The sequence below is a fragment of the Pyrgilauda ruficollis genome, unplaced genomic scaffold, assembly GCF_017590135.1.
Source record: "Pyrgilauda ruficollis isolate IOZ18807 unplaced genomic scaffold, ASM1759013v1 scaffold24, whole genome shotgun sequence".
NCBI lineage: Eukaryota > Metazoa > Chordata > Aves > Passeriformes > Passeridae > Pyrgilauda > Pyrgilauda ruficollis.
In genome coordinates, this window is record NW_024523648.1 from 10225734 (window position 1) to 10369912 (window position 144179).

A 144179-nucleotide genomic window follows, 5' to 3' on the forward strand; every position below is an offset into this window, starting at 1 on the left:
ACTGAGTAGGGAATAGCTCTTGGGCTACAAATAATGGAGATGGCTGCCTAAATGCATGGGGCTGCAAGAACACCGAGTTTTCATCTCCCTTAGACATTTCTGGTAGTTTGTGCTGGGTTACCTTGTTTGTTCCTTTCCTGTTTAATGAATGCAACACTAGTCTGGCGCCAGTCTGTTTCACAAGAGGGGGTGTCCAGGACTATGGCAGCTTCCCATGGGGACAGCCAGGCAGGACCCAGCAGCCAGGACCCATCCCATTGTCCCAGCCAGGAGCAAGCATCCATGGGCACCAGAGCAGCTCCAGCCACAGCCCCAGGCACTGGACCCCTCACTGGGGACAAGGATGGGCTGAGACTGGTTGAGACAGCAGGTTCTGGAAGCAACCTGGTAAAATTCAAATGCAATAAGGGTAACTGTCCCAAATGGCTTCATGTATGAACTCTTTTCCATATTGTTATTCTGGATATTACATCTTGCAAATAGCGGATGAGGATGCACAGAAATTAATTTCTCTGCTTTTACAAGTTCATAATATTTGTCCATTTACAAATGTAATCTCCTGCAGCATTCACTGCATAAAACTCCAGCTTCTCAACACTTTCCTAAGAGGTTTCTCCTCAAGAAGTTCCTTATGCTTGATTAACTGGACTCCTTACTGAAATTACAGTACCCAGTTTGTTGCCATTATTCTCTAGAGAAGATTCATCCATATTTACTTATTTTGGCAAAATTGGGGGCCTAATTAGAAACAAGCTTTCCAGATTATTCAACTGGACATTTTGACTCACAATAGCAACTACTTATTTGCATGTACTTTAAGGGATCAGAATATAGAGGGAGTTACACATAGAAAAAAACCTTGAATATTTCTGCCTTAATAAACCCTACAGTTGAGTATAGAAACAGAAAAAGAACATTACTTCATTAACAGGGTTAACGTAGCCTGTGTCAATATATTCTGATCCAAAGATACCGTCCTTATTATTAAATGTCCTGCAGCTGCTTTCATTAAAAATCTCAATATTTATGCTCTGGGAGGTGCCGAAGTGAAGTCTTGCTTAAGAGCAGCAATGTAAACAACATTATACCTCCCTTCAGCAAGAACTACTCACACACCTGTCCTTTTTGGAAGAATTTCAGTTTGATATTTTTATTTTCCTATGCTTCTGAACTCAGTAGGTTAAAGGCTGGGGGTTTTTTGTATTTTGGTTGGGGTTTTATCATTTTTGATGCATGTGCCAGCTACACCTTCCCTCTAATCCTTACTTGATCTGAGGGTGGGTGTATCTAGTCCCAGGAGTGTTCAGTGACCTCAGGGCATAGTGAATATTTTGCATGCTCTACCTACGTCCACTGCGTTAGCTGCTATTATCTTAGGCATAACTATTACCTCAGACTTGCCAAGTGTTAGGTATGTGACATGGCACATATTTTCCTACCATGTCCTGCTCTTCCTTGCAGAACTTAGTACCTCACTCAGTCATGGGAAACACCTCCTTGTGCACCGGCACATTGACAACAGGAGTGAGTATCATAAAATTGGCAATACCCAATGCCTGGAGTCCCCACGTTTCACTACAGCACAAGAAAGTCTGACTCACTGCATTTTTCATTGTCCCTCTAGGATTTGCAGGTGTCCATATGTGCTTCTCAACACTTGTTTTCAAATGAAGGTGTAGGACAAATTGTGGAGTGAGGCTGGTGTTCCATTCCAACATCCCTCGGTTGACACTTTTCTCTGTGGTAAACCAATGCGTCACAAATTACAGTAGATTTTATTTTTAAAAAGGCTTCCAGCAACCAAGTTTCTTCTGATAGCACAGTCCTACCATCAGCACAAAGCCAGGCTCCTTCCTTCTGGGGGACAGCTTGGAGCCACTCACCAGCTGAGAGCACTCTGAGTCCTCTTAGGACTTTGGCACTTGTCACCATCATTTGGCATAGTTCATGTACAGGCAGGGACAGGGACAGTGCTAGTGCAATAATAATAATAATAATAATAATACACAAGTATTTCATAAAGGTTGTGACATGTCTTTTGCAATATATTTTCAAGCTTCCATAAAGAGAGCAAAGCATAAGCATGCTTTGTCAATAATGTTGAACCCTAGAAATAAAACGTTTATAGAACAAACAGTACTGTAGCACATGGCTAAATCCCACGAATGTCGCATCTGTTAACAGAAATAATGGAACATATCAGTTCCCTGGAAATGGAAATATTTCCTCTGTGTTGTGAGCGATGCCTGAGGACTAGGGGAAACTCATGTGCCTTAGAGCTGGAGCTGTAGGAAGGCGATTTCAGTAGAGCCTCCCAGAGACTCCCCTGCAAATGCTTCCCTTCATTTTGGTTAGTTACCTAATCTTATGGTAAGGGATTTCTGCAGCTAATGTACAGTCTTATCTTATTAAGGTAAATTTGAGAACATTACAGGATCAGCAATAAGTTTTATATATTGCAAAGTCTGTAATATGTCCCAAATTGTTCCCCTACTAGTCAGGATCCTCACATAAGTGAGTGACATAAGAGTGGCTTTGGAGATTTACCACACAACAGATGCATAGGCCAGGCACTAAGTGAAGATGCAAAATCTCACTCTTTTCTAACCAGGTTGGATCAATAACTAAAATGATAATTCTGTTACTTAACAGGCATAAAAGAAGAATTGTTTGCCAGTGGTGAGCTGCCCATCTACACAACATATTGGCAATGTTTTAAGTCAAGAACTAGAAGCCATCTGAACTTGGTCTGTGTTACTGCTTCCAGTGCTAACAGTACTGGTATGCTGGAGGAATTTTCTTTGGGGGCAGAGGGGGGCAGAGGGGGAAGCTATTGCTGGCATAATCCTTATACTAGGAGTGAATGCAATTTGCTAGAAAAATATTTCTCATAACCCTTTTGAGACAATGAACAGCAGCTCTTATATGCCAGTTCTGACATACCTTTACTGAAAGCTAAAACTAACCAGTTTTATGCAGCTGTCTCACATAAAACAATTTCTAAAAATCAATTTTCTGAATAGAGTGTACCTTAAAAAATAATAATGAAAAATTAAAATTGGTTTATCTCTGAAGTGATAAGGAAAAAAAATACTTCCTTTAAATTATATTCCTGCAAAACAGATTTCACTGTATTTTTTCAGTAAAGAGAAAGGAAGTAAATAAATAAGCAAACAAACAAATCAAAAACTGAAATGTCATTGAGATGTTGTCCCAGTGGGATCTGATAGAATGAAAGTTTGAAGTTGGCAAACAGAAAGATTTCATAAGAAATATCTGCTTAGTTTAACTGTTAGGTCTACTATTGTAAAGATGAAGTTTTGCTTATGTTCTGTTTCAGAAATATTATTTAAAGCAAGTGACAGAGAAGTTTCCTGCCACAAGAGGGGAAGGAAACCTTTTTAAAGCTGTCACTCTCTACCATATAAGTTAATATTAAGTGATTAAGTATAGCGTTTATCTATCAGCCATAACCATAAGAAATTTAATCCACTGCAGACAACAAAGGACACTTATAAAGATCAGGAGAATGGCATCGTCCTCCAATTATCAATAATGGTTTTAGACCATCAATAAATTCAGAAAGAAAAATGCTATACTGTGCTGATTTGGCACTGCACATCACAGCAAAGTGAGAAATAGTTCATATATAAATAATATCTAATGTATACATATATACAGACATATGAACATACAGGCCCGGACACAAACTGAGCAACACTCACCACTAAAAACTATGAAGAATATTTGAGAAGAGCTTGATTCACTACTGCACATCTCCCATCTTGTGCCCCATGACTCCCATGTTGGAGGGGAATTTACAGAAGCCTGGACATCTCTATAGATGTCCAAAGTGCTTAACCCCAACAGCTTTGCTACAGGTTTGGAGATAATGTTAGGACAATCAGGAAGCCTAAATGATTCCGAAATAGGGAAGAAGAAAAATGCAGATCAGGACATCTAATGTAGAAATGTATCCCTTATTTCACTTTTAGGTGTTTTTAAAATGTAGCAAGTCTATTAACTTACCTGAATCTGAACTACAGGCAACAATTTGTGCTCTTTGCTGACCTGCACAGGGGAGCTGTCCTGACATGAAACATTGCACATCACAAGATACCGAGGAAGGGCGTCATCTTTCTCTGTCAAAAAGATAAACCAAATTTTGATAATTTGAACATAGTTGAGGAATTAAAAACACCCCTATTCTGTTTTGCTTATTTTTTTTCTTTTTGAGGGTAGGGTCTTTTAGAAGAATCAATCTGTTGATCACCATATAAAGTAACTTTGAATTCTGTGTTTAATTCCTAGAAAATATATTTATTATAAACTATAGCATAAATTATAGTTTTATTTGTTATTCCTGTCATTATTTTCTTCTTTTTAAAAAAGTCAACAGGAAAATAAAATCCATACATGAAAATCATAGTACTCCAAGCCAAGCACTTTCCATGTCACAGTTCAGGTAAGAATTATTTTCTCCTCAGACAAATTACATCACTTCATAAAGGCCAGCAGATTCCTGAACAACAGCAAAAGCAGTATTATTAGAAGGTAATTTCTTTAAAACTAGAGGGCAAACAGGAGCTAATATTCAACAGTGTTCCCTTAGGGTAGAAACTTTAGTTACATTTTAGAAGGAGAGCAAGCTGTAAAAAATAGATTAAAACATTGTTTTCCAAAACCTACAAACTTCATTCCAAGAAGAAGCTAATTACTTAAAGCCTTGTTTCAGAAACTAAAGCTGAAATTAGCCCATGGTCCTGAGACATGCTTCATTACCCCATGACCAAAGTGCTCTGAGGTTCAAACCAGGCACAGTAAACCTGGTATAGAGCAATTGCTGTCTACAAGTCAATGTATACAATCTCTTTCACAGCCAAAAATTAATATCCCATAATGTTTTTTTTTTTTCTTAAACTTACCTGTTCTTGGAGTGTTACCATATCCCCAGTGGGTTTTAATTGCAAGGGGCTCTAGGAGATTCTGAGCATCCCTTAATACCCCAATAAAGGATGGGTTTTCAGACTTTTAAAGAACCAGGGGTGAAAGTATAACCAAAAATAAAATTATGATTCAAGTATTCCCAGTGTCACAACTTGAGGAAAGTAGTGCTGTGAATGTCACAAATACCAGCCTTTATTTTAATATTGAGCACACAGAATTATGCTCTCACTGTATAACTATATCAGGAACATTAAAATGCCTGAGACACTCAAATAAAGTTTTACATAGACTCAGTGCCAAAACTGAATACTGAAAAAAAATTATGAAAAGAAAATAAATAAACTGCATTTTTTAAACTCCTTTATAAAAAGAATATTTGCTTTCATAATGTGACATTAATACTTGAAAACTTTAAGTGTAAGCAATGAAAATGTGCCAAGAACAATAAAAAGAATGAAAAGGCAAATGCTAAAAAAAAAAACAAACCCTGTTTTGCTTTTTAATAAATGAAGTAAGGTTTTTAATATGGGTGAAGCATTCCCTCCACAAAATTATGAGCCAAATATCCACGGAAACCATGTAAGAGAAGGAAAAAGAAAACAGTTCCTTAATGAAGAAAACAGTTCCTTAATGACTTATTATTTCATTAACATGCATCAATCATTTCTAAAATATAAAAATTTTATTGGGACCTCAAATGTGGTATCACCAGTAAGTTGCTGTATGCTTATAGTGTTTCTTTCTCAGTGACATGAAAGATCTTGCTTTGTTTTTTTGTCTCTCTATTTCTTTCTCCCTACATCTTACTTGGTTATCATACTGAATAAACAGAGCAGAAAACATAAGACTTACTGTTTTCTTTTATAAATTCAGAAATGTTTCTAAGGGTTGGTCTTACAGGTTTCTGTCCCAAAGCTTTACAAGATTAGGTAGGCATTGCAAGAGGAACTCAATGAAGTTTTGAGGGTTTTTTTTTTTTCAGCCAGGCCTCTTTATTTTAAAAAGCAAGCCTCTGACCTGCTTGCTTTGCAACGTGTAGAAATTACAATCATCAAAGCAGTTTCAGCAACAGCTTCATGAGTTTCCAGACCTGATTTCTTCATGTGGAGGAAATGGTATGTTTTCTTTAAGCAACTGCATTTTTTGTGCTATGATTAGTTTTATTTGTGCAGTGATTAAGAATGGCACTCTATCTTCCTAATCAAAGATGGGATGTTAGTTTTTAGTTCCTATGCTTATTAAGGATGGCCAAAATTGTGGCAGTCAATTACCCAGATTTAGGGCTTTGCCCATCACTAATATCATAGTTTTGCTGAGATACAAACTAACCAAAATAAAATCAGTTAAACTCTTCATGGAAGGGAAGTAAGAAAGATGGTGCCTCTGAAGAAAAGAAGTTTGCTCCAGGCTTGTTTCTCTCGGCTGGTGCTTCTTCGGGCCAAGAGCTGACATCACAGTGGACTTCACAGATTAAAGGTGCTGGCTAGGCAAGGAGGAGGGATGAGCTGCCACTAACAGTGACCAGAGAGGAGCTGTGGGCACTCAGGCGGTGTAGCAGGTAGCAGGCTTCCCTACCAGTCTGGGGCACAGCCAGACCTAGCAGCAGGTCAAGCTAGGCTATGGCTCTTTGCTGTTAGGCCATTTCTTTGGGTACATCTTTGGCAAATGAACACAACTTTGTTTTGGAGAAGCTGTTTTCTGAGTCACTTTAATTAACTGCTGTCACAACAGAGATAAAGGGTGTGTATGTGCCAAATCCAGTTGGGCCTGTTGAGTAAACCCTGCTGCTAAGCAGGAAAATTGAAGCCTTGAGATATGATCTGAAATTGGGAGCATGTGTGATTCCCCCAAGAGGGACAAGATAGCCAGGATCATCTGTCTCCCAAAGGTTGCCTTAATGGGAGACAAAATTAGGTCACCTTTCTGGATGACCACAGCTGCTGTCGGGAAAGGAGAAGGGGCCTCTCTTCTCTCTTTAGGCAAGAGAAGAAAAAAAGTTTCAACTTCTTAAAAGATGGGAAGTTGAAGAGAAGACTTTGTCTTCTTCTATGAGCTAGAAAGGAAGGCATGAAGAAGTGTTTCTATTCATCCGTCAATTGGTTATTAAAATGACAATCCATTGTAATTACATCACAGATTATTGTCCTAGAAAAGTAGCTTTTGCATGTGTCAGCAACACAGGGCGTGTGAAAAAGAATCAGCATGGTGCAAACCAGCACACTATGCAATGGGCAGGGACAGGTGACACAAGAAGGCAGAAAGCCTCTGTCTACTCCACTGATGACACCTCTTAGAATTTGCTGGGTTTGCCTTGAAATTAAATTTTATTAAATTAAATTTAAAAAAAAAAAGTTTTGCAAAGATGAAGTCAAGACTAACTACTTCAGAGAACTGACCATAGTTCTATGTACTTCCACAGGAACAAGTAAAGTTATTTCTCTCTTTGTCTTTTCCTGGTATGTTCCTCTGTCCCATTAGTGACACATACTTGGGTTTTCCCAGGATCTGAGGACTCTGTGTGGGATGGTTGGACCATCAGAGCCATTAGAAGTATATGAAGATTATTTCTACTAAGCAGTGGTACAAGTGCCAAGACCTTTGCCATCTCCATGGAGATCAGTGACATGTGAGAATGCTTTATGTCTCACCAGAGAGGTTGATGTCCTCCTTCAATGTTTTCATTAACAAAAAGGAGGCTGCTGGTTTTCAGCCAGCTCTGTGCCTTCTAAAATCTGTGAGGGCCTCTCTACTCAATCCCATAGAAAATTAGTACCCCCATCTGGGACAGAAAACTGCATGAAGCTTTTCAGTTCATGTCAAACAAACATGAATTTTGCAACGCTAAATGGGAGAGACCAAAACTACCTCTATGGAGGGAGAAGGGGTGTGGTGAAAGACACAGAAAACATGCAGAAACTAGAGAGAAATTGGGGAAAGAAAAATGGAGTAGAAGATCAGAAGGCCAAGATTGTTGCTCCTGTTGTCCCAGAAGGTGTGGAAGTGGGGTTAACCCTTTCAACATTACTGTTACCCTAGATTCCCTGATATTTAGATGGTACAATAGCAGTGTTAGTCTGGCTTTCAGAGCTCTCTGCCACCCTATCAGTCTGCCATGGCCACATTTGCCTTTGCCTCAAGCCAGTTTGATCCCCTTTTGCCTCAGCACCTGCCAGCATGTGCTCCTTGGGTTTTACTTTTCTTTTCTTTTCTTTTCTTTTCTTTTTTTTCTTTTCTTCTTTTTTTTTTTTCCTTAATAACTGAATTTCGAAAGCTGGGGCTTTTACAATCAGCTGATAGTACAACATTTACAACAAAGCCTAGAGGGCTGGCAGTTTCACTTTGACCACAGACTCAAACTTTGCAGATGGTTTCTAGTGGGCCCAACAAGTGATTTTCTTTGCTACAGCTTTTGGTAAGGTTTAAAACTTTGTGTTTGCAAAATGACATTAACTATAAATGATTAGAGCTGCTAATTGTCACTGAACTACCATATGTAACTGTGTCCAAACATCAGTCTCTTATTGTTCAAGCGTATGCTTCTGCAAATTTGTGTTGTTTTGCTAATTGAGCTTTGTCTTTATTTGGCTGAAACTTGTTGTGACTGCAACAGTTATTCCAGGGCTGTACAGAAGCCAAAATATGGAGGCTTGATTCCAGCTGGGAGCTATAATTGATATTATTATCTACAATGCAAATAACTATAACTCCATGTACTTCCTTTTCAGTAGGTTTTTCTTGGCAGGATGAGTTGACCCTTACTGTTGAATTATTCATTTTCTCCTCACTTAAAATATAGAGCCCATTTCTTTGTTTCACTAACATGACAGTCTGTTCAAGAGCTTAGCCAAATAAGGCCCAGCTCATGCACATTTTGGACCCGATTAAAACACCTCATTGGCACTTGGATAATATAAAAAAATTACGCTGTCAAATTTTGTAAACTGATAGCAAACAACATATTAAGAAATCAGTTAATTATATGAAGATCACAAATTCAGTATGATCTGCTGGTGAGCCTAGTGTAACCTGGATGCAAGCAAACTGTAGGCAAAGTAAGAACAAGCAATAAATCTACTTGTTCAGTATAAACAAACCTGAGGTGAAGAGACTATAAATTAGGCAAAAAGGAGGAACACACACTGGGTACAGGCGGAGTGGTAGCAGGCAGATGATGCGCTCGCCCACGCACTCGCCAAAGCATTTGCCTCAGCAGCATTCCACCTACCACTGGCAGAGTTCAGAAGCTGGCTTCCAAACTGCTCCTTCAGGGTGAGCTTCATTCCTCCAGAGCAGAGAGACGGCATTGCCACTCCTGTGAGGAGATGGGCTCCCAGTATTTGGGAAGAGAAATGTTCTTTTAAAAAAATGACAGTTGATAGGGCTACAAAACTTTCTTCTCTGAGTGATACTGGCTTCATCAAATCTGGTAAAATTTGCTGAAAACTAACCAGGTTTCATATTAATTGCCATTAATATGAAACCATCTCCTCCAGGTAATGTCATTGGACAATAGGTGGTCTCTCCACAGAGTAGGAGGTGACCCCAATACAGCTTCACATATGCCTATAAAATGGAATTTCTGTTTCCATGGGCTCAGTTTTATCTGTAGGAATCTCTCTGAATGTAGGACATTTGCTTGCAATTTTATTTCCAGTGAAATAGAGATTAACTTTCACCATTTTCTTAGATTGCTTATTGTTGAATACAGGTAAAACCTTATAAAAGGAAGGCCCTCTAAAATCATGGCTCATGGCTCAGGCCTGTTACTTTGGCTAACTAGAAAAGGACTATGGGAAAGAGACTCAGCTGAATTGAGGGTAGAAAAACAAGTTACATAACCATGACATGTTCACATTGTGGTGTATGGTGGTTGGTTGAATTATGTTTGTTTTGTTTTAAAACTGTGTAACTGATAATGGGCTAACTGCTTTAAAAGGCCAGGTTTTTGTAATAAAGCAGCTCTCCTTTGCACCTGCCTGGGGATTTTGTATCAGTATGGACCCTTCCCCACAGCTTATAGACAGTCTGGGAAGGAGGAGAAGGATTTCTGTTCCACTGCATGAAGGATATTTTGTTGTGTCTTTTTGTTTCCAGTTGCTAAATGGTATTGTCAAACTACATTTGGATTATGACACATACTACATTACATTATATTCATAATTAGTAGCTAAAATGTACCTCTAACTCTTTACAGGAAAGCCAGCATTCTTCTAGCCACCATAGGATATTCCATGATTGAAAATTAATTGGACCATCCCAATGAGAGCAGGAAACATTCAAGGGGACAGTGTTGTGCAGTACTGTAACTGAGGGGACACATGAAGAGCACCTCAGTGGATGTCCCTCCCATCACAGCAGAGGTGGAAGGGAAATTTGGCAGGGCATCCTTGGTCCTCTCTGAACTGCAAGTCCCTAACATTCCAGAGAGGCCAGTTGCAATGCTCCTGTCTCACAAACTTTCTCTCCAGCTTCTCATACTCCAGAGCGCCCAAGAGATTAAATGTCACCTTGCTCTTTCTTCAGACTCTTCCAGTATTTCCCAAGCTGAATATCCAGCCTTGTACTCCTTTTTTCCAATATTCCTCCCATATACAACCTCACCATCTCCAAAACTTTTCCTTCTCCAACCCATCCAGGCCTAAGCTCATATATCCTATTTCACTCTCTTCGCTGGCCTAGTGCACTCCCACTTTTTAGTGGGACTGAAACTTTCCAACCCCTACTTCAGTTTTTCTCTGACCTGCGGTCCTCAGTTCTGACTCAAAACACCTCCAACCCTTTTTTTCCCTCACAGCTTTGGGTGTTCCTATTTCTCTCAGCTCCCAGGTCCTTCTGTTCTGTTGGGAGGCTACCAGTTGGAGGCTCTACCTTTGCGGTATGTGAGTGAGGTGCTCACCTTCAACCTGTATTACCCCTAGCCATTGGCACTTCCTTCTACCTCCTATCTATGTGAGAACAGCCTGGTATTCCCAAACTTGCTTTGTTGGGGTAAGACTGTCAATAAATAATAAATAAATAGCAGGCAGGGACTAAAATATTAATTGTTAACCCCTATGGGACATAAAGGATAGAAAAGAATGATCTGTCTGAGAAAAAAATTACTACATTTAGCCAGAGGAATGTGTAGAGAGTGGCTCATTTCATCACGAGGTCTGCCTGGTGAAGCAAAGTAGGGCCGCTGAGGTAGATGCTTCAGGGAAAGGAAACAGCAGAGGAAAATAGCTCCTGGTTATATACTAGTGTGTGCCTGTTTCTAGTATGCTGGCAAGTCAGAAGTTACACTCAGATTTCTCTGGGCAGTGCCAGCTCTGAAAGAAGTGTACAGGCAAGTGTTTTCTTCTGCATTTCTTTTCTTGTTATACTAAAACATCCTTGCCCATGAAAGCCTTCCCTGTGGTGGTCAACACAAAATAAATGCAAGGCAAGAAAAGGAAAGGCTCTGGGGACTTTCGTCTCCTGCCTTTGAAGTCACAAATCTGTCCCTTCCTTGAGCCCTTTTGCACTCACAGGAGATCCCAAAGAATTAATACTCAAATTACCCTTTTGGTGGCTGACCTTGAGGCTTCCATTTGCAGGTTTCCCTCTTTTCTTGGCCAGAACAGCTTTCCTCATTCCTTTTTCTTCACTCACTGCTCTGCCCTGACAAGTGCTGGACATTTGTGGGCAATGAAAGTTGAGGACCCTGACAACAGCATGCCTAGATTGTCTTCACAGAGCTTTGCTAAGACAAAGATGTTGCTGACATTACTGAGCTGGTGGCAAGCATCATGCATGCATACCTCAAATTTCTTGTCAAATTAAAGCTTCTACACTCAAAGCCACAAAGAAAGAGAGCTTTGCAGAGTGGTTTAGTGCCACATGTAAAGACAAAAAATTGCACACCTGTTAGGTTTTAAGTCTTATTGGATCATTAAGCCCAGCTACTGGACCATCTAATGCTATAAATCAGAATATATTTGTCCTGCAAAGACATCTCTGGATCTCTTCCTCTGTGGCAATGTGAGTGCTGATCAGGCCTGCAGCAGTGGTAGAAAGTAATAGGTGAGCATTTCTGCAGTTTGCAGGCAAGATCAAGATTCAGAAGTTCTCCATGGGATGCATCAAAAAAGTGAATGAATGTTCATTCTCAATTTCCATGTCTAAATTCTGCCACATGAAACTGCATAGCTCTCCCAGTCATCCATTGACGTTCCTGACAATCTTTAGTTAATTAATCTCTTAATCTTCTGTAATAATTTCAGTGAATAATGAGGTGATTGTACTACTGAAAAATGCCATGGCACCTGGAACTGGCAGAAAGTTTCAAAGCAAATCTTTAAACTTTACTAGAGCCTGTTGGAAGGACAAAACAGTCAAAAGACAAAGCACATTAGAGAAACTCAGCGCATTTATCCACTGGGAATGCTATGCTCCAGCCCACTCTCATTTCATTTTACTCCTGAATAAATGTTTTGAAAGTGGGAAAAAGGCTTTAGAAGTTATGGGGTGGTTTGAGATACCACAAGGTAACAGACACTGTGACTGAACAGCGCTTTTCAGCACAAGTGCCATGCTTCCTTCATAATAGTCTCACTCAGTCTGTGTTTGAATACCATTAGACCATGAGGATTTCATACCCTGCAACCTGCATTAACTACCTATGAGAATATTTCATTCCAACTGTACATAGGCACTAAATAAAAATGCACAAGGGAAGCACTTCAAGCAAACTGAAAAACATTTTGGGGAGAGATCTGCCTAACCCCCAGGAATGACTGTCAAGAGTGAGAAACTCTTTCTCTTACAAGTTTTTTAGCTGGAAAAGCAGAAGCAGAGAGCATTCTTCCTTTAGTTATCATTTTAGCTCTAGTGTTTCAACCTTGACCTCAGAAGAAAGGGCAATGAGAGAAAAACTGTCCAATCTATTTCTCCATTGGTAAATGACTTACTCGTTAATGTTATAGCGAAAATATCTGAGATTATTTGCAAGGATCCAGTACTACACAGTTTGATTTAAAAAAATCCCCAGATTCTGTTTTCAAAGAGGAGCACAGTTTTGTAGCTTTTGGCCAACATTTTCAAGATCAGGTGCCTGGTGGTAAGCACCTAATACTGGGGCCTGATTTTCAGAGTTGTTGATTGTTACATAAATCTTTCTGTGTCTGTAGTTTGTGTGCCTCTTGCCATTCCTGGAAATCAGACTGCTTATCTCTATACATAGACACTGAATGCATTTCTCTGACCCAAGGTACTTAAGTCGGAAGGGATTTCTCTCGTGACTCCACACCTGAAAAATTCAAGGGTGGGAACCAGGTGTACCTGTTCATTCCCTAACCTTGCTAGTTTGCTTCTCAAGCTTATTGAAAATGTACCTGAAGTTCGGCAATTAGTGAATTGCAAGTAGGCACCACAAACCTACTGAGGGCTCCAGCCATCCAAAACACGTGCCACATGACTGCTTGTATGCTCAGAGCTGCTTTGCTAAAGCAAACAGTAGTACAATGTATTATGTACAGTGTTTAACAGCGGCAGATATTAGCTACCACTTTTAGCTATTTATAGTTCCTGAGCTCCTGAACTCCATCAACCATTTAAACAAGCACAGAAATGTTTCCTTTACAGCTCCTGTACATAGAACTCCAGACTTTCAATGTAAGCGTGCAAAAAATGTGATCTCCTATATCTGCATAGAATGTGTTTGTGCAACTGCTCACAATCTTCATTCTGTTCATATTTTTCATATTTTCCTTTATGACTGAATCCCATTATTCTTGAGTATTCACAGCATACATTTATGATATCTGTCTCTGCATTTTTTCAGACCCTTGACTTATCCCATTTTTATCCCAATTATCATCATTACTTCAGAATTGGTTTCCTCCTCCCTTTCATATGCTCTTCACAGGCTAACTTCCCTCAGTGGCTCAACAGAGCCAGTGTCTCCCAGAGAACACAGCCAGGCCATGCAGACAAATGGGTTTAGGGGAATCATTCTGCACAAATCCTGAAACTGACTCCAGTAGTAGCTTCATACTGAAATGATGATTAATATGTGGCTTCTTGTTTCTCAAAACAAGAACAGCAATGCCTGTGGGCAAGATAATCTACTAGCACTTGCTTTCCCTTTATTCTCATACAGGAAAGTAAGGCTTGGATGCTCAGAAAAATCCATTGTAATACTCTTGGGACTTTGTGCCACAGAAGATGTCACTAAATTAATATGAAATAAAATGGCAGAGAGTTTAAAAAAAAACAAGGTATAATTCTCAGTCAAATTAGTATTTCCTTAACTAAGCAGTTAAGAAATGCAGACATAAGAAAGCCTTCATGAGACAGCTGTCCCATAAAGTCTTTTTCTCCTCCTTGGGACTCCAATCTTTTTCAACAATGAATACCTACAAGATGATATTAAGGCTTTTAACTGGTTAGAACTTGTGCAGAGTGCTCTGTCTTATTCATGTCCATGCAAGGGGTTTCTGTGAAGAAACAGATCCAGTTGAGGGAAGTTCAGTACTATTACAGTGGCATAAGAGACTAGTCCAAAATAATAAACACTTAGAAAGGATAAAATGATGCAAGTACAAAGCACTCTGTAAACATCTTTTAATCCTCAGATGTTCCTGTGCCAGTTTCCCAATCCCACTTTATAAACCAGGCTGTCCAAGGCCACACAACAAGTCAAGAGCTGAGCCAAAACTGCCTTCTGATGCTTGAATTCCAGTTTTGAAACCCAAATGTATCTCTTCTCTTTTATTTCCACACTGTGACCACTACTCAAATACCTCCGGTACTAAAAAATATAGCAAGAAGGATTACTGAAGCCTTTTGACCCTTGTGCCCAGCAAATCCTATCTTTGGGCTGCCAAGGAGCTTTGCAGAACTCAGTGCTTTACAGTTCTGTGTTCTCCATAGTTCAAAGTAACTTTAGCCTTGGCAGACATCAGATATTAATTTCTTTTTCCATGTCTGAATGGCATCTGGATTCACACAAATTCTATCTCCTTAGCAACAATTTTGTTTGGTGACTTGCAGGGAGACAAGCAACCTTAGGGAGAACAGACTCCCAAGAACACAAGTAAGCAGTAATAAACCAATAAAGCTGCCAGAAGGGCAACTACAGCATTTCCCAGGTTGGAGACATGTCTGGGTTCACAGTCATGCTGTTATCTTCAAAGACAAAGTCACTTGATTGTTTCTATTCCTTCATCATAGCAACAGCTTCCTTTCCTCCCAGTTCAGCAATGACATCTTGCATCCTCCCCATCCATAAAATAGATCCCTGCCTCTAGCATTGTGCTGATGAAGAATTCTGCTTTCCTGATTGATTGCCAGCCAAGACTACTCAGATGCAAGTGAGGGTGATTCAAGCTTTTGGATAAACAGTCTTAAGTTCCTGCATACCTGAATCTGAGCCAGATTCCTGCAGTAGCATTGCTCACTAGAGCTAGCTACCATCTCCAGATCCCAAACAGCATTTGAACTAAGCTGTCTTGAAAGGATGTCAGTGTTGAGATATATCATTAGTACATGGAGAACAATCTCCAGCTTTGAGTCTTTGGTGACATATAAGGCTGCACACTTCTTTTCTGTATTCATAATACAGATTTTTGTCTAACATTTGTCTACTTCATGTATCAGTGGTACATATTTTGATAAATGAAACATTAATGTGCTGTCTTTTGATGAAGCAGCTGGTATATCTAGCTTCAGTTTAGCCTGACTCCTATCAAAGACTCCTTTAATTCTAACCACAGATGCACAGAAATAAAGAGCATGATTTCTTTTGCTATACTTGGAAGGGATCACAAGCTCTATCAGGTCCTAGCATATTTGTTGCAATTTCTTTCTCCACTGTTCTTTCATCTTTCTTCCCAAATCTTTATCTAAATCTTATTGCACACCTCAGCTAGACAAGGCAAAATCTGTTTGCACTTTAACCTGGAGAAAAGGCGGCTCATGAGAGACCTTATCCCTCTCTACAATACCTGAAAGGAAGCTGTAGCCAGGTTGGAGTTGATTGCTTCTCCCCAGTAACAAGTGACCAGACCAGAGGAAATGGCCTCAAGTTGTGCCAGGGAAGGTTTAGATTGGATTATGGGAAAAATTTCTGATTGAAAGGGTGATCAGGCAGTGGAAGAGGTTGCCCAGGGAAGTGATCAACAGGCATGTGGATGTGACACTTGGGGAAATGGTGAAGAAGGTGGTGCTAGGTTAATGGCTGGACTCAATGGTCTTAGAAGTCTTTCCAACTGTAACAATTCTGTGATTTTATGTGTGAGACAAATACGGGGGCCTGGAAGTGGGAACTCAGTCAGAGCTGGGTTTGTCTGGAGCTTTCTGAAACACAAGTGAAAGGCAATGCAAGACAAGGCCAAGTATGCTGTGCAAGTGCTATTGCTATTTTTTTGTGTTTCAAAGGAAGCTGTTCAGAGCTGGGAGATTCAAATGCCACCAGAGCTGGTTGTCAAAAGTCAGTAAAATTAAGACTTAGTGTTGTCATCAGAGGTGTGGTATCTTCTGCAGTTCTCGTGAAGATTTTGTAACCTCACTTTAAAAATTCATCACCTTTGTGGCACTGTACTGTGGCACTTGACTGAATGGCATTTGTGAGTCTGTTCAAGGGCGCACAGATTGTGAGGGTTTTCAGAAATTCTCAGTGATTCTTTTCCTCCACTTCCCTTTGCCTGGGAGTAAAGTACTTGTTTATTAGTAACTGCAGAATACATTTATCTGAAGAAGCAAAGTGAGGCTTTGAACAATAAGGGTGTGATCCACCCTACAGGAGAACAAACTGGACTTAGACAAGCTTAACTATCTCATATGGAAAATTTATGCACATATATCACTGCTGTAGCTTTATCAGTTTGTGAAGCTAAAGCAAAAGCAAGTCTTTTGGGTGGCATGATATTTACATCGTTGGGGTTTTTTTAAATGTATTTCCTCTCAAATTATGTTTTCATTACGTATTGGAGATAGTTTAGTACAAATTTAAAAACTTGAGAGTGGCATGAGACAGGAGTCACGTCCAGTGTTAATGCTGAAAGATCACTGGCAAGCACAAGCCCATTTAATAAAAAAATGGAAACTTTATGGAGTTCAAGATATCTTCTTATCTTTTGCTGTTGAATGACCGACAAAAGGAAGGGAAGTGACTCACTATCACTAAAACTAAATGGAAGATTCATACTTTGTTCTGCTATGAGTTCAGCTATAAATTATTCAGGAAAAGTTGTTTCCTGATAAAGAAATTAGCCTTTTGTGTTCACAATGGCCTAGCAATCCTAACAGGTAGCACCTGTATGCAGAAGAAGAAATTGAGATCCACTGCTGAAAATGTAGTTTGTTTTTTTCAGTCTATTGAAAAAGGTTGTTAAAAATTATAGTTCTGAAAGAGAAAGAAAATTTCATAAAATCCCAACAGCTTTGGTGCTTGGGCTGTGCATAAGTACAACTTTTCAAAAAGGTAATATCTAAACTTTCTAGAACACAGAAATATATAATATTTTCTCAGATGACCTTGAGGACTTAAAAACTGGCACCATGGAATTTTCAGCATTTTTTGCAGCAGGTATATCTTGGGCTATGTCAAAATAATTCAAACTCTTCTTGAAATAATTTAGCAATATAATTCAAATAAAATGCAGATGTTAACACAACCTTTTACTTGCTTAAAAGGCCGGCTTTGCATTGAAGTCAACAGAAATGCAAGATGCCTGTCATGAGCATTTTCAGTGCAGCACAAGCACTCGAGCTGTTTGAAAGGCACTGGTAGCCAAAAGGAGCACAAGTCACAGTTCACAGAGCACCCCAAGTACTCAGGTGTTCAGGGGGCCCCTCCTGCCCTGGAGAAACCATGGCACCATTCTACCAGCTGAAGGCCGTGCTGGGCCCATGCAATAAAGAGCTTCCATCGCTTGTTGTGGAAGCAATTTTAAAGGGGTAGAAAGTGATTAATGTTTGCAAGTGATTAATCTCAGCATAAGCCCCTGACGTACTCAGACACCAGCTGGATGCAGCCATCTGCATGGAGGCAGGCAACAGCTGCTCCCACAGCCTGGCAGAGGAACTGGGAGAGCACAGCGAGGAGCTTGTGCACATCGGGAGTGTATGCTGAAGGGCTTTTTCCCTGCTACTGCTCCATGGGGAGAAAGAAATTTATTGTACTTTGGAAGGGAAGGGGGTATGTTAAGCAGCTATGAGATGTTAAAAGGAAAAACAAACTCAAAAAAAAAAAAAAAAACCAACCCAAACAAACAACAACAACAAAAAACAAAAAGGAGTACTTTACAAAACAGTTTGATCTGTAACAGAGAAATGAATGAATTTGAGATCTCATGAGTAACTCCTGCAAAGATTTCTCACATCCATTTTCCAAACAGCTCAGACTACTGACCATGAGAGCTGGAGGACTTTTTTTTGTCATTGTTGTTTTTCTGTCAAATTTATTCTTGCAGTAACCTTCCTGAAAATTACATATATCAGGATGCAATAAGAACTCTGTGTACCTAATTATTACCTTCTCTTTCTGAGGAAATCACAATATCTGATTTTACTTTTGGTTTCTAAGTGGAATAATTTAAATGAATCATTGAACAAAGAGCCTTGTAGCCCTACCATTATATCCACACGAGTACCTCAACAAGTTCCATGGACTTTGGGTTAAGTGGTATATTTATTTAATATGGATGAGAGTGAGTTTTATTCCTGGTCTATAAGAGCCATTCCTTAGCAGTGTGTGAAAAAACCTCACACTGTTGCCATGTTCTTTGCCCTCACACATTTAACCAACAAAGTGATATTACTGTGTACATAAGTTAGATTTTCAAGTACATGGTATAAATATTCCAATGAGAACAGGCTAATAAGTTTTCCAAATAAACTTCGCCCTTTTGTTTTGAGGCTACAAAACCTTCTTGTGTTTTAGGGATTAAAAACAAAAAAAAAAAAAAAAAAGGTCATCTTCTCCATCATCTTCCCCTTTGCAGATAAAGGTGACTAGTACATACTTGTAACGAGAGCATGTTTGCTCTATGTCTTGTAGAAATTCCTTACTTTCCTCCCAAGGAAAGTGTTGGAGGCCTGGCACAAGTACCCAGAGCACCTGTGCAATCTCCACACAGAAGATGCCAAAGTCTTGTCCAGAAGTAGTCTTGGCTGATGGGTAAAGGCATGGCCTAATCTCTGTATGAAAGTTTGAACTAGAGAATGACAGAGATCCTTTCAGACTGTACAAGATTTGGTGGTTTTGCAGTGTTAATTTCAACTTTCTCCTAGGCATGTCCTTTACAGCTCTGGCCAATGCCCATCACAATGACAGCCTCATGCAACAATAATGTTTAGAAATGGGGAAAAACTCATTCTTGCAGTCTAAAGACAGAAAGGTAAGACGTTAAGTAAACTCTTCTCTTTTTTCTAACTTCAGCTTTTAAAATGGATTTGTTTCCCCAAAAGAGAAGAAAAATCTGGAAGTGAGACATAGCCAAATTCTTCCTTCTGCCCTAACTTCCCAAGTAACTTTCTGAGAAGAAAAATGGTGAAATGCTTTCTTACTTGGCAACTTCTTATCACTTTCTCTAAACAGTACATGTACCCACAGTGCTTCTTTCTCCTTTCAGCTGGAGACCTCAAATATTCTACATTATTATGTGACACAAACTAAGGCAGCAAATTGTGATTCTAAAAAATGACCAGGAGTACCCATCTTCAAATGTTTCTCTGCCCTTACTCTGAAGAGACGTAGCTGAGCAGACCCCACATGGCAAATACCCCCAAGCACTGCAAGGAGCCTCTGCTTTCAAAGAAGAGGAACCATCTGTTTTGAACAGCACTTATATTTTTTCATTCTCCCCAGCAGTATTTTTTTTAATCAAGCTCTTTTCAAAAAAGCTTCTTTTACTTTCTTTGTCTGTCAACAAAATTCTTCACATGAGCAAGCTGTCTTGTAAGGACAATGTTTTTCAACTGGATTAACCGAAATTAAGCATTTAATTCACAGTGAGACATTGAATAAAATGGCCCTGTTTTCTGAAGAACTCCCAGGAACTTGACTCATACAGGATAAAATAAATTAATAACTAGAGATTAGATAACTAGAGATAACTAGAGATTTAAACTAAATTAATAACTAGAGATTTTTATTAAAGTGCTTCAGTTTGAGAATTTGAGCACCTAAATTTAGGCTTGCATTTTTCCTTAAGTTAAAAGAAATCTGAATATGAAGAGATGTTGCACCCTGGCTAATGCAAAGCTGTCCAGATCAATTTGTCCTGATGTACCAAAATGTAACATGTTTTAGCAACCTTGTGGTTTCTCTGTGTTAAAAGCTGTAGTTAGATCTAAAATACCAATATTAATGCACAAAGCTCTTTACTTTAAAAAAATACCATAAATCATTATCCTGTGTTAGTACAAGCCAAATTTTGCTGCTCCCCTAGTAGGAGTTCTGGGCTCTGAACAAAGCTGCTGTCCCCACGAACACTCTGTGCTCCACTGACCTGGTGGGGAGCTGCAGTGGCTAGGAACAGTGAGCCCTGTGAGTGCTCTGGCCACTGCATTGTCTCACCACTCAACAGTCAGGTAACAAACCCCCTGGTTTAGCCCTCATTTTTACAGAGGAGCCTAGCTTTAGCTTCATCTGTCAGAGAGAAGCTTCACTGGCTGCAATGCAAAGAAAAGGGGAATTTCACTCACTTCCAATAATTAGACTGAGCTCTCTGCTAAGATCAAAGTGTCTGGTTGATAAAAAGCTGTTTCCTTGAGGAGTACAATTCATTTTGGCCAAATAGCATTCAAAAGTGTTAGAAGTACTTGAAAGGACAGCGGCCTAGTTCAGTAGAGCACCTAAGCACAGCCCCGCAAGCTGCAGTAGGTTTGGGAAGTCCAAGCCACAATGCACACCCACCACCTGGTCAGGGTCTGCAGGCTGGTGGCAGAGCAGAGCTGGCAGGGCAGATTTACACAGTCACACAGCTGCTCCCATTCACATCCCAAGAAGTGAGCTCAGAGCCTTACTCAGAAATTATTTAAGGTTCAACTCCAGCCCCTTCCAACACAGTCATCAGCAGGTGACCTTTTTGATGAACCTCAGTGGGAGGCAGCCCTCAGCAAAGGTGACAGCAGAGAGGAAGAGGCAGCAGGTGTCTGAGAAAGCTCCTTGACTCTTACCAGAATCCATCAGCAATGGCATTATTGGTGACACCACTGAAACAGGTCTTGTGCCAAACATAAGGCTCTTAATTGCTGATCTGCATCAAAACAGGGGTCCTAAGGAACTAAGTGATAAAAATCAACATAAGCAACGAATTTACCTTTTTTTCTTTGGAGATTAACAGACAGAAAATATTGTGGGTTATGAATTTTAGAGATGGATCTAAATTCAAACCTCATGTTGAAGGAGCAGATCTCAATGAGAATATAGTGTCCTGCCACACGTTATTTCATTTAATAAACTCATATGCACAACCACGTCTGAGTGTTAGGTCTGGTTGTTAGGCTGTCCAGGCTGGGGTCTGCCTTTGCAATTAAGATAGTACTACTAACTCTTTTCTTTCTGGAAATTACTTCATATTGAAAATATTGGAAAACTTAAAATGTAATAAGCAGAGAAAAAAAAAAGGCACAAGAAAGTGGAAAGAAAAAATAAAATTTATTTTTCTCACTGAAGAAAGGGGAGGGAGATTAGTGGTAGAGAAGGTTGCTGATCGCAATTTAATACAGACCAGTGTCACAGTATGTTGCTGTCCTCCTCATCCTCCTCCCTCTAGCCTGACTCAACAAGGGCAGCTGCTAATCCTTCCATTTTTAGCACAATGCAAACCTTTCTCTGCTCACTAATCCATCACCACATCAGCAGCATCAGCTGATGTGCAGCCCCTTTTGCCTACAACCCCGTAGTCTCTGCCAGCATGCCTGATCCTGTACACATCTCCTGCCCAAAATTCAGTGCCTTGAAATGTTTGTGGGGAGAGCAAAACACTGCCCCTTGAATGGTGCCTCAGGAGAACTTCGGCAGCCTGAGTTTTAGTTTGTTTTCTTTAAAAAGCAGTTCAGTCGAATAGAGCTCAGATTTACAGGACAAAGGGGGAGAAAAAGCCCTGCTAAACTGTCATTAATCTCACTGCAGTGGTGGAAAGAAATTCCATTTGTGTTCCTAGGGAGGGTCTTTGCTTTATGATCCAGCAAATGCTGGATGCTACAAGGCTGTTTGCACTTGTGCCAAATTCAATAGAGACCCACAGCAGTGGAAAACAAAGTCATTTAATTCTACAGCTAACTAAACTTCTACTATAAATTGTATGGATATACCGTACAATTAAATCCACAGCTTTGGCACCTAGACTAGTTTGAATTTGAATCCACCAAATTTTTTTATAAATAAACCCTATTTTTTTTTAGTCAGTAACAAGCAGAGAAGGAAGATCTGTAGAGTCCAGCAAAAATAGTTTTTCTTTAGTCTTCATTCATCTTTTGCACTGTTTTGATAATATAGAGGGCTGAGTACTGATACAGATCATGCAAGAAAGGATACCTTCATGAAACTGAAGAAGGTACACTTAAGCTGCATGCAACTGTATAATATAAAAAGGGCATACCACCATTAGTTTTAAAAAAATGAACAAGACAAAGAGCAAATGAACAAAAATCTCAAAAACCAAAACAACTCTACAATACTCTGTACATGGTAAAGGGACATTACTATACAAGGCCTCACATCTGTTTGTTTGGTCCTGAGAAATTGTGGGATATCTTGAATTAGCTGTTATATAATGCACGGCATAAAACACAGCACATAATTCACTCATACACTTTAAAAGCTTTTGAATTTTGAAATCCTCTGTGATACCAATAACATAAGAGGCATTTAACCTTTATAAAGAATAAAGTGTTCATCTAAAATTAAATTTCTTTTTATTCAGATGTAATAACCTCTGTCCCACATCCAGAATATGGATTGCTCCTCCCTCACCCACTATCTTTTTTGCCATGGAGAACTGTCCAGGCAGAAAATATCTCCTTTTGTGCTTGCAAACATCTCACTCAGAAGCAGCAGGACTAATGCACACATGCAAGGACATGGGCTGCAGACACATCCCTGCACATAACACAGGTAGTTCAAAGCACTTGGACGCTGCTTCTGCGTCTTTGGCAACCCCCAAGAGAAAATGGTCTCAAAAGTGGGATATGGCCTTGGTACTGATGGGGAGGATTACTCAGCTCCAGGGACAGCATATTGCGTATTCCTCCAAGTTGCTTTGCAACCATGGTGAGTATCAAAGAGCTTTTATTACCACTAAAACCAAAAACAATCCAACCAGGAAAGTGTGCAAAAGTGTCTGAGAGTTGAATTATATCAGCTCTGAGGTGGCACACAGTAGCAGTAGTTAGGAACAAAACAATCATAGGAGGAAACTTAATAATGTAATTGGCTCCTGCATTAGGTCAGAGTTGCTACAAACCTCACCCATCCGTGAAGCAGTGAGATTTTCTGCTTGAGTTCAGCTTTATCCAGTAAGCCAAGGGAAAGAGGAGTACAGAGGATGTAGACATAAAAAATTCTGGCTTTTGGCTTTGGAAGAAACAGGAAACAAAATTACAATGTCTGAGGAACTTCCTACAGCATGATTTTGCAAGGCAGTCAGATTCAGCTATCGGCAATACAGAGCACTACCAAATTACCTTAGAAGAAAAATACTCCCAGTACAATTTCACCTTCAGCTTGCTGTGTTAAAGAGTGAAAATAACGACTAGCTCCTTGAGAAAATGCCAAAAAAGGTCATACAATAACGTAGAGAGTGATGCAATACAGCAGGTGTTTGAAACGTGGCATTTTGTTTACAAGCATGGTACTATCTACTGAAGATTTCATGCAGTAGAGGTTGCCCCAATACGCTCGAGTGTGCAGAACCTGTGCACTTCAGGACCTTATCTCCTTCTCTCATTAGACTGCATGTATGACAGAAAATACCATGTTGTCCTCCAGCACGAAGCATGAGGGAATTTCCCCATGCAGGAGGAGGAGGATGAGGAGGAGGGAGATACTCACCAGGTCTTGCCCCATGACTGCAGGGAGGGGTGCTCATTCAGCACATGCACCCAGACTCAAGCTCAGGAGCAGGCACAAGGCTCACAGGCTGAGAACCAGATTAGAACCTCTTTGCTAAAGGCTCTTCAGATAACCTTGCACAGAGCCTGGCACCCATGGGCAGTAGGGAGGGAGCTCCTCAGTGACCCCACGGGGAGGACAGCCATCCCTGGCACAGGAAAGTGATGTCCATACTATATTTGTTATGCAGGGAAAGTGAAGGCAGCCCTGGACAGACACACTTAATACAAAATTGCTTTCCTAACCGTTCCTTAAAAAAAAAAATAAAAAAAAAATTCGTTGTTCTTCTTTAAAGAGAGAGAGAAAAAAAAGCTTTAAAAGCTTTGCCTGCTGGTGTCCATCACTCTGCATCTGAAAAGCCTCCTTCACTACTGGCAAATGCATATTATGCCTCCACATATGGAGGCATTTCCCAAAACCCTAACTGCAAGCAAAGTCTGCCTCTTCTAGCCAACAAGGAGATGAAGCATCCGTGGGTTGATCAGCATTTTTAAAAGGAACCAGAAGTTTTTAACGTGAGCTTCATTTGAATAAGAAACAAAAGCGAGATTTAAACTGAAATTAAATTCAGTGACACAAAAGGCTCTATTGTAATACAAAAATATAAACAATGTGATTCTTAACAATACACTGATTCATGTTTCCTTTCTGGAAAAAAAAATCTTTATTTTTTTTTTTAAATCAGTACTGGTAGGAACATATAGTTCAGTAAATAACATTTGTTACTTTTCTCTTTCCCCCACTCCCTTCCCACCCAGTTATATGCTTATAAAGAGAGAGCGATTACAGCAATTTCAATGTCCAGACACTTGAGAAGATGTTGCAGTGAACACAGACCACCCACTAACTTCATCTGCCTTGTTTTTGTAGTCCTGAATTTTTTTCAGGTTTTCCACTGCCCTTGATAATGAAAAACATAAGCTTTTTCTTTTCTTTATTAGTTTTTATATACAGAGGGCAAAATGCAAGGGCAGGTCAAGGAGAATTTGTTAAATGCCAAAAAATCCAAGGCATCCCTCCACACATTTTCTTTCCTCTTAATTTGTGTGCCATCAGTCACAGCACTGGTTTCTTTTCCACTCACATTGTAGCTTCAAGATCCAAACTGGTTTCCCACTAAGTTTACTCTCACAAACCTGCTAGAAAATTACCACTGTAGCTTTCCTTTCTCACATGAAGCTCGCCTCTCTTAAAAGTAAACTATACAGGTAAAACAGAAGGGGAATTAGCCCAGAAACACAGAAATTTTAGTGTCATTTCACAGGTCAAAGCTGTTAAAGAGCTGTCTTCCCAGAGTCCAGAAATTCTCTAATAGTAAATAATAGTAATAATAAATATTTGCTTGCATAACATAGTTTGTGTGCTATCACACAGTGCTATGTTCTTGGAGGGGTCTCTAAATGGGAGCTTACTGCTGACAGGCACAACAGAAGAAAAAAAAAGAGACAGTTTAAACTATATCTCACTGTTGAAAAAAAAAATCTAGATAGGCTGCTTGCTAGTTAACATACTGGCTTTGCTGCTCACTTCCAAAGGTCACCTTCTTCCTGCTGTGGAGCCTTCTGCCACATAGCTGTCCAGTCTAACAATTTTTGCCAGACAGTTTTTGTCAGATTAGGTTAATTATTAACATAAATCACAAAAACAACCCCATCACAAAATCCTTTTATTTTACTTGCAAACAGGGTACATTACTGACAAAAGCTGAACAAGCTGAATCTACCATAAACAGTGGTCATGTGTTACATTTACATAGCTTTTGTCAGCAGTGCTTCAGAAAAACACACACAAATAGGGATCACTTCATCCTTCACTAGGCTTAATCAAATTGGAATTTTTGAATGGTATACAGCAATGGTTTGTAAAGCAAAGGAAAGAGCACAACTTTAGTGAAATACAGAAACTAGGGGCAAAATATTTTAAGCAGGTCAGGCATCAACACAAACTGAAATATGTCCTGAATCACAGAATAAGACCCTTATAAACAGGGCAGTGAAAGTTTTACTGACTGCAAATGGTCAATGGCTTTGATTTTCTGCTTCACTGCAAAGGTTCAAACCCACATATCTCATTTTATCAGTAGATAAACATCTATCTCAGGGTAAAGCACAGTCCCATGCTGAAATCCAACACCCTGAATGCTAGATATCCAGACTTATTGAACTGTGTGGATATCTTTACATGATAATCCATCTGTAAAAGATATTATGAATTTCCAGTTGCCTAATTTTCTTCCCTTGACTTACTACTGAATTGCCTATTGCAATTCTGAAGCTTTTCTGCAGAAAAGGGTTGATTTCTCATGGGGAAAGGCAAGCTAAACACCTGAGGAAAAAAATACTCCACCACCAAAACTCCAGCAGCATAGAGACTATCTCCTCAGGGAAAATTTCAAAAGCAGGTATTCAGAATATTGCCTAATTGAGACCACTTGTAACAGCAATTACATTTAAGAACCAGTGCCAGAGGAGAAATTTTGATTTCTGTACTAACACTGGGTTTGGGGGGTGTTTTTTGAAGTTTGGGTGGTTTGAGATTTTTGTTTGATAGATTTTTTTTTACAATAAAATGTTTTCCATTGCTCTTCTTGATGTATTTCCCAAAAGTTTAATGAAGACAGCATTCAGCTTAGCTAGTGTCAGCAGGTCAGACAAATATAACTCTATTGGCAGGTTTTAGTGAAGCACCACAGTCAGGACATGCTCTCAGGACATGCTTGCACACACAAAAGCTCACTCTGGTCACACAGGGCCTGTTTTTGAGGCAACAGGGGCTGCCTCAGTTGTCTAATACAGTAAACGCTAGGAAAATAGCTAGAAGACCCTTGAGGATAGACACCAAACTACAGTTTAACAAGACCAGAGAACATTCTGGACTCCTGGCAAGAAGATACTTTCTCATTGTAGGTACCAGCTCATTTAACACCACTAACTCTGCTCAGCTACAAAACACAGCTAATCAGAGTTTAAATTAGCTTTCCTACATCTCCTGGGTAAACTCTGTCTGCACCCCTACCAAAACACACTACTCTCCTCCCCTGCATTTCCAAACAATCCCTCACCATAGGTATTTCCCCTGCAGCTTCTCACGGTGCTGTAAATTGCACAGCCACACCAAATGATCGGAGGCAGAAGTGAATGCATAGAAGTGCTGGCTGTGTATCCTGGGAACAGGAGAAAGCTCTCAGCCCTGCCTCAGCACTTCTGCTCCTAGCTCTTCCCCCGCTTCATCCAAAAACTAGACCTAAAAGGAAGAAATATTTCCAGGCTCCAACTTAGCTTCTGCCACCGCGCTCTGATGGGTCTCAGCCCAGCCAGCCCTAATCACAGTCGTTCTTCGCGTTCATTTCAGGGACATGCTGCAGTGCCTGCAGCGCTCTCCTCCCACAGGGAGTGCAAACCAAAGCTGCTGTGGGAACTCAGCAGCTGCCCCGACAGCAGATAACAACAGGATGTCATTTATCCTCAGCAGCAGGGTTGGAGGTCTTGCCGAAGCAGTTAGAGGTCAAAATTAGTTACCAGGCAATGGCTGCTTAGTGATTCAGGCGAAATTAGTCGTGACCTCAGCCAAAGGGACTGCGGAGAAGGGTTCACGTGGCGCTGAGGCACTAATTAGCACTGCCACTGGATGGCTCCATGCAGGTCACAGCCGGGTCTGCATCATACGGTGCATCACACCCCATCCCACTAATGACGCCAGCGTTAATGAAGTGAAAGTTTGCTCCCATGGAAAACTTAAGTCAGAGATTACTGCCTTATCTGATGCAAATACAAGAGGGAATGAAGGTTCTGCTCCCTCCATGAGCATCAGCCAGTGCCTGATCTCATCCCAGAAGCTGGACCCTTTACTCCCAACCACTCTTTAAATAAATCCTTCCTCTAATGTGTTTTAATCCCCAAAAGACACAGTTTTTGTCCTGAAGAAGAAGCAGATAACAAGAAATGTGTCAGATTAGTAGTGAGTGCATAGCAAAGGTGTAAGATTTGGTGCCACTGTCAAAACATACCCAGACAGCTTCCTCACTTGCTGACCACAGCATGGCTGGGTGCAGATGACAGCAAGGGTTGGGTCTATTTCTCACCACATTAGAGGGACTTTCAAGAAAAGTTTGTGTTTTGACAATGCAATTTCCTTGGAAAAAAAAAGTTCTGTTAGATGTACACAAACACATTATAAGTAAAAACACACCACTGCTTCCATTCTGCATTAAACTTCATCACAATCTCACTTTTAGATCTCAAAAAAATCAGATTTATTTAGAGAAATCAAATTCTCCACCCAGTCCAAATCATTTCAAAACATTAAAGCTCAGGAGTACCCAAGGAAACACAGTGTAGCAGCTTGTATTTTCTTGTTTGATGGTGCGGGGAGAAGACAGAAAAGACAAACTCCTGAGAACACCCCAGCTTTAGAGAAAGTGCAGACCTAGAGCAGCTAGGCAAGAACCAAGAGCACCTGAAGTCCAGGTGTAGATTAGGGAGCAGGAGTGACAGCTGTGGTGGTACCACGGGATGCAGCGGAACTCCTGATGGTGGGCAGGTAGTGTGCTGACAAATCCTGGCCAGGAAACTGTGCAGCCTGCTCTGGAGGCCCACATCCATTTCATTTCAGTACAAGCCTTTTCTTCATATCTTATTTATCTATTTATTAAACTTCCTAAAATTTGACTTGGCAGAGAGAAAAAGGGACTTGGCAGAGAGAAAAGCAACATTTCCCAGTAGGGTAACTTAAAGCCGGCCAGTGAAACTTGATATGAGTTCTTAATCTTCAAGACTTGTGTTGACATCACAAGCTGTGAAAGTGGAGCCAATGATCAGGGGAGCTGAAGTTTGGGTTACATGAAGTGCTCGCTTTTTGTTTTTCCTTCTAAGCTGTTATTGCTTTTAGTGCAAAACTAAAGAATTAAAAGAATTTTAAGGGCATGGGGAGTCACATATTTAAATAACAACAGCAGTATGGGATGGCCTTGGATTTCAAGTCAGTCCAAAAGCAAAGGCAGAATTAAGAGGGAAGATGGAGGTACAGAGCTGGAATAAAAAGACTGTAAGGCTTATGTGAAAGAAGTATCTGGCCAAATACAAGGGATGAGATCCTGTAATGTTTAACACAGCCTAAGCAAAGACATTCTTTCTCCATGACTCCAGAGGAGCAGGGGATACACAAGATGGGGCAGACTGGCACTGCTTGCTAGCAAAAGTGCTCATACAACATGACACTACTGCCCATTGTGTCACCAGCTCCAGTCATGCAGCAGCCTGGATGGTGACAACCTTCACCCTCCTGTAGGTTTTGGAGAGCCCAAGGCTCCCCAGCTCCATGCAAGGAAGAAAGGCTCTGAAAGTGCTGCTGCCCCAGAGAGGAATGCAGTTTTGTGGCCATTGCCCTGGACTGCAGCTCTACGGTTAAGCCACTGCCTAAATTATGGCTCTGGGGTTCCAGATACCTGGCTGAGGCAAGAGGTCCCCAAACCTGCTGATTTTTCAGATTTATTCTAGTGAGATCAACCTTTTGAAAAGCAGAGAAGCTGACTGTGCACTGCAAGCAAGGTGCAGAGCACTGGGAGTCCAATCCTGCTCTTACTCAGGTCAGATAAGAGTTTTACTGCTGACTGCAACAGGGTCAGCATGGCATCCTCAGAGCCATGCAAAGGAAACAAGATTTAAAAGGCAAACTTTTCAAATCTGAATAAAACAGCACATTTCAGATCATACATTTCCAAACAAAAGTTACTGAAAACAAGGGTTTAAAGAGCTAGCTGCCAATTTCGAATGCAGCTGTTTCTAACAGCGCACTTGGACATATCAGCTTACAGTGAGGTTATGGAACTCCAAATCCTTTTACATAGGCTGGGGCAAGTTAGCACCTTAACATTACCTGTTCTTTAAGAGGGCAGGTAAGATGCTTTTAACAAGAGAGGAGAGGAAGGGGTGTGACTTAACACCAAGAGTAGCTTTCCATATTTTTCACACTGTTTACCACCAACCTTAAACACACAGAAGCTATGTCCTGGAAGTTCTTACAGCAAAAATACGACACCATAGTATGAAATACACCTTCTGCTCATTTGCAAAAACAGATGTCCTCACTGCCGTGCCAGGCTTGACAGAGATACGTAGAGCCTGGAAATCAGTAAATGTTACTGAGAAAACTAAGCTCCATTTTATAGGCCTGACTTCAGTTTGTTGACATGTAACTTAATGCCTCTCTTGAAAGAGCTCATCAAATATTTCAAAGACAGCACAGATTTCTTTCATTACTTTTACAGAATAAAACCCATAGAATAAAAACCTATCAGAGTGGGAAAGGGCAAGCCTGTGCCATTAAAAGTTCAGACTCTGCTAAATGCTCCATTCTTGCTATGTTTGCCACTTAAGCAGTCAAATGAATGACCCCAGACAGCAGAGTATGCAAACTTCAACCAAGGGGTAAAACAACTGTGTCTGACCACAGGTAACAGAAGACTTTTTTCTGACCACTCAAGTAAAACTCTAGGTAAAAGCCTATTATGGTTGGCCTCAGTGCAGGCAGGACAGAAAAATAAAAAAAGCAAATAGAACTCTCCAAAGCCAGTAACACCAACAGAGAAAATGTTTTTTCTACCACAGAAGTGCTCAAACTCACTTTTTCCTTGGTGCTAAGGCTGAAGACAGCTATTCATTCACCTTTTTATGCAATCATATGGAGTCAAATGAGGGTAGCAAAGGCTGAAAAGCCAGAGCTAATGTTAGCACTGTATATTTTTATGACCTTTGGTGTGTTTACAGAATACAGAAGCTATTGTCTGGAATGCTTTCTCTCCATGCCGAGGAGGACGGAGCTAGGGAAGAGGATTATGAACAGTTCTCTGTTTGTGCATGAATACCAGAGCTAGCATCTCCACAATGCTGGATTGCTTACCCCCAAACCAACTTAGGAGAAGACAAGAATTGTTAAATACACACCAACATGTGACAACGAATGGGACAGCAACATTACATTTACCAAAAAAAAAGAAAAAAAGGCAAAAAAAAAAGGCAACAAAACAATTCTTAACCTTCTACTTGAATTTTGACCATCATTTTAGAGCCCACACAATTCTATCTTCTCATATTCTGGACAACTCCTGGTAAATACAACATAAAACAACAGAAATAACCGTGCTTGAGCTGCAGCAACTCAGTTTTATAGTTTTTCTCTCTTCCTCATAGAGTAAAAGTTCCTATAGAAGAGCCATTCCTATTCCTTGGCCATAGAGGTTCCTTATCACCTTCATCAGCCATATCCAATGCTAACTGAATGAGGGAATGTTGCTTTTACAAGCTCTTTGGACACAGGTGCTGTAATTGAATGCTCACCCTAGTGAAGTCTGTTTTGATGGAAAAGTATTCTCAGGTCATAGAAAGGCCCCATAAACATGGAAAGGAGAGATTTATACATGTTTATAGGTTATACATTTTTCTAGCCATTTAAGAGACAGATTGGTCTGTAGCTTAAGCAAACTTCTACATACAGCAATTCCAAGGCACTTCAATGACTGCCTTCCTTTCTGTCTTAGTAATCTGAACTGCAAACTTCTGAAAGCAGGGAAGGTCTTTCTGGGGGGTTGAGGATTTTTTTGGCAGGATGTTTGTACAGCAGATTTCCCACCTGGACTCCCACTAAACATGATACTTCCAGACAGCAACACTACATTATCACTATTGTGGCTACGCAAAGAAAAATTACTTTTTTTTCCCCCATGCTGCAGTACTCTGGTGAAAACCATGAAACAAAACATTTTTAGAACCCAGAAAACCTCCTGACCATCAACTCAAACCCATCTTTCCATTAGAGGTTTTCCTACCTTTTCAGCTTTTGTACAGCAAGCAAACGGCACTGTCTCAAGGGCCTTAAAGCTAGAAATAAACTAATAGAATACAGCAACATATCAACCTTCATTGTATTAATGAGTAGAACAATCAAAACTTCAAGAGAAAAAAGAGTCAAATCCCATGCTGACTTATCTTGCAAGAAAATATCACTGGTCAGAGAGATAGTCCTCCCAGCTTTAGAATAGATACTGCCTGCTGGCACTGTGCATCCACAGCCTGTAGGACAGAAGGTCCTGGACACAGACCCCCATGGGACTCCCCATAGCTGGACAGCAGAGGCAGAGTGTCCCCAGCCTCCCACAGAAACAGCAAGAGGTTGTTTTGCATCACCTTTCCTCTGGCACTCTCAGCTTACTAAAAACCATGAAAATCCCAGCTTTCCTGAAAATCCTTCCAAGACAAACCCTCTCTGTTATGAGCAGAAAAGTTGTCCATTTTTTTTAAAGTTGCAGAGTTAACAAGTTAAGCCAATTGCTGCTAAGTTGGAGTTTTAGCTATTTATTATTAATAAGTTCATGTTGTAATCACCTGTTGTTAATAGTTTTTCTTTAATTACCTGTTGTTGATGGTTAGAAATCCCTCTTCATCAGATATCACCCTGCTGCTTCCTGGGAAATGTCACCTGGGACTGTGAGGAGGAGGTGACATCAGGGCTGGTATGCAAACGTGGAAACACCTCACCAAATCTAGCAGGAAAAACCCCTAAAACAATGAGCCACCATGGAATTAAGAGATCTAAGTGATGTCTAGAGGTGAGGAACTGAATCCAATGTCTGCTAAGAGCCTTTTTACCTTTCACCCTAACCTAAAGTATGTCGGTTAGAAAGAGGAGCTTGAATGTCAAACTGAAAAACCAGACTCTCCTACTGCTTCTCGTGAGGATGGAAGCCCCAGCTCTGCCTGCACACCAGCGGACACAGCTGCATTCACCCTCCTCCTCCGTGCCACTCCTGGGAGCAGCCACAGTGTGTGCGCAACCCATGGGTTCTCCCCACCCGAGATTATTTTTAATAAAGGCATTAAAAAGGAGACAGCTCTCCTGCCCTATTTATTTCACTCTCCTATCCTTAGTTCCTCTCCAAATACCCTCCCCAGTTCTATACAAATTATATATCCTTTAGAAGTTTATTTGCCTGGTCAGAATCTGCTCAGTAGATAAGCATGTTTGTACTTTGCCAAAGAAATTGTTACAGCCTTTGGTTCCTCTACCAAGGCACCATTTCACATGTTCTTAAAAAAAAAAAAAAAAAAAAAAAAAAAGGCCTCATATCAATAAGGCCGTAATTAATTCTGTGAATATCAGGCCACTCTTAAAATTTTGGCATTCAAATAAGCAAGTGCTCCTTGCATTGCTTCAGCATTGCTTCAGACCATACGAGAACAAGGACAACAAAACAATGGGTTCTCCCCACCCGAGATTATTTTTAATAAAGGCATTAAAAAGGAGACAGCTCTCCTGCCCTATTTATTTCACTCTCCTATCCTTAGTTCCTCTCCAAATACCCTCCCCAGTTCTATACAAATTATATATCCTTTAGAAGTTTATTTGCCTGGTCAGAATCTGCTCAGTAGATAAGCATGTTTGTACTTTGCCAAAGAAATTGTTACAGCCTTTGGTTCCTCTACCAAGGCACCATTTCACATGTTCTTGACAACAAAACAAAAAACAAAAACCAACTTTCCAAAAATCTCCAAACACACTGGGGAGGAAAAGAACAGATATTAGGTTTGGAAATTCTGGTTGGGAAGGAGAATTTAAAGATATTTCCACAAACTTGAATGCTCCCAAGAGTCAGTTTTGTTACATGATCTCAGTGCTCTGAGCAAGCTGCAAGTTAGCAAGCTGGTTGGAGAGGAAAGAGGATGTAAACACCCTGCAAATGCTCAGACACTCTCACAGGACATTCACAGAGTGCTCGGAAAGGAGCTGTCACCCCAGCTCACATTGTTCATGTTATGAACTTTCTCCACCTCTTCTTCCAGGCAATTGGTCACTGCCTTCACACACCACGTGTGTGTCAGCAGCTACATGGGCAGACTGAGATCTCTAACAGTTCTCCAGAGCTGCCCTAGAGTTAACCTTGGCTTGGTCATTAGTAGGCAGGAGAAGTTGAAGCACCACCAAATATCCCTTAATGGTTGACCAGAGCTGGTACATGAGTATCAAGAAAGTTGTTTTTTCTCTCCTCCAAATAAGCTGCGCTTCTTGGTGTTGTTTAGAAGGAGCCTTCCTTGAGCTGGGACTGGAGTTATTTCTCTGACTAATCTCTGGCCAAGCTAGCCCAGAGCAAGGGGCCAGAACATATTTAGGCTGTGCTTCTAGCTCACCAAAGGCAGCAGCTGCTCTGGGGAACATTCTGGATGCAAAGGTCTGAGCATGTAAAGCATCAACCAGAGTGATTGATATCAGTGCAAGGATACCACAACTCTCCACTGCTGAATCTTTAGCACAGACCAGGAGCCAGCAGTTTTGGCATTCTGAGATCTAATTCCTACATGCACTGATTTTAGCAACATCCTGGCTTGCCAGACCTGTGGTTGCATCACTTTTGGAAAAGGGCCTTTATTATATATAATAAAGTAGTAGAAGCAGACAAAGAGGTCTGAGACCTAAAGAAAAGCCAGATTGGCAAAATCAGTTAACATTTCTTTGTTGTTTTAATTCTAGTAAATACAGCCCTAAGAACAAGGGAAATCTGGATGAAATCCAGTAGATTCCTTGGCCTGAATCAGTGCTGTGTTAGAAGTTGAGGCAGGGAGAAAAGACTTTAAACAATGTTTGCATCCTGTCCATCTGCAGACTGACCCAACACAGTCATAGGCCCAGGACATGCTTAACCAGCTGAAAAATCTGGTTTGAAGGAGGCATGAGAGCACTCTTATGACACTGCACAGTCTACTCATACACATCCTCCTGACTGCATTTGGACCTCCAGCATTTCTGTGCCACCCAGGCTCAGTGTGTTAGCCCCTACATACAAAATAAGCCTCTAAGCACCCTGCCCCTCTGAGTGGCAATGTCAAAGTCTTCCTTACTGTCTTCTGCCAGGCACAACTTCCCTCCCCTCACCTCCCTGCTCCCATCCCTTTCTTTGAAGTGCTGTCTCTCACCTCTAGCCCTCAGTTTGTCTTCCTTCACCAAACCAGATTTAAAACCTTCCTTAGAAAGTTAAAAACTCTATTTGCAATATTTTGATTTAAATAGTGAAGACTAAGGTTTTAAGCATTTTGTACATACACTGACTAACTAAAACCAAGAATGCTTACATTTGCACTGGTTTATACCTTCAAAAATTCACATTCAAGCTGCTATCAGACAGGTCATCTGTCAAACCTTCACACACCTCCTTTAACTGTGTCTTTAAGAACTTGAGATTTTTTTTTTTCCAATGCAGCAGTGGTTGTTCAAAGATATTTATAAATTATAGGATTTTATTAGAGCTGAATAATGCTTGAAATATTGAAAACCAAAGGGACTAACATTATTTTCCAACTACATGTTTACAGTCAAAATAAAGGCTTATAGGAAATATAACACTGAAATTGTAACAAACAAATTATTCCTAAATAAATTAAATAAATAAATTCCAGAACAGCCATCTTTTTACATTCTTAAATAATAATGTATTGCAAAGAAACCAGCAAACTTATGTGATCACCAGAAATAACTAGGACAGATCTCTAGCTCAATTTTTCTGGAAAAGCAGCACATACCTTTTCAATTAGAAACTCACAAATATTACCATGTATTTCCAGCATGTAAGACCAGAGGGCAGCCCTTCTCTTCCATTCCCTGTCACTTAAGGCACACCAGTATTAGCCAGCAGACTTCCTGGGTGCCTGAGCACAGCCAATCAGCTATGTCCCAACCTGAGCCCATTTGAAAAATGTTTGTCTCTAGTCGTGCCAGTGTTGCACATGGACCATAACAGCATAGACAAAACCTGCTGCAAAATAAAATAGTTTTGGAAATGGCGTCTTCTTGCCTTCAGTGTCTCATGTACATCCTTGGGCATCATCTTGTAATATCCTGGAATACAGGAGAGTTTCCACTTACCAAAGTCTTCTTTGTGACATGACTCATTACAAGAAAGGAATGGAGGCCTCTAATATAACAAATGATACTCCCCCATCTCAATCACAACAATGAAAAGAAAGCAAAATTTCCGTTTCTCTTTTACATACTCTCTCAGTGAACAGGCATCATGTGTTTTAATTGCCAACCAGTTGACTGTTAAATCCCACCAGGACTGGCATATTTTTTTTTGTTTTCTGAAGGATCATGAGATGGAGGTACTAATATTTTTAGCAGTCCCAGAGTAATCTTGAAGTTTTGTTGCCTTCAAACAAGTACTTCTTTGGAGATCCATTGATTGTTTCTCAAAAGAATTACTGTCAAACCATAACATGAATCTCTTTGCAGACTCTTATTGTTTTCATCAAAGTGCCCATATGAAAAACATCAAGCCAGGCACAGGCAGAAATTCCATTTGAGGAAAGCTGGCTGTCTACTCCTGCAACTGTATGGGGATTACAGGATGCTCAGAGCAAGCACCTCATGATGGACAAAAAGGTAGATTAGCTTGGCCTAAGATAACATGAAGTGTCATAGGGTATACTGTCACCCCTGAAAAATTATTGCAGGGCTACAAAAAAGGTAGATTAGAATTAGAATAGAGGTAGAATACAGGGTAGCTAGAATACTGGAGAATACTATGCTGAGTCACAAGGGGAGGAGGACAAGAAAAGTGGGATGCATCAGCACCATAATGACAACCACCCTTGCTGTGACCTACTGGCACAAGATCAGAGGACGATGATGGAAGAAGAGAGATTTTTATTTCCAGTCTGACAGAGCAAGTCTGTTTTCTGATGTCCAAAGTGAGAGGTTTGATGTTTTGTAAGAAGCAGTTTCAGCATCACAAGGCACTTTTCTGTACTTGTAGGTTCAAAGGGAAAATGTGACTGGCCAGGATCAAAAGTGCAGCTCAGCCATGGCTGATAAGCACGTGCCTTATGGCACCTGTCCTGTAAATAGGGTCTTTCACCTCTCAGAACACACTGTGGCTGAGGGACAACCTGCAGCAGGGAGACATGGGACAGGCTATCTTCCTCTTTACTATGGAAGAAAAGAACAATGAAAATATGGAACTGAAGGTACCTATGATATGTATTTTAGTCTGAAGTCTGTGCTCTTTAAATAGGCCAAGGAAGCCTTGATGGGTTAGTTCTATTAAGTCTACAAACCCTTAGTACAGGTTAGTTATAGCAATACAGTAACAGCAGTTTCACTTTTTTACTGGTATTTCTTCCTTCCTTTGCTTTAAAATCTCATCTCCAAGTCCTTCTTTTCCCCCATTACATAGAAAAATCTTTGGTGAAATGTTTAAGTTAATTACTTTTCAAAAAGTGCAGATTGTTGTACTCTTTTTCCAGCTAGTTGAAGCTACATTAGATTCTAAATGACTCTCACACAGCTTGACCTCCTCATTCCCAAGAAAATCCTTCCAATTTTAGTGAAGGAGAACCATTGTGTACAAAGCAGATGACTAGTACTGAGAATACTTGATTGTTTTCCAGCTTCTGCCATGTGCTTCTTGGGTGTTTTCCAGGAATTCATTTTACTTCGCTGTGCTCAGATCCCCACGTATGAAATGGAAATAATATTATCCAACAGCATGATATCAGAACTAGATATTATCATTATTGCTAAACCAAAGGAAACACTCACCACTTGGTTTTGTGGTTTTAATGCCCTAAAAATAAACAAGGACTATATACCTCCTCCATCAGAAAATAAAACAAGTAAATGCACTTCATTCACAGCATCATTTTCCCACTTGGGGATAAGAACTACATTTAAAAACTTGGAGGAGTGAGAGATGTTATTTATCATGTAAAATTCCTACATTCAATGTAAGAAACCCACACAGAAATGGCTTGATCACAGCAATCTTAGCACTGTGAGCAATCTTTATACAGACAAATGAAGTCCATAAGCAATCACTGTGCTTTGTTAGTGAATAGAGGCTCAGGGAATCTGATTCCATGGGGCACTCTAGAGAAAGAAAGCATCAAGACAACAGATAAGAAAAAATTATAATTTCCCAGTGACACAAACCAAAGTCCTCAATGAAGACAATCATTGATAGAGGCAATTTTAAAAATATATGGTGTTTCCTGAAGAATTGGAGCCCCCTGAGTGACAGAAAAAATGCTGGATGCCATATACAGTTTTATAGAACACATATACTATTGCTTGCTGTCCTCTTGTTCCAGGACAGCTAAAAAGTTCATGTTAGGAGAACATTCACTAAATATTTAGCTTTTTTTAGAATGGACTTTCATTTCACTGGTGATCAAGAATTTCCTTTATAAGGGATACATCTTCTGTCACTTTGGCTAATATTTCACATAGTCAGAGAAGAGCTATAAGTTTCACTTAGAATTAATGGAAAAAATAGCAGTAGGAGGGGGGGAAATGTTACCATGAGAGCATAATGCGCAGCTTCCTGTAATAGACTGCTCTTTCATATCCAGCAGAAGGTAGTGGATCTCTTCAGCATTCACTGGGCTGCTAGACATGTAAAGTTGAAGCAAGCAGACACAAAACCAATAAATGTATTCCTATAGACATACAGGAATGATACATTTCCTATAAACTGGACATAAACAATGATTTTACTGCCTGGGACAGCCAGACTAATCTCCCTGACTTTTCCTTTTCTGTGTGGGCAATCCACACACTCCAGGCCTTCTAGGGACTGGACTGCTGTGATTCCACGGGTCCCATCGTCTCCTGGCAGAGACACAACCGCAAAAATGGGCTGTGAAGACGGCTTGGCTCAGAACTGCTCATAGCCCGGTCCAGAGCTTACGAGCTCCCCCCGCTCTGCTAACAGGTTAGAGGGCATGGGGGATGCACACGGAAAACAGGATTAGGGAATTTAAAACAAAAAAGAGAGAGAAGCGTGCAGGACATCTGTCCAGGGCTGCGTTTGCCTGTCGTGCAGATTCAGGGAGCCCCTCGGCGCACTGTTCGCACTCCAGATCCATGGTTTTTCCAGCACGGGAGGTCCCAGCGGGGCAGCCGCGGGCCAGCGCTGCCCCCCAGCGCCGGCAGCCCGCCTGCGCTCAGCCCCGGCCACAGCCCGCCGCCGGACCGGCACGCCTTTCCCGGGGCAGAACTGCAGCAAGGATATACAGAGAGCTTTGTGATCACAGATCTATAGACATTCTATTAATATATCTATAGAGCTGTAGATATATCACAGAACTATATGCGATCTATGAATATATCTACCGCAATATATATATTTATTACATATACACTACCCTTTACAAGTAAGTATTTACACTTGTTCCACTTTACACACACAATGCATTTGTACTTTTTTTTGGTTGTAGATATCAGCACATGGGACAAACAACACAGCAATTAATGCATGAGGGTAGTGCTAGGTGTGATGAAGGAACACTGATAATTCAAAGAATTCTCACATCTATAAGAAATTTAGGTTCCTATGTGATAAAGATGGTGCTTTACATCCCCATTTCATTTTCACAGCTGAATTTCATATCAACAAGGAACATCTTGCTCTGTAAATGCATGCTCTTTCCCTCTTCCCTCCCTTCTCCTAAGATTTTGTGATTATTTTTATGCCCAGCTTTCCATAAGATACAGATTGGCCTTTTATACACACCAAGAAAGTCATAATTAAAGCTTGACTCTCCTTTTAGCTAGGGGTTTGTGTTCCAGAGTCACATTTTCCTCTGTAAAACCCTTGTGAGAATTTTAAAGCACTCCTAAAACTCTTCCCAAAAACAATTCTAAGAGTTCTGCTGGGAGCAGCAAAAGCACACTGGAAATGCCTCCTGCCTTTGGGGTCCGTAGGCACTCTCCAGAAAAATTCCATTAAGGATCATAACTGGATGTGACACTGCTGCGTTGGAGTGAGTATATGGACACTGGTGTTACTGGTAGATTAACACCAGCTTAACAATGTATTTCATACTGACCCTGACAACATTTACAGAGATTGCCATCTTGCTCAGGCCATGGGGCAAAGTGTTTTGCCTTCTGCCCTTCCCCAGATCACCTCCATCCTACTGTGCAGAATCCTACAGTGATGAGTAAATACAACCATTTTCCAAAGACATGACCTAAAGTTAGGACTCACTTTCATTATTTTGAATATAAGCATTTTATGTTCTCCCCAGACAGGATTAACCAGAAATTTGCCATGTCTTGGCTGGGCTCCAGTGCCTCTGACACAAAACTGCATCCCCACCAGCTCTGCAAAAGGACATAGTCTGCCAGGATTTTCCCTGAGCCTCCAGAAAGATCTCACACCAGATCTTAAGGATGACTCAGCACACAATCCTTACCTCTTCTACATCTTCTCACAGAAGGGAAACTAATCCAGAAGCCTAAAATTACAAAGACAAAACCCTCAGAAACCATGCAGTCATACAGCATCATGGAAAACCCACACACTTGGAAAAAATGGAAGAGCTGAAAGAGAAGGAGCAGTGCAAGGAGTTAGCCGAGTCACAGTGTGGGAAAGATAAGCTGCTTCAGGAATAAGACAGTGTTCTCTGTGAGCAGGCAGAGCAAATTGTACTTTCCCTCTGATTTAATTAGGGCAAAGGACAACTTCAGGGGTCCCTCAGATTTGTTTCTTTAATTAGGAGATTAAATGACAAAGTATATGGACAACTGCTTTGATATCCTATCCTAGTAATTTGGAGGTTCCTACATCACAAATTGCATTAAAACAGGGACATGTAACACGGTGTGTGACATTTTAAAATAAACATATTGGGGTTAGACCACTGTTACTATGAATGCACTTCCTAATGCCCTTATTAATTTTGACTGTATTCCAATATCTGGACCAGAACATCTGATGTTTTCAGTTTATCCAAATAAGTAAAAAAATGTCTTGGCTTATGTATTGCCCAAATAGAGTGAAAGAATTTTCTGAGTCAAGCTAAATATGCTGGTATACGTTGTATCCTCACAAGGAACATGAGTCAACAGAAAAACTATTATTTAAGTAAAATAAAAATAATAAAATAATCTCCTAGTATTTTCTTAGCTGTTTAGGCACATTGGGTTCTGTAATACAAAGCAAAAGTATTTTAAACTCTGAATGCTGCCTCTGTTACAATAACAAACCAAAACCAACTTATCTAAAGCAGGATTTGGGATTTTGCTATTAAAGGGCTGGAGCCTAGTCACACTAGAAACATAATGGCCGGCCACAGTTCAGTAAGACAATATCCTAATCCCTTGGACTTTCTTCAGTTAATTTTGGAAATCACTCTGCCATTCATAATGCAGCACTTTGTCTTCACGTATCCATTTTCTGCTACAGCCAGCAGTATTTAATACTTTTTGACACTCCATCACTCTAGCATCTGTTTTATTTTGGTTTTGATATAGCGCCTGTGGAAAAAAGAAAAAAAGTGCTGAACAATGACAGACTTTGCACTCATGTGAAGGCAGCTCCACCAGCATGGAAATAGATGGCCCAGCAGATGTGAAATCAAGGGAGGCTTTCCGGTGTTTGCTGAATCATTTCTCCCTTTGTTATCGCTACAGGGCTTCCTGTCAGCAAGTCAATAGTGCGTTCAGAACACAGCTAAAAGGCCAGATCCTATTCACTGAGGAGCCCCAATTAGCCATATGATGTCAAGGGACATTTTTGCATCTAACACAGTAACATTATATCAAAATAATGGTTATCTACGTCCAAAGCTGGAGGAGGGAAAGCAAACTGGAGCACACCCATGCACCGCTACTGGGGCCTATAACAGATTTTTACAGTGTGCATGTCAAGATTTGTTTTGTTCTCTCATTCTTCTTGATCAGATCAGCATTATTCAGCAGGATTTTCTTGGTTTCATTTTAAAGGAACAGAACACAAGTTACATGCAAGCCCTTTAACAGAATAAATACACAAGGTTTACTGAGAATAAGATGGACTGAATTTACAAGTGTAACAGCCACCCTCTCTTTGGGGTCATTGGATGAGCATCTCCATATAACCAAGACTGAACACCTAGTCTGACCTGCTCTGTGTAAACTCCTTAACTGACCCCCAGTAGCATAGGCAGAAAAAGAGATGGGGAGGTGCTCTGGCTTAAGGGTTATAGAAAAATTTAGGCAGGACATTACATAGAGTTTTCACTGGCAGCTGAACTTTTTGGCAAAAAACCTCAACTATTGAGGGCTACCTAACTCAAGCAGCCACCTCTGCTCCTTACCTGGGCACTGCTCCCTACCCCAGGGCAGCCAGAAGCTTATGACCCCAGAGGTCTGACAACTGCACCCAACGCTGTCCAGGGAGCAGCCTGATCCCCGTAAGAGACCAAAGAAAAAGTGCAGATTTGTAACTAAGTGTTCAACTCCTACTGCTCTTAGAATGACTCTTGGAGAGAGCTTACTCTCCATGAGAAAAAGAAACCAGCTCTCAAGACAAGAAACCTGTCTATAAAAAGTCAGCAATGAAAAGGGAGTAATGCTGGTTTTGCAAATGTCTATATACAAAGCTCAAACTCTACAAGGAGTGTGTCCATGTAATTCATCCTTGCAGCTCTGTTCCAAAAGAAGGTAACTGAAACAAAGACTGTACAGCTTCTTTTTTTTAGTATTAAGATTATATTTGATAACTGAACTATAACTGTATTTTAACAGATATCAAGTTTTGCTTGAATTAAGCTAGTTTCCCTAAACTTCTATGTTGTAATGAACTAGATACTCTATAGAAATATTAACAACTTTCTACATCACACTTTCACTACTTTCATGGAGATTTCAAATAAAAAGGACAAACAACTCAAGAATCCAGGAAGTATTATCTCACAGGTAGCAGAATTCAATAATATTCAGTTAGGTTAAAAACAATGCCACCCTTGAAAATAGGTCAATAATTCCATGTGAAATGCTCTGTTTTACATCAGGGAGAAATAGAGTTTCTCAGGTAATTTTTACTCCTCTTAACTTAGAGGTTACTATAAACATCACGGCTTAAAGTTTCATTGTATACAGCTCCAGACAGTCCCATGTTGGCTTTTAAAGATGACAGAATGTGACAAGTACGCAAAGCACACAGACAGCTTGAACAATGCAAGCTACTAAAAAACCCTGAACTTTACAATAAAAGCCTACACTACTATATCAAATCCCTATAGGAATCTAAATTAAAAGTACTAATCAGAGTTTTTTTACTTGCCACACAAGCCACATACTGATTAAATAACACAAGAGATAGCTCACTAAATAGCACAAGAGCTTTTTTCTTTTTTTACCTTGAATACAAATTCTTTCCCTAGACAATCTTAACACTTCCCTTTCCTTGTTCATTTTTCTAACATGCTCAATTTTTGTAAGCCACTTCACTCATTTGTGTGAGGCTTTGAGAGAAAACACCCACCTTGATCAGTGATGAGCAAGAAGCCCACATAGCAGCACAGCATGGAAGACTACCAATAATACAGTAGCTGTAAGCATTACTGCCTTTTCTTTCTGTAAAAGACTTACAGACTAACATATTTTTCAATACTGCCACAGCATGCTTTCCTCTGTCCCTGAGCTAATTACACCTTACAAGTAGAAGTAGACAAGTTATATCTTTTATTAACAGGAGCATATCAAAAACACTTAGCTACAAAACACCAGAATTGAGATTTTGATTTTTAGGGAAACAGAAAAGATACAAACAAACAAACCTGTCTAACCTCCTTACATGTAGTAATAAAAACCTTTTTTAATAGCTTACCCTTTCAAACACGTACACCACCCTGTCTCAATAAACTACCTTAAGTAGGTTTCTGTCACCTGCATTTTATTCTCATCAAGAAAATTAAGTTACCTATTTAGGGTGGGTTTTTTTCACACTACCACTTAGAAGACAAGCCAAGCCAAAAAACAAGGTAGTTAATGTACTTAATCTACTGTTTCATTCCCTCTATAATAAATGCAATTAAGCTGTAAAGTGATAAGTATATATTTTGATTACAATGAAAAAAGAGTTGCTATTTTAATTATTGTTACATTCTAATCTAAATATGCTAATAGTTTAAAGTGTTTCCATTTTAAAGAACTTTTTCAGCATTGATACCTCTATTATGAGCTCTTTTTGCTGTTACAGAATTTGTAATTGGCTTAACTAGTTTACCATCCAATATAAATGCACAGATTCAAGAAAACAAGGGGAACTAAAATGGAAAAACAACTTAATTTTGCTCTTTTCTCTCTTCCAGTGATTGCAACTCCTTGGCAGGAAAAGCTGAACCTTGTGTCAAGCCAGAGTCCAAGAATCATTGCTTAGGGTCTGCCACACTAAGGTCAAGAAGCATTTAATATGCAGAGTTATAAACTAGTACACCAAAAGATGCTTACTTGTGGCTCAGTAAGTACTTTCCAAGGCTGGGGTAAATAATCAGGATGGAATTATTTTTTCTGATTTAAGTCTGCCCATGCTAATCAGCCAAGGAGGTGTCTGACTGATATCACTGAAGTAATTCAAGTACCTCAGGTGTTTTCAGAGAAGCAGTTGTTGCTAGCAACTCATGCTTCTGAGGCAAGAAAAGTGCTGCATCTCCTCTGGGTGTCAAGGTAGTGAGTTAAGTGGACTTTTTCCTTGGTTTTCTTCTAAGTAGCAGCAAGCATTTGTCTTCCATAAATACTGCTGTGCACATTAATTATGTAGAAAGAAAATAAAGATTTTTTTCTCATGGGCACTTAGGCAGAGTGTGAGCTCCTCTCTTGTTTCTTGTGCCTACGGGAGCTCTGACTCACTTTCACTTATTCTACTTTCTACTGGGGAAGCTTTTGTACTATTGTGATAGACTGGATGAAGAAAGATGTAGCTGAAGATGTACTCAAAAAGACAGGGAAAAAAGGCTGCCTTATTAAAGCTTTCAAATACAGGCATTAAAGCTTTCAAATACAAAAGTAGTTCTGGAAAATCTTTTCTGCGGTTTTTTTTATTTTTCTTTTTTGTGTAAACTTCATTTATGGTTATGTGGCTGTGTTGCAATTTTTCTGGTGTCTATCTCTCTAGAGCCAGGGTACTACAGCTCCTCTGTTTGAATCAACCAGAGCACCCTCCCCAGTTTCCCATACTTAATCGTAAATACTACTGTGTTCTAGGCTAAATCCCACTCCTTGTACAGTGCTCTAAATTTGCTAGTATTAGGCATTAATTTTCTTACCTGTTCTAGGAGAGGCTTTTCAGGAAAGTGCTCAGGCTTTGCAGGTAAGCCTTTTTAGGGAACTGCCCAATAAGAGAATAGGAAAAAGGATAGACACCTAACAGAAACAGCGTGATCATCCTGTAGCGTGCTCTTTACATCTTAGGTGTAGCTTTTGTTTAGGTCTTTTGTTAAAACAACAACACTTTTATACTTAAAGCAGTATTTGCTCCATACCTTAATTTTGTCAGGCATTTTGCTCAGGAGGAAGAAGTCTTCATTACGTTCCTTAGATATGGACAGATTAAATCTATCTCTTTTTTTTCCCCATGTAATTATCTTATATGCCTCCTTGGAAAAACTGATATAGTATTTCTCTTTTACACAAAACCTAGCATTAACAGTATAGTTTAAAGTGAAGTAAGGACTTTTAACCTGGAAATATAAGGTGTTATGTTATGGTTTTGACAGTCATGTTTTGGAGAGGAAGTCCATTACTAGTAATGATGCCTAAAAAAACATGCACCACTCTTTCAAGATAACAGAATTTAGCCATGTTAATAATAACTGCAAAATGCACGCAAGCTATTTTTTTTTCCTTTACTTGGTGGAGTAAAGCTTATATAGAAAAGGTCTGTGGACAGAAATGATGCAGAATTAGTGATCTAAATATCATGATTTTTTTAACAGGTTTGGTTTGTTTGTATTTAACTACAGTCTAATTAGTGTTAACATGCTTTCTGAAGTTTTCTTCTGTAGCATTTTCTTCTTTCCACTTTTCTCCAGGTCTTCCTCAAATCTCAAAGCTCATAAGTTGTGTAGGCATTAGAGAAAGAACAATATGTAATAGGTCACAGCAGATGAAAACTCAATACTAATTTCTTGGTAGGTAATTCTGTGTGAAGGATGCCACTGGAAACTTACAAAAATTTTAAGGACTACATCTAACTTGTGATAAAGAAACTGTGCACAATAGCATTTATTGTACCTTCCCTATTAGAGGAACAGTTGTTTCTTGTTTTATTCTCACTAGCAACAGAAGCATGAAATTTAGCTTTGCCCATGACTGAATCCTTGTGTTCCAAGTCTAGCCAATCTTTTTTCAAATAGATTTGAAGAGAAATCCCAGGGAATTGTCAACATCAGTTACAGTCTTGCAGTCTGATCCTATAATTGGATGCCACTTTGTTCCTTTCTGTAAAACTTCAGGGGATTGCTCAGTTCCACCAACTCAGGCAGACAATTTGATGCTAGATTTGAGAACAATTACTGTACTGAATTATTAGGACCAAATTTTTGTAATAAATGCTTCTTTTATATGTTTTGATTCTTAGTTTTTTTCAGAGAGAATTCTAGTATAAGAATAGCATGTTGAGTTAAGGATGTATCATACTTCTTTTTCTCTTTCAAAAGTTGATTCCACTATGAATGTAGGAATCAGGCTTATAGTAATTATCACCTACAGTTACTCAGCATGCTTAGAAGATGAAAATGCCATATATCACCTTTTTACTAGTTCCTGAACATGTAACTGTTAACTTAATTATTTTGGAAGTATTTCTGGATAGAAGCATAGGCTTGTTTCTTTTTTATTGTTGCCTGTCATAGCATCTGTTACTAAAGAGTCTTCTTTTATTTTAATTATTGTTGTCAATTTTCTATCATCAACTACAACTTGTTGGGTATTGAATATAGAGAGAACTGGAGTTTTCCTCTTTTTTTGTACTTAGATCATCATTTGCCACACTTTGAAGAGAACCCACCAGGCAGAAATGACTAGTGCCAGGGTTTCCTTTATTAGAATTAGTGTTTTAATTACAGGATTGTCAGAGCTATTAAGTAAATACAGGTGGTATAGCTGGCAGACTTTATGCTTATAGTTATAATGCACTTTATTCATGTATAGCCTTGGCCTAGTTACATTGTATTACCAATACACCCTACCTGATGCTAAATCAGGGGGTACAGAACTGTATAAAGAAGTCTGAAATTTCACCAGTGCTTAAAACTAGGAGCTTTGAGAGGCAAAAATTAAGACTGGAGTCCCATCTTTGTGTGTTTTGTAAGAGGCAGTCATTTTCCTAGATTTTAGGCAGCTTGTGACTGAACCATATTTACTCAGAATACAACAAAAATTTAAAAAGAGAAAACTGAGTCATTAAATTGAGAAAAAGAATGAGCTTATAAAGGCACCAATAAACTTCTAGGTTCCCATTTCATATCTACTTATACTTTGTGTCATTTCTCCATAAATGACTAAGGAGGAGATAGTGCAGGGTATCTCTAGAAAAGGTGATTCACCACTTGCATTTATTTCAGCAGTGCTCTGTGTGAACGTGGTGATTGATGGGCAAAAGCTGAGTTCACAAATTGTGGTCCCCAGTATGCAAGGCACACTGGGGGCAAGTACCTAAACTGAATAAAAATCAGCAAAAACTATAGCTGAAGTGCAAATCATATGCTAATAATCTGGTTTTGGTTTTGATGTGGTATATATAATTAGCATAGCATAGCAGCATGCAAATAAAGGGAATCTTTTATTAATATACATTGTTAGCAGAATAGTGAGGGGCTTTCTGTTTGTCTTTTTAAAATCACTTCCACCGGGGAAATGGTAGAGGGAGATAAAAAGATTGGCTAATGAACCAGCCCGTCTTTTCAGGTGGGTTGTTAAGGCCATGTTGTTGGGGAGGATGCACTGATTTTTAGGAGAGCCGGGAGTGGAGGCAGCTCAGCAGCTGGGAGCGAGCAGGGAATCGCTTTCTTCCAGATTTGGGCTGCAAAGCGCTCGGAGCCAGAGCCGCGGGGAGCTGCTGGCTCCTGACTGCGGCCACACTGCCCTCAGTGGTACGCGTGAAGGGGCGTATGTGAGCAGGGAAACGAGGAATGCCGAGGGCAGCGAAGGGGAAGAGACGCGGAGACGGCCCAGGCTGCCTGAGGGGAGGCGCTTTCCCCTCCCGCCCCGCCAGGTGGCGCCGTTGCGGCGCGGGAGCGGCGCGGCCGCCGGGCCCTGAGGGGCTGCGGGCCGGGGTGCTTGCCTGCGAGGTGTTTTATCCCTGCGGGGAAGGCACGGGAAATGCCGGGGCTCCGGCGCTCTGCAGCCGGCTGGAAGCACCGGCCTGAACAATAATGGCACCGCCCGACGCGTGCCGCTGTTGGGGGCGCAAAGAGCTGAGCTCGCTGTCAGGGGCTCCAGGTCGGCCTCCACGGGGAGCCGGGACTGCCTTGTAGGCTTTTGGGGCAGCAAGGGGAGGAAAAAACCTTCAGGACTGGAAGTGCAGGGCGAAAACACCAAAACATCTTTCGCCACCATGTTTTCCCCTTTTAGAGCTGCCCTCAGCGTTACTCAGCTGTCGGTCCGCCGCTGGATGAGCGAGGCCAGGGTTCGAGTCGAGGTGTCTGGTCCTCATGGCTCATGACACTTTGATCAAGCTCATTAGAATTGTTTCTCCTTCATGAGGCTTTTGAACCAAAATTTGTGTCACACTACTTTACCAACCAAAGTTGAGAAGAGACTACAGGCTGTGTCCCCAAAAAGTCAGGAGCTAGTCGGGCATTTTCAGGCATTTAACCTGTGAAGTGCGACTGCTGGTGCAAATTTCCCTTTGGGGAATGCAGTTGTAAAGCATTCGGTGAACACCGCTAGCATGCCAGGAAAACTGCAGCTCAGGGAAAGCTTTCATCAGAAGCAACTTTCTCGGTATCTCCTATTTGAAGGACACAAGAAAAAAATCTTAGTATACCTTCTTATGTGGATTTTAACACAGTTAAACCAAGACAAGGTTACATTTGAAAACTTTTTTAAACTTGGGAAAAAGTTAATGTATTAAGCTTTTTTAGGTTTTTATGCTGTTTGTCTGCTACATGCATCTGACTTAGCTCTGTACCATCCTTACAGTGATTTTATACTGGACATTCAAGAGACTGACATTTTTGCAGATTTCAGGTTAGTTTCTTCTCAATTTAATTATACTTGAATAGATACATATGAAGCTCAATACTCAGTTTGGTCAAGGTTTGCTGGCCAGTACACACCATGTTTCGGGTTGTGTAAGAGGTTTTAATTATATAATCTTGTTCTGTGAATTTTGCAAGGTAAGCATAAGACTGAGAAGTCTCACCTGGCTCATAACAGCAGCTGAGCTCTAGTCTGGAGAGATAAGCTTTACTATTTACATTTTGTTCTGGGAGGATTTTGGGGAGGCATATTTTTAAAGCACTGTCGTTAACATCACTTTGCTGAACTGGAAAGTGCCATGAACACATCCAAAGCGTGTCTCTGTGCTGTGCCTTGCTGTGCTTCTGAATGCCTCTTTTAGTATCTTTTGAGTTATTTGGAATTCATGGGAGCAATTTTTTGACTAATGCACTCACATCAAGAGCAGATCTGATGATAATCAAATGCTCTTGGATGTTCATGTTCTTGTAGTGGTACTATTACCTAGGCAAAACAAAAACAGTCTTTCAATTAAGACACAGTACAGCAGTGTTAATTTCTTAAGGCTTGCCCTTAAAGGCAGTGACCACTGTAAAACACATCAGACTGGGGAGGATGATTTCTGCCAGACAAGATGATTTCCTGTAAGAATCAACAATTCAGATCTTACAGCCACAAAGTCTTAAGAAAGCCAGTAAAGAGCTTTTGAATACCTCATCCCATAACTTCTGACCAATGTAAGATCTACCTGTTATTGCCTGGTAAATAAAAAAAAATAATATTTTATTACATTAAGAGTCTTTATTATAAGTGCATATAAAGTTTCTTAGTGTTTCCATCATTCTAGCATTAATTTTTTGCCCGTATATCATAGTTCTATATGGAATTTAAAGGCTATATAGGCCACATACCTCTCATTATCTTGCATTTTGGCTATAAAAGTCTTTAGGAGGTCTAAGTTAGAAGCCTGAAAGTTGAAGGTTGGGTATCATAGGTACATAGGGATATCGAGCATGGCAATGCAATACCTTTTTAGTTAAGGTATTTGCTTAAAAAGGCTAGGTGGATTACAGGTTGTCCTGTAGCAAAGCTAAAGCAAACAGAGGTGTTTGGACTGTACTGAGAAGTCCATACCAGTGTTCCCACAGAGGCAATAATGAACATTTTACTCTCTATCCCCAGCAATTCCATTAGTTCTGGCACCAGCAACCACTGTGACAGTGTGCTGTTCCAAATATTATTTTATGCATCCTTGGGTTTAATGCTCACAAGCAGGTGGTTGTCAGGGTTAACCAGGTGGGTGATTTCTGTACAGTTTCTGATCAGGCAAGCACAGTCTTTAGGAGACTGTAGCTTCAAAAGTGTTAAAATTAAGTATAATCAGGTGCTGAGCATTTCCCTCCCTGGATGGAGTTTAAAAATAATTTTTTGTTTGTTACTGTCTTGTGCTGGTTATAGGCCAAGAAATAACAGAGTGTGTCTGTGGACTCTTGAATCTTTTGGATAGGTGTAGGATTAAGAGGTATTATTAACCACTAGACTTTAGTGGACAAAGGATTCTGCCCACACAGGGGGTGTATTTCTTCCTGCCAAGCTCCATGTGTGCCATGCTGTCATCTGCTACACTGCAGATTCAGCTTACTCTCTTCTGCCTTTGCTTTCAAAAGAGGGAAATATGGTTGACCTTCATACCCTGTGATTTTATTGGTTTTTAATATCTTCTGTGCAGTTTTATTTATTAAATGTTTATATTTTCTATGTGAGCCTACACAGATAAGTCTCATTCTTGGAGGAGGAAGAAATGGATTTGTCATCATTCTTTTACTCAGTTCTGACCAACAATTCTTGCAGATGGTCTAACTAATGGTTTACCTAAACTAGTGAACGTGCGCTCATGCCTAGCTTGTAGCATGCAGATAGTGTTGCCTAATAGCATTCAAGAAGGACAATGTTTCCTCATGTAGAATTTGAACATTACACTCAAGAGATCACTTTTAAAAACTTGTTTTATCCTAACCATAACCATCCTAACCTATAACTGAACAGAGTAATTTTTTTCTAGGGCATCTGGAGAGAAAACTAATGGTTCACAGAAAAAGCTAACTGCCAGCTCAGGAACATATACTATTACAAAATAGAGTTAATAGTGTAAATAGAAAATATTGTCATTACAGTATCTATTTTCAGTAAACACATTGAAACGGAAACACACAAGTATACAGAAAGCAGAGTTATGTAAGTTTCTCCTGCAACAGTTGTAAGTAGCTAATGATTTCTTTTTTCCTGCCAGGGTTTTCCTGACCACCCCGGGGTAAGGTGGTGGCTATTTAAAATTCCTTGGACTTTTGTGCTGGCCTACACCTTGTGTGTGTATGTGCAATTATCTCTGTTCTGCTTGTTCCCTTTTAACATTTCCAGTGCAAAGCTTTCATTAACTGAGCTGTTCTTTTCTGAGTCATGAGCATGTTTTTAGAAAGAAAACAGACTTTCTGTATAGTTTGTGCCAGCATGGACTTACGGTTTCTCTCCTGTTGTGGTGTAAATTGTTAATGAGCTGAGCCTCACTGTCCAAGATCTACCAGAAGAAAGTGTAAGGAAATAATTTACTTTTCTATCTGGAGTTACTCTTTATTGAAATGCAAAGGATGATACAAGGATTCCATTTCTTTAGACCAAAAAGAAGTGTCAATGATATGACTGCAATGAGGCCATAACTTGACAGAGAAGAAGATCTGAAGCTGAAGTCATGCTGAGCAGCTGAATGTGATGAAAGAACTGTCAGTGTGATATGGAGGCATATTTCAGCTCTGTGGAATATCTTCCTTGAAAGTCTTTTATTAGTAGTCGATTAGGCATTGAAGATGTTTTGGTTTAATCAGTGTAAAATAAACCTTGGCTACTCCTTCATTTCTGGGCTTCTGCAGACTGAGGCTTTGGTAGCTATCATGGTACAGGTGCATGTGGTGAGTCTGGACCAACCACTGCAGAAAAATGTGTCCAGTTCCATATATACTGGTGGCAAAGGCCTGTGCCTAGGAGATCTGCCTACTGATTTTATTATCTTTGTTGTGGTATCACATAGTCTTACTTTTGATAGAAAAAGTGATCTGAAGCATTGGCTAAAATTTTGATTTCAAGTCTTTGCAGATTTTTAATATAATGTATCTGATTAAAATGTGACTAAATCTAGATTGTTGAGCTCAAAGCAAGGTAAAAAACTTGAATCAAAATTGCTCATTTTCCTATGTTATTTGTTAGAGACAGTAAGGAGACATCATGGAAATCACTTTTAGTGTATTATGCTCAGTTTTTGTCTAATTATGCTGATTTAGCAGAGAGGGAGAGATAACTCTGCTTTTGCAGCCTTATTGTTGCAAGTTGGAAATTTGAGTTGTATGGCAGGAGAGAAAAAGTAACAGTTTGCAAAGGAATGGCCCAAATTACTGGTTAAGGTCTGCCCTCATTGCTGTTAGCCTGTATGTAAAAAGCCAGCCGGTAAACACTTTTTTTAAAGTAAAATTGTTCTCAATTGATCATCTCTAATGTTCTTACTTCAGGTTTTTGATCCTACATTTGCTTGTTTCTCTACAAGCAGCACTCCAAATAAGCAGTCTTCTGCTGTTTATAATGTCTGAAATTTATTAATTAATCATCCTTGAATTTTCCTTGAAATATCTAAGTATTTTTTAGAAAGTTTTAGTTTTTTACTGAATTCACCAAGAATTCTTTAGATTGAATTCTTCAAGGCAATTTCAGTATAAAAACATATATGTTTTTATAAACATATGTACCGAAAATTTTTTTTTCCTAATTTCAGCTTCCATTAAACAAAAATGGATATGTTTGTAGTCGGAATTTACTATAAAACATTTCTAATGTCTTCTGTGGAATTTGCAAGCTAAAATCATGTGAGTTTTCTATCCTTGTACTTCTGCTGTTACATTAAAATGATGCAAGCATGCTGTAATTGCTAGTGTAAAACCATTGTCTGACCTTTATTTTAAAAGAATTGTCTTGTTAGGAGCAGAACTAAATGTAACTATGCAGCTGTAGGAAACAATGGTTGTTCTACCTTGTAATTGTACACTACAATCAATAAACAGGATGCCACAGAGTTCAAGCTTCAGGATTAGAACCCTGCACAGAATAGGAAAACATTAGTAAATGCTGTCTGGCTATGCTTATTAGAAATGCCACGGTTGGTGTGACTTGTACTGCCAGCACGCTTTAGCATCAGGTTATCCAAACCTCCTATGGGCAAGTCTGAGAAATGTTACTTCAAGGTAATTTCCAAGACTTTGTTCTCCTTTCCTGATTAAAGCAGTTTGCTTTGAAATCAACAGAGATTTATAGAGTGTGCCTCCAAGAGAAGTAGCTGGCCTGTAAATTAAAGATCCAATTGCTTTTTTCAATGCAGTTGTTTTGAGGTTGTTTCTGTGGTGTTGTGCTGAGAGAGTCTGACACCATCATGCTTGCATAAAGTGCAAGAGTTAGTCAACCTTGACCAGAAGGAACTGCATAGTAAACTAACCTGAGCTCCAAACTGTCAGGCTATCATGAGTAACATGTGGTTACAAATGATTCAAAAGTTCTCTTTCAACCTCTGACATTTTTAAAACTCGAAAAGGAGCTCCTTATGTGAACATATATCTGTAACAAACATAGGAAAAATTCAACCTAAGGTTTATTTCCATACTTTTTTTGTTACAGTTTAAACTTTTAAAATGGTTATAGAGGTGAAGAGGACTGAAAATGCAAATGAAAGAGAAAGATGAGGTAGAGTTAGCAGAAGAAGGACAGAGGGGAGAAATTAGTTAAATTTCAGTAAAAAATGTATGATAATTCTTGAAAATGTAGTAAGACGTTAAGTAGAGATGGGCAGGGTGCATTAAAAAAATTTGTGGAGTTAGTATGAGGAAAACTGAGTTGACATTCTCTTACCTGAAGCTAAGTTACTAATAACAAATCTATTTTCCTCTGTTCTCTGTCAACTGGAACACCAGTTCTCCCTCCAGATGCTTGCAAGTAGTTTCCTCTGCTGAGAGGAAACAGGGAACTGCTTACTTGGATGACAGCTTTCCTAAGGGCATCTGCCAGTACGACACTTGTTTGATCTATTGAGTCTCTATTTGGACTTCTCTGAAATAGGAAAAAGCAAGCATACCTATTCTACCTTCTCTCATGGGTGAAAAAAAAAAGGAGCAGGAGACTAAAGATGTATTCAGTTCTGCTTTTCTTTCAGAATTGCAAACCTAGGTGTTTGCATCCACACAGGAAGTGTGCCCCATCATTGCAAATCCCACATATAATTCCTTGATGTGTTGGGAAGCAAGTGGGATTTCATCTGCAGAACTAATGTTTTTGGTATGAGCTTGGTCAGTTGTGCAGAGCACTGGAACTGCAGGAAGCCTGTGCTGTGCAGCAAGCTGACACTTACTCTGCTGTGCAGCACAATGAGAACTCTCCTGGCTTTGGTATGTCAGGAGTGATACTGAGTCACTGAACTAGAGAGCCTTGTGGGGCAAGGCCACCTTGCCCCAAAATAAGCTAGTGTTTCTAGCTTACTAACACAGTTTCAATGTTATGTGATTTGTATGTTTTCTTGATTAGACCATGTAAATATAATCTGAGATGTTTTACAGTATTCATTCTGTAGCCTATTTCTCATTCTTGGATGACAACTGGCTCCTTTTGAGATCAGGGTTGTAATGTGCTGCTTTTCTCCTTTCTACTACTGGAATTAAAAACGGCTGTTAAAAGGCTTTACTACCTCAACATTTTAAATGGTAAAAATACTTGTTTAAATATTTATTACAGACCTACAGAAAGCAAGCTTAAAACGTGTGTGTGGGGAGCCACTTAGTTTCAAATTCAGGCTCTGCTTTTGAGGTCAAGGCTTTTGTGCATGTATCTCTAAGTTTAAATCCTACCCCTCCTTCTTTGGTTTCTCCTTTATTAGAATATCCTCTGTGTTTCTGGAAAAAAATATTCCTGAAAAGCAACTGAGTGGGAGTTTGTGATCACTTTGAAGCCAATTTCAAAACTTTTTTTTACAAAGTTTCTGCAGTGTGGAATTCCATCCATTTTGCTAGGGACAACTAGGCTTGCTTCAATTTCACCTAAAAGGGAAGTTAGCAGATCCTGGAGGACTGTTTGTAACTGCAGTACTTCAGTAAGCTTTCCAGAGCTTACAAGATAAATAGTTACAGCAGTTACTCTTGCAGTACCATGAGTACCCTGTAAAGCCTTCACAATAATTTGAACAGAGTTGTCTCTTCATATTTTATTTACTCTTAGTTCCCACAGGAAAAAAAAAAATCAAGCAAAAAAAAAAAAAATCCAAAACAACACCAAAACCCAGAAAAACAACTAAAACCCAAAAAATTAAAGAAGCTTCAAACAAAACAAAATCCAAGAGAAGCAGAGGCCTTGTCCCTCCTGGTAAGCATAGTGTATTTCTCCTGAATCATGTGTGAAGAGGGGCTGCCAGAAGGTTGCACTGAACTCTGCAGTTCAGCGTATCAGTGCCACTCAGATTAGAAGGGACCTGGGGAGCTTGTCTAGTCCAGTCTCTGGCTCAGAGCAGGGTCAGGCTGTGACCTCTGAGTAGCTTACTAAGGTCCTTATCCCAAGGAACTTCATAAAGGGCTAGAGACTGCTCAGCTTGTCTGGAAAACCTACTCCACTGCTTGGCCATCTTCACAACCAGAAAGGTTTTTCTTGGGTTGTGTCAGAACCTCCCCTGCTTTAAGTGAAGACTACTACCTCTTGACCTCCTGCTGTGTAGGAGATCCACAAAGAACTTTATTCAACTGTTTAAAAACAATCAAACGTCCTTGAGACTTATTCAGTCCTTTTACTTTGCAGGCATTGAGTGTCCTTCCTACCCCATGGCAGTCTGGTTTTTTTCAGTCTGAACAGACACAGTCCTCTCATCCTAACAGGATATTTGCTCTTGTTTCCGGACCCTCTTGGTGGCCTGATACTGCAAAAGGGTGGTTGCTAGAGATGGGCTTTTTCCTTAAGTAAGCCTATTGGGGAGGAACTTCCAATTCCTTTTATAAAAAGACTTAGTAATTTCTCTTGTTCCTGTAAGAATGGAGCTGTAGGATTCCGGGTCTCCCTCCAATGTTGGGTTTATCTTAATTTATGTTACCTTGTTTGTTGAATAAAGCCCACTTCAGTTTGAAGTCTCTGACTGAGGCCTGCGGAGCGATTTCCATGAAGAGCCTTTGTGGCTCTCTGGTCTGAGGGGCACTTTTGAGACCATCACGGCACAGCGTATCCAGAGCTGTGACTGGAAATAATGAAATGCAATTCAGTCGGGAACTGTCATATCTCTATTGTGTCAGTAGAGTTGAAAGGACATAACCAAGCAGGGAAAAGCAGCAACTAAAGACAAACCTAAGTTTTCATCTTCTGTGCTTCTGAGACCCCTGAGGCTCTTCCTGGCAAAGGTGAGTCATGTGGTGGTTTTGTGTAGTTGAGGGAACAAAAATCTATGCCCTGGAAGTAAGTCCTCCTGTTTGACAGAGCTGCTCCTGCTGGCATTTCTCAGCTAAGGAAAGTGTTTGTGCTTCAGGGAGAGGCAGGTGCTCTGCCGGTCTGCCATGGTGCTGGGGGCATGGGGAAGCGCACCCTATCAGACACTTAACCTGACAAGATGCCCTGGGTAGTCAAACAGAAATGCCTTAACGCCTGGTGGTGGGTTTGGAGACTTTTTGGTGTGGAATTGTTGAGTTGTAATATTCATGCAGTAAGTGTACTGAGGCTTGTGACTGATTTGCATTACGATTGTCTGGGTTTTCTCCTTTCTTCCTGATAAATAGTCCTGATTATCGAATTATAAATTTCTTTGCCCTCCTACGCCTCGCTGATTCTTTTTCCCGTTGCCTTTTTTCAAGCCTGCATGCCGTTCCCAGTTTCGCCGGCGAGCCTTGCCGCGGAGAGAGGGAGGCTCAGCGGCTCGGGCGTGAGGAGGTGAACGGTTCGGGGATCCGGAAACGGTAAAAAGGGAGACTCAAGAACTCCTGGATTTGCCCCCCGGTGACGACACGCAGCGGCATTTAACACTTCGTTCCCGTAACCCTTTCCTGCCCGCGCGCTCCGGGAGGCGGAGGAGAGGGAGGAGAGCGGGCGGGGCGGACGCGGCGCCATCCCAGCAGCGCGCGGGCGGCGGCGCGGGCGCTGCCCGGCAGGGGGCGCTGTAGCCGCCTGCGCCGCTCCGGCGCTGCACTGCGAGGAGCCCCCGCGTGTCCGCCATATTGGCGCCCGCGCCGCAGCCGCCGCGCGTTGTTCCTCCATCTCCTGCCGGCCCGGCCGCCCGGAGCCGAGCGCGGGAGGGAGGGAAGGAGAGAGGGAAGGGAGCGCCGGCGCTGCCGGGCGGGAAGCGGGGCGAGGAGGAGACGGAAACGAGCGGGGCCCGCGTCCCCCCGCGCCCGCCCCCTGCGCCACCCGCCATGGAGAGGAGGCCGGGCGGCCCCTGAGCGAGGAGCGCACGCACGCACGGACCGAGACTTGCCCCGGCTCGGCCCGGCCCGGCCCGGCCGCCATCAGCGGAGAGAAGCCGCCCGGCTCCCGCCTCCGCCGCGACATGGAGGCTGTGAAAGCCTTTAACAGCGAGGTGTGTAACCCCCTGCCGGCGGCCTCCCCTCCTCAGGGCCGGGGAGCGGGCGGGGCCCCGGGGCCCGGCGCCTTCCCTGCCCCCTCCTCGCAGTGGGGAAGCTGCGGGAACTGGGGGAGCTCCGGGGGGCCCAGGGGTGCGGGAGTGTTCCCGCAGGCCGGTCAGGGGCTCCCCCCCGCGTCGGGCGGGAAAGGGCCGTTGTCGCCGTCCCTGGGAAGCGGGAGGGTGGAGAGGGTAATGGAGACATCCCCCTCCCCCCCAGCTTCTTCCGCCGTGAAGCTGGGGGCGGCTGAAGGGGAAGAATAGATCTGGCGGCGGGCTGGAGGAAGAGGAGGACGCGTGAGGAGGCCTAGGAAGAGGAGGAGAAAGAGGTCTCTTCCCTGCGCCTGGCCTGCGGTGGAGCGGGTGATGCCCGGCCAACTTCACGCAGTGGCCGAAGAGGCTGAGCTGGGCGGCGGGGGGTCCAGGCTCGCCGGGCAGGGGGACTGTGCCCTTCCACGCCTTCCCTCGTCTCTCCTGCCACCCTCTTCCTCCTCGCATGTGTCCGAACCCCGCCAGCGCGCACTTTTAACGCCTCGTGCAGCTAAGCTTTAAATCTGGGGAAAGGAATACAAAGGCATTGGAGGTTCGACTCCGTGTTTAAGAGTCGTATATTCGCAGTGGTCAGGATGGAAGCAGACATTCTCTGCATGCTGCAAAGAGCTCAGATCCTGCACTGAAGCACTGTGCAGAGAGCAGGCTACGGAACCCAAGAACACATACATACATACATACATATAGGCTGAGGTGTTCATATTGCACCTGGCTTCTCTTTTGTGCTGAGAGCTAATGTTTATTTTATTGCAAGATGGTTCTTGCGGCAGCTCTGCTTTGTTGCTGTCATTGTGAAAGTATCATTTGTATTTTGAAGTTAATGTGCGAGCAAGAAAAACAAATACATGTTTTTCTTACCAAGTCCTATATTTTACGAAGTAGTTTTTAACTTATTTTGACCTTAGATAGTATCAGCACTCGTTACAATGTATACTTCTAGACACTGCTCACATACTGAAGCTCCCAGTTGCCCTCTCGCTAGTCCCAGCAAGGATGTAGTATGGTTTTAATGGTTTTAAGTAATGCTGTTCCATTTGACCTGTGATGGAACAGTGTGGCAACCATGTTGTTGTTTCTGCAAGCACAGTAAGATAGATTTCTAAAATGAGCATGTACTCCCCAGTAACACTTGTACAACTCTAACCTAGATGTGCATTTCTGGGTGTTGCACTTTATACAGTTTGAATTTTTAAGTAGAAATAAGCACATTGTGGCCACTAGAAGAAAATAAACACTATAGAATATTATTCCTATTTTATTACTTGATTGGCACATGTGCTATACTGTTATGCAGGGAAAAGGAAGAATCTGATCACAAAAACAGAAGAACATAAGTTGTTCAGAACATTTTCCTTCCATATACCTATCAGTAGGAGCAGAAGTCTTCTTCTTCACGTTGAAAAACATCTTCTGACTTGCTGAGCACTTGAGTATAAGTACTGTAAAAATAAGTCTGAGACTTAAGGTGGCAGCTGAAGAGGAGAGCTTTAGATTATGCCTTAGGTTTTCTAAAAAAATGGTAGATAGTAGGTTGTTGGAAAAGAAAATGCAGAAGATCTGACAGTGTAATTTTAACCAATTTATCTGGTATAAATAGACAGCATCTCTGATTTAACCTCTGTATTTGAATGCTGGGCTACAGTGATGGGAAGGTTTTAAAGATGCCATGACTAAACAAACTCTGATCCTGGAAGTAAATGGTACCAGACTTGCTACAGTTAAAGAATCCCAAGTGTCATTGCTAGCCACTCTTAACACCTCTGTACCCAGTGCAGAACTGAACTTTAATTTAACTTTCCATCATTTTCTCTGGTTGAACTTGCCTGTACACACTTTGCAATTTAGAACTGTGAAATGGTCACTAAATATTTGAGTTAGCTAAAGTATATGAGTCTATTTATTGCTGTTCCTAAATGGTTTTGATTCATTTACAAAATATCGGTTGTAAATATTACTTTCGAAATCCTGTTCTTTGTTTATATTATGTTTTAAGGTCATGTTAAACTCCAGAACTGACGTCTGAGTCCTGTTTTAGAGTTTTTTGGCTTAAAATAGATGTAAATTAAATTTAGCAGCAGATGGGACAGAATAAATTGTATAAAAACTTTTACCGTAGTTTTTATTATGCAGTTTGCATTCAGTTAATGATTTTACAACAGTTTACGTAACTTACTGGTGAAAACCAGATGATGCTTTGGAAGGAGCATTTCAGTGCATTTAAACACTCAAGTTTGCAGGTTGATTTTTTTTTTTGTTAGGCTTTTTTAAAGGAAGGAGTTGTGTTTGGATTCTGCAGTGAAGCTAAAATAAAAGCGGCTATCCATCTAGGGAGTATAGCTAACTCCAGAATTGTATATTATGGCTATCCTGTATGGCCATCAGGATTGAAGTGCTTAAAATAGGCTTGTCATTCATTTGATTAGAAGGAAGAATTTCTGGTTTATTTGAACAGTAACTACTGGGAATAATGGCGGCTATGGCGGAAAGCTGTGCAATGTCTAGTGACAATACGTAGCGCTGTCTGTGCTGTACCTAGTTGTATATATATAAAATTAGCCCTAACATTTCAAGTCTTGGGAAAGGTAAATTTAAACCTCAGAAATAATCAAGTTCCTAAATAAAACATGCTCAGTATTGTTTTCATGTAATGGTTGACATTTTCCTATTTGATTAAAACTGCTTGGCAACTGAAAATTGGAATAATGTACAACTGACTTAGTATAGTGTTGAGGTAATTGGCAATGTTTTGTACCACAGAGTTTATCATTTGCTACAGTTGGCACCACGAAGGCTTACCACTGCAGAGCCATTTTCATCTGGGCCTCAGTTTAGGCCCTGAGATTTTTCAGCAAAGCACAAAATCATATTGAAGAACAGGTCCTGACAGAAGAAAATGAGTCAAGTGTTTCAAATTTTCTGTATGTTCTGTAAAATGTATATTGTTAAAGAGAAGTTGAAATGGACTAGAGGCAAGCATGTGTATCCTTGCAGTTCATCTTAGATGACAATGATTTAATTGCAGATGTGTATAATTAAAATTCAATATTTGTTGCATAGTCGGCTCAGTGTTAAAGTCCTGCTGTCATCATCAACTCTAGCTGGCCATTGTAATGTTGCTTTCAGGTGCTGGTCTTGAAGTTGGTTTTGAGTGCTGTATTCTGCAGAGTTTTCTTGCAATACTTGTCCTTTTTGCAGTGGCAAGCTGAATTATTTTTCACTTTATAATGTGAAGACTGTGTGGAAAAAGAAGACCAATGGATGTTTTAATTCTAAAACACATTTAATTATTTTAAAATTTATTTCTATGTTAACATGAAGAATAAATGTATGTAGTTTTACAGTCACATAAATAGTCACAGGATTGTAATTTATTTTAGGGGGAACAGAGATTGCAAATTCATTTTTAAGTACAACACAAACTGAATATTTGAAGTTATGTTTTGTTTAGCCATACTAACTGCATCTGTAAGAATTAATAGGAATTTTGAGAAGACAGAGCAAATTCAACTTAGATATTTATTTCTTTAAAAATTGCAATAGTAATTCACTGATCTGGTTCAATTAAACATAGCATTTCTAATAATTTGAAGTTTATCAGTATTTACTCACATACAGGCACACATCTCATCATGTATGAGCTTCATCAAGTCTTGCTGTTTATGATGTTTACTGATGTTTTTGGTTTTGCATTCTCTTTGAAAAGAAAGCAAAAATAGCTCCTGCATAAGCTATGCATGCTTTGGTCAAATCACTGAATACTGTTTTCATTTTGAGTAGCTGAGACTGGTACTTGCATCTTTGATCTACAGCCTTTGAGAAGGTTAGTAGTGGTAAAACCTACTCAGGAGAGTTAGATAGCATATCTAGATTGAGAATTTACATTGTTGAATCCAATGCACAATAGTTGTTAATTGTCCAGTGCCACAAATTTCAGCTGTATTTGTTAGGCAATGCAGTATATTGTGGCATTGGAGAGACAATTGAGAAAAGGACAATTATATATTGGAAAAAAAGGTAAAACAGAGTAAGGTGAAGTTGGTCTCTTGAAACTCAGGAACAAGAAAGTCATGTGTCTTCTGATTCCTTTCAAAAACACCTTGTTCACTTGTATGAAAAGCTGGATTTCTCTCGTCTGTACAGTTGGGTGCTGATACTTTCATGTACGAGGGAATTGAATAGAAAACTTAAGTGTCATCACGGAGACCTGGAATATCTGCCATCTTAAAGTGGGATGCGCATAAAGTGCTATAAGGTTAAGGCAGTGATTACTGTTTGTTTAAAGAGTGGTGTGGGTTGCTGTGCCTTTTCTAGGGTGTGAGAGTCGTAATTAAAACTTCTGCAGCATTGCTGGGTTGGTGTTCAGCCATTACTGACAATGAAAATTGTTGTGTTGTCTTTGTATAGTTCATCATAAAATACACTGAGCTTTTGGTGTGCATAATGCTTTTGAGAGTAAAGTAAAATGATGCATAAAGTGGCTATTGCTGCTTTTGGATTCGTCATTCTGAAATTGATCAGTGGTAGAGATGTGGCAGACACTGATCATTTACTGCTAATGCTGTTGTCTCAATACTTCATTTGCACTTCATTTTATGTTGTCCACCTTTATCATGACAATTCTTTGGAAGGTGTATTTTAAGGATCAGTGAGGAACAGTTCAGTGGTCTGAAATTTCAGAAATGTGATCTTTGGAAATGACCTACATTTTAAATACTGAGCGCTGGAGTATGGGTGCATAAAAGTACAGAAGGCTAAACTAGATATTCTTTTTCAGACTACTTTATTTAAATGGCGTATTCTAAGTCAACGAGGTGGGTTTTTCATGAAGGAATGCCAGCTGATGCTAAAAAATGCTAAATGGTATGCCTCATGAAGATGCTAAAAAGAGATTGATGCTGAATAGCTGGGAAAAGTGGGGTAAAAAGGGATGTTCTATAAAATGAGCAGCCAGGGCTTTGATTAGTTCAAGTTAGATACTAGCAGTTATGTTAAGGAACAGTGAGAAGACACATAAGCTACTCCCTGACAAGATAGTTTGCTTGGATTGTGCTTCATGTTTCATGTTGGCTGAAGGACCTGAAATATCTGCAGGGTTTTTTCCTAGCTGCTGTGACAATGGCAAAACCTATATCTATTTTCTCTGTCACTATATTTTACTAGCCGTAAAAAAAGAGTACTACCTTCTTTCATATCCTCTGCTGTTTGAAGGACTCTGCAGCTGTGATAAGTTTAAATCTTTCTTCTTTTTTGTATATCTGCTGCCCCATTTATGGTCTGATACTTGTAAATTTTTTTGTAGCAAATTGGGATGTGAGCTTCTGGTTTACTTTTGTCTTTTGTCAGAAGAAAAAGTGATATGTGCGTCTGCATGTAGACATTCATACATCTGAGAAGTTTCTTCTGTGTTTCATTCTTAACCTCTGGGGTGGATGTGAAAAATGTCTTCCATTTTAGTTTGGTGTATAATCCTGTAGTGTTTCTCCAAAAAAAAGCATGAATATTTACATGAATTCCCTTAAGATGCAACAAAATATGTAAGAATTTGTTAGTTTGCTGTTTACTGTCAGGAAAATTAGGAGCAGTATCAGTGAAATGTAAGTATTTTACTCTATTGTTTCCCGGCAAGAATTGAACTTTGCTGGCTCTCAGAGATTTTTTAAAGAGTGTGTGGAAAGAAAGTCCTTTTCTCTTCAAGATACAGTAAATATTAAATTGATGTTCGCCAAGTCTGCATGTGTGCTGAATAAATATTTGCAGTTTTAATATCACACTTTCAAAGACTGATCTGACCTTTGATTTTCATCGGCCACAGAAACTTGACTTCTGGCCTTGTAAAGACATACTCCTACAAGTGTGTTAAAGGCCCAAAATGTTAGGGTTTGCGTTTATTTTGGTGCATGTCTTGCTCAAGAGCCTAATTTCTTTAGTGAAATAGTATAGGACAGACATTGATAAGTTTTCAGTCTTAGGTACATAGACTTTAAATTTCTTCTTAAACTGTGATCTAGATCAGATCCTTGTGAGCCTGGAGCAGTTGTGTAGCTCTTCAGAGTATGCAAACTCTCTGGAGTTGTAACTGGATAGTTACAAGTACTGATCCTACTTGCTACTCTTTTAGAGAGCAGTGAGCCATTTTGCAGTTTAAAACAAATGCCCTTCTGAACTCTTATAACTTCAGATCCTTTGATTGTCACCTGCTTACCAAGATTAAACCTGGGGCTACAGTCTTTGACAGAGTACTTAAAATTATCTTAACAAGTCTTGTTTGAAGTTGCCGCTATTTGAGCCGTGCCCCATCCTTGGAAGTATTACAGGCCAAGTTGGATGGGACTTGAAGCAACTTGGGCTAGTGGAAAGGGAGGTTGGAACTAGATGAACTTTAAATTCTCTTCCAGCCCAAACCATTCTGTGACCAACAGTGTGTTTTCCTGTGGCAGTTGTAGAAGTGGAGTCTGGTGATCCAGATGGCCTTCTTACAGGAAAAAAAGGCATTCAGAACAAAACTTTTTGGTAAGGCAGGTTTAAAAATACTTTAAGGTACATAAATTATTCCCATAAGCATGTTTTTTTTCACTTAGGTAGAGGGCTTCTGTTTTCTTGTCTGTAAAATTGATTCATTATTTTACCTCTGGACAGCCACCAAAAAATTCATCCTGAGCGGCTCCTGCTGCCTTGCTTATAGCCCACATTCATGGCCTCAGCAGCCACTGGTGTAATTCCACTGTGAGGCCCAGGATAGAGGTGCATAATTGGTTGTTCATATGTGTAGTCAGAGTTCAGTGAGCTTGGCTTTGAAAGTTCAAAAACAACTTTTGAAAAAAGTTTCAAACAATATTAGTCCTTGTTTTTGTTTGGATCTTTTTGTAAGTTGCACGTATATTTCTGTTCTTCCATTTTTTCACTTCTTTGGAGCTACTTTCTGCAGTATTTCTTGGGGAGCACTAACAACAGCAGTAGTTGGGTAGGTAATTTTATTAATCTTATTCAGGAGCTGCTGCTTCACTTTAGGGTACGTGTTCTTTAAGGCAAAAAACTCACGTCCAGTTACTGCTGTACTAGTACTTATTTTTCCTGTTCTTGCCATATGTACTGATCAAAATGAGACATGTTTATAAGTAGAACTTAAAATGTTAACATTTGGAGAAAGTAAGAAGAAATGAGTGCATTGTCACTGTGACCCTCTCTATCAGATTTACCCCTACAAGAAATGCATATTTCGTGTAATAGCCTGCTGTTTCTGCTCTTAGGCTTTTGGGAAGTGAGCTGGCATTTGTACAAAGGTGATTACTATGGATATACAAAAGCTTATCATTTTGCTTCCACTTGTTTTTGCAAGAGTTTGCCTACATAACTTAGCTGGTTTTACTGGGTACAGTCTTTGATTGCATGAGGTTGTTCTTTTCTCCTGTCCTTGGTTATATGAGTGGGTGGCTGATGCTTTGACATTCAGAAATATAATGCACGTGTTTAATTTACTAAACTACATGTGTGGAAAATGAGGCTTGGAAGCTTTGTTGATGTGTCTTCTGTGGATAATTTTGAGGGTTGGCAGAGAGTGTTCTGGTTCCCATTTAAAATGAAGGCACAAAAGAAGATGTGCCCCAAAGAAGGGTGGCAGAGCTAAGATCCAGGAGCAAGGAGTGGTGGTTTGGGTGGATGGTGGCTGAGCAGTAAAATGGTAGAGGGTAGCAACACCTGAGAGGTTGAAGCCACCTGTTTTTGTAGCCTTGAGCTTGTTTATTATAAGATACTGTTTATAACATTAGTTTTGAAAGATTGAAGTAAATAGTGCTTTATAAAAATCATAACAGCTGAACAAGGTGCACTGCCTTTATGCAAGGAAGTGAATAGCTGTCTAATATATTTGAATTGAAATTTATTATTGAAATAGCATGCATTTTTGGGAAAGGTAATTTAGAAGATCCATCATCTTGAGTGGTTCAGTCTAGGGCTCAGTGTTTCCAAATAATTAGTTTAGAGTTGAATGGTAAAGGTTTCCATACTTTTTTTTTTTTTTTGTTGTCCATCTTCAGTATTTATTAGTTACTTTCAAAAACTTAAGTAGAATTAATTATGTGCATTCTTTGCTTTCCACCCCTCTTACTCTATAGTTTGTTTTTTTCTGTAAAGTGCAAAATACTGTAAATTGCTCTCACTATAAAACTCTTGGTTTAAAAATGTAGCAAGATTAGCAGGACTTCATGGAGCTCTCAGTGCATAATTTAGAAATTAGTATGATAGATAAAAATACAATTCTAATATTTTGCTAGTGATGTGACTGCAGTTTTAAAAAGAGAAATAATCATGCTTGTAAATGTTTTTGGCTTTTTCAGAGGGTAAGAGCTTAGAATGTATTCACCAGATTGTTGGAAGCCAGTGGAAAGACCTGATCAAATCAAATCAAAGTCTTTCAGAATGCAGAATCTCCTGTACATATTAACAAAGCAAAGCTGCTTCATATGAAAAGGAATAGCTTCAGATAACATGTTGATCTTCATGACTTGGTTACCAGATGTGTAGTAGTGACCACTTGCTTCTTAATTTTCACAAGAGTGAAGTAGAGCACTTAAGCACTTAACAGGAAATGAAGATCATTTATGTGACAAGTATATTGGTTGGAGAAATCTAATCCAGTACAAACTTGATTACTTTTTTTAAAAAAAATTTGAATAATTAAGTTTCATTGTGAATGCAGGGGTTTTAAACTCTATCCAAGGAGATATTTTAAAATCAACACAAGACAGTTTTTGTCATGAGCTCTAAAAACAGTTGGCAAAGAAAATGTGTGAGTCGGATTTTCAAAATGTTTAAGATCTGTTCCTATATTTCATATCTCCAAATTTTAGAGGTGTGATTGTAGTTAGGTTCCACTAAGGCTTTTAACTCTTTGTTATGCCACTTTACCAAACTAGTGCATTGGAACAAGGACAGAGGGTACTTCTCCAGTGTGGGCAGACCCCAAGCTCACATCTGGAAATCTGTGAAGACTGACATTGTGACAGAAGCTGATCTGTTTTCCTCTTGATCTAGAATTAGCTATATAATAGTGATAAAGTGTTATGTATGGAAATTAGCCATATGGCAGGAAAAATGAGAAAATTGCTTGAAGTTAAATGCTTCTGTTATTTTCCTTGTTTTCTTGTGTGATACTCTCACCTGGATTTTTTGTCAATCCTTTCTGTTATTGGGAGTTCAGACATTGGTGAAGTGCTCACTCTCACCTACCTATTTCATTTGGTCCATTTAGGTCTTTCTAAGCTTTTTGTCCCCATGCAGCAAACACCCCAAGTTACTCTGAAGAGAAGAAGGGGAATTGTATTTGATGACTTAAAAATGGCTAAGAGAAAGTGGACTATGTTCTAGAGACTATCTGAAGTAAGCTTCTGTTTTGCAGTTGTGTGGAGTTCAGGAAAGTGGAGTCAAATCCAGGTGGTTTCTTTAAATTCCAGTTTTGTGTTCATATTTGTACAAAGCAGGCTGTACCAAGAGTACTTAGAAGCTCTCTTTGAAATTGCAAGGGTTTGAAGAAAATTGTAAATGGGCTGGTGGCTCAAATATGTAAAAACTAAAATGGAATTTTGTTGTTTTGTCTCAAAGTGTTTGGGTTCAGTAAACTTGAAAGTCATAATTGTGTTTCCTTAAGACAAAAGAAGTAGGAGAAGTACTACACAAATGCAGCGGTAGTAACACGTGTCTTCGTGTGCTGGTATCTGATGGGCTGGAGGGACTGCTGTACTACCTTTCCATCTTACTTCACTTAGTTGCCTGTACAGTAGTTGGCATGATTATTTAAATGTCCTCTTTATGTTCAAAGCATAAAGCAACTGATGTGTAGGGAGGGGCTGAGTTTTTGATGTGAGTCTTGTTGGTTGCTTTCAAATTTTTTTTAAGGAACATGCATATCAAGAAAATGGACTATGATTTTATATTTCTTAATTAAAACCACGTGTCATGCACTTTGTTATTGAGAACAATTGTATTACAGTAGTTGCTGTTGTGTTCCAACTCACTTGTTCTGTACTTTTTTAATGTTGAATTTTGGCAACTCATCTTGGTTGATAACTGAAAGTAGAGAAAATTTTTTCTCTCCACACTTAAATACCTTATGCTGAAAGGAGCATCTGCCATTCTGGTCATCCTGCATGCACATCTGTGGTATATATTTTAACATTTATATACAGCACTGGGGGTAACAAAGTGCTGACAGGTTTTAAATAACAGTTCTCACAGGTAGGTCCTATTTAGCATCAAGCTAAAATCCCTACTCACTGAGAGATGAGGTCATGCACTTTGAGTAACTTTTCCAAGAAATTTAATTTCAGGAGAGTGTGTAAAATGTAACCTAATAAAAATTTGTTGGTAAGTGGCTTTTTTTAAAAAAAAAAAAAAGAAAAACAGTAAATGCCAATACTCTTTTCTTGTTCTTTACCATGTGTTGGTAAAGACTATATTATATATATTATATTATATAATATGTTGGTAAACTATATTAATATTTAGTAAGTGATTCAGTGACTATTTCTGTATTTCCAATTGGATTTTATTTAATGCTATTGAAATATGAAAGAAATTAACTTGATCTATTAAGATAGTATGTGTTTTGCTTGACTTCTGAGTATTTATTTTGGGGGTTCTGCACTGGAATTGCAGATACTTGTTAGTATATATGATGTCTGGTTAGTGTCATGTCATTATTTGATATCTTTTTAATATTGTGTCCTGGTAGCAGGCAGAGAAAACTTTTGAAATATTTCTGTAGGGAGATTTGTAACTGATAGTCTTCACACTGCTCATTATCTCATACTTAAGAGATGGTCTGAGTCCTGGTGTATCAGCATCAAAATGTTTATTCCCTTAGCTGCTTTATCAGTGTTACAGAGATTTGTCTCTGTGAATATCTGTTCCTTTATATCTCATGAGACTAGAGTTGTTCACGGCTTTCAAGCCTTCTAAAATTATATGGCAAAATTATATGAAAAATTATTTCCTGGCTGCTCTTCTTGTCTTTATAGGATGTGGCAGAGGTATAAAAAAAGGGATATATTATTTATGAATCTTTTAAAATTTTGATAAAGTTAGTACTGCTTTCTATTTTTTATTCAAAATTTTGGTACAGGAACAGCTGTCTGGCTCTTTTGCCTATTGAATAAGAGCCTGTTGAAAGATGTTGGAATGAAGTGCTGGGCTTTGTGGAAATGCAGTGTGCCGTTGCTTCCGTGGATATGTGTAGTAACTTGCTGTGTAAGCGACTGCCATCCTTGGGGGATGTAAGTTGTGTGCGTGATGTCTGGTCTTCACTGGAGAAGCTTTAAGCTGTAGCTTAGCAGCCTGTAGTACTGCCTTGTAAACTACAGCTGTGTGCAGTAGAGTTTGCTTTTTACAGGTATTTACACTTTAAATACTTATTTAATTATGATTCTCATGCTAAAACTATTGTTTTCAGTAGTGAATGATGAAAATTTGAAATATGCTGATAAATTCCCTGACTTGCAGTAGGGCTTCTCTTGAAGACTACTTTTCTTAACAGAATTAAAGAGATAAATACAGAGCAGAAATTCACTGCTTTATTTATAGCATCAGCCTGATCTTTTGCACTTCCCCCCAGTCCCAACATGTAATTCATATAGCTTTTAGGTCTTCGAGCAAGCCTGTTTTTTTTTCCCCAAAGTTTGGAAAGAGACTTGGTTTATTTAAAATTATATTGGGGAAAATGAGTATTAACAGAGCTGTTAACCTTTATGTACACTGGAATATTGCCTTGTATGTAGTGTCTTAGCTCTCACCATCCTTACTTTTTGCTGTACAAATAATTATACTGTTTTATCAGATAGAGGAAAATACAGAATTGTGAGTATAATTAACTGGCTTTAATTGCTGGCCTGGTCCTGATACATAGATGTACATTTCTGTGGGAAAGAGATAGTCTTAGAAACCACTTTTAGCACTGTTACTTTGATCATATTAAGACTTCTAATGCTATCTGTGTAATAAGCTGTTACGTGCTTTACACGGACATTTGGCTGTCATCTGATTCTTACTTTGCAAGAACATGACCCTGGGAATTGCTTTCATTGAGACAGATTAGGATTTGTAGCAAGTATGTCTTTGTGGACTCATTTTGTCCCTGAGGTGCCATTCAGACTGAGGTCTTCCCTCTAAGGTTTTCCTGTGATTTATATTCAGCATTTAATTAAGCATGCAGATTTCTATCAAAAGTTTGTTGATTGTCCCCCACCTAATTATGAAAATGCCAGTGTTTGTAGGACACGGTTGGATGGAATCATCATACAGGAAACCCGTCAAACAATTCCCCCCACAAATTCACTGCAAATTTTATCTGGTGCTTTATTTAGCTAAGATGGGTTGAGAAGATTAATGTTTATTTGTATTTTGTAGTTTCCTGTATTGTTGGCAATATGTTTGGAGCTGAGCATGTTCAGTCATCTAGAATGCTTGAGGCAGGCAGAATAGTCTTGTCCACAGCTTTCTAGAATAACCTGATAGATCATTAAATGTTCATTGACATTGAAATCAAATGTATACTACTGTTAAGTGTACTGTCTTGAAAAAAACACTGGCATTTTTTACAGTAACTTGAAAGTATTCTCTTTACTTTGACTATGCTTTTTCTCTCACAGGAAAATAAAACTAATCCCAAAAGATCATATGGGAATCATGCATTAATGCTCTTTCTAACTTAATTATTTAACACTTGTTTTTTCAAAACCTGAGCTAACAGTTTGAAAATGGTTTGAAATTTACTTTACAGTCAGACTCCTTGGTTACCAGTACAGTTAGACTCCTTGTGACTTGTCATTGATTGTGTAACTCATGCCTCATCCCCTCTTGTTCCCCCCCTCCCCATTCTGTAGAATTTTAGTCTTTGTTCCTTCCTTGTCCTTGTGTGATAATGCCATCTACATTTAGACGGGAAATGTTTCATCTTTAATTTTCTGAGTAAAGTGCCATAGTTCAAGAATGGACAGTACAAAACAAAGCTTTGTATAAACTTTAATGTATATTTGCAGTTTTGTTGTTCGGTTTTTCTTTTAAATCAGGGTTTAACCTTTCAGTTTATTTTAAGTCACTCCACCTTAACTGAAGCAGCATTCTCCCAGATGTTGTGTTTGTGTTGCGGTGACTGATTAGGAGAGTCTTTGTGTCAGAGTGACTCTTGAGTGAATACATAGGTCACTGAAGCAGTGCTCTTTTCTGGGCAAATATCAGGAGACTGTTTCTTCTATCTAGATGGTAGGATAGATGGGAGATAAATTTTGGGTTGATTTAGGTCAGCATATTCTTTTTTCTGCTGCAAAATCAGTTACTAAATGAATAGGAAAAATAAATTGATCCATCAACTTGTAAGGTGGTTTTTAAATTAGCTTTTATTATGTATGTACATCATCAGCAGGTGATGAATGTTCAGTGTATGTAGAGAAATTCTGAATGTACATTTTAAAAAGAGCCTCCACACACTGTGGTGATTTGCACAGCAATGCCTCAGATTTCAACATATGTAGAGAAATTCTGAATGTACATTTTAAAAAGAGCCTCCACACTGTGGTGATTTCCACAGCAATGCCTCAGATTTCAACTGCAAATGTCTGTACTTACTGGGTTTTCATATAAGAAATGGTGCAAATACTTTAGCTCTGCAAATCTGCAACATGAAATTTAGGAAGATAACTAGAAAAACAGTTTTAGTCAGTATTCAAATATCTTAGTAGTAATCAGACATCTAAAGGCACTGATCAGATTTTGCCTTTGAGCAAATGTTTCATATGAGTTGATGTGTATCCAGAAAAGCAGTAAGTGGCTAGTAAATAGAAGATTTTTTTTTTCATAATCATATGGTAGTACAGCTCTAAAGTGTTATTTTTTAAGTTTACATACGGGTTTCTGTCTGCTCCCTTTCTTTGTTCATTCAGCTTGTAAATGTGAACTAATCTGTTTCAAAACATCTGAAACTTACGGTTTTACCTGGTACTTGAAGATTACAGTGTTTCACTTTCGACCCTCTGAAATTAATTGTATTTCTACTGTGAAAAAAATGCAGCTGTTTGATGCGATGAGGCTCAAACTTCATTTGAATAAGACCTTTTAAATAGAGAGCTATATTTTATACTACCATACAGATAGCTGACTGTAATTTATACAGTCATTTAAAAGAGTGGGTGGGTTTCATTATGGTATCGGGGCACAGACTTAGCGAGTTCATGGTGACAGTTTAGGTTCTGAGCCAATTCCCTCTGAGGCATGCTAGAGCTGCCCTTACAGGCTAAGGGTAACCACACTGGGCAGTTTGAGACCACATCCAGCAACCTGACTCTTGCTCACTCCCTGCTTATCTCATGTGGTATTCTCCTTGGATGAGGAATATACTTCCCAGTTGATCTTCAGTACTGAGGTTGTATTGACATACGCCTCTCCTTAGTAATCCTGTTCGTCAGCTGAAGAACCTTTGTTCTTCACTTGAAAGCTTCTCCACAGTTTTAGTTATCCCTGATGACTTCACGCCAGCCTTGGAGATTGTACAGTTGAGAGTGCCCTCTAGGTTAGTATTGTTGCCCAAATAATGTAGATCTAAATGTCCATTTACTGCGTTTGTTACTGAGATTTTTTTCGTTTACTCTTGAGTTGATATCTTCAATGCAATCTCTCATGGATCAGCAGATCTCTTGGCTGAATGGCAACAGCTAGCTTCAAAGCCAGTGTCCACTGCTTCCTGTGTACTTATTACTTAGTTGTGTCACCAATGTTCCTCTTCAACTTTTGACAGTCTGACTTTGTCCTAATCAGAGTATAGGTGACAGCAGGCACGAGTGGGTTCCGTTGGGACTTCCCTTTACCGTGCACCAATTGACTGTTCATTCGGATTGTTTGCTGGCTGTATTTAAGGAGTCCTTGTTTGGGTTGTCATGCAAGGACCTGTTTAGGACAGCTTAGTTTCTTGGGAGCCTTTTGTGAGAGATCTTTGGTAAATGTGTTTTGGTGGTCCAGTTAGTTTTATATCAGTGATTTCTCACTGTGCCCCTGGAGTCTTTCAGAGAAGAGCAATATACTGAGATGTTGCCTTTCCTTACAACAGCTGCATGGAATTATATGTGTCCCCAGTAATACATTTATTTGAAGTAATTTATGCAATTTTTTCTGGTACAAACATTTAACCTAACTGATCCATTGTTTCCTAATTCTCCCCTTGAACCCCTGTCAGAAATTTGTGTTGCTTTTCCTGTCTTTCAGAGCTATAAGTTTGAGACTGTTTTAAAGGAGAGTTCATGAATCATAGCTACCAAGTCTTGCATTCTGTAGTTCTGTTCTAATACTTTGTTATTTTTCACATTGTTGTGAAATGTTGTGAGCTTGTAATTTACATCATTGTAAACACAGTTCAGGAGTATTCTGGTGTGGGATCGGTTTTTCCTTATATGTGTAGATTAAAAAAAAAAGGGAGTGGGGTGTGTGTATATGTGTGTCTTTTTCTGTAGGTCTATCTCCTATGAGTCCTCCTGTAAGTGCTGATTGTCCAGGACAAGCACTTTAGTAGATTTGCAATTCCTTCTTTCTTCTGAAAGGCACTGATTTTCATGCTTTTTCCTGTTTGTTTCTCAAACTTGATTGCACTATCTTTTGCACATACATTGCCAGCCTGAGTGATCACTGCCACTCCTCCCCATCCTTTTGAATATTACTACTGATTTTCTCAAGTGTATAATTTTATTTCAGATAATTTCCTTGACTTTTCTATTTAACCATATTGCCTTTTTTTTTGTTCCTGGTTTATTTAAAGACTTATTTTATGTGAGGGCAAGCAGTTACCTTCTACAAATGAGTTTGAGTGTCTTACAAAACTAAGACACTGGTCTTAGAGAGCAAACTGGTTTAGCTAAACATCTGTAGAAAAGGGCACACAGGAAAAATTAAGTTAGGATATAAGCACAATTTTTAAAAATATTACATGTGTCTTTAACCCAAGGTGTCCTGTTGGCTTTTGGCATGTTCCTGATGAGTGGTGCTAAGATACCTGACTGTGTGCAGCCGATGTCTCAGAGTCAGTTGTGTGCAACTCTTGCTTGTTTCCCAGCACCATGTAGTGGCTTCCTTGGTACTTTGAACTGCCCCATTAGGGCCCAGATTATTTTGAAGCTGATGGCCTGGTCAGGTGTGGTCCCTGTGAGTTTCTGTGTGAATCAGCAGTTCTCTGTCCTTACAGCTGTGTGTGTTGTAGGTAAAGGAGCTCCGGTGCCAGTCTCCTCTGGGGCTGGTTTTAGATTGACAAGGTTGGCTTCTTGAATCTAGGCTGATTTCACATTTGCTCATGTACTTGTAAATTGCTTTTACTGATTAGTGTTTAGGGCTTTAGGGCTGGAGAATGACCAGGAACACCCAAAATGACTCTGCTAAGAAACAGTATACAAAAAAAAGTTTCTGGTGCTGTTGTGTTCTCAGAAGTAGTTTAGCTGTAGTTGCACAACATCCAGCCAAACCGTAGCCAGGATGAGTGATTACATTTTGGTAATTACCTGTGAGTAACTGGAAGCTGAACAGTGAGCTGCAAAAACTCACTGTCTCCCACAGCACACACTTGGAAAAGCTGGCAGCCCACAGCTTGGACAGGAGCACTCTTGTCTCTTCCAACCTTGTGATTTTGTGAAAACAGAAGAAACTGATTGGCGACTTGGGTTTTTGCCTTTCTTCTCTCTTTTCCCTGTGAAGGTGGTGGTGAAGGGCATTCATATACCTGCATTTTAGAAATGTATTGCTTTTTGTCATGTGAGCAGCATGTAAATAATTCAGAATATTTTGCAACAGCAATTAGCATTGGCATTAGTGAGAAGTAGTAACAGTTTTAAAAGTGGATGTCTAGCTGTGAAGTGGTTATAATTTCACAGTTTTAATGGAGATCCTATCAAGCTGAGAAGACAGACACTTATGCTTGGACAAGCCTTTTTTTTTCACTTGGTGTTTTGACAGCTATAGGAGGTTTTGGTTAAAACTGATTTTGACGGGAAAGGGTAGAAAAAGAAAATCTCATGTTTGCAACAAGACCAAATCCTTGCCTCTTGGAAACTCAAATAAGATGAAAGAATTTCTACTTATTACCATCAGCGATAAATTATTATAAGAAACTTGGGGAGCATGACCTAAATTTAAGATTGTCCAATCCTTTCCACTATGTGATCCTGTTCAGTCTTACAGTTTGCTTTCTTAAATATAAACAATTTTGAACTATGTTTTCTGGGCTAGCAGTTTGCCAAAATTGAGAACATATTAGGAAGTTAAAGATACTGTAAATATCTGTATGGATATTAATCTGGCTCATTATATTGCATTTCTCAGGCTATATAGGAGAAGAGAGGGTTTTTTGGTTTTGTTTCTTTTTCAATTACTGTTTTATGGAAGAACTGCAATTCTTCCTGTTTTCTAGGAAGGAAATAAAAATTTGGTTATAGATGATCATTCCTATTATCGGAACTCCATTTTTGAACTAACATGCTTCTAAACATGTGTTGTAAACAAAAATAAAAGTTAAGAATGTCCTTAAATCAGGTTTGGCACTTTGTGTCTGGTCTTTTTATGTCTGAAAGTAGCAAATATCAGCCAGTCCCTTCTCTTATAACACTTAGACCTGAAGGAGAAATTTTGTTCAAAATCACATATTGTGGATAATCTGAGATTTTCACAGCAAGTAAATGGTTTTGGGGAGGAGTTACTTCTAATTACAGCCCATCAGTCATAGCTGTGAATTTAGTTTGTTGTAAAGTTTCACTGTGCAGCAAATTTCTGATGAATACCTGTCATGCTGGATTGTTTCTGCTGGGAGATTTCTGTACCAGTCAAATGAACAGAGTTAATACTGCATCCAGGGAGAACATTGTTGCAGAACTACACTACCTGTGTGCTCTGGTTGTTTTGCTGGTTAGATATTAGTGAATCAAGATGCTCTGCTTGAAATTGAGAACACAGCTGGATTTTTGCTTAAGCATTTGTAATACTTTCAATATATTACTTTCCTGGGTTAATGCAGTGAATGAATTGTTTTCACAGTCTGTTTTTTGTTTTAAGTGTCAGATTGCTACATGCTCATGCTCACTGGGCTTGATTTTGTTATTGTTGTTGTTTGTTTGTTTAATGGAAAATGAAAAGACCAGATTCAGCAGGCATATGATGATGAATATACTAAGTTAAGGTTTTGTTACACTTCCATAAAGGTATTCAAGTATATCAGTGTCTTTGCCCTGGAAAACTTAATAAGAGCTACCGTATTTGCATGTTTTAAGTATTTATTTTGTAACTTCATCTGAAATGCTTCCAGTATTTAGTGCTGGTAAAGTTAGATGGATGTATAAGGACCATTGCAAACAAGAACCTGCTCTCCTTTAAACATTTTGAATCTTACATTACATGTTATTGAGCTGGTTTTTTTCTTTCTTTAATGGGAATGTCTTTTCTTGCTTAATACATAAAATCCACTGAAAATTAGAAATGCTATTTTCTTGTGGAAAAATAATGTATTCTGCTTACAACTGCAGATTATATTTCTGATAGTGTTTTTTTTCTTGCAGTTGTACTCGCTAAATGATTATAAGCCACCCATTTCTAAAGCTAAAATGACACAGATCACCAAGGCAGCAATCAAGGCTATAAAGGTATGAAACCAGTTAACTTCTTTTGATCTCTTTTACATTTCTCATGTGTGTGAAAATAATTTTGTGAAATAGTCTAAAAATTGGCTTCAGAACTTCCCACCTCCCTTGTGCTTACAACTTCTAAGTTATGATCATATGTGATATCTGTTAATGCAGCAGAAGGCTAAAAGTGGTGTGTGACTTTCATTTGCTGGTTGTCATATGTGAGAAAGAATTCTACCAATTTTTCTCCATCTGAATTCCATCAGATCTGAAAGACAGGGTTTTTGCCTCAGTTTACAAAGGAAACACTGACATGCCTGTTAACGGGTGAATAAATAGAAAATTACAATTCATCCTTCCTTCTCCCCTCTCTCTCTTCCTCCCTCCCCAAAATTTATGCATGCCTTTGGATCAATACAGCTGTTCATTTTTCTGAATTCCTAGCATACCTTTTCATGGATATTGTTCATAGATTTCAGTTTTCTTGTTGCTTGGATACAAATTAAGTTCAAGTCTTAGTGCACTTATTAAAGATTATTCCTGCTACAAAGTAAAACTAATTGCTAAACAATGGCACAGCAGAAAAAGTCACTGAAAAATGGTGAAGGAAAGAAGTATGCCACTAGTGTTAAGCATTAAAACAAATGGAAACTCAGTGAGAGCTGGAGAGGTAGAAAAGAGGCCAGACCAAACATATGCTTTTCCTATCTACATTCTTTTGCTGACAATGAAGATATGTTTTCAGATAATGAAGTCTTTATTGGTGTTTTGTGTAATTTGGAAAGAGTAATTTGATGACTGAAGAGTGAAATTCAGTGGCTTTCTTAAGTGTGTCTGTGTAAGTTAAAGCCTGTGTGTTGCAATATAATGGAAATGCTGAAAACTTGTATAGAACTTAAGTAGTAAATCACAATAGATGGTTCTATTAATTAAGCAATTAAATTATACCCAAATGTTTTATTATGTACTCAACTTGGAGATCCTACTTCCACTCTTACCATTTCAATGACAACATTTAATTGTGCAAAGTGGTTATTTCAATTATTGACATGATATAGAGCCATTGTGATTATATGTGAGATTTAAAAAAACAACTCCATGAAAGACAGGCCAACTTTAAAGAAAAAGTATGCAGTCAATGCTATTAATTAATGAAATGCGGAGAAGTTGTATGTTTAGTAACATTAGGTGAAGATATTCAGTCGTGTACAGTAAACTAACCATGTGTTTTGGTGGAACAATTATATTATTCTCCTAGTTCTCAATAAAGAAGCATGTTATTCAAAAAATCCAGTGTAAAAAACCTTTAAGAAAAAGAAGAAACACTAATATTAGCTCTTTTATATGCTATCAAGTGTTTTAAGGAAGATTGCATGCTCAGCTGTAGATACTGGATTGCTATTTAATAATCCAACGTTTCTGCTTCTAGTTTTGCTATCAATATAGCAACATACTTGAACAAGTATATGCATCTTCATATTTTCTCTATTGAAATGCTATTATATTTTTCAGTTCTACAAGCATGTTGTACAGAGTGTTGAGAAATTCATTCAAAAGGTAAGTCACTTAAGTGGGAGTTTAGGTTCACATATGTATTAATATTTTTAGCACATATTAGTTTATCTCCATTTTTAATCACATTCAGTTTCTGCTAATAATCGGCAGCAGATCATAACCCATGATGCAGAACGACAAATACTTTGTTCTCATTTTGTTCTTTGATCTGAATCACTGTGGATACTGTTTTAGGACTGCTTCTTTGTGTATTTATTTAATGCTAAAATGACTGTCAGTGAACAGCTAACAGCAAAACAGTTAACAGCAAAACAGCAAAAATTGACAGTTGTTTGGCTGGTGACAGTTGCTTTTGCTTTTCTGCCAGGTTTTCCCATTGATTTTAAAGCTGAAGGGAAGATGACCTTCAGCATCAATCTTTTTTGTAGCAGGAGATATAGCATTTCAGTTGGTGGTTCTTGCAAGTAAATTATATATGGCTAGACTAGAATTACTTTTTGGGAAGATGGTAGTATTAATTTTAAGATTCTTTCTAGCAAAGAAATTTATAGCACTTTCTTTTCTTGCAACAGTTAATTATTCTTGGGTAAAACTGCATTTTGCTTCCAGTTGGAAATGCATGGATTCAAATTTGTGAGTCTTCCCTGCTTATGTGTTGTACCTGATTGTTCAGTTGGTCATTTTGATACTGAATTTCTTCTCTCTTTGTAAATAGCAATAAATTATGATCAAATTGAAATTTAGTTTTGACAAACAAGCTAGAGAAGTTAGGCTGTTAATGTTGCAATGTTGGATGCAATTTTCCTTCTGCTACTGTTTTTACAAAGCAGTCTGGATTGTTCTGTATTAGTAACCTGTCTTGCTCATGAACTTTTATTCCTTGTTGCCCAGTGAACTCTGCAGTGCCTTTTGACAGTGACTGGACAGTGTAAACAGGTTTCAGCTTCAGCCTGGTGTTTTTATCTGTCTCAGAACTATTTATCAGTGAAATATTTAGGTACTAGTACATCAGTCCTATGTGAAAAAAGTGTCATATGTGTGTTTCAAAGCAGTAGTAAAGACCAGTAGTATACCGTGTCAACACTGCTAGCTTTTTGTCAAGTAGTTGTTTTTTGGGTCCTTGACTCTGACTTCTTCCCTTTCTGAGACAGGGATCACTATCCTCTGATACCTGTTCAATGCTGCAGCTGAACACAGCAGTAGGAGAGCAGGAATACATGTAATCTATCTCTGATCAGTATCACTTTGCAGTTCCAGGTCCTGAAATTAGCTCAGAATGGTCTGAGTTCCAAACAGTGCTTTTCAGTTACAGCGGGTGTGACTGGCAGTTCAGTATTCATAGGCACAAGAGAAGTTTTACTCTCTGCATGAATGAATAGCAATTTGTCAGGATTGGGACTGGATGTTCTTGACCCTTCCACCAGCTGCTTTGAGTTATCTTAACATGCCTTCGTTGTTCAGTACTGCTCAGTGAGGAAGTTCTGCACTGTTCATTGCTGGTTAGAGAAAGCAGATTTATGTTTTTATTGGTAACCTTGTTAATGGTTGCCCTGGATTAGATGATTTCCTTTGGTGGTCTTGCTGAGGGGTTTTTAATTATTTCATGAACAATTTAGTGAAATGTGCAACTTAATAACTTTAAATAACTTTTTGCTTTAATAGAATGACAGATAAGCAGATGAAAGCTAGGTATTTGATATTAAAGGGCTTAAATTGTATGTGTGGAGAATAATTGGATGTTTTCTACAAGCAGTCACTTCAAGTTAAAGCTCAAGGTGACTGAATCTTGTATTAAAATCTGTTTTAGACCTAACTAGAGTGATGTCAGTGCCATCTCAGATAGTTTGCTCTTCATCCTTCACAGCTCCAGTATTTTCTTTTGTAATTTCATGACGTTACTGAAACTTCAGATAAAGTAATTGCCCATGACATTCTTCATTTTGTGACACTGAAACTCACTGGTCTATTGTTATTTTGGTTGACTGCTTTGTTCTTTGGCAAAAGATCACTTCAGGGGTCAAATGATCACATTTCATATATGTGAGATTATTCCATTGGAGAGCCAGATTTAATGCGTTTGAGTAAGCAAATTACATTGTTGATTACTCACCCAGAAAATAAATAAATATTTGTGTGTAAAGGCTTTTCCATCTGAGATTAGGGATATGCAGGTTCACTGCCCCAGTTTTAATTATTATTTAATTTTTTACGTGTATTTTATTGCCTTTTCCATATAATCTGTATTATTACATTGTTATCATACTTTGCTTTCTTTATGTGCCATGTTTTAAAATACTTCAGCTAATATATGTCCTGAGTTTTCTTTTTGAATTTCTGTGAGCTTTATTAATTTGAATATTGTGAAAATTTGTATACCTGTCTGTTCTGTATGCAGAATACTCTTGTTTAATAATTTAAATAAAATTTCAGAAGCTACAGTACATTGAAGTGATTTTCTGGAGACAGTATATTATATCCAATTTAAGCTTAACATTGCACATGTATTCCTAAAATGATGTCACACACATTCGAAAAATAGAGGGTGCCACACTTAAATACATTGAACCATGTTTAGAACCTAAAGAAAGGCTTTCTAAAGGTTGCAGGTTTTAGCAAATCAACACTTTTAAAAACAGAACATTTGTATCTAGGACATAGTAAAATTAATATTCTGAAGTGTTTGTTTGGCACTTCATTAAAGATTATTAACTTAGTGTGTTGCATAGAATGTCTACAGGACCAGAGAGGAAAAGGGTGTCCTTTCCCATGTTTTCCATAATACCTTGTGTGATATACACTCAATATTTATTAAGTGAATCTATAACATAATGTATACTCATGATGACTTCATTTTACTTTTGGACCATGTTTCATTCTATCTTAAAACTGGTTGCAGTAATGTGGTGTAATTACTTTGCAATTAAAAGACAAAAATTTTATGATTAGTTGTTAAGAAAGTAAAATTACATAATTAATTAGTATTTTTAGCAGACATGCCTTATGAGTATCATGCTGTTTGTAAATTATGCAAGTTTTCCAGAGTTGTAAAATAAATATTGTTATATTCTCGACCAAACAGATATCTCCATAAATATATTTTTCTTCCGCAGAAGAGGATATACCACACCCTAATTACAACAATGTAAATAAAGTAAACGGATTTTAACTTTAATGTTTACTTTGATCATAAAGAAGGACAAAAATATCCTGGGTTACATTTACAGCTAGTCCAAATTTACTATTAAGTATTTGGTCATGCTTTTTGCAGTACTGTTAAAATAGATTGTACATTTTAAAAGGATATGTGGTTTGTGTGTTAATTTTTTTAATGGATAGATTTTTTAAAAGTCAGTTCTTTAGCAGTAAGAAATTAATTTTATACCATTTACATATCTTCAGAATGCATATAGATGTGATAATTTAAACATTAGAGGTTAGAGGTTATTTGAGAAAGCTTCATTTTCCACGACAATTTATAAAATAGAGAACATTTCAGTATTCTTGGACCCACTTAAAAATTAGAGAGGATTGTTTGTATTTACTCTGCCATTAATGGTTTTGGTTATTTTTCATGTATGCTCTTTTTAAATTACCATTCTTTCTAGTGCAAACCAGAGTACAAGGTGCCTGGTCTGTATGTCATTGACTCCATTGTGAGACAGTCTCGGCATCAGTTTGGACAAGAAAAGGATGTATTTGCACCAAGATTCAGCAATAACATCATCAGCACTTTCCAGAACTTGTACCGTTGTCCTGGTGATGACAAGGTAAACCACTTACAGACCTTTCTAGTTAAAACAATTGTTAGCGTATCACCTATAAAGAATAAAGATTTTCATCTCACGTTCTACCTGCTGGAGGGAATCCACTTATAAACTTGCCTTGTATATGTATTTCTTAATGATGCATGTCTTAGTGTAGGGATTGGAAATCTCATTCCAATGAGATTAATTAGAGTTTTGAAAAGGTCATCTTTCCTTTGATTCTATGATTATACAGCAGCTAAGAAAGGTTTAACTTATATAGTTTGACTCACTAGTTCAGCTGTTCCCTTGGATCACAGTAGTTGACATAGCCACCAAATTCTGTTTCTAAAAGATTGGCTGGAAATAACAGAGTGCAGGCAGTTTAACTTCCTTCATATTTGTCCCTTAGTTGTAAAATAGGTAGTGTTTCTTCTTATTGAATAACTGCAGAAAGTGGAGGATTCTGAGGGTTTTGTCTTCACAGAAATTCATGTTATAGGGTCATTAGGTAAAGTAGTAAGGGAGGCTGGAGGCTACAGGAGGAATTGTGTTTAGAATAGTTACATGCATTCCTACAGCTGTATTTTCAACCAGAGATATGAAAATCCAAGGCATCCATGGAGGGTGATAAAGGCACGTTCAGTCATTGTGTTATCTTAGGATTCCTGCCTTTTTAGAGTAGTTAAGACCGCTATAGGAAAATGTGTCAGGAACTGGAAATTTTGCTTGGTTGGATAAACTTTGCTAAGGATGTCTGTCTTCTCTTCTGCAACTGAGTTCTGAGGTGTTGCTGAACAGGTTATTTAAGTTAAATGACATTTTTCCAATCTGGTTTTAGGTTATCTGTGTGATTAACTTGTGCTGCTTCAATTACACAGTGTTTTACTGTGGCTTTTTTTTTATAAATAGGCATGATTTTTTTGACTTCTATTTTTTTAGTGTGTTTTGTAAACTCATTTAGCTTGCTACTTTGGGAAATATACTAATACAGAAAAACCCTGATGTACTGAAGGAGAGATTGGAACAAGGATGGTTGCAAGTATTCAGTTTGTGTCTAGTTTAAAAAATACATAATAAATTTATTGTAGGCTAAGCAATTTCACTATTTGCCTAAGATATTTCAATGCATGGCAATTAATTTATTGCATTAGAGGTGTTTGATGTGAAGAGAGAGTAAAACCTAGTCTGTTTAGGGTCCACAAAAGTTCATTTCTACAATATTTTTCACCTCAGTTTAAAAATGTACTTTTCAATCCTAAGTCCTGCTGCTGTGCTGCATATGGATTCAGTACTGTAGGAGGATCTTTGTGTTGTGAAAGTAGATATCCTATGCATTGCCTAGCAAAAAAATGAGCTATCAGAGACCAAGATATGTACCTGGTTTGTAACATTTTGATGTTTGATCTGATTGAAAGGCATTATGGAGAAACACAGCAGTTATCTTTATACAAGCAAATGTAGAATTTGTTTTTAAATCAAACAGAAATGCAGTAACATTTCATTTAAAGTAACAGCAAAAACACCTCACTGATTCCTTTGTCTGGCCCAGAGAAAGTGCAAGGTGTGGGTCAATATGGAGCCACATAAACAGTTTTATGTTGCTGTTCTGGAGAGATGAGGGAAGTTAGAGTCTCTGATGGACTTGACAAGGACTGCTTATAATACAGACTTTAAAGAAGAAGAGCTCAGATACCGAAATGCTGAGTGTAAGCCTTCAGGGATTTCTTTAAGGGAACTCTAAGTTGCATCTTCCATGCAGTGAAAATTCATCACTTCTCTTTTATAGTTAAGGATCCTCTTGTAGTTCTGGACAAAAAAATTATTCAGCCTCTCTTGGATATGGCAGCAGGAATTCCTCCTCCCGTTGTGACCCCTGTCTTGCCCAGCACTACAGCTGCTATGAGCAACAATACGCCAGGTAAACAAAGCCAGATGGAAGTCATACTTTGAATCAAAACACTTCTGTCAGCTTTGGTATGTTGCCTGTTACATGCTGAAATATCTCACTCAGATGAATGCTAGAAAGAAGTATATTACAAACACCATCAAATCGGGGAAACAGGAAAACATTATTTTAAAAGTGGGCTTGATAATTTTGTGCTCTGAGCATCTGTCTTGCTTATGTAGGTAGATGTCAGAAAAATGGATTTTTAACTTTTCACTTCATCAAAGTTTTTTCTTTTGAGGCTGGGATATAAGGGAAATTGGCCAGATAGGAATGGCTTTTGGCACCTGCTTTTGTAACCCACCTTTTGCTGATCCCATGCTGAAAAGGAATGATCTGGACAAATTCACCTTAGCTTTCATTGGCAAAGCAAATATGTGAGTTTTTCAGATCTTGGAGTGCCTTTTCTGCATCTTCCGGGTCAGTATTTTTTATTTTTATATACTACAACTACATTAAATTGTTGGATTCACAAGTCATAAATTCTGATGCAAATTGACTTTTAAAACAGTAATCTAGTCATATTTAGCGTTCATTGGTGTACCTCTACTAATGAGCTATAAATACAAAAGTATTTGTGGGTATGGAGGATTCTTCTGGATTATGGCATGAAACAAACTATCAGAGTGCTGATTTAGTCCAGCGTTTCTCTTGAGAAAAAAACGGTAAAACAAGCAATCCTCATGAATCCAGCAGGTTGAAATTTTTAGTAGAATCTTTAAGACTCTTCCTGGGGATAAAGTGCAAGTCCAGTGAGATTTGGACTAGCTGACAAGTAGATTGCTAACAATTACCTTTTGATATATGTAGTTTCCACTGAATATTTTGGAATACTGTGTGAAACCTATTTATTTTGCCTTCATCAGTGTTTTTGTTAATAGTCCCACTAGTCCAAACTAACACTAAGTAATTTTGCTACTTGAGAAATGTTGATGCGAGTCTGTATTATTTCGGTGTGCTGTCGTGTATGTCAGAAAAATAGTTTCAATGGATGTGCTTTCTCAGTGTTTAATAACAGCAGGTTTTTTTCTTCTCTAACGCTATTTTTATTTTCTGTGTAAGACATTTTTGCATATTGATTTTTCTCTTTTTTAGGTACGCCTGTAACTCCAGTTACCCCAGCCAATGTGGCGCAGAGTTTGCCTGATCCTTGGGTATCTCAGATTGCTAACACAGACACCCTTGCTGCTGTTGCACAGATTTTACAGAGTCCTCAAGGCCAACAGGTAATTTTGTAGACAGTTACACTGTAGACACTGTAGACTGTCTGATACTTTGTGTCTTTAAGATACAGGTAAGGAACGCTTTCATGTGTAACTCTTATATTTATGTCTAGTATCCATGTTAACTTCCCCATGAGGTTGTTCATCACAAGTGAGTTCCAGGTCAATTAAAACTGCATGTTACCTTTTGGAGCCAGCCCTGTTTAAAGCCAGCACCTTTGAAGACCTAAAGTGTCTCAGAAGGTGATTTCAGATAAGATGGTCTGTAATACATACTTGTCTGTATTGATGATAAGTACAGATCTATTGCAGATTACTAAATCAAGAGCAACAATAAGATTTCATGGATATAGATAAGAATTAGAATGCCAGTTAAAGCATATGTCTCTGTTGGATGCCTGAAGAAGAGCTAAACATTGTACAGAATTACAGAATGGGAACAAACTTCTTCAGCAATGTACTGTGTATTGATTCCATTTTTTATCTTTCCATCATTTTTTATCTTTCCATTACAGCATTCAAAAATAAGATTTTGGAAGTTACTGTGTTCTTCAATCTTTAAATGCTCAACTCCAAAAATGTCTTGATGTCCAGCATCACAAAAACTGCTTATCCTAATAACCTATGGTTACATAAGTTAAGCACACACAATTGGCTTTCTGTAAAAATGTAGATCATTTTTCAGGCTGTGCTAGAGCTATTGCACCTGCATAACTTCGGCATTATGATTTTTATTTGGACTGAGGTTGTTTTACCTGCTGGCATACTAAACAAAAATCTCACGCATATGAATAAGAAGCAGTGGCCAGTTAAAGCTGTGGTTCTGGCAACTTTACTTAGTGAGAATGTTTTACAGTATTTAGCTAGCTAGAGTTGTCTGTAATTGTTCAGAAGTCAAGTGGAGGGAATATTTTTATCTGATTACACTGGAAGAAACAAAGTCACAAAAAGCAAAGCAAAATGAGTTTGTGGGATACTTTGAGAAATGTGAAGGAAAAATAGTGGACTAGCTTTTAAAAAAGGAAAGGATATGAAATGAGAGTGGTAAATATGTGGAAAGTCAGTGAGGTAATGTTAAAGATTGTTGCTTAGAGAATATAGAAAAAGAAAAGCGAGAGAAAAAAATGAAAATGAGAAGGGAATTAGAATTTTAAAGACAGCAGATCACAAAGAAATAACATTTGGATATTTAGCTCAAAATAGTCTTAAGCAGAAGAGAAGAGACAGACTGGGTACACAATAAATATGTACATGCAGATGTCTAGGATTGGTAGAGGAGCTATGATATTTGCTTACGTCCTGTCTGTCTCTTTTCTTCTTGTTCTCCAAACCAGTCCTTCTGCTACAGCCTCTCCCCGGCTCCCCAGCTCCAAAGACCTTAATTTAATCCTACAGTTGTGTTTTATAGGTGAGAATGCGTGCAGGTAAATTGAGAGTCTAGACATAAGAGAGGGCTGACTAAGAAAGATGTGACTAACAAGAATGTGAAAACAGCAAGAATGGTGCCCACCCAGGATTTTTCCACTCTAGGGCCTTCATCTCTGCCTCTTCAGTTTGATTCCTTCCTACTGAGAGCAATGCACAGGCTGGACCAGCAGTATCAGACAAAAAGCGGGGTGAGGGGGGAACTCTTCAGCTTTTCCTATTGCAGTAATCAGGGAAAGCTCTTGCTGCAGTAGAACAACAATTGAAGCCTTTTCAGAGGCTCTGCTGTATAAGAAACCTATATAACTGTTTTTAAAAGAATAGGGCAAATGGTTTCACATTATCGGAAAGTAACTCTAAAACTATCTTTAAAAAGGGTTTCACATTTTTGATGCATCATGGAAAAGAAATTCAACCTAATCAGTTTATGAAGTTTCTAGTGAGACTAGTAAGAAGGGAGGGATTGAATCTTTTAAGAGTTTAGTGGGGAAACTTATAAGGGGTTGGAATATTGAAGGTAAGGTTAATCGGGGAACTTAGGTCAGCAAGTTTGAACTACCTAATTTGCTCAACCTTTTTTACACAAATATCTGATGATAAGACTCTAGAGATTTATCTTGAGGAATGTCAGAGAACTTCCTCTAATTCCACAGTGGTTTAGGAGAGCATCTTTCAATAGGATTAATATTTTTTCTTAAGGCAAATCTGCACAATTTTGTGGGAGCATCCCTGTTCAACAGATAAATCTCCACATGAGAAAGCGTTTTATTTCCTCATTAGGACAGCTTCTCTAAAAGATTATATACAGATAGGAATTTGAAGTAAGGAAATTGAGATAGACCAAGTGATTGGTTTGTACATTTGCTTTTGATGTTTTTAACATTTGTTAACATAGCAGGAGAATTGCATTCTGTCGACCCACACTGAGTTTCACCATGAGATTTCACTTGTGACTTGTGCAGAGACAGGGGTGCAAGCTCTCCTTGTGAACTGGTTGCATTGCTGTAAGTGGAGCTTGCTACAGTGCAGTTCTTTTCTCTGTACATATGCTGTTGCAGGGCACAGAATATCCTAATATAGGTGGGCCCTTAGGAAGCTGGAATAGGCTAACAGATTTTTTTCAGGTCAAAAGGAATCAAACTGGAGAAACAGAAGAGGGGGAGACTAGAAAGCAGGAAATCCTGAGTGGTGACTGGCATCATCATGCAACCTGTCAGAGCAAGTTAGGAAGAAGAAGCATCTGCCTATCTTATCAGCCCCAGAAAACAAATTAGCCAGTAAGTGGGAACAAAATTTGCTGTAAATGAAAACAAATTAAAGACAAAATAATAGCCATAGGTTAGATGATTCTTCATTCCTGGGAGTTTTTTTTTTTTACTAAGTGGAAGGGGAAGAGTCTATTTTGTACTTCGTTTTCTTGCTTTAAAAAGTCTTCTTCAATGTATTTGTTATCTTTTCTCTTTTAGCTTCAGCAGTTGATACAGACACTGCAGATACAGCAGCAGAAACCTCAGCCTTCGCTACTTCAAGCTCTGGATGCCGGTCTCGTTGTCCAGTTACAGGCCCTTACAGCACAGCTCACAGCTGCAGCTGCTGCTGCTAACACACTTAATCCACTGGAACAGAGTGTCTCTTTTAATAAGGTAGAATAATAGAATTTGAAGAAGTATTTTTTTAAAATATATGTGAGAAATTCTTTTGGATTTTATTGTTTGACTTCGGACATTTAAAAAATATATTAATATACTATAAAGTGATACAGCTTAAAAATAAAAAACAATGTCTAGACAGTACTGTAAATGAAAATATTAGTTTTATATGAGTTTAGGGCTAAATAGCCCATTGTATAATATCTAGAGTTGGAAGAGACCCACAAAGGTTACTGAATATGGTAACGAATTTGATTTATGATTTAGCAAAGTTAAGCCATTTGTTTCCACACCCTTTGTAACACAGCAATGAGAATTGTTTCTTACAAGGTAATAAATGGAAAAGATTCAGGAATTAATATGTACTGTTTTCTCAGAAGAGTAAAAACTTGGATTTGTGATTTTCTTGCATTATAAAGTATGTGCCAAGAAAACTTTAATCTTAGCCACAAAGTGATGTAAATGAATAAATAAACCTGTAGGTAAAGAAACTTTCATTACAATCAACCCAAAACTAACCAAACAAAAAACCAAACACCACCAACCCACCCGCTCCCTCCCCTCCCCCCAAAAAAAGAGCCCAAACCCCCCAAATCAAGATACAAACAAAATCAGAATGCAGGAATTTAATAATACTAATATTATTGCATGCCAGGTAGCAACAACCATGGAGGCAATTGCAGTCATAGTAATGTAATACCTATAATAAAGAAAATTAAGAACTTCTGCTCAAAGAATTATAATTAACTAACTAAAGAAAGAAATAAATAAGCATTGTTCTATTGTCTTTGGAAGAAATAGTTTGTGTGTACATAATCTCTGCAGGATTGTCCTGGAGTGAATAGTAAGAATAAGGAAGTTGAAGAAGCAAAAAACCCTTATTTATTTTCACTCAGATAATCTCTTTCTATTGAAAGTAATGCAGCTGTAAAAATAAGTCAGGAAAAGAATGGCCTGTACTCTGCTGTACCACAGCTGTAACATCAGTTTGAGAAGGGCGTAATCCCAGGCATTGAATGCATCAGTTAATAGGGACTGCTGTAATATTTACGTACAGAAAGTATTTTATAGTACGGCATTATTCTACAGACTTGAATTCCAGCATTTCCATGGGTTGGTTTATTTGTAGGTGTGGGTGTCTTGAATTTTGGACAACTTAAATTGAAGCAAATTAAAGGAATTCACATCCTGATGAGATGTTTGTATACAGACGTAAAAGAAAGGGCAGCTTTTATGGAAAAAAACCCCAACGTTTATTAGGATTGTGATCCAAAGGAAACTGTGAAGCATAATTTTCATTCCATGACATCATGTTTGTGAATTGGATAACAAATAATAAATAGTGCAAGAAAATAATTTTGATGAATGCATAAGTATCCATCTTTTTTAGAAAAAAAACCTATTTGGCAGTTCTTCCAGTCCTTTGTTTTCAATCTCTTCAGCCTGTAGTGTCTTGTGTTACTTAAGTGTGCAAATTGATCTGCATTATGTGAAAAATTCTTTTGGCAACATCAAATGTGCATGTTTTCTGATCTTGCTATGGAACCAAATACTTGTATTACAGTAAAAAATTACCTATGCGTTTACCCTACTCCTTTTATTTTAATTTCCAAAGAGAATATCCTGATTCTTATGAAAAAAATACTTTCATTTCTAATAAAAACCTTTTTTCATGTCTTTATTCCTTTCTGTTCCTTTTTCTGAGCACATTTTCTTCTTACATAATTAAAGTAACATATGTGGCATAAGGGAAGGTTCTGCAGCTTTTATATGTGTGTGTGTAACATTAAACTTGGTATCCTAGCATTTAATTTGGTTTAATTTCTATTACTTCACTGTAGAGAGTATTCTTCTACAAACTATGTAAAAATCAAGTTCTTTCAGTTCAGATTTTTTGCTTCAGTATTTGGTTACTTAAACCAAATGTAAACAAAAATCATGCTGCACATTTACCTGCTTCGGCTGAAAATTCTCTTTTCTCTGGCCATGCTTAATCTAAATGTTTGTTTTGTTTGTCATGAGCTGGTGACTAGTTTCTGTTTATTTATTTTCTCAGCCGTATAAACAGTACATATTCTGTTATTTTCTCTCCTACTTTGTCATGATGGAAGATACATGATGATTAATAGTATTTTAAGTTTCAGGTTGTTTTTCTGAAATGCACAATTTTTTTCAGAGCAGCAGCATTTTATAAGTGTTTCACTGGAAAATATTGTAACAATACAAACAAAAAAGGTGGTTACCTTGCTGTAAATTGATTAGATATATTTGGTGAAAGTTGTTCTTGGTTTTAGCATCCCATCTCACATAAGCTTGATGGTCTGTGTCTCTACTGAGTTTTCTCAGAGACATATTCAGTCCTGCTTTCCCATAAATATTATATTGGGAAAAGTGGTTCTAAAAATTCTTGATTGATCAATGATTGATCCATCTTCTAGTCAGCTTATGCTTTGTTCTTCTTGCTGGACTCCAGTAATTGAGAGTAAATAGAGCATCCTGAGAAAGAAAATGGGGTACTGAATCATTGTGGCTTTGTGCTGAAGATGTTTTTGCCTTAGTATTTCAAAATTACTACCATACGTTCTCATCCTCTTGGTTTTTTTCTTCTGAGATTAAGGTTTGAGAGGAAGTTATGGTGGTATAGCATTAGCTCTGCTTTTCAGAAAACTTCCAAGGTGTGTAAAGATGCATGGACATGGCTTTAATAGCATGGTTCTTTCATTAAATAGTGAAAAAGGCAATCTCACTGACAAATAATATCTGTTGTATTTATGCTTTTTTGTTAGATTTCCTCTTCAAGAAAGTAAGGTGCTGTTAAAATACTTCTGAACTTTTTAAAATTAATAGACAAACTTTTTTACTTAAGCAGAAACTACAGTGTAGACATCTTCACAGATAACACCGGAAGTTTATCCAAGTTTTTCTCCTCATCAGATACCTTTCTTCTTATCCATTAGAAGGATTAATCCTCTTACATGATAACTGCTTGCTTTGATTTTTTTTGCAGACTATGTGAGAAGTTGTTTCGAAGGAGCAGTATATTTGAAGGAATTCAGGTTGTCTAAATGACATGTGTGTGTGAAAATACAGTAATTCTTTGTGAAGTAATCAAGCTGTAGGTCTTCTCTTGATATGAGCAGAGCAGTTTGATGATTACCAAAGGATTGAATAGTTGGCCTCTTTGTAGTAATTTCTTCTAATTAAAGGTACCATTACCTAAAATTAATCTTGATTTAAGCTTCACTCCAAAGTAGTTCTTAGTTACTGTGGAAAAGAACATGTGGTTGTACTTGTTGCACCAGAGCTCAGGAAAATTGGGCCAAGATTTGATGCAGTTAAGAGTTCGGTAACAACAGCAGTATGACACTTAATTTTCTATTCAGGTTATTTGCCAATTTTTTTTTTTATTATTTTTGTTTTTTTAGTTGAGAAATAAGAGCATCTTCCTGATGAAAAGGAAATATACCTAAAGGGACATATAAGGAGTGTTCAGTAATGCTTATTTTGTTTTCTCCTAGAAGCTGATGGACAGGTTTGACTTTGGGGAAGAATCTGAACAAAATGAAGAGCCTAAAAAGGAAACTCCCTCTTCCCAATTGTAAGACTAAGCTATGTTTCTTACGGAAAATGCTAAAATTTGCCTGATGCTGGTTGAAAATTAGGATTAAGTAAGGAAAATACTTATTTCAGAGCATAAGTATACTAAAACTGTAGGAAGAGATTACAGTTTTCTAAATTAACAAACACATTCTACTATAGATCTGTGGTCCGGGATATTTTCTAACTTTATCCTAAAGTTAGCATGTTCTTTGCTTTTTATAGTTTAAATATTTATACAGTTCATGGAATAGTGATGATACTTGAAGGTGGAACTAGCTCCATTGTCCTCATTATTTTACATTTTGGTTAAACTTGAAACTCAGTTGTGAAGGCCTATTTACTAACTGTTTAAATGAACAGAAAAACTGTAGGATTTTTTTTTAAATTTAAGTTATTTCATTTTAGGCCATTAGTACCAGAATCTGTGAACAACTCACTTTTTCACCAACTAGCTGAACAGCTACAGCAGCAAAATTTAGAACATCTCAGACAGCAGCTTCTGGAGCAGCAGCAGCCTCAAAAGGTAAGAACTCCATCTTGTGGCTATTGTAGTAATATATGTTCTCCTCTGATTAAAAAAAGCATACTCCAGGACAAAAAAATTGTGTTGTTACTGACAGTTTTCATATAATTAAAGTCTTTATCGCTAGCTGACCATGTAACAGAGGCTTGCAGAGTAAGTGGGGTAGGTGGAAAAAAGTGCTTAAAGCAGAAAAAAACCCACAACCAAATGTGTGGGGAGTACATTTTGCTTCTCTTAGGAAAGAGTATTCATTAGGTGAGTTAGACGTGACTGTGCTTGGCTGTTCAGCTCTTTACATGGGGAAAAAAAAGCTTTCCCATGCTCACAGAAGGAATAAGGTGAGCAATAAAGTGATTATGCTCCTGTCTCTGAGGGTAGGACACATACAGAATAGAGACTGTGGGTAGCTTTAATTTCCCCAGGTTTTATGTCTTGACTAGTAATTGTTGAAATAATTCTGTTGAAGAATCTGAAGTATAGATTCTGAGCTAAAGTATAATCACATATATCCTGAGAAATTATTCATTAAGAACTGGTGCTTGAGATAACCCAAGGTTCCTCTTAACTATATGAATTGTGTCCTCTCTATGCTGAAGTAACTTGGTTTATTTCTACTGACATTAGTCCTCTGTACTTAAAATGTTCTTTTCCCCTCCTGATCCCATTAAAAAAAAAAAAAACAAAAAAAAAAAAAACAAAACAAACAAAGTGTTTTGTCTTGATTCTGGCCAGGTATGAAATGGATTTTGTGTGGAGTATTTGGATCTGGTTTCACAGGAAAATAGAAATCTCAGGTTGAAAGAAAAGACAAGGGATCACAAACGTAACAAACATCTTTTGGAGACTTTAGTTCAACCTGTGCAAAGGCCAACTTGTAGAACCATTGAGTAGTCAGGGTAGGAAGGGACCTTAAGATCATCAAGTCCAGCTGTCAACCAGCACTGCCACTGTCACCCCTGAACCACATCACCCAGCCCAGATCCAGATACCTCCTAAACTCCCCCAGGGGTGGTGACCCCACCACCTCCCTGAACAATCTATTTCACTGCCTGAGCCAAGTGGCTCAGCTTCCAATCAAGAATGCCATTTAAGCTTTGAATTTCTGACTATTAATTTAATTTAATTTTTACTAGATACTCTTTCTTTACTGCTTTATTTTCATTTCTCATTTAAGTGTAGTAAATGGAAAAGAATATACAGCATAGCTACAGACTAAATAGTTTCGGTTCTTGGTGAATATCTAGCCATTTCTGTTTCTAAACACTAAAAATGTTGTAAAGGAATAAAGCAATGAGGAATGATCTGTTTGAGGAGCTCTTGATGTGTCATATCAAAAAGTATCTGTCTGATTTGAAAATAAAAATACTGAATGCCTACCTTATTGTAAAATTGGCAAAATCAAAGTTTACAGTATATTTATGAGTAGAATATTTACTTGACTCTCCCGTTCCTATTTAATTTTCTATTACAAGACCTGACGAATTTTCCCTTCAGATCCAATCTTCTTGTCTAGTCAGTATGGAGAGAAAGTTTTTTTTTTTTTCACTTTGATAACAGCTAAAAGATACAAACTGCTGCTGGAACTACGTTGTAGTGACTGCAGTATGTTATGGTAATGTTTTCTTTAATTCCATGTATAAGTTTCATTGGGAAGGATCAAAGGGAAAGAGAAGAAAAGATGAAGCACAAAAGAAAAATATTAGGGATCTGATGAGGAGCAGAGGGAAAGGGAGGAGAGGACAGAAGATAAAAACAGGAGCAACAAGAATTGTAGGCATTGATACCAAGAAACAGATGGTTGAAGAATAATTACATACAAGGAAAATGAGACAAAACATTCTGTCACAAGGCAAATAAATTAACTGAATTATAGTAGAATATTTTTTTACAAATTTGTTATAAGATGTTTAAAAAATAGAAAGATAAAATTGTTACTTCTAGTCATTCTGCTAAATTCCTGTAATTCTTTGGGCAGATAGAACATGTAGGATTTGTTTAATTAAAAGTTAAAATATAGTGAGGATCACTGAAATGTTTACCTGCAGTAATGGATTGTAGATTTTTAATTGCTTTTCTAAATTGTACTCATATGATTTCTGAATATTTTAATTTCATTTGTTCTAGTTCTTGAATTATCTTGTACCTTAGAGATATTTTTTCCAAATCTGTACTTTCAGGCAATGCAAAGGCTGTTATAGCCTTTTCTCTAGCAAATTGTTAACACTTTGAGTATTCCACATTCATTAATTTTGGGGTTTTTTTCAGAACTGCTTCTTTTGTTAGATCTCTTGAAATTGCCGTGTTGACACAAATGACATAGCCTCCTCTCTTATTTTTCAGTAATTGCTTGTCTGAAATCATTCACTGTTAAAAAGTTCTGGCTAGTGTAAATTTTTTAACTAGTTCAATTGGTATTGGAAATATTTTTATTGTGTTAGTATCAACATTTATTAATGCACATGCATAGGGAACAAGTGGGTGTCTTTCAACGTCACTGTACATATGGCTACATTTGTCCTGTGAATTTATGTTTTGAAGCAGTGAATTGTGTACTCTGTATACTGTAGTTTTGTTATTTAGCAAATAGATGCTAATCTTTTGTAATCAGAAATATTAATTATTTTGAAGTTTTATGTTTAAGGATGATACCATAAAAAAGGAATGAATGGATTGATATCCAGTTCAGCTCTCATATTAATGAGAAATGGAAACATTATTTTTGTATAATATTACATTTGTAATTGCAAGGGGCTTTATGGTATATTATTAACTGTTATTTAGGCAAGCCCTGAGGAGAATCAAGAAGGAAATTTTGGTTCAGAGCACTCTGCATCACCATCACAAGGGAGTAGTCAACAACAATTTTTAGAAGTGGAAGCAAATGTAGATGATTCCATGGATATTCAACAGCAGGTAAAACTATTTAAAATTTTATTATAGAAATTGAAAACACAAACTAACATGATTCCAAGTCATATGTATTGTGAGTAAATTTATTAAGTGTTATTGAACATCTTTTATGTCTGATCTCAGGACATGGATATAGATGAAGGTCAGGATATTGCTGAAGAAGAGATTTTTGAACAAGAAGAAAAGAAATCAGCTGTTCGTTCAAGATCAAGAACTCGTTCAAGATCTCGTTCAAGGTTTTGTAATTATCTTGTATTAAGTAAAGGAAGCTTTTCTGAAAAACAGTTGCAATTTGTGATTGTCAGTCTTAATTCTGTATTTTCCAAAATCGTCATAAGCAGTTTTGGCAATGAAAAGACATGTTCATTAAATATTTGTGTGTTAGATGCATACTTTTGGTATGACAGTTCATTTGCCATGTGGATGATTTAACTGAAATTTTTTAAAACCTATTCAGGTTACAGAAATAGTTAACACTAGCCAGCTGGACAGGCTTTCTGTGCCAGAGAATTAGGTACTGTAGATAAAGAACATTTTGAATGTGTTTTGTTTTAAGGTGTACATTCTGTTCCTCACCCAAATGGCATTAAGTTTATTTCCTGAAGTAGTTCTAGTGAATATAATGGAAATATCTGTGTAGTGCCTTAAGTTTATAGTTAAAAGACAACTAAGTGAGAGTATTTTTTTTAACTCAGCATACTAAAATTAAGTATTTTGTAGGTCACCAAGAAAACGAAGGTCTAGATCACGATCTGGTTCTCGTAAGCGGAAACACAGAAAACGTTCACGCTCAAGATCAAGAGAAAGGAAGAGAAAGTCTTCTCGGTCATACTCCAGTGAAAGAAGGGCTAGGGAAAGGGAAAAAGAGCGTCAGAAAAAGGGATTGCCTCCTATACGATCAAAAACACTAAGCGGTATGTAGCACCTGCCTAGTGCTTTAATTAAATGGATTAAATGGAAAAAAAAATTATTAAATGGAAAAAAGGCTCTGTTTTCATTGAAAGAACAAGATTTATCTTGACTACTTATATATTTATAAGTTTAATTTCTGATGTTTCTTGCAGCTTAGGTACATCATATCTTCTTAGACAACAACACGTATCATACTCTTTGACTGATGTCTTTAGTCACGCTTGCACCACTGATTATGCTTCTAAACAGAGAGCAGCAAGGGCTATCTCTAAGTTACAATCTTTTCTCTTTAATGCTGTCTTTAACTTGGCATTTGAATGTGTCCAGCAGTTGGTCTGAAAATTGTTAAAATGTTAAAGTGTGTGGTGCACATGTTGAACACTTTGGTGGAAATCTTAGAGGCCTGAGTTTTTAAATGTTTACATTGCTTTTTAAATACATTTTTAGAGGAATATAGCACCAAAGCAGATGGAAGCTAGTATAAGACAGACCATAATGGTGGTATCTTAAGAAAGTATTGAAAAATCAAGTGGATTTCAGCCTCTGCAGAGTGCTGCTGTGTACTGCTTTCATTTCCACAGAGAATTTACATACTAAAAAAAAAGGAAGGTAGTAAGGAGAAAAATAACTTCCTCCACCCGGTTGCTTAAATCAAAGGTAATGTATTTTGAGAATTTAGTTTTGTTCAGATAGGTTATAAACGGTTTTTGATATAGTTTTGCATTGATCTTGAGTGTTAGAACTATATGGTTTATTTGACAAGAAAACAGCTCACAACTCATTTTTTGTAAATGAAAGAATGTTCTGTTCTCTTCACATTAATATTTTATATTATTCCAAGGTGACTTTAAAGTGGGGACTGTATTACAGTTTAGATGCACTTTTTTTTGCCCTTCTTCTCTGGTTTTTCACATGAAAAGAGACAAATTGGTTTTATGGTGTAGATTTCTTCCAGAAGTCTACAAGGCAAGGGAGGTATAATCAGAATGGTTGGGAGCTGAGAGACAGATGTTAAGTAACCTAGTGAACAGCAGCAGCATTTGAGGTCCTGTGAAATTTAAAGGAGATATTAAGTAGGCTAAGTGAAGTGTGGAAACTTTGGGGAGAGGTTAGTGATTGAATAAATAATTAATTCACCTGACAAGTATTCCTGTTCATGAAATTTGTTCAGTGACAGCCACTATTACTTGTTGAGATCTGAAGAGTTGTTTCCTGGAGCTTAACACCATGAGATACAAAAGGGATAGATATCTACAGGCACGTAAGGAACAAGTTTTGTCCAAGAGAAATCTTACAAATGGTCATTCTCAGCACTGCAGAGTACTAATGTCAATGAAAATGTCAGTTGACAGAATGCACAGCTCTGGTTTCCATTTTGGTGCACCGGGATTGGTACAGAAAGGAGATGTGATGTATCAAGATAACGATGAAGAAAGAATGCTTCCTTGGTAAAGGATAGGGCAGACCAAGAAATCCAAGCTGTACATATAGATTGGGCAGTATTTGGAAGACAGAGGAATTGGAACCATGTACATATGGGAGAAAGAAGTCTTAGCTCAGCAAGTGTTTGTGTTTGGCGAGGATGGGAGGACATCTGGAAGGCAGGGATCTGGGCTTGTGGTGGAATTGACAAGAATCAGCAGTATCATGCATGTCTTCAGCCTCATTGGCCTCAGATAAATTTCTTTCCAGATTGTTGCCCATGGTAAATTAATAGTATTGTTGCTATTTTCAGGTGAAAATGCAGTGCATAATAGCGCTGTATTAATTTCCATCTGCAATACATTTTTAGGCAGTTAGAACTTAGTCTTTTTAAAAATTGATATGAATCCTAAAGGCATGGGGATTTTAATGGAAAGTAGAAGAGAAATGTTTTGGTTTTTTTCCAGAAGTAATTTATAATTCAGTTTACCATAGCGGATAATCTACAGAATTTTACAGTTTTATTTCTATGAAAACAACAATTTTGTTTGAAAGAAAATGAAACAAGAAGAATGAGCGCTTGTGGTGAATATGTTTGTTGTTGTTTAACCCTTTATTATTTTTGTTAATGTACTTTAATCTCGATATAGTAAGTAATAGATTTACCATTCTTGGGTTTTCAGCAGTGACTCCTGGGTAGTTTTAAAACCTTTTACATTCATGCTATAAAGTATTTTATAAACTAACATTAAGTATTTTGATTGATGTGAATGTGTCTCTTGACAGTTTGCAGTACTACTCTTTGGGTAGGTCAAGTAGACAAGAAGGCTACACAGCAAGATTTAACAAACTTGTTTGAAGAATTTGGACAAATAGAGTCAATTAATGTAAGTAAGCATGTTGCTATGCTTTTTCAGAAATGTTAGACTAGTCTCTGAATTCTTTACAGCTGCTTAAACTTGTATTTAGGAGACTTTACTATCACAGTTAAAAATTGTGGCCATGGTATTTGCCACCTGGTTTTGATCTACTCTGTTTTGTAGCACTAAAGACAGTACACTTCAAGGTAAAAAGGCTCTTCCTAAGTTCTAACACTTTATGCAGTTTTTAAACCAGGTTTAATTCTGGTTTAGTGATGTGTCATGGAGCAGGTGTCATTTTTCCTTGGTCTAAGAACACCTATGATGTATATCCATATTGTTCTTGGTTACTTTCCAAACAGAGGATTCCTTAAGTTGAATCCTTCTCGATAAAACATTTAGAAGAAAAGAAATTGTACTGTAAACAAACATTCTAAAATGTGACAATTAAAAACATGCTTGTAATTGGGACATACAATTCTCATTACTTAGAGTAATTTAGAGTCAGGTGTTTAGGGTAGTACCTCAGTTGCCTATAATTCAGCTTCAAAGAAGGTATATTTCTCCTAAAACAGCACATCTGCATGAGAGAAATCTTGCTTCAGCAGTTTTAAAATGCTTCTTGTGCAATTTCATTCATTTCAGATGAAACTTTTACTGTTTTCCTGTTGTGTTAATATATTCAAATATGTAATTAATACGGAATACTTTTTTGTGACTTTAGAGAATCTTCTAAAAAGTTTCACAAGTGAAAAAGCTAGCCTCATAGTCAGATATTTAAACCTCATTTTGATTTGCAGGGGCTATTTATTAAGGAAAGTAATGGAACAACTATACATGTCCCAGTGCCTGTTACATTTCAAAGGCAAACCATATTGTAGGTAGTTCATCCTACACATTCCACAAAGCTTAAGTAACTGGAATAACAATGTATATCCTAATGCAGGTCTCAGAAAATATGTTTACAGTCTGTCATCTTACATGTTTGTTATGTTACTATGTGCATTTAAACAGTGCAAAAGTACACCAAGATTTTTGATTAAAAGGGAGGTAAGCAATTGTCATACGTGACAATTTAGCTAGCATAAGCTTGCAAAGATCACATGCTATGTCATACAATAAATAAAACATGCTATACATCCATAATTACAGTAAAACGTAAGAAAAAATTCACATTCAGGAATGAGGAGACTACCCTTTAAAAATGCAATATACTTTTAATCACTATTGCTCCTCTGTGAGAGGTTATTGCTCAGCTCACAGAGAATCTGGAGCTTAAGAAGTGGTAGCAACCTCTGCTTTTATGATGCTGTCATAATGTAGCTCCCAGTCTGTTCCTTGTTCAAATCTTTCATGTCATTAATAACACTCATTCTTCAGCTTGCTGCTGCTTCTTGAAAATGTTGTAACTGAAGTAGCCTGCCGGTTTCACTCTTAAGTTTTCTTGATACCCAAACTTGTTAATATGACCGATTAAGGTAACAATTGTTTACAGTGTAGTAAGCCTTTCCTTCTGTAGTATTAGTATTCAATTAGTGTTCTTACATAATCTGAAGTACTGATTTTCCTACTTTTTAAGACCACTGCTGTTTTTCCATAGATGATTCCCCCAAGAGGATGTGCTTATGTCTGTATGGTACATAGACAAGATGCATATCGTGCTCTTCAGAAACTTAGTTCTGGGTCATATAAAATTGGATCTAAAATTATTAAGGTAAGGTGATTTTAATCTTAAGGATGCTGTCCATTTCCATCACAGTACAATTCTACTATGATGGTTGGTCTTTTAGCAGCTGTTCTTTCAAATGTACAATGTGGAGAAGAAGAATGAAGCAGTGAGGTGTTAACTGCTTTTTTTCTGTGTGAAATGCAGCTTTTAACAGGCAGTATGAAAGACAGAAAAATTACTTGATCTTTAGGAAACACGTGGACCATAGTTTATATACATACAGCCTAAGTCCTGTACCTGACCGTTTGGGTCACTTAATATTAAACTTTGTAGTAGTCTTGGAGTTAAGTATTTTGTTAGGTGTTATAGGGGCTTCTTCTACCTGCTTGATACTTTAGGGTAAGTCATTGAAATGCTGTATTTTTAATTTCCCCATATATATGTTAGGATTAAGGTAGAACAAATTTAAGCTTTCTGATGATCATACATACACCTGTTGTAGAGGCCAAGTAAACTTCTTGCAGGTTCATTTAAAATCCAAACATTGTTATAACTTTTAATTAACAGACACTGAGGACTGATGTGCAGTGACAGAAACTTGAAGGAAATAATCTGAAATATTCTGTTCCCAGGTTATATTATTTAACCAGACTGTCTGATTGGGTTTTATTTTCAGATTGCTTGGGCTTTGAATAAAGGTGTGAAAACAGAATACAAACAATTCTGGGATGTGGATCTGGGAGTTTCCTATATTCCATGGGAGAAAGTGAAATTGGATGATTTAGAGGGCTTTGCTGAAGGTGGCATGATTGACCAGGAAACAGTAAATACAGGTACAGACATTAACAATTTTGATAGACAATGTGTTTATTTTGGTAATTGCAAATTCTCAGAAAATTTATTGTTTAGGAAATACAGTCTTTTTTCATTTGCTTAGATTTTTCTAGCTCTTTGTTTACAATATAAATGGCACTGTAATAATGAAATCTAGATTTTATTTTTAGATTAATCAACTAATTTTAGTTTTAATTGATTGTCATGACAATGAAGAATTGGTGACAGAGGATAATTAGCTTAGGTCAGTTAATAAAGGTTAGCATATTTTAAGAGGTTTGAACTTCTTGTGCACTGGGATATGAAATATTAATTTGTGTAGAAATTGTTATCTGCTTGTGATTAGGAAAGTCTTATATTCTGGTAAAATACTTAAGCTGAAATTAGAATTTGTTCTGACAGGCACAGCTTAGCAGAACCTTATGGTATTTTTTTCCATAAAGTCAGAGAGACAGGAAAACACGTAGTGTTAGCCCTTATTCTGAAACCCAATTGAACAGTTTGTTAGGTTTATGAAAGATTTACTTGTACTGTAATTTCTTGAAACAGATTTATACTGAAATAAACAGTAGATGAAGACTTCTGCGGTAGTGACAGTGATTCTTCAGGTCAAAATACAGTCTTGCTTTGAGTGAAAATTAAGTATAAATGACAAAAATTAAAACATGTAACATTACTGAAATACATTCACTATGTTACAATTAAAGAACAAAATTCTTGAAGAAATGGCAAATGGAAGAAATGGAGGTGGTGGTGGGGTTTGTTTAACATCGGGATTCTTTCTCATTGTACAGTTGCCAAGTGATAACATACATATATTAGCTACAGGAGTTTTTAGAAAACAGGAGCATACTCTATATTGCAAATTGTTTACAGAATGATTGGTGAAAAAAGTTGGCAAGTTTTGAAAAATCAGTTTGTATATGGGCAAAATTAAACAGCATTTCAGGTAGATAAAGATATTTTGTTCTTTAAAATACACAGTAATAAATAATTGCAGTCATTCTTTTCAAAATAAGTTTGAGGGCTATTTGTAATGAATCTATGTAGATACTAGATTAAAATTTATTGTTTAAGAAGGAAGACATCTAAACAAAAATAATACATTACTTATCTTTTTATAATAAAATACATCATTTTTGAAGAGTGGGAAACAGCCAGAAGCTCAGAAGCTGCTAAAGAAAATACTCAAACGACGCAGAGTGCTACAGTTGATAAGAGTACCGTTATCACAACACAGACAGAAGCTTACACACAACCAGTCACTATGCTGCAGGTTGGTATTGTCTGAGTTTGCAAAAGCCACACAGAACTGGTGGGCAGACTTTTTATTCAATACAGGTAAACTTTAATGCTGAGTTTAAGTGATAAAATATTTTTAAGTCCTGCATCCATTAGTGTTCATCTCTGAAATATTTTAGAATAGTTGCCATGCATAATCTTTAGTTTCATGCAATTCCTTAATAAGTTTTGTACTTAGTGTTTTATCTTTCTAAATGTGTATAGACATTTCCAGTTGTTGAACTGACATAAAATTATATGAATGTTAATATATTTGCATTTACTTGAATTGAATTTTGGACTTTTTCCTCTTCGCAAAAACTGTCTTCAGTCTTCCTGTCTCAGCTGTCTTCTAATGTACACTGTGATCAGTATATATTTAAAAATACATGTATATATTGTGTTTATACTGCTTCCGATTACATCATTGTAAATATGATGAACTGTAACAAAATACATAGCTCAAACAGAAATTCAAGAAATAATAAATAATTTTCAGGATTTCATCGGGATTATTAGCCTTGTAATTACACACACAAAATTTAATTTTCCAGTACTGTTCTAAAATACATAAGTTTTTCTAGACACTAGAATCACTGTTTTCAAAGTGCCCCCAAATTGCTACACTATTTATATTTTTCTTCCTTTTCTCGCTCTGCATTTCTGCATTCACCCCTCTGCAATAGGTATATTTTTATTCTTGAATAGAATAAACTCTCTTTTCGGCTGTGTGAGAATGAAGTAAAGATAAAATAAGATTCTTCCAGTGTCCTTGTTTGTTCATAGTGTACCATTTCAGAATGCAATCTAATTCTTCGGTGTTTGAATTATATACAAAGCCTTGGTACATTTAGTGCTTGATATCAATTGCAGTTAGATCAGTTTATCCCTTTTAATGTCCTTGAATACTCTTAAATATTGAAGCTGCTTGTTTTTCTTTCCATGAAAAAAGATTCCAGTAGCTCCAGCTGTGCCTGCTGTTAGCTTGGTTCCACCTGCGTTTCCTGTCACAATGTCTGTCCCTCCTCCTGGTTATAGCCCAATTCCTCCTCCACCCTTCTTGAGAGCAAGTTTCAACCCTTCACAGCCACCTCCAGGTAAGTCAGTAAAAATGAAGTGCATTGTGTAATGAGCATAGGCAGTTAGTATGCTTCTGTGTACATCAAAGTTTTCTGTCAGCTACTTGTTACTGTCTAAGTGAATTGGCCTTTGACTCCTAAATTACATACTAGATTAAAATTACTTTTATCTAACTTGGTATTATTTTTACCAGTGTATTCTGTTGAGAAGAAGAATCACAGCTTTCTACCTTTGTGAAAAATTAAAATTTAAACGTACTTAAAATCAATGTCCTTCCTTTTGAAAGTTTTGAAACTCTTGATTTTCTTCTTTGGATACTACTGGTAGATATCACATAAAGATGCACCTGCAGATCATCTGTAGTGAAAATGGGGTTGTTTTTGTTGCCTCTTCCTATTAATACGTTGTTTGCCAGTGTACAGTGGCACAACTTTTTTGGGATAAATAATGTAGGCAGTCTTTTATTGCAAAAGTTTATTTGCTTTTCATGTAATCATTTGTCATTTTTTTCCATATAGGTTATATGCCTCCTCCAGTTCCACCTGTTGTCCCACCACCCGTTGTCCCACCACCTGTTGTCCCACCAGTTGTTCCAACACGTAAGTTTGATTGCTCTAACAATTGTTTGTGTGTGATGAAAAGTTTACTCTGTTTATAAACTCCTTGTTATTTAATCATAAGCAAGTTAATTCTGTGTAATGGGAAATAGCAATGCAGAAGTTGTTGTTTAGCTGGTTTAAGCAGGCATTGAAAAAAAGACTTCCAGAGCTTATAATGTAGACTGAAAAATTGTACCTAACATGGAGTTAAGTTGCAAATTGTTAATTATTTGTATGCCTAGTTCAATATTTGCACCTTTCTAACATATGTAACTATTACTAGAATTATTTGGTTTTAGTCACTAAATAATATATAATAATCTATTATAGTTTAGCATTCTAACTGTATTCATTTCACATTTAAAGATATGTTAGAGTACTGATTGCTTAGGTTTGCCTGCAGCTCATGATCTCTAGAAAAAAAACCCTAAATATTACATTGCTGATTAAGGATAAGAAATTTATTATCAAAAAATGTACCAGTGAGGGTAATTAATTTAATTTCTTCTGATTTATCAGCCTGACTTCTACCAAACTAAATTTGAAAGTTTCACTATATGATTACTGTGATACACTTCTGTTACATCTCTACAGCTTTAGTACAGCCTCCATTACCAATTGCACAAGAGACGATGAAGGATGTTCCTTTCACTGGCCTTGTTCTACCAGTTGGCACAGTTACTAGCAATCTAGCTACTCCAACATTATCTGCTGGAAGTGTTTTTAATCCCCTACCGATCAACAAACCAGAATCAGATGACAAAGGACCACATCTTACAGACCTTCAGATTTCTTCCAGTGAAAACAATAGATCTGGTAAGATATGTTTTCATTATATGATATGATCCTGTACAGGAAGCATCGTACTCTGAGACATTTTTGCAAATCATAGTCCATTGAGCTAGTAACTACAGAATAGGAAGTTTTGGGCTAGGTAGGGCATGACTGTGTATTTAATTTGGGGAAGTCATGAGAACCATCTTTGTCATCATCTGATCAATGACTGCTAGCAGCTTATGCTCAAATATGTTGTTCTCATAGTCTCAGGAAGTAAAGCTGAGTCTGGGAACTCATCAGAAAACTTCTTAAAAATGCAGTTTGATTTCACAAATAGCAATGGAAAGGAGCAGTAGAGGGTAGGCTAGTATAACATCTATAGAACTTCATCAAATATTTTAATAGTTTCATTGCATAAATTGGGTGATGGCTTTGGGGTTTGTTAATTTTAAGCTACTATACAGTCTTTACTATGTAGAGACATTCATTTCTGTGGCATAATGTCTATGTATCACCAATGTGATTGAAATAATATATATTAGTTATAGAAACTGGGACAGACCTTGTCAGCAGTATCATCACTGCATGCATTACCTAAACATGGATTTAAATTGCATTTTGTGTTAACACTGGTATTTTTTTTTTTAATTGTTTTTATTATCCCTGCATTTCAGTGCAAAGTGATGTCTCGAGTACCTCTGGACTTGTTGGAGGAGTGCAGCCACCCAGTGTCTCAAGCAATTCTGGGCTTACCGGAGAAGGGCCACCATCCGCTGGCTCAAGTAGCTCTGGGCTTGCAGGGGGAGTACAGCCACCCAGTGTTTCAAGCAGCTCTGGAATTGTAGGAGGAGTGCAACCGCCAACTGTTTCCAGCAATTCTGGTCTTGCAGGAGGAATGCAGTTGCCTGCTGTCTCCAGTAGCTCTTCTCTTGCTGGCGGGATTCAGCCAACTAATGCCTCAAGTAGCTCTGGACTTATGGCTGGAGTGCCACCACCAAATGCCTCAAGTAGCTCAGGGCTTCTAGCTGGAGTTCATCCTCCTGGTGTCTCAAGCAGCCCTGGCCTTCTGACAGGAATGCAGCCACCCAGTGTTTCCAGTAGCTCAGGAGTTCTGGCAGGAGTACAGCCACCGAGTGTTTCAAGCAACTCTGGGCTTCTCATAATGCCACCACCCAACGTTTCAACTAGTTCTGGACTTATGGGAGTGCCACCACCAAATATTTCAAGTAATTCTGGACTTCTGGCAATGCAGCATCCAGGTGCAGTTCCAAACATGCCTCATTTAAATATCAGTAATCAAAGAATGCCAGGAATGCCTCTTATAGATATCCGTCCAGGCCTAATGCCCCATTCGCCTGGACCAAGGTTTCCATTGATGCAGCCAGGAATGCCACCACAGCGTACTATTCCTCCTCCCGCAATCCTTGATCCATCTCTTCACCCACCACCACCTCGAGGTCCTTTTCCTCCAGGAGATATTTTTAATCAAACAGAAAGACCTTTTGGAACACCAGGAAGACAAAATATTGATAACATTTCTAATCCAGAGAAAAGGCTACCACTTGGAGGTGATAACATTCAACAGGAGGGGGACAGAGATTATCGCTTTCCTCCGGTGGAAAACCGAGATAATCTTAACAGACCATCTCCAGTGGATGTCAGAGATTCTGTTGGACGACCACCAGTTGATCCAAGAGAGGGTATAGGAAGGCCTCCAGTAGATGGAAGAGAACATTTTGCTAGACCACATATAGACATGAGAGAAAATTTTGGAAGACCAGGTATGGATAACCTTGGCCGAAGAGAGCATTTTGGTTTCAATTCAGACAAGCACTGGGGACAGAGAGGAGATTATGATGAAAGAGAGCACCATGCCTTCCCTATTTATGGTGGCCCTAAAGGCTTCCATGAAGACAGAGAGAGGTTTCGGCATGTAAACTATAGGTTTGATAGTAGAAGTGGTCCCAGTTGGAATAGAGGATTTGAACAAGATGCTCACAGAGATTTTGATGACCGCAGAAGACCCTGGGAAAGACAGAGGGATAGGGATGACAGAGATTTTAATTTTTGCAGAGAAATTAATGGAAACAGGTTTGGAAGAGACAGAATGTCAAACAACTGGATCCCGCCTCCACATCCACGGGTTTTTGAATATTTTGATGGGGCCACTTCTCAACGCAAAGCTGATAATATGCCCCAGGTAAATGGTGAAAATACAGAGACAGAAAGTCAGCCACCAACTGCACAGGTGCAGGATGATCCAGAACTTTATGAAAAACTGACATCTTCTGTCGAGATAAACAAAGAGAAGAGTGACACAGAAGCTGATATAGAGAGTGAACCAGTGGTAGAAAGCACAGAAACTGAGGGGACATAATCATCACTCAGTAGGTAAAAGATACCTTTTGTAAAGTTGTCATCTCTCTGTAATAGATAAATGGCTGACTGGACCGTAGCAGTTCACTTTTGTCTGCCAGAATTAAGTTAATCTGATGTTCATGTTCATCTTTCACTTAAATATCTGTACAACTGACTTGTATAGAACACTGTTCTTAATTTGAACATGGTAGGTAAACGTTTTTTGCTTTTGGGTTTTTTTTTTAATTTTATTTTATTTCTTTGGTAAAACATAAACTTGCCCCCAATTGCTTTTAATTTCACAATGATAAATTAACAGCTTGTCAAACAAAGACTTCCTATGGAAGAAAATGGAATTTTTAGATACTACCCATAGTTTGGCTATCAAAATTGTTATACTTGAAAACAGGTGCTGGTGTATCTTGTCCGTGTTTTTAGACTGCTGCAGAATTTTAAAGTATAGATAAAGCTGTGATATTTTATGTTCCTACAATTCGGCAGAAAAAAAAATGGCCCATGTTACTTAAGGAGCATAACACAGAGATTAAAAGTGATTTTGTAAAATCTACACTATAGTCTCTGTTTTCTCTAAAGTAAGTGTTTGTGATTTGTTCCTCGTACTGCAGTGGGTTTAAAAAATGAAAAAAAGTACATTTTAATGTTGGGTGCATTTTGTTTTTAGATGCCAATAAAGCATATTTGTTTGATAACAGTGTTTTAGGTATTGTATTTTTTTAAAAAACCTGCAAGCTCTAAAAACTTGGAATCAGCTGCAATATATGCTTAGCCAGTTGTTGCAAAAGGTTTATATTACTTTTGTAAAACCAATGCAACAGTTACATGTGCAAGAAGCATATGGTTTTTACATCAAAGATCATGAAGTCATATTAGTTTATGTAAATAACATGTATGTAAATATCTGTGTAAACTGTTTGTAGATACCTCTTTTTCTGTGTGTGTCTGTGTATGTGCAGGCACTCACAGAATACTGTAGGCACTTCAATAAAATGAAATGAAACTAGGTTGTAAAAATTTGCCTTTCACCTTCTTTAGGTAGTAAGATCAAACTTATTTCGCTGCAGTGCTGTCAAGCTTCTGTTTATCTGCTCATGCTCATTGTTACAGTGTTCTTACTACTTCTAGAAGGTGCAATATATATACTGTAAGAATATGCAGTAGTATTCCAGCTTACTTTTTAAAATGCAGATATGCATGAAGCCAAAACTTAAATGAGTATTTGCATTTTTTTTTATTTTGTAATATATTTGGTGTTATGGATAGATAGTGTTAGTGTTTGAGTGCTTTGTGGTTAATTGATTTTAATGACTCAAAGCTCAGAAATGTCGCATGAAAAGTAAGCTGATGTTGGTCTAAAAAACCCGACATGTTTTACAAGAAATAAGAGTTGGAGGGTTGTGTTTTGATGGAATGACATTGAAGTTGAACCTCTTCTGAAATTGTTGGGATGAATTGGCTGCTTAGGTAAATTAGTAGTGCTATTCTCTCCCGTTTCACCTGCTTTGCTCCTCGTGTATCCTTTCAATTGGAAAGGTTAAGCTGTAGGATGATGTCAGATTTTCAGTTTGTTCCATTCAAGTGCGTTTCACCAACTTCTTTCAAAATAAGTTTTGTTAAAATTCTGTGTCTGAAAACATCCTCTCACTCAGTTTTAAGAAGTTTTCAGTTTTAAGTTTGTTTTCCTCTTGCAGAAGATAATAAGGGTAGATTCTCTTACATGAATGCCCCTTTGGTAAAAGAAAAGCTTCTAGCTCAGATTAGACTTTTGATCTTTAAGATTAAAGCATTAACATGCAATTTTTATTTCCCCTTCTGCTTCCCTTAAAGGGGTGAAAGTATGAAAACATCACATGAGTGTAAAGCATTAGCATGCCTTTGAACCTAGAAGCAAGTTACTCGTGTGTGTAGTCCTCTGGATGGTGGGGTATTTTTTCATGCTGTGTCATGGTTCAATTTTTCAGTTCCAGGGACTTCTATTCTGGATAGTAAACAGACAGCTTAATGAAGGTAGCTCTTGGAAAGAGTGGACTTGAATGAATTATTATCTATTGCGCAAGTAGTAGTCATTAGGTATGCATTAATTAACCACTACCTTGTAATGGACCTTGCTGATGTGTTTATTACCAGAACATGTCTTGGGAGTTGAGATGAACAATATTGAAGGTAAATGTATTGTCAGGGGCGGTCTCTGGCTCAAAGAACTCGACCAGTGCTGCTGCACCAGCTACTTGTAGTGTTCTGGTCAGGCAGATTTGATTGTGTGAAAGCCCAAAAGTACAAAATAGCTCTAAGGATATTTTATGAACTTAAGGGGTTTTATTTCATTTTAATATGTTAAGTTTGAAAAGGCTTCAGCCATAGGCCACAGAAATAAATACTCAGAATCAAACACATATTGGCAGTAGCTTTACTTTTAAAGCATTTTGTTAAAAACTCCTGAAAACTCGAAGTTCATCTGTTGTTCTTCTAAACTGGGGCTGGCAGTGTGCCAAGTTGTTCATAGTATGAAGATTTAGGTAAATTACCAGGTGAGAGTTGTTAAACAATTTGGTTGGTAGTGATATAGAACAATGCATTTAATGAATCTATTATCTTTGTTAATATCTTTCAAACATGAATAAATTGGCTACTGTACATATGTGTTACACCATCCATTTCTAAATGCTGTTTTTTTGTAGAATAAAAGTTTGTTGTACAGTCTTCAGTTGCATCATGTTTACAGCTAGAACCGTTCTATTTCTTATTTAAATAATGTAGCATGCAGATATGTATTACCAAAATATAGCCATACTTAGAAACTTGAAGGGACTTCATATAAGTGAAACACTCTGGTTTCTTTATCTTGCCAGCAGGAAGTTTTAAATGTTTCAGAGCTGGAGTGGAGACTTTCCTTTTTTACTGTAGATTAAGCCATCATAAACCAGTGTGTGCACTGAAAGGAGCTGTCCTGACACCCAGACCAGTTTTTTGATGTGATTCATGGGAGTGACTTTTAATTTTTACTTTTGCAAAGGAGAGACTGAGATTGGGACAGAAAGAAGATGGGACCCAGGCATTGGGGTAGCAGTTCTGTCTTACGCTGGTTTAAAGCTTGCTGTATGATGAAAGGTTGTGTGTTCTAGCAGCTGAAGAAGCTGATGTATGATACACATAAGTAACAGATGCATTGAAAAATACTTCAGGTAGCTTTGTAGGCAATACATTGTATTTAGGCACTCACATTTACTTGAAAACCATATGCATCAGTAAGTTGTTTGATGTATTTGCCTTTTTAAACAGGCTGTGGTTCTTTCACTGTAGTGCATTTGAGTAGAGCACTATATCCATAAAGATGAAATGTAGCCTTCATTTGCTATAAGGATATGATTTCTTTGCTGAAGCCTTTTCCTGTGAAGTACTGGTATGCTTTCTATTTGTGTGTGGTACTTCCTTTTGTTACAGACTCAGGGGAATATATCCTGTTAGATTCCTTTGCTTCAGTAGAGCTCTATAATATACCTAGAGGCACTTAAGTGATTTAAATGACTTTATGAAGTTAAGGAACTTTTAGCCTGAGTAAGTCAACGTGGGGGTACTGTAATCAAGCCTGTAGTGAGGCATGCACAGGCATTCCTTAAGCACAGTTGGAAAATTATAAAATAAACTTATGTATAGAAGATGTTTATAAGATAAGCCAATTTATTACACAAGTCTCTGAATATACAATTTGAGCAGTTTTGACCATATGGAAGGATATTTTCTGCTGGTCAAATTGAAAGTACTCTTGGCTTTTTCCCCTAACTCACATCTTTGGGTAATTTGATTTGAAACTGATAGAAAACTAAATGAGTGAAACTAAACTTCATTCTCTGTCTTTTCAGTAATGGTGACTTTTTGTTGCTTGATAATGGGAGAGCTGAGCAGTCAGAATCATAGAATGGTTTGAGTTTAAAGGGACCTTAAAGATCATCTAGTTACAACTCCCATGCCATGGGCAGGGACACTAGACTAGGCTGTTCAAAACTGCATCCAGCTTGGCCTTGAACACTTCCAGGCATTGGGCATCCATAACTTCTCTGGGCAACCTGTTTTAGTGCCTCACCACTCTCACAGTGAAGACTTTCTATATAAGTCTGCTGTACATCAGTTTAAAGCCATTGCCCCTTGTTCTTTGCTCTTGTGTAAAGTCATACTCCAGCTTTATAATTTTAAAACCTATTCAGAATATCAGGAGTCATCAAGAGTAACTGGACAAATTTTTGTTATTAATTCATGTTATTAAAGAACCTTTCTTTCCCTTTTTTCTTGTTGTTGATTCAGGTAATTAAAGGATCTTTCTTTCCCTGTTGTGACATCTACTGCTGATTCTTTTGAATTTTTGCAGTAGTCAGATTTTTCTTTCAACTTCCTTTCCATAAATAAGCATGCCCTATGAAGCCATTACTGGTGTAGATGAGAGATTGTTATGAAAGGCATAAAGGCAGGATGTTCTTTTTTTAATTTGAAGCTGCTTATTTGAATAAGAATGGCAAAAGCATCTTTCCTTAATTGTAAGTAGTCTTACATTTTTGCTTGAAGGGCTGTCGCAGTTATGTTGTTAACTCCACTTATTTGGTACAAGTTCTTTGGGTGCATGATAAACATAATTCAATTAGTGTATGTACTTGATACTTCATAGTCAAGAAAAGCCAAGTAGAACTACTAAAAAGAAAATTAATGACATCTCTTTGAGTAATAACTCACATGTAAGATCTGAAAAGTGATTCTTGTCAGTGATGAGAGTCTCTTAATAGGGTTTTTGTTGAAGTTGGTAAGCTGTAAAATTGTATTTGCTGTTATTCTTTTATTCCTATATTGCAAGAACTTGATGAAAAAGGGTTGTCTCATTGAATATCCTACTCTTAATATTTTTTTAGATGGGCTGCTACCAAAGATTAGAGGAGGCAATTCTAGCAGTCTAAGCACTCTCACAAATGAAGAGGTTCTTAAGATGTATTGTACAGTTACAGATGAATGTGTTTTCTCTCTCCAGGAGTTTAAAGTGCACATTTCAGCACTTGCATACTAACAGTGATATTAGTTGTATCACTGGCTTACTAATCTTATTCTGTACTTTGTCATTTTTCTTTTAAAGCTAAGTCACTAGTGCTGATTCTAAATTTTCTTATCTAATGAAATCATACTAAAGCCCTCAGACAAGGGACTACTTGGTGCTTTGCAAAAAACAGTATGATCAGAGAGCATTGTAACTTGTAAATAGGCTAGTTGAAAAATTTTTTAATGTTTTATGTTTTAATGCTACAAAATTCCTCCTGAATTATTTTCTGTATGCATATCTGTTTCATAATGGATATGTGTTCACATTAACGTGTGTTAAGATTTCTGTTGAAATGCAGAAAAACAGATTCTTTAAAGCAGATGACTTCGTGTGTTTCTCAAACACTTCACAGGTAACTTCACAGCCATATCGATTTGCATACTAGCACATCACAATTGTGTGCAAGCCAGTGCAAGAAATCCTTACTAGATGAATAGGTGAAGAGTGTTAAATGGATCTAGAATTGCTAACCCAGGTGTAGGTCGGTAGGATTCACCTAAGCCATAGTTGCTGGAACTTTGGATCTGAATGTCACTTCCACACTAAATAGAGATCATAAGTAAAGTAGTTTTTTCTTGACAGCAGCAGGAATTAAGTTGAAATGAAGTGTATTTCAGTGTATAAAGTCCTTTCTAAAAATGCATTCACCTTCATCTAGTCAATGGAAACTCTGTCACTGCCACCTCTGTTGATCAAGGGGGAAAATATTTTGGATTTATGCTGTTTCTGAGGTAATAACATCTCATTCAGCAATGCAGTGAAATACAGTTTTAAGTGTGCCTTAAGTTTGTCCTTTTGAGAAGGACCGCCTATTTCAAACTTTAGACAAAAATGTAGAGAAAATAAATTATTTTTTTGTCTGTACAATTTGAAATGTAATTTTGGGTTCAGTGATTTTCATCCAGAAAATCTTTGTCATTTCAGTTGTGCAAATACATAAATAGTACATGTACGCTCAACTTCAAAAATGTTTACTGAAAGTTGTGCTAGTTTGTCCAGTTCATTTTCATTGTTTTTCACATGCCTGCATTACATTATTTTGTCAAGTGGTTCTATCACAGAATTCCTCTTACAGTAAGTTAGAAATACCTTTGAATTATGTCACTCAGTTGCATAACTGAGATGTTTAAATCTAGGACAGCCATAAGTCTTTGTCTCGAACCTCATGGATCTTTTGTGCAGTATGACTACCAACGCAGGTAACTCACTGTTGAGGACCCTAGTGATAAAGGTGTCTGTGATTAAAAGTAAAATATGGACAGCAAATTAAAATACTTGCTGATTGTTTTTGAATTTTGCTATTTATTAAAAGCAAAATAATGGCATCTCTCAAATTCCATGTTGATTAGAAAACACTGTATTAAAACTATGAACTTGGAGGGCTGAAGTTGTATGAATTGATAAAATGAGCGAGGCACCCATTATTTTTGTTAGAATGTAAAACTTTGAAGTGATTAGGATAAAATGTTATTTTTACAAAATATTGAAGTGTAATTTTAAAGTTTTGTGTGCATACTGCTAGTAATTTCTGTGCACACTTCGCATGTGCTTTGTTCCTGCAATCCTTATTTCATGATCAGAAGCACTGGAAAACAGGAAAGTGGCATGAAATAGCATATTCTGGCAGACACCGAAAATACTGTACAGAGTGGATCTGTATGTAAACCACTGGACAGATAATGGTTTCTCAGCAGCAATAGCTTGTTAGCCTAATTTGAAATGAGAAAAAATACAGTTAGAAAGCATGAATAAACCTTTTTTGGTTTTTTTTTTAGATTCAGTAGTTAATTTATGCATTCTGATTATTTACTAATTAACAAGCAAGCAAGCATCCAAAGATTTTAAGTACTCCTGAGCATTTTTCTTACTATTGCTCATACCTCAGTTAAAAATGAACTCCTCCTCACCATGTCCAAACAACAAAAGACCCCCCCCCACAAAACTCAGGTAGGTGTAAATATTTGTCAGCTTACAAGGTTCTTGGAGGTACAACTTGACACAGATGTTAATATACCTGTTTGGATATCTTTAAATAGTAAATTCTTTAGATCCCAGCCAAAAGCATGATGAAGAACTATATCACTTGCAGGGAATGTGCTAAATTGAAGTTTTGGTGTAAAATCCAAGATTATTTTGTTCCTTGTTTGAGTTATCTCCTAGTCCAAATACTGCCCTTGTTCAGGGTTCCACTCTGAATGCTGATTAGAGGATGTTCTGATTAATGCCTGTGTAACCTGTTCAATAAGTAATACATTCTATGTATTGCATCACTATGATACAGACACTAGTGAGAAGCTGGGAGTGATGCTGTTTAAGGCAAAGCTATCACAGAAAAAAAAGGGGAGATTATGAAATTGTGTGAATCACCAATCTCAAACATTGCTATCAAGGAATGTCTACTTAGTACAGAGATAATTACTGATTACTAGTAATTATCTCAATAGCCATAAGGGTGCATTTCACAATAGTATCCCAGTTTGACAAGTGCTGGCTGCACCATCTCTTGCATTCTGCTATCTGCAGAAAAAAAAAAAAAAAACCCAAACATTTTATTTATTAAAGTTGTTACATTCTTTCACGTTATTGCTGGAGAATTTAAAGTAATGCTGCTTTAGTCTAAACCAGTATGTGCTCTACAGCCTCACTTTTTTACCAGTGGGACATGACTGTTTCATAAGGTCCAGGATTTCAAACTCTGTCTGGGGTGTCTTGGTTTCTCTTTCAGGGCCCTTTACAAGAGCAGGTGATAGAAGATGATATGGTTCTAATTTCCTCAATTTTTCTACTGCTTTTAACACAAAGGCTTCTAGGGGATAACTTTTTTTCCCTTTCAGATTCTCTTTCCTGTGCAAGTATTTATGAGCAGGCAACCCTAGTAAAGATTTTATTGGGATTCTAAGAGTATGATGAAATAGACTGTATAAAATGTCTGAAAAAAAATTGCAAGCACTATACTTGTCTAGTCCTGTGCTAGGAAATTCATAGAGTTCATAGAGAAAGAAAGCAAGCAAATTAAAGCTATTTAAATGCATTGGTCTTATATTCTTGCTCTTCCAAAACGATGGTACTTTCTAAGTAGATCTTTTTACTGTAGCACATAGAGCTTCCCTTTAATACATGGTCACTGTTCTTTGTTCAAAATCCATTATGTCCTCCAGCTTTCTTTTCTTCATCTGCATACTGCTTTTTTTGAAAGCTTATGTTTATTTAAATAGCATTTTTTTTTCTTCAAAAGATTTAAAAATATGAATGCACTAGGCTAATAAAGTTTCCTTGTTTCATTTTAGAATGTGCTGCTTAACTCTCCTCAATAAATTTCCTTCTCCATGAAAAGTTCTTATATTTCTGTATTAACCAGATTAGAAGTAATGAATGACATGTAAAAAAAAAAAGAGAGAAATAAAAATTTTATTCAAAATTATATATATTTGTCATGATAGTCTGGTTCTAGCATGTTCAAGAATGTAACTAAAATGGCATTTTTCACACGTCCTAGCAGATTATCCTGTCTCTAATATGCAACTTGAAAAATTGTGCACAAGCTGGAGCAGCCTCAGGAGCTGTCCCATGCAACTTGTCCATACTAGTGAATACCAAAGTCTTGATTTTTCCTTTTTCATTCTCTTCTTGTCCCCAGATATTCTAATTATTCAAAGTAAAGAAATTTAAGCAACCAACAGATAGGCTGAAAGCTATGAAGAATTTCACTTTTCCAGCTTGGAGAATTAATTTGTTCTAAATGTCTCTTATAATCTTGATACGTTAAAGTAGACAAACATAAGTCCAAAAGGAAGAAATTGTGAAAACAATTCTGTATAATATTTCTAGCATTTTTAGGGTTAAAAAGCCTGCTGAAGAACTGGAGAGATTGTAATTAATGGGCTGTTTTAAGTAAAAATTACATTTTTTCAGTGGCCCTTCTCAAAAAATTTCATCATTATTCTTTTGTCTCACTTCCCCCCCCCCCCCCCCCCCCCAAAACTGGGTCCTATTAAGCGTCCTAGAATGCAGCTTTGAAATTACACATTTTGTCTTAGAGTAACAGTCTAGCGTTGACTTGAGCTACATACCCCAAAACATGCAATACATTACATTTATTATTGTGGAACTATCAGTGTATGATTTTACACAAGCTTATGGAAAGCTTAGCTGGAGAATTTGCAGTCTGCACTGTGGAAGGAAACACAAACTTCAGTATTCACTCTTCCTTTTGCTGTGCATGCTACACTTAAGGTCTTCTTGCAGCTGACACAGACTTGTTTTGTCTTCCATCTTTGTCTCGTCAAAGGAGTCAGAGTTGGACGTGGGAGTGCTCACATACAGATTTAACTGCACATCATATCTGAAAATCAGTTGAATATTTAAAAATCTAAATATTTAGTTTGAGTTCTAAATCTAGCTTGCTATGAAACATTTGGTTGGTTACACCAGACTTTTTACACTATTTGGTGTTTTATTTATTTAAAGCAAAACAAAATATTGTTGCATATATAAGAAAGGTTCAGTCTTGTTGGTGGTTGATTTTGTTATGAGAGAATACAAGTTTCCCAGTCTTATGCTATAGAAAATGATGTGCTGGTGAACTGTGAAAGGCAAAACCTTAAGTACCCTGACACTTGGCTAGAAAAATACCAACCACAACCTTTCATCTCAGCTGTGAGGTAGTGCAGAGAGTGCAAATATGTCCAGGCAAACTGCTGTGTTTTGCCAGGTGGCGCAGGCTTGAGAGGGGAATAATATCGAGCCAGACACAAGACCCCTGCTCATCCAGGGATTAAGATTGTCTTTTCTATCTGAGCCACAACATTGGTATGACTACAGCAGTCTTTTTATACTGAACTTTGTCACATGCTTAATATTTATAAATAGGAGAAGTATTTAAAGTTAGTATGTTTTTCAAGATAATAGTTACTGCCAAATCAGATTTGTAAACCAGGGGCTCTACTTGAAGGGAATGCAGTTACAAGCAAGAAACATGATAAAACCACTGTAGGTACTTGTTTGGATTGTTCTGGAGCAGAATTGTATCTAAAGATACTACAGGCCGTTCCTACTTCAGGGTCTGAAGATACTATAGGTGGTTCCTACTTCAAGGTCTCACTTGGTGGGAAAAGGCCAAAAGTCCATTCTGAAACTTTTTGTGATTCTCACCTTCCAAAATACTCTTCAGTAGGCTGATACCTCAAATAGACCTTACATCTGCATTTGTTTTCCCATTCCTCATGTAATCTTGACCATGCTAGATAACAGCCAGCACAAACGTACTACATCTCATTCTCATCACTGATCCTAACAAGGATGTTCTTTAGTCTCCTCCTGTCCCCTTTTGCATCCTTCAGATGCCATTGTTAGCCATTTCTAAAGACATTGAAATAGGAAATTTAGTGTTTTTCTTTAGGAGCAAAGCCTCTCCTGGAGTGATGAAATACTTCCCCAATTTTTATTTTTACCCTGATTTCTTTGGCAAAAGCACTTCGAAGTGAGCATTTCAAAGCTGCTTATTATATTATGGTTTCCAGTGTCTTTGGTCTGAAAGTGCATTTTGATGGGTTTTGAAGGAACAGTTTCTATGTAGTCTTACTGTTCCTCTATATTTTTCCTGCCTATATGGAGCAGTGGTGTCTAGCCAGCCACTGCAGCCTATTTCCTCACCTTCTTAAGAGAAAAAGTCCAACGTGTCCCCAAAACATGCTGACATTTTCTGCAAAGGGTGCCTTCTCAGGCTGTGTGCAGCAAGAGGAGCATGCAAAAAGAATAATCCTGCCTTTCCAGGACACCTTATGCAGTTTTTGAACCCTTCTTTGCAACAAGTCTGGGTTTAGGAAGATGAGAGTAGCAGCTGGATGAGTTTCTCCCCTGCTTAACTATCATCTGTACTGGTGCTCAGGGACCTTACATGAATTGCCAGGTTAGCAGCTGGTTGTGCCTTTTGTGAAGGGTGGCCACTTCTGCCGTGTTTGTTCTGAACACTTGACATACCAAGCAGAGCCCTGAACTCTACCGGCACCTGTGCAGTACGGGAGTTGCTAGTTGTCTGTGACATGTGGCAAATGCTCTTTCATGTGTGCTTTTTTCTGTTGCTTCTTTGAGAGCAATGCTATTGCTTTTCCACTATTGAATTTTCTCCTGCTTAAAATAGAGTTTGATGAATGCAAAAGTGGTGAGAGTTTATACCCCTGCTCATGAATATGGTGAGGATACTATACTCTGTATCAGAGTGCCATTAAATTTGTTGTTTTCTAGTGGTGAAAAATTTAACAAATTTAACAACTATTTCTTGGATCATGCTATTTCTATAAAAGAACATGTATTTTCTGGCTGTATATACTGCAGAATAAGAAAATTGAATTAGTTTCTTTTTATTCTTTTACCTTTTATCTTTATACTTTGTGTCCTGTGTACCTGTCCATTGATTCTGTGTACAGTATGCTCATTGGCAAAATGCATTAGTACTTTATTAACTTTCTTCTCTCAAAAATTATGTTTTTTTCCATCTGAATGTACCACAACCTAATGGACTTAGAGGAGGATGCAAAAATGAGCAGCCAAGCAGCACAGGAACTGGGAAGTCTCTTCCAGTAGGACTGAGGAATGGATTGTGTGCAAGAAAAGGAGAGATCTTTGAAGCTCAGTCACCTTACCTGTGGTTATTGATATTTTATTCTGCATTCTAAAATGATGAACACTTTTGTATCCAAACCCATAGGATGTAGCAAATTGTCAAGTGTCAGAGTATTGTAGGATTTTTCTTCTGAGAGAATCTCTTTTGGTGAAAATTAGACTGTGTGGCAGCTCCTCTCACAAGGGTGCAAATATTGCATTTGAAAAATTTTCTAAGCACTTGCTGTTTTTGTTACTGATGCAGCAAACCTGAGATTTTATATTCCTTTCTTTAACACTTAGGTACTGATTGAAAGTGTTTTTAGAAGTGTCAGCAGTGACCAAAGGGAGATTACTGTGGTTTTGAAGAACTGTGAAACTGAAGGATTTGTGAGGGATGTTAAGAGAATTTACTGGGGATTTACATATGTTTTCACTTGCTTATAATGTAGAATTGGTGCCTAACTAGTTGGCTGCTGCTGAGATTAACCCTGTTATACTTTGGTATTTTGTTCTGCTTTTGGTAATTTCAAACATGCAAGAGTTTTGTTTATGTCAGATTTGCAGACCATGAAGGGTCACGTGTAGTCCTGTCAACACTCAGGAGGAGTCTTGTAAACTAAGGACAAATTACTGCTAGCCATGATGGTGATAAAAGTTATGTTGAAAGGGAAAAAAGTGATTTTCAATGCAAGAAATGCTGAATGCTTTGTTTGTGAGAGTAGGGTGTCTTTCTTAGTTGGATAGAAACTATAAGGAGAAACAGCTAAGTTAGCTGAGTTAAAATCTAAAAAGTTCTGCAGGTATTTATTTCTTTAAATTTTTGAATGATATTCTGATGCCTCTTTTTTTACTCTTGCTTGTAATTAAGATGTTTTTTTCTTCCTTGGATTTTGCTTGGGCTTCATTATATGTATTTCCCAAGCCTGGTGACTTGCTGCTGTGAAACCAGCAGAGGGTGCCCAGCACATGCGAAGTCGTTGCTGTTTCTTCCCAGCCCACTGTGGTGCAGCTTTGTGGAAAGCAGAGAGCTGCTGCCTTAGCCCTGTACAGGTGAGGTGCTGTATATCTTCAGTACAGTTCTCAGAGCCATTCACTGCTGTGCCTCAGTGCACTGCTTTCTGTACAGGTCCTGTGTGTACATGCTCACTGGGGTAGTTTTCACCCTCTGGTGTACCCTCTGTTGTACACTAGTTGGATTTTCTATTTCAGTTTTTTTCATGTTGATTTGTACTCAGTGCATTAAGAGGAAGCCAGAGGTTTGTTTAGTCTTACAATGTTGAAATGTGAAAGGAAATCCCAGAAAGCTAGAGATTTTCATGTGATAACCTTCGTGACTGACTCATTTCTTATTCTTCTCGTTATTAAGATCTTTCCTGGTTCTTCTCTGAAGTTTTCATTTCTTTTTTTTTTTTTTTTCTCCCCATACTACAGTGAATATCTTTTCCCTCTGTTCAAGATAAATGTGATTGTAGTATTCTGTGCAGGTACAGAGTATGGATTAAATTATGTTCTTTACTGTGAATTAAAGGAAGGAAGTAAAGGCGAATCTGGTTTTATTTTGGGACTTTTACAGTATAAATACCCTGTCAGTTTTTACATGGACATGAGGTTTTTCAAACACAGATTCAATAAGCTGTTTTTAAAAACCACTGCTTAAAAAGAAAACAAGCTAATAGATTTTTTTCGTTGCATCTGATAGCAGAAATCCTAATTTGTCCCAAACAGTAGGAAAGAGGCTTTTTTTACAGTTTTATTTATATCAGCAAAGAAAGAAACTTTTGTAAGTCCTTTTTCTCATGTTAGAATCAGTTATGTCAAGAAGGCTCAAAGTGTGGTTTTCACATAGCAATGCCCAGATTTGATCCCGTAGAAGTTAAGCTGTTTGATTGCTGCTTGAATTACCTTTACTGGGGTAGCACAGAAGGTCCAGCACAAAACTCTGGACAGGTCTCCTTGTGTGTGGAGCCAAGGGCAGCCAGCATGTGTCATTCATAACCTCATGTTGTCACTTGTCTGTCTTGGATTCTGTCACCTTTATCACCACCATCTTACAGAAGGCATGTCAGTAAATCTCCTGTGGCCTCTTCACCTGCAAAGAGCTCCACATGTACATTCTTCTCACAGCAAAGAGGAGGAAAAGTCTCCCACCTTCCAGATTTCTAGCTCAGGCTATCCAGCTCCTGGTGAGATGAAAGAGAAGCTTCATTTGAATGTTCAGTGAATAGTAACTGGAGACGTGGCAAGAGAGATGGCTTGGGTGGGGAAACACAGCAGGCATGTTTGTAATGGGAGCATAAAGGCTCCTGTCCGCAGTAGAGCCATGGCAGTGAGGAGATGGATGGGCTTTTGTGGAGTCACGCTGTTCACATGGCAGATGAAGGAATACTTATGGGTATACCAAAGAAAGCCATGTTCCACATATAAAGCAAAAGACAAACTTTATTGTGTAAGTGACTGCAAAACAAAAGGAAATATTATTAGGTCTTCAAATATTGTTTGCAAATTATGACTGTTTATAGACTCAAAATGGTGAGAATTTAACATAACTAAAAATTGTCACTTTGAAAATAAGATACATAATATCTATAATTCTCTTAATAAGAAATCAAGATCTGAATATATATTAAACTATATAATTGCTAAACAAATTTGTTAATATACTATATCCTCTCATCAAAAAATATAATGGTTCTATTTAATTCTAGATCAGAATATTTCGGTGGTCATTTTAGTAAGAGTAAACCTAGCTACAGGGAAAAAAACCAACAAAAATTGCAAATGGAAAACTAGATTTAAGAAATTATCATAATGTTCTCTCATTTTTTTTCTAGATTTAAACAACTTGAAAATAAAAATAATTTTAACTTAAACAGCTAAAGGTAATTTTAAGTTTTCATGTTTTATGCTGCCACTGTAAATGCTGGACAAGTTCCCTGCCAGGTTTCCAGGCCCTTATGTCAACCAGAGCACCAGGAGGAGCACCTGTGCTCCATGTGCCCGTGCTGTGGCTGTAGCTGCTCAGCAGCTGCCACCCTTGGTTTGGTACATGCGCTGTCCTGGGAGGGGGCCATTGGTTGGATCATGGTGCTGGTAACACCAAGGCTGGGGATTCAGTTGGCCATTTTCTTTAGAGTTGGGCTCAATGATCCTTGTGTGTCCCTTCCAACTCTGAATATTCTGTGAATCTGTGTGAAAGTTGCTGTAGCAATGAGGTGGGAAAGAACGAGGAAGTCTTCTGTCCACCTCTTCACTGGCCAAGTAAATGCAGGTGCAGAAAGCTCTCATTACTGTCAGAGCAAGTACTGGCTTTCCTTGGGATCTTCTAGGGGAGGATACACTGCTGGGTGACCAGTACCTGTTTCCAAAGGTTAGCTTTATCAAAGATACTCCAAGTATCAATAGGTTTTTTCACATGCTCATGTCATTAGGTTTGGACCACCCACCCTACTGTTGCTCATCCCCAAGTGGGCGTGCCTGTAACAATGCAAGGTGATGTCTCCCAAAGGAGTTGCTTGAAACAAAACATCAGAGTCATTCTGCTGAGAATCGTTCTTTGGGCAACTTAGCAAACCTTGAAAAAACTGCTGCTTCTCATTTTATTTTATAGCTCTCCTAGCTTTCTTTTAAGACACTCATAAAAGTGTGAGAGACCTGGGAGAAATCATAGTATCATTTGGAAGTAGTCAACAAAATTACTCATTGTATCCAATTCTCAACCTCTAATGTGGCAAACCTTTCACTGCCTAGAAATGGGATGGGATTTTGAGAGCAGAAGCTGTGTATGTATTCTATTGAGTGTTCCTAATTTTCACTAATTTATTCTGAAATTTTGTTTATTTTCATTAATTTATTCTGGATATTTGTGCTTTCATGTGAAAATATGAAAGGAATTAATACAGAAAAGGATCTGCATTACTCAGGTTTTTATGGTTATCAGGGCATTGTGGTTCCCCACTATTGCTCCAGACATGCTCTATATCCTTAAAAAAATTTTGTTATTCTAATACTTTTCTTAAATATTCAATGCTGACACAGCCAGAGACACTGGCTTACATTAACTCAGAGACCACTGTAAGTTATGAGAGAACTTGTCCCTAGACTGGCAAAATGTCTACCTCACCTGTTTTCTAAATTCCTGCCAGATGTCAAATGAAGCAGTTGGTGATTTCCTGTGATGGGACCATCCACTGTGGTGTCAGGAGCAGATGCTCATCCTGCTCAGCAGCTGAGGGTGAGGAAGGCACCCTTCAAACTGACCAGAGAGCCAAATCCAAGTGGTCACCTCTGTCTCACAATCAGTATCCATACTCATTTCAAGAGAGTATAAAGTTAGTTTTAGTAATAAAAAAAAAAAGTATGCTGCCCAAAAAAAGTATGCTGCCCCCATATAAAGGGGTAGATAGGAAAATAACCTTGTGGTAGAATTTAGTCAAAATTAAGTATTTACAGTTGGATTAGATTCTCCTCTAGTGAAGATAAATTCAAAAGTACTATATCATTCCTTCTCAGGGGGCAGGTCAATTTAAAAACACTTATGACCAGTTCCTGACAGTTCAAATATTACAGAGCAGATAGCAGATAGATGTTTTTTCCTTTTGTCTCCTGTGTAAGTGGATGAGATGGATTCCACTTTAGTAGCTATTGATTGTACGTTTGCTTTGTGCATCTAAGGTCTCAACAGTGACCATCTGAAAGCAATAATTAAACATACTTGAATGTGGTGTGTATGTGGTATGTAATTTAAAGCTCTGCTGCCTTCTTTTCTACCCTTTTATTTCATCCTTGACATCTTCAGGATCAAAACACATTTGAAGAGGTTGAAGGGCAACACTGCCAAATAGAGAAGGCATAAAAATAATCCACTGGAATCTGTCTGTTGGAAACATGATCGGATCCTGAGATGAGCACAGTGGGTCGAGAGTGTGGTGCTAATTACACCAACACCATGATCCAATGGGTTTGGTCCTTGTACAGGTTACTCAAGTAACAGTTGGACTCACTGATCCTTATGGGTCCCTTCTCAGCTCTGTGAAGCTGTCAGAGCGCTCATTTACACCCTCAGCAGTGCTTTAACTCTTACAATTATAAAGGCTTTTGATTTCTCATCAACACTTTGAAAAGTGCATTGAATTGCTTCCCTCGTTGATTTACCTCTATTTTTTATTATTATTCTGAAATTTAAAAATCTAAATACTAATCCATCAAAGCACTCAAAATATGACTAGTCTGTTTAGAATAACCAGGTGTGTTTACATTTAAAGCACATGTGGGAGCATCATTGCTTTAGTGCCTAAAGGAAAAGGAACAAATAAGGCAAAAATGGAGAAACAGAAAAAAATACAACACTTATGTAAACTTGACCATTTGCTGACTTGACTGTAAGCACAATTGATAAAGCAGTGACAAGTTTAAAAGTCTAATATGTTAAAATGCACCTTTAGTTTGTCCTTTTGTTCAGTCTATATTTCTGTTTCCTAGTTTTTTAACTTCATGACGCTGTGGTTCAAGGTAGATGAGCTTGTGAGATTATTCTGTTTTTTTCTAATGAAACCATTTTTTAATCCTAGAATGTGAAATGTTATTCAAATATTTTTAAAAACCTAACATTTCTTGAAACTTGGCTGATTTCCCAAAGTTTTATGTTAGAAGTTAGAGAAATACTACACAGAAACTGTCCTTCCACCAGCAAGCTCTTACTTGATGGTGTTAATTACCTTTCATTAATTTCAAAATAATTAATGTAAAGGAGTTTAATTCTCTGAAATATTCTGTGTGATAATAATTCACTAATAATTTTTTGAGATTCTCCTTCTTCCCATCTGCTTTCAGTGGCACTTCACATTCTTGATAGACACAGACAAGAGATTTTTCATTAGCACTGTGAGATATGATACCTTCTTTGTCTTTTAATTAGGTTTTCAAGAAGCAAGTGTGTTTCCCAGGGCACAAGATTTTAACTGAGACACATTTTATTGAAGTTTTACTGATTATTAAACCATATTTTAATAACTACAAGTAAGTGTCCATAAGCCCAGATATAAATAAATATCTTGTCACCAAGATCCTTGAAGTTTCAATCACAGTCATCCAGATATCTGACTGCTTTTTAGTCCAGTATGATATGTAGCTTGACTCTTTTAAACAGACTAAAATTTACGGCACTATTAAGTTGCTGTTGGACAGTCAGGATGTAGATGTAAATAGCTTTGCATCCTTGATTTGTCTCCTTATCTGCTTTTATTTTATATGAACATTGAAGCTGTATTATTAAATTACTTGCACTGTTTAAACATAAAGCTCAAACAAAAATATGTTTTGTATGGAAATTTTTGTATGGAAAATTGTTTAATTTTGTATTAAACAATTGTATTGTTTATGTTTAAACATAAAGCTCAAACAAAAATATGTTTTGTATGGAAATTGCCATACAAAATTAAACTTTCTTATAGTTGTATTCAAAAATTAATATGTCATCACATTAAAAGAGGTCTTCTCTCCCATAATAGATTATTTTTTGTTTTGCAGGAAATGAGAGTGACAGGTTGTTTGTGAAAAATCTTTTTTTTCATCACAGGAAACAAATGCTTCTAACTTTATTTGGTCTCTCTAGTTGTGTAATTGTATAACTATGGAGAGTAATCAGTTACAAGACACAGCAATCTGACCTTCAGTACTAAAAGTAAAATAATAATTTTAGTCTCAGAGGTTACCCAAGTCCATAATTTCCTTCCTTTGAGGCATCTGTTCATCCTGAGTGTAATACAGTGCACTGCATAAAAGCATAAGTTCTCAAAGGCACAAATATTGTTCCCCAGCAGGTGGGTGTAAGTCCTGCTGGAATTGCACCTGGAAAGTAAAGTACATTTTGAAGCAAAATGTTTGATGATTCTTGGTAATTGTGCTGAAAAGGATTCGATTAACACAGAATAAGCATTCTGTGGGTGCTTATAAATATGCACTTCCATAGTCTTTCATGTTGGATTATCCTGTCTCTTCCCACTCAGTGTAATATCTCTTATGTTCCAGCTTTCTTTTTTTTCTAGAACTACCCAGCTCTTGACCACACCATCACCTTATTTCTCAAGGTAATTAAGCCAGGACTTAATTTTGTGTCCAAAGATTTTGACTTGACACAGTTAAGTACAATACTGAAAGAGGCTGTATTATTTTTGAATCATAGTAAGTTGTAAAAATGTGCTACTTTATCCTTCAAGCTCTCATGCTAGGATATTTGTAAAAGAAACCAGTAAAGTCACAAAATACAGAATTTTGTGGTGACAATTATTGTGCCTGCAGATTATCTGTAAATTCATTCTTTCTTCTGCTTGTTTTGTGGAGATGAGAGGAAAGTATCATATTAACTTCCATAAACCTTGATCTCTCATTGCAGCTTTTTCTCCTTCTTGTCATACCCAATCACCTGAGGATTTTGACTAGCATGCTCCTGTTTCCATGCTATGCGTTCCTTGTTCCAGATGAGAAATGTCCTTGCTTTATTACTTGTTGGAGAGGATCTGAAGCTTTCATACAAACACATCAGTGATACAATTTTAGAAAAGTCAGAGGAATAAGGAATTTTGATCTCGGTTAACATCCTGTCTTATATAAATGACTAATTTATAGGAATATGATCCTTTATGTTAATGATAGTTTAATGAAAGTTGGATTGAGTGCTCTGAAGGAAAGATCTCATGTGGCTTACTGTAGGCTTTGTGTGATAGTGGACAAATTGCTTTATGTCTCAGCATTTAGTTTTGGGTTGGTTTTTTTTTGATAAAGGGATGATGACAGAACTTGCTTGCCTTTTTTTTTTTCCCACTTCTTTGTTTTACTTGTTTTGAGTGTGACCTGTTAGCTGAGGAACATTCTTGCCTGTGTGTGTTAGGTTTCATAACAGAAGTCCTAGGAACAGATTTGGGCCCTGCTGCTACTGCTGGTAATGGGAAGTTTCATGATGCTTTTTCCTTTAACAACCTGTATGCTTTTAGGGAGATTTTGACTGAACGGTTTAACAAGGACAAGGATGCTTTCATGTAATTAGGAAGTTGCAGACAACTCTTCTGTCCATAGAGGCTCACTATTATTTTCTGTATCCTCAGTCCCTACTTGGCATAGTTTCTTCAGAGTCTGTGCTGCCATAGGTGTCCGTAATAATTGTTTAACGTGCAGGAAATTAAAGATGGCATGATGCATAGCAGAAAGAGGAATATCTAGTACATTTGTAGCTGTGGGTGCTGCCATTCCATGGCAAGACCGAAGTAGATGCCCAATAGGGCAATCTTATAAAATGAAGGAAAGCAAGTATTTTCTGAAAATTGATGATATCCCACTTAGTTACACCATCTGATAGAAAAGTTCAGATTTACTTTACTTTATATGTCATCCTTACCCATGCAAATGTGGTCTGAAGACGCTCTGGAGTGACTGTGGAATCAAAGGAGGAAATCAGTCTTTTGAGTGTTTCTTGGTCATTTCTGTAATTACAGGTGCTCCTTGTCACCCCCTTGCCTCCACCTGAAGCGGTTAGAGGTACAAACATCTGTTTAATTTAAATGAATTTCAAAGGGCATTGGGCAGTGAGATGTTAATGCACCTTCAGTACATTTGGAAAATAAAAAGGGAGTAATCAGAATGTTGCATTGCAAACATTTCTGTGTCGGTACTGTACTATTTCTTTTACTTTTTTTTTCTTACAGGGACCATTAAAAAATTCAAATCTGGATGTCTATAAATTGTACAGTCTCATTAGTTGTCTACATTTATAATTAAAAGCTAGTGTAATATGCAGCAATTTTGACATTGTACCAGGAAAATAATGGAAATGATCATTAAAAATGGTTGAAGCATGACCTTTACCTGAGGAAGGTATGCTTTTCTTCAGAAAGCTGTAAGGCTTAGCAGGAAAATAGAAAGAACAACTTAATAATTGACAGGATCTGTTTAATCCCGTTTGTCGATTATTTTGTTTTTGCCAGGACAGTAGTTATGGTCTGTATTGTCATGTAAGAAGGAATTTCCAACATACACAGTACATTATCCAGTCTTTGCATGTGATTGAGCATAAGAACAGACCTTTGGCTGTGTTTACCTTGCTCTCCATTTTATTATTGTAACGGAGAGTAGTTTGTTTTTATAGCCTATTTTGTTAAAGGTTAAGAGAAGAGAAGTAGAAATGTTTCACTCTGCACTCTGTGCTCACTGTAGTTTGGGAAATGGATTTGCTTCATTAGAAGGAGCATCTTCAAGGAGAGGCAGGGCACCTTATGCCAGGGTTGCTGTAGTTAGGCACGGGGTGTTTGACTGTAGTACAGGGGAAAACCCATGGTGGGGCCTGGCAGCAGTGTGCAAGACTCAGCACACCCAAGCTGCTCCTGCTGGCCATGCAGCTTCTCCCTCTGTGAGTCAATGAGCCCCTCTTGCCAGTTTACATGAGGATTTTGTTTTTGAAAATTCCAGTTAACATAAATAGTAGTGTACAGGTGTGAAGCCACTTAAGGGTCTGCACACTCAGGCTTGCCCTTCTGTGAGGGATAGGACCTTTTGCAATCTTTCTCCCTAATCTCTACTCCTCAACTCTTCTAAAATAAGCAAAACTGGCGGGCCTCACTCCGGATGTTCCCACAATGAAGCCTCTTTCCCTCTCACTTTCATACTGGGGTTTCTGATCCTATTTTCTCAACCAGCTGGGAACAGCTGTCCTGTTGGTGGCTGGGATGGCTGGCCCCTGCAATGCAGTGGCCTTGTCCTCCCTGGCAGAGATTTGGCACTGGTGGCTGCCAGCTGCCCCCATGGTGGGAATGTCTATGGTGAAGCTCTTGGTGTGTCACCCCTTTTGCTCTGCATGCCATTTGCCTTGTCTAGGTACAGCCTTGGTGACCAGCCTGGTCCCTGCCAGGCATCACTGCAGCTTCAGCCCTGCCTATTGCTTTTAGAGCCTGTTCAGCTCATTCTAATGCAGTCACTAACTCATTCCTCCAGTGGCCCCACAGCACAGTATACCTGAATCCTCTGGATAAACCACTCCTGTGATAATACTCCTGCAAACCACTGGAAAGGGCTATGGAAAGCAAAGATGGGTAAAGGTATGACTGAGCATGAGCACGTTAAACAAGTAGAAGAGCATCCAGCGGTGACTGAGTGGGTGCTCTCTGCTGCTTCCAGCCAATTGAATTAACCAGCTAAATGGATTTGAGAGATTTATCCCTTGTCCTGCAGGCTCCATCCTTCCTGGCAAGCATCTTGAGACAAATGGGAATCATTTGCATCATAGTATTGAGTCTCTGTGATGGAAAGCTCTGATCTGTGCCTGGTTTCTGTGGCTGAGCATGAGGCTGGACAGGTTCTCACATGGGATCACCTGGGCTGTTCACCTGCTTTCAGGGAGAACCAAGCACACTGCTCATCTGCACATGGGTTTGTCTCAGCCACTGCCAGATCTTCTCATGACACCATTACAAGCAATACCTGTAGATAACCTGCTGCCTGGCCGACTGCCCTCGTGTTAGAAAGCTTTTCTCCACACCTGCATACTACGTCTTGTCTTCTGCATGATGAACATGGAGAACAATTAGTTATCATCTTCTCATAACAAACCTTTACATATTTTAAATATGCTATCATGTCTTCCCTTAGTCTTCACTCTTTCTAGACTAAACAATCTATTTCTTTCAACCTTCCATTCTTCTACATCTGTTATCAATTTTTTTGTGGCTTTTACCTGGATTCCCTCCAACTGTCTCTTTCCTTCAACAGCCCAGTAGGCAGGGCTGGATATAGTAATGCAGTCAAGGCCTTGCCTCTGGTGGTAGGGGAAAAATAATTGTTTGATTTGCTTACAGTATTACTCTGGCTATGTATCAGGCTCGCTTTTTCTGCAAGTGGATAGCATCCTGACTTAGGGTTGCTTATAGACCACTGTAACTCCCTTCAGCTTTTTCTGTGGTAATTTGCCCTTCTCATTGTGGATCTAATGCATTAATTTCAGAACATTTATCCAATTACTGCACTTAGGGTGAGTTCTAGTCCAATCTTGTAAACTGCTTGCAACTCACCCAGTTTAATATATTGTATCAGATGCTACAAAACTCTTTTATCACCAAAGTGTGAGATTGTCAAATGTAAAAGGCATCAGATTTACAACTAGCTTGTTACAAGAAACCTCATGGGAAGACCTTTTTATGATTGATAACAAGTGGAAGTTATGTAATAGGATGGAGTCAGACTTTTCTCTGCCTGTTACTGTCACAGCATATGATCACCTGAGGTCACTGGCATTTCAGCCACCAAAGGCAATGTTCAGATGCTAAATTCATCTCTGCTGAGCTGCAGGTGATGGCAGCAGTATTCTCACTGGCAAAGTTTATTTTGAACTAGCAAGGTTGTTCAATGCTGCATATACTTTTCTAACACTATTGCAGGATTTTTCTTACATTTCTCTATCTTTCTTTTCCCTGCATGTTTGCATGGTGAATTCTTTGCAGTTCTCCCAGGATGTGTACTTACTGATACCTCTTATATTACTCCTTTGGGGCTCTAAGGTAATTAATTATCTCCTGATATAGCACACTGCTCATTTACTGTGCACTGGGTTAATTTGCTGCTGTGCTTTGTGTGCTGCCCTTCTGTAAACTAGTCCTCTCCTTTGAACTCTTTTCCCCTCTGGATTGCCTTTGCCTGGAGGTGTCCTTGATTAGTCTCTGAAGCTGGCTAAGGCTGCATTCCCTGTGCTTCTGTAGCACTGGTCTGCTCTTTCCTTCCTAGGAATGATGAAATCTCTCATTTTATAATCACTTTGGTTTTATTTCCTTTTCATCACTAAATTCTAAAAAGTTCTACAAAACTAGAGTTAAGACTAGAACACCCTCCCATGTCTTTTATGGCCTGCCAAATTACTTCTTCAGCAAATACTTGAGTATGTTTTTCTCCAGGAAAAATAAAAGAGGTGTTCAATACCAAAGTTTTTCCATATTCTAATTTTGAAAGCCTTCTGAGTTTTTGTATGCTTTCATGGAGGAGTTCTTTCATCCAGGAAGCCAACAGAAGACTGTTTCAAAGGTTGTCCTCACTTCTTGAAGTAACCAGGGGAATACTTTCATGACCTACAATCTAATCCTTTCTACAAACCAGTTGTAACTGAAAAACACAGCCTGACCTCAGAAGCCGAATATTGTTTTAAAACGTATTCTGCAACTTTTTAAAATACATCTGGAAAATACTTCCTGAAGAAACTACAGGGGATTCTGTGCTTCATCAATACAATGGCAACCACAAAGCGATGAGATAGAACCAGTTGTTATGTTGTGTATATATATATATATATTTATATATCTCACACTACCCTTGGGACAGGTTGTCAACATGCAGCATAACACATATAATCTCTCCTGAGCAGTGAACAAAGCAGAGCTAAGACTGGCAGGATCTTCTACAACCTATATAAATATTAAAAAAAGAGTTGAACAAGATACATCTTATATTGGTATATCACCTGGTGAGTTCATTGATCTCAGAGTGAAGACTTTATGGTTATTCTGTCTCTTATGGGGCAGACTGAAATCCTGCATCTGCAGCCCTTTTTACCTTTAGGGAAGGATCTCTGTGGTTCAGCTATTTGAGCATGTTTCTTACTTTCTTTGTTTAAAAAATACTCTGTAATAGTTATTTCAGACCTCTGCAAATGGATGACAAATAGCCACATTTTAGTTAAATCAGAATGTTCTTTAAAACCATTTCTTATCCTGCTTTCAGTGCTATTTTAGTAGCTCTGTGGGTAACAACAGCATATTTCTTTCTTTGGAAGTTCCAAATACTAGAAATACTTTAGGGGAGTGATTTTGGTTCAGTTTGTATTCATACAGATAGGTTATATATCATGGGTGTTATATAATGCCTGTAATTTAAGAGTCCACAATGAAAACAAAACATTTATTATATTCAGAGACATTTCCAGGGAGTGAATAACTATGATTAAGTGAATAGGCCATTAGCTACCACTATTACGGCTCAAATGCAGCTGAAATAGCATTTATTTAGTGGTAAAAAATATTTGGCAGCACTGCTCTTGCAAAAAAAACCCCAAAACTTTACATTTGGAAAGCCCTCTACATTCCTAGGAATCTCCAAAGAAATGGTATTTAAAGACACCAGACTCAATTTTCCTAGGCTGTAACTTTACAAGAAATATACTAAGTATATAATTTAGGTGAATATCGCATTTTAACAATCTTATACCAACATATGTAAGAATTCCATAATCAAAGTAGCTGTGGGCATGAAGTTTTCTATGAATTGATAAAGCCTTCTCCATTTTCTCCATTATCTCCATTTTATTGTACACATTTACTTCTGGTCAGGTGCATTTGTTCTCTGCAGCACATACCTTTTCACAAGGTCTTGGATCACTGAGGAAACATGTTCAGCAATTAGAGAAAAAAATACATTCCTCTTCATTTTAGCAGAATTAGTAAAGAAATAATGATAGCAAGATTTTTATGTTAGTGATATGAGCCAAAGAGCCCAATCTAACAGATATTAAGTTACTTACAGTATTTTACTTTATGTCTTGGTATTGAAATAGATTGTTCTTTTTTGTATATATCTTAAAAACCTTCTATTGCAATGGCTACTGAAAGCTTTGCTTACAGTGAGAGAGTTTTCCTTTGTGATGAATTTTTGTTCAAAACAAGAAACAGAGTATTTCTTCAAGGTATCATTAAGGATCTTTAATATTAAATTTAATATTCTTGGCAGTTGAATCTGATCAGAAACCAAAGATCCTCTGAAGTTTCTCTATCTTCTCTGTCTCAAACAACTTGCTAATGTATTTCATGATTTCTATAACATCAGATCTCTTCAGAAATGCTGGTGGTAGTTACAGTAAGAAGATAGAGTAATTTGAAGAATATTTCTGGTTTAAATCCTTTGGTGAACAAGAATTATATGAATTTGGCTGTGTTGCTCTCTGGAGATCCTTGGCATCCAGAACAGGCTGCATTCCCCAGCTGACTGATTCTGATGGATAACTTTCTGTGGATTGGGTGGTCTGTGGTGGAGCTGAGGGGCAGACTCTAGCTCTACTTGTCTTTTTTTTTTAGAAAAAAATGCTGTCTCTTCACAACTGAAGTTGATTTTTTTCCCCATTTCTTGGAAAAAATAGTGTCTCTTGACAATTGTACACTTGAAAACGTGAAACATTTTGAAGGGCCTAATATTGAACTTCACAAAATTTTAGAAGTGGACATTTGCAAAAGAGATCATTTTAAAAGCAGAGGTATGAAGAGAATGCAACTACCAGTCTTTAAAAACAGATCCATTTTTGTCAGAGCCAATGGAGAATAAGGTGATGGAGATGTTTCTTGATATAGAGAGTTCAGAAATGAAAGATGGGATCAGGAGCTGGTAAAATAATAAGTTCTTGTTTATACAGAGCTGTTCACGTTATTTTCTACTAAGAGGCACATTACCTTTTTTTTTTTTCAGATTTAAGCATGCCAAAAAGTCTAAAATGTAATATGAGAGAAAGTTAAAAAAAAATAACAGTTCATCCAGTTAACCTGCCAGGATGGACTTCATAGTAGTAAGTCACTGGGAGACCATAGCTGGCATCACAGCAGCCTGTAGTATTCAACAGGTGAAGAGCCTTGGCAGTGCTCTGGAGCTCTGTCCCATAATGATTATGTGAGGTATTTTTTATATGTTGTGGCATTTGATTGGAATAACTGAAATGAATCAGCAGTAGCACCAGTGCAGGTTGAGTCAATGTTTTTAAAATTTGCAGAGAGGAAGCTGACTAGAAAATGGAGTTAATGATCTGAAACAAAATGACCTACAGGAAGATTATCTTCTGCTTATTTAATGCTGGACTGATCTACCGTCAACACAGAGACATTTATAGAATAACAAGAGTATGGAAGTAAGAGGCATTCTGTTTACATAATCCATACATTTTAATTAAGTTGCCAAAATATTTTTAGTTCCAGGCCCAACAAGACAGAACCAGACTAGAATTACTCACTTTGTGATCAATAGCAGCTGACATCACAGAGAAACCAAAAGTAATGATAAATCATAACTTGGAGCTAAAATAAGATTATTTAAGTCATTAATTAAAGCTAAATATGAATAATTGCATTTAAATGTAGACTAATATTTTCAAGCAATTTTTAGGATCTTTAAGAGAAGCTCCATGTTGTAAGGTTCACCTTTTCTGGCTATTCATGCATTTCTAATTCACCAGGGACATAATTCCTGTACTTCCACTGCAAAGTGAGAACTGTGGCATGTGGGAAAGCAGGCTAATGGTCTCCAGTACATGGCTAAGACCAGGCAGAAGATACAATTGTTAGACAGCAGAGTGCACAGAGGAAACACATTGATTCTGCAGATTGACAAAACCATAGCAGATGGGTGGGTACCTTTCATCTAAAGGGGATGCTGCAAGATCGGGATAAAATTTAGTAGTACAAATACGAAGTTGGGTGTTCGATGAAGTAAAGTTTCTACAATTACTTTTTGGAGACAGCAAAACAAGTGAGAGTAAAAAAGTATGTTTATTAGTTGTGAGATATTTCTGAGCCATTGGTGCAGTTATGTTTAAAAAAAAAAGGTGAAATGCTATCTTAGGACATATCAAGCAGGGTAACTCCAGCAGAGAAGTTATCAGTGTCTTAATCATAGAATCACTCAGGTTGGAAAAAGACCTTTAAGTTCATCAAGTCCAAACATTAATCCAGCTCTGCCAAGTCCACCACTAAACCACGTCCCTAAGGACCAGTTCTACATGACTTTTAAATACCTGCACGGATGAGGACACAACCACTTCACTAGGAAGCTTGACAACTCTATTCATAAAGAAAATTTTCCTAAGATCCAATCTAAACCTTCCCTGGTACAACTTGAGGCCATTTCCTTTTCTGTTCCTTGTTACCTGGGAGCAGAGACTCATCTCACCTGGCTACAACCTCCTTCCAAGGAGTTGAAAAGAGTTATGAGGTCCCCTCTGGGCCTCCTTTTCTCCAGGCTAAACACCCCCAGCTCCCTCAGCCATTCCTCATATGACTCACTCTCCAGACGCTTCACCAGCTCTGTTGCCCTTCTCTGGATATGCTCCAGCACCTCAGTGTATTTCTTATATTGAGGGACCCAAAACTGAACACAGGACTTAAGGTGCAGCCTCACCACTCCTGAGTACAGGGGGACAATCCCTGCCCTGCTCCTGCTGGCCACACCATTGCTGATCCAGGCCAGGATGCCATCGGCCTTCTTGGTCACCTGGGCGCAGCTGGCTCATATTCAGCTGCTGACCAGTTTCCACAGGTCCTTTTCTGCCAGGCCACTTTCCAGCCACTCTTCCCCAGCCTGTAGCCCTGCCTGGAGCTGTTGTGACCAAGTGCAAGACCTGGCACTTGGCTTTGTTGAACCTCAGCCCACTGATCCAGAGATCCCCCTGCAGAGCCTTCCTGCCCTCCAGCAGATCAACATTCCCACTAAGCCTGGTGTCATGTACAAACCGACTGAGCATGCTCTTGATGCCCTCCTCCAGAACATCAATAAAGATATTTAACAGGACTGGCTCCAACACTGAGTCCTGGGGAATCCCACTTGTGACTGGCCACCAGCTGGATGAATTCCATTCACCACCACTCTGGGCCCAGCCATCCAGCCAGTTTTTAACTCAGTGAACAGTGCAGGAACTCCTGTCCAAGCCAGGAGCAGCTAGTCTCTCCAGGAGAGTGCTGCGGGAAGTGATGTCAAAGTCCAGGGAGATAACAAGCACAGACCTTTCCTCATCCACTAATCAGTCCATCTTGCCATGGAAGGAGACCAGACTGGTCAAGCGAGACCTGCCTTTCACAAAGCCACAGAGTCTGAGTCTCATCCCCTGGTTGTCCTGTACATGCCATGTGGCATGTACAGGCACTCAAGATGGCCTGGTCTGTGACCTACCCTGGGACCAAGGTCAGGCTGACAAGACTCTAGGTCCCTGGATTCTCCTTTCAATCCTTCTCATAGATGGGCATCACATTTGCCAACTTTCAACCATCTGGGACCTGACTGGTAAACCAGGACTGGTGATAAAAGATGGGAAGTGGCTTGATAAGCACTTCTGCCAGCACTTTCAGTATCCTTGAATGGATCCCATCCAGCCCACAGATGTCTGTCGAAGGGATGTAACAATTTCCCCTTGGATTAAGAGGCTTCATTCTGCTCCCTATCTCTGTCTTGCAGCTCAGGAGTCTGGGTACCCTGAGAACCACCGGTCTTTCTATAAAGACTGAGGCAAAGACGTTAAGTACCTCAGCATTTTCCTCATACTTTGTGGCTATATTTCACCCCACATCCAGAAAAAGATGGAGTTTCTCCTTAAGAAGCATTTTTATTGTCTTTTGTAGCTGTAGCCAGATTAAGTTCTAGTTGGTTTTGGGGCCTTCTAATTTTCTGTCCATATAACCTCACAAGATCCCTGTAGTGATCTGGACTTCTCTGCCCCTTCTTCTAAGGATTATAGACTTTTCATTTTCTACTGAATGCCAGCTGAAGCCTCTGTTCAGCCAAGCCCATCTTCTTTCCTGACAGCTTATCTTTTGACATGTGGGGATGGCCTGCTCCTGCACCTTTAAGATGGTTTTATTTTAAGAATGTCCAGCCCTCCTGGATTCCTTTGCCCTTCACAACTGCCCTCCAAGGGACTTTGTCAACCAGTCTCCTCAACAAAACTTTGTAGGATAAAGTCTTATCACTCATGTTCCAACAAGATTAAATCAAAAAGTAGAAGACACTGAGAAGCAAGCTAGGGAAAGAACAGGAAAGCCAAGAGGCAAGAGGATGCTAACAGATGTTGACTTAACCCAGTAAAAGGAAATTTGGGAAAGACATTATGAATACGGTCTCTCTAACCACCTCCAAGAAGCACACACCCAAAAAAGAGAAAATATCCTTATTGTAAACACAAACCTCACGATTATAAATTGATCATGAAAATGCAGGCTTCAAATCAGGGAAAAAATATTCTAGTCATCAGAGCAATGAACTTCAGGAACAGAAAGATGTTAAAAAAAAAATTGGGATAGAGCTTGGCCAGTTAATGCAGTTAATGGAAAAGAATGGGAGAGGCCTGCATGCTGAGACCTTTCAAAGTAGGTCTCCCTGACTTTGTACCCCTCCTATTCCACATAGTTGGAAAGGGTTGTGGACTGTTTTGCATGCTCCAGGGTTTGCTGTCAGGAACCAGAAGCTCATAGGTATTCAGTAAAGAATCAAGAGCCTTCAGCTGTGAGAGAGAAGAAAAATCCTGGGGGTTTGGTTTGTCTCAGGATTGCCGCAAGCCATCAGTGTGTTACAGCCCTGACAAACACCCAGAGAGGTGTAAGAGCTTCCAGTCCATTTCAGGGTAGGCTTACTGATTTGGGCTTCAGCTCACTTCAGCCACATTGCTGGAAGCCCAGCCAGGAGTTACTGCTTTGAGAACAGCACAGGGAGCTGCTATGTCCTGCTGGCATACAATTTATTAGACAATTCCAGGTGATACTCAGTGATTGTGCAATGGCTTTTTATTTGCTTTGTCCCAGTGTGCCCATTTATAGGAACACACCAGCCCCACAACTGGGAGGCAGCGACATGCAACCCACCCAGCGACATCTTGGGTGAGAGAGGCGCTGATGCCGAGCGCTCCCCTCCCAGTGGCTCACATCAGAGCAAAACTGCACTTTGGGACAACTTCTGCCCTCTGGCACCCTGACAGCAAACAGCTCCCTGAATCAGTCACAGGCACCTGCAGGCTGACCCAGCTCCTGCACGCTGAAGAGGTCCAGGTTATTTCAAGGCTTCTCCTGCAGGAGTGATGCAGCGTGGCTGCAGTCACACTGTCGGCTCCCAGCTCTTCCCATGGAACCTGTGGCTGTTGTGGGGATGCTCTCGCCACGCCTGCCAGCTCTCGGCACCAACCCACCCCTGAGGCTGTGAGCTTGTCCTCACAGCCTCACAGCTTCAGCGCATACCAAAAGGCTTCGCTTGAAGTGCCCCTGCTGTGTTTATGGATGTGCCTTTGCCTTGAAGCAAACCAGAAGCATTCCTGCAGCCGAGCTCAGCTGTGGAGAGATTAAGGCTGTTCTTCATTAACACCTTGAAGTGTTGTTTGCAGTTTCCAGCTCGAACCATCTGCCATTCCGTAGCCATACCAGTGAACACTGTTTGGCTTGAATGTAGATGAAGTGTTCTAGCAAGTATGTCAAGAGTTGGCTCATGATCAAGTTTCAGTCATGTAAGTGAGTAGGCATAGCCCCAAACAAACTTAAATCTTTCTCTCCATCATGGCAAGGCAGAGCAGGATAATTGCGTCAGCCAGCAAAGCTGGAAGAGAGTATATTTGGATGTTTCTTGTCATGCAAATGTCAAATATTTAAAAATTGTGCCTTCCAAGGTTATGAGACTGGCTTTAAAACAGTGTAATCTTAAAATAAAGGCTCTAGAAATCCCTTTCATCTTCTGCTTTTGTCAGATTCTTTTGAGCCTATCAGCACCTAAAAATCACCTTTTTTCACCTTTTCATCTATGAGCATAGAAAAATGAACTAAAATATGAAAACTCCTATTTATGCAGGAAAAATTCTCTTCAGAAGAAGTTTTACAGAAAAACATCACATCGTGGAGCTCACAAGATGCTCTCTGGTGCTGATAACACTGGATTTGATAAAGCCAGGGACTGAATTGGCCAAAGTTTGCACAGCTGTAAGAATGATATAGTTCAGATTACAGAATTTTTGCTGACAGAAGATACATACGGAGTGAAGGCACCAGGTATAGATTACCTGAAGGGAAGGGAAGAAAGTAAAAAGGTCAGAGGGGGCTACAGTACAAGCATTTTCAGTCACATACCAGGGAAACTGCTTCAAAGCTGTGAAATTCTTCCTTCAGCCCAGAACTCACTCACTCCCATAAAAAGCTACTTGATGCCAGCCTGGATTTTGGAGGACTGACAACTGGATTATCACTTGGTACCCTAATCAGGTTTTACCTACAGAATGCAGTGTGCTGCTGGACTGTTCATTTCTAACTGATATCACATACACCCCCATATTCAGTGCAGAAAACTTTGAAAGTCCTTCAGATTTTTAAATCATGTTGTGGAGGATTTTTTTTCCAATGGTTTTAAATTGTTTTAAATTATACACTGCTTGTGTTTAAAGTATACACTCTTTTTTAAGCAGATTCATGTGGTTATTAAACTACCAAATTCTTGTTAATTTTAAAATACACTTCTAATTAAATTCTCTAGAGTTTTAGAGACTTTGTTAACCATTGTAATTAAGTATAGTTTAAATTTAGCACATTGTAACTTCCCTTTAGTCATAAGACTAGGCAAATAATTTGATGATATCAAGACTCAAAAGTATATTCTAACACTTAATATTTGAAGTATAAGAATCTTTTTGTATACAGATGCAGAAATAACATAGCAGTTCAAATATTGAACATTACTGCAATTTCTTCCTCCAAAACTCCTTGGGCTGAGTCATAGAAAACACTAATAATTTTCAAGTTTCATACTGCCTCTTCATAAATGACAGCACAATATATACAAAACATCATATGACATTCCAAATGTTATTATTATCTTGATAGAGGCTTCTCTAACATCAGGGACAAGGGCTTCATAATTTAATTCAAGTATTGCAATGATCAGCATTCCCACAGTGCAAAGCTTAAGACATCTGACCTCAAGGAACAAACAGATTGAGGTATGTCACTATCAGTAATCTAGTCTTTAACCACAAACTTTCATTGAAATTTAAAGTCAGTTGAATTATGTAAGCTCTATGCTGCTTGCTAAAATGAGGAAATTTTGCACTTTCTATTAATCTCTATTTGATAACTGCAGTCTTAATTACACTGAGTGTTACTAATTTTCCCCCTGTCAGCCAACACACGATTGCACTATTTAAAAACAGACTCCTGTTTCTCCTTTCGAAAAGAAGGCGTGGGACTCATCTCACTTTACTCTTGCAGTACATTTACACTGCAGAGCTTCAAAGCTCTGTCTCTGTAGCACAGAGTTGAGCACTGTGCAGTGCGAGTCACACACCCACACACCTCTCGTGGCTGCTCCTGCCTTCTCCTGCCACCACTGACTGGCTCCAGATAACTCTGGTTGGATACTTTTGCTTGCCATGGATTGCAAAGAGAACAAGACAGGAGTCACCATGACACATCTCTCCATGTCAACAAGCTATCAGCCTGGACTTTCAGTAATGCTTCTGACTGAACAGTTTGTCTCTCTTTCCCTGACACTGTTAGCAAAGTCTTGACTCTCAGAGATCCTAGCCCTTTTGACAAAAAGACAAAAGTAATTCTGGTATCGGTATGTCTAAAATTCTTTATAAAATCTCCAAAATCTCTGTCATTTATAATCCCTAGAGCTGTTCTCAGTAAGGAGCAGACATCTGTTTTGTCTCATTTTCAGGACTTTTGACGTCCTGTAAAAAGCAGGTTTTTTGTGGGATTTCCTCTCTGCCTTGGCAGTCAGACAGGAGGCTGTACATCATGAGCAGTCAGGTTGGCTCACCTGTCCTTATCCTATTTCCTTATTTTCCACTGGAGAAAGCTGGGAGTATTTGTGTGTACTCTTTATGCTGCTGTCTCTCTGTCACCACATATTTTTCAGAGGAAGTCGGTCTCACTTTTCTTTCACTGGAAATCCAGTGGGATATATCCCTAAATATCAAATCAAATTTTGTGTTAGTTGAAGGTGGGCTTTGTGTTGTATTTCAGCTTCTGCTGGCCTCCAGTTGCTCCAGTCCAGAAGGAATTGGGGACTCTGTTTCCACCTTGGAGAGCAAGTTATTTCACTTTTCTGAGTAGCAGATGGCACAAACAAAATATATAATAGAGTGAAAAGTAGAAGAGGTCTGCTAATAATCCAAATTAGGTTAAGAAGAGTGATCTGTGCCTCCTTTATTTGTGGAATTGTCTTATATCTCCATAAAGATTAATGTAAATGGTATCCTTTTCTTTGCAAAGCTCAATATGACTGGTCCTGTCGGTCTCAGCAGTTGTTTTCAGTATATTTCTAATCCAGTTAACTTCTGCAAGATAAACAGTAAACAGTAATTTTGTGGTCTAGAGTTTTGTGAAGTTGTGCAACTGATTTGTTTCTAAACGGTAGTGGTATGTGTTTGTTGTTTTCTCAGTGGAATGTTTCATTGAACAAAACTCAATTTTAAAAGGCTGTGAAACAATTCCATTAGTCTAAATTGAGCAATATTTCAATAAAGCACATACTTCATAAAAGTAGCCATATAGATGTGAAATCTATTGTTAGGAAGACCTGTGTTATCACTTGAAATCTTCTTTCCATAATGGTTCTATTTTTCTATTTTTCTATTTTAAAGTCTATATCATTCTTCTTAAAATATGTTTGCTAGTATGAGCAGCTTTATTTAAACAAGACTGTATGACACAATATTTCAGTTGTTATTATTCCTGTGTACTAGGGAAACTGGGCTAGAATAAATTATCATTACATAAGTGCATAAATTATTTGGAAACCATATACAAAGACTAGTTCTCAGTGATACTCCATTTAGTAGAGTTTTTCCAAGTGTTTTTTCCTTATTCCAGTAATATTCAGTATGCTCACTGATGGCTTGGATGAAAGGTTAGAATGTACACTTAATAAATTCATAGGGCAAAACAAGCATTTTGGAAGCAAGGCTGTGGAAAATGACAAAGTAAAGTATGCTGATATTTAAAAATAGGTTAGACAAAGTCAGCAGGTATTGCATTGGTCAGGGGTGAGCAAAGAGACCTCTCATATCAGCTGCTACCTCTATTCCTTTAGTGATTTCTATTTATGTGATAATTATAAGAATAATAATGATACATAAAATAAGTATTTTGTGTAGCTCCACAAAATTACAGGGTATGTAACCAAAAACTTAGCATTGGTTCTGGAATTCATTACATGGCTTTTGTATTTACCTTAGATTGAAGCAATTATACTTCTTATCATTCTGCCCATGTCAGTACTGATTGAAAATTACTAGGGTCTGATGGCTTTGTGAATGGTCTTTGTGAAATAAATATGTCACCATAGTCAAATGTCTGTGGTAGGATATAATGCATTCATACTTGTGAGAAATTTTGGCCGTCAACCTACTCACAGTCCATTGAAAAAGATGGACACCTTGAGGTTACCAAGAGAGTGGGATAATCACCTTCCAGAGGTACCTATGCCTCTCCTTCTACATCTTCTGCAACAAATATATATTGGAGGTGTATTAGTAGTTTTTCCTGTCTTAGTCTGTGATACTAAAAGTTTTATTTTCTTTGGACTTCACTGAGGACTATCTGAAAAAATTATAATTGGCAGAAAATAACACTAGATAATGTTCAGGTTTGTTTTGACCCTTGGTTCTGTGAAGCCCATTCAGTGAGTCATTTATGAAGCTTTTATAGTTGTTACCAATACATAATGGACATGACCAATATGTGTTAGAGATAGTTCTACAACAAACTCATATAAGCCACTTATTAACCTGTTGGATTCTTGCTCATTGTTAATCCTTTACTCTGTATCTTGTGTACAGTGTGTGAGAGAGACAGTACAGGACTTCAATTGAGAAAATCTGCTATACAAAAATAATTTTTCCAAGGATAATATTATACTGACTTTTTTAAAGTACTAAGCTACTGGACATTTATTTTTTAGATAATGGTATGTTTAATCCTGGATAATGTTTTAGGAACCCTACAATATAAGGCCTTTCTCCCCCATAAGCACCATGTGGCTAACAGAGAGACTGTAAACTTTATCCCAAATCTTTTCTCAATGAAGCATTTACTATTGCATGGCTGGAAAAAAAAAAAAAAAAGTCTCATTTATAGGACTTTTTAAAAATTGGACTTAAACTCAGCACCAGTGATGACTAGTTATTGTTCCTTTTGTCAACAGGCAAGATGAAGGAAGTTCTGGCAGCTTACCATGTCCCGGGCTCTGCAGAGCTAAGTGAGAAGTGCGCCCACGTTCTAGCACGCATCACATCCCATCGGCCTTGGGTCTGGAGTGCCAGAAGGATCCCAGCGCTGCGCTCTGAGACGGCTCTGAGCACCTCAGTACCCCGTTTTTGACAGAACCCAGGGATGGCAATATTACACACCAGTATTACCTGTCTGGGGCAGGTTTAATTTTATAAATTAAAACAATAAACTCTATGAGTTTCTAGACCATATTTGTGCTGTTGAGGATGATCTGCTCAGATGAACAGTTTTGCATCCATCGAAGAGACAGGTTCTTCTGCTGGACCAGAAGATGACAGTGGACTGTATATTGTAACTAATATCATTTGTAGCATCTCCTAGTGCAAATAATTGAAGAACAGCTGGCAAGAAAATCCTGTGGGGAATAAGACATGCTCTGTTTTGATCTACAGATTTTTTTAAAAGTTTTGTTTTTTTAAAGATGACCACTTTTAGATAACACTATGTGTGCAGTCTATGTGCAGCTCTTCACTGTGGCTATCTGTATTCCAGAGATGATGAATTCCTTTTAAGACACCTCAACCTTTTAAAATTTGTGATTAATCCCTAAATTATGAGATTATAATGAAAAACTAGAAGGGAGAACTTCTAGGGCTTTTATTTGACTGGATGTCTCCAATTACTTCCCATTACTACTCCTAAAAGGAGAAGGAAAAGGCAGGAAGTAGAAATTAAACACAAAACCCCCCACATTGCATTTCTTCTTTTGGCATATGCATCTATCTAAATGTGTGTTTGATCTAATATCCAAGGAGAGAGAAACAGCTAAAAGTTAGCTGAGCCATCATACAAAAGGTCTGTGTTTTTGGGCAGTATTTGCTAATTTTGTCTCTTGAATAGCTATAGAAACGAAGGAATATGTATATGCCCCAACTTATGTGAAAAGGACATACTTGCCATTCCTTTATTTATTTTTGCTCTTTCAAAAATTAAAGTGTCAGTTATTTGGAATGCTGTAGTCTGTGGTCTCTTTATGTTTGTTTAGTGAGAGCCTTTCAGCAAAATCATTCCCATTACAGTGTAACTGCATGGTGACCACAGCTTTGGGCCTGTACAATAAAGATCTAAATTCAAAATTTTTTTTCTCAGCATTTTCTCTATTTTTATGTTGTATCTGCAAGTCTTTAATTGGAGTCCTGCACATTGCTGTGCTTAGAAGATTTAGCAATATTTTTAGGAAGGAATGTATTTGTGTGGTTGAACCTAGTTCTCCTTTGTATTATTATTTACAACAGATTAGAGGGCAGATACAAAATGTTAACAAATCAAAAGAGATGCTTAAATTCAATTAGCACATGATCCCCCGGGACAATAAGGAGATCAGGCTCTTTGCATCCTTGATTTAAGGCCATGCTCAAGTATTTGGCATCGGGTTTCTATTAATTAGTAATCCTGCAAAGGTATTGGAGGCAAAAGCTGCAGAAAAGTTGAGTCTAAGCTGGCATTGATTTGCTGTGTGTGATGTATTGTGCTGAACACACAGCTGTGCTATACAGCACAGTTCAAAAGCCAATCAGATACTTTTTACTTCCTCTTTCTTATTTTCTTCTCCAAAGACAAAATACTAAATTATAAAAATGTTCTTCATGTAGCAATGAAGTTTGTGTGAGCAAAAACTGCTCATGGCATTTCAAAAATAAATGTGGTCCTGACAATGCTATCTTAGACATGCTGCATTATAGCAGGAGTTTGTCCCACTATGGTTAGCTCATAGCAAATCCCTGAATTTTTATCAACAGAGCACCTCTGACCTTC

The 144179-nt window shown here is 38.3% G+C and overlaps 1 protein-coding gene across 1 annotated transcript; it reads left to right on the forward strand.

The window, feature by feature from the left end:
* Positions 1–57483: 57483 nt before the first annotated feature.
* Positions 57484–107401, forward strand: SCAF8 (SR-related CTD associated factor 8). Its single transcript, XM_041470033.1, has 21 exons — positions 57484–57641; positions 76301–76384; positions 77879–77923; positions 81487–81648; positions 82078–82135; positions 83414–83545; positions 84668–84798; positions 87687–87863; positions 91388–91467; positions 91875–91992; positions 94774–94905; positions 95026–95138; positions 95623–95816; positions 98023–98123; positions 99697–99810; positions 100442–100598; positions 101745–101875; positions 102833–102977; positions 103479–103559; positions 104154–104375; positions 105011–107401. The coding sequence occupies exons 1-21, from the start codon at positions 57612–57614 to the stop codon at positions 106711–106713; spliced, it is 4110 nt and encodes a 1369-aa protein (XP_041325967.1). The 5' UTR covers positions 57484–57611; the 3' UTR covers positions 106714–107401.
* The last annotated feature ends 36778 nt before the right edge of the window (positions 107402–144179 follow it).

Coding starts and splice junctions, on each gene's coding strand:
- SCAF8 (XM_041470033.1), top strand. CDS start 57,612: ATGGAGGCTGTGAAAGCCTTTAACAGCGAG. Junction 95,139..95,622: donor CGTTCAAGATCTCGTTCAAG/GTTTTGTAATTA, acceptor AGTATTTTGTAG/GTCACCAAGAAAACGAAGGT. Junction 104,376..105,010: donor CAGTGAAAACAATAGATCTG/GTAAGATATGTT, acceptor CCTGCATTTCAG/TGCAAAGTGATGTCTCGAGT.